At 37.9% G+C, this 106,502-nt stretch overlaps 2 protein-coding genes and 1 long non-coding RNA gene across 3 annotated transcripts; 2 read left to right on the top strand and 1 right to left on the bottom strand.

The window, feature by feature from the left end:
• Nucleotides 1-7,333: 7,333 nt before the first annotated feature.
• LOC101431711 (calcium-activated chloride channel regulator 4) lies at nt 7,334-34,112 on the top strand. Its single transcript, XM_058303223.2, has 14 exons — nt 7,334-7,568; nt 12,400-12,540; nt 12,683-12,830; nt 15,717-15,825; nt 17,309-17,486; nt 17,838-18,056; nt 19,063-19,290; nt 24,917-25,094; nt 26,435-26,541; nt 28,566-28,781; nt 29,362-29,629; nt 31,453-31,623; nt 32,859-33,101; nt 33,465-34,112. Exons 1-14 carry the CDS (start codon nt 7,410-7,412, stop codon nt 33,902-33,904), a joined length of 2,805 nt encoding a protein of 934 aa, XP_058159206.1. The 5' UTR covers nt 7,334-7,409; the 3' UTR covers nt 33,905-34,112.
• Nucleotides 34,113-47,795: 13,683 nt separating this feature from the next.
• LOC101424649 (calcium-activated chloride channel regulator 4) lies at nt 47,796-90,668 on the top strand. Its single transcript, XM_012520606.3, has 14 exons — nt 47,796-47,991; nt 54,849-54,989; nt 55,131-55,278; nt 59,728-59,836; nt 62,668-62,845; nt 63,154-63,372; nt 65,484-65,711; nt 70,064-70,241; nt 71,583-71,689; nt 75,746-75,961; nt 76,561-76,828; nt 78,745-78,915; nt 88,458-88,691; nt 90,055-90,668. Exons 1-14 carry the CDS (start codon nt 47,833-47,835, stop codon nt 90,465-90,467), a joined length of 2,769 nt encoding a protein of 922 aa, XP_012376060.1. The 5' UTR covers nt 47,796-47,832; the 3' UTR covers nt 90,468-90,668.
• LOC111761245 (uncharacterized) lies at nt 55,743-99,957 on the bottom strand. The gene is made up of 4 exons (XR_002794658.3): nt 99,704-99,957; nt 79,016-79,092; nt 61,378-61,507; nt 55,743-56,037 (listed from the first exon to the last, which is right to left on the bottom strand). It is a non-coding gene; the product is annotated as an uncharacterized lncRNA (long non-coding RNA).
• Between the last annotated feature and the right edge of the window lie 6,545 nt (nt 99,958-106,502).

Below are 106,502 nucleotides of genomic sequence, written 5' to 3'. Positions count from 1 at the left end.
TAATCTGCTCTTCTTCAAATTTCTTCCCTTGAGTGATAAGGAGTGGGGGGGGGGGGGGGGAGGACAGGGGGAGATGGGAGACCCAGCTCTCCAGCCAGCCAAACCAGAAAGCTGAGAGTTACTTTCTGTCTCTTCTTTACCCTCAGTCACCAAGTCATAGAGAATATAGACTGTAATTACCCCTCAAATTTATATTCCTCCTCTCTATTCTCACCAACACCACCTTAACTTAGGACATGATTCTCTCTTGTCTGTATTAAAGTGAAACCTCATCACTAATTGTCCTCTTGGCAGCACCAACAGCAAGAACCTCCAGTCATTGCCCTGTCCATCCTCCATCTGCTGCCAGAGTTCTTTTCCTTAGTACAAACCAACCAGGTCATAGCTTTTTTAAAAAGTTGTTCAAGGTTCTTTATCAACTCTACAGTTGACTCCATAAAGTCTAATCCTTACTGCATGGCATTTCAGGTCTTTCATGTGAGCTTCCTGAGCATGAGAACGGTGTCATGGTTACAACTGCATTCCCAGCATGTGACACAGTGTCAGGTGTATAATAATGACTAAATTCTGGTTGAGGGAAGGAGACTTGGCCCAGTGGATAGGGTGTCCACCTACCACATGGGAGGTCCATGGTTCAAACCCCGGGCCTCTTTGACCCGTGTGGAGCTGGCCCACGTGCAGTGCTGATGCACGCAAGGAATACTGTGTGACACGCAGGGGTGCCCCCTGTGTAGGGGAGCCCCATGCTCAAGGAGTGAGCCCCGTAAGGAGAGCCGTCCAGCGCGAAAGAAAGTGCAGCCTGCCCAGGAATGGCGCCGCACACACACAGAGCTGACGCAGCAAGATGACACAACGAAAAGAAACACAGATTCCCAGTTCTGCTGACAACAACAGAAACGGACAAAAAGAAGAACATGCAGCAAACGGAAACAGAAAACAGACAACTGGGGTCAGGGGGGCATGGGGGGGAAGGGGAAAGAAATTAATTAAAAAATAAATCTTTAAAAAAAAAAAAATTCTGGTTGGATGAACTCTTTTTTTTCCAGCCTCATAACAGGCCATTCTTTACCTTATCCTTTACAATGCAACAATACCAAACTAATCATTGTTCCTCAGCCTTGCTATCATTTTGCCTTCAAGGCTGCAATACTGTCCCCTCTGTCAGGAATGCTTGCCCCATTTCTTCATGGAAAACGTAGTCATCTTTCAAAATCCTGTTGCAATATTGCATCCTCTGAAAGGTTTCTTTAACCTCCATCTCACTGACCCCAAACTCATCTCTGTACTATTTCTGAGCCTCAGCTTCTTCATCTGTAAAATAAAACATTTCTCTAAGAACTTAGTATATGTCAGGCAATTTCCTGAGCACTGGCAATTAAAGAAGTGGATAGAAAAGATAAAATCCCTACCTCATATTCAACTACAACTACTGCCGTGTAAACAATGCCAAGAATGATGTTCACAAGATAGAACAAGTGTTCACCGTGTGCCAAGCACTACTGCAAGCATTTTAACTCATTTAATCCTGACAATAACGCTATGAGCCTGGAACCATTATCATCCCCCACTCCTCACTCCCACCTGTTTACAAATGAGAAAACTATAGCACAATACATTTAGCACCTTGGTTAAGATAACACAACTGATAAAAGGGACAAAACCAGCATTCAAATTGGGACCTAGGTCTCCATGTTGGAATTTTCACTAGGAGAGAGAGGGGTCATTTTCTACTTCTGTGGTTTTGGTCTCTATTTAAGAGCACAACCTGGAGTGTGTTCTTCCTTCAAAATAAAATATAAAATAAAGTAAAACTAAATAAAAGTTTAAAATCCTACCCATTCTTTAAGACTCCACTTAAATGACATAATTCCCTCGCTCCCTCTCTACCTCTGACTCAAAATTCCCTGCTCTTATCTCCTTGCTATTATATGCTTTTATTATGACCTTTACCACACTGCAGTATAGGTCTTCATAAGTCACCCTCTGTCACTAAATTGTGGACTCCTTATCTTCTGAGCTTATCAGATATAAAAACTCCATAAATACTTAAGGGACTAGTCTGAAGATTATATATTCTGTTATATAACATGTTTTGCCTAGATAAGAGTTCTGTTCCCCAATTATAGAAATCTAGATCACCTGGATTAGGAAAATTAAGTTGTAAAATATCTTAGAATATTGTTTTCACTAGAATTTCAATCGCCTGTTTTTATTATTATTCCTCAGATAGAGTACTTGACCGACATGAACTGACCTCATTAGCAGAGGAAATATGTTATCCTTGGGGGGCATAGGGTTTATGACAACAGCCTGGGAACAAGACCAAGGTTTAGCCTGATTCTGACAACTACTGGCTGGATGACTTTGGGCAAGTTATCAAGCTACAATTTTCTTACTTGTAAAATGAGAAATGGTGCTTCTCATGGGGTTGTTGAGAGGATTAAATTAGTTAAAACATGTAAAGAACTTAGCATAGCGCTGGGCATATAGTAAGTGTTTAATAAACAAATGATTATTTGAGAAGTTAAGACACCTATCTTAGGTTGCGTTCCCTAGAAGCAGGCCCTGAAACAAGGATTTGTGCACAAGGATTTATTAAGGAAGTTTTCCAGGAAAAAAAAATGATAAGGAAATAGGGAGAACCAGATAAGGGAAAGGAAGAAGCCAAGCAGGAACTGGATTACAGACAAAGGCCCTTTACAGCAATCAGCCTGATTCCGCAGGGGATCTCCACTGTGTAAATTACATCCCAGAACTTGTTTCAGCTGGAGTTGTACCTGTTGTTTATTGGCTTCTGGCTGGCTCCATAAACAGGCAAAGACATTCCAGTAATCTGAGGGTGGTTCTCCAAAGAAGAGTTGCAAGTATGGGTCATTGGGAGCAAAAGCACAAAGAAACAGAAGGAAGAGGCATATAAGAGCAGTATAAGCAATCTAAAGATATTTGGGCAGAGTACCAAGGCTGTCCACTGCTATATCCCAAAGTAACCAACACGCAACATATAATTATTTAAAGCATGGTATAGAGACAAGCATAGGTTCAAATCCCATCCCCTCTTTCCTGGTTGTGTGAACTTGGACAATTTACTTAACATTTCTGGAACTCTGACTCACCATCTGTAAAAAGGGATTGATGATATCTATTTCAAAGTTATTATGAAAATTAACTGGGAAGCAGATTTGGTCCAATGGATAGGGCGTCTGCCTACCACATCGGAGGTCCAAGGTTCAAACCCAGGGTCTCCTGACCTGTGTGATGAGCTGGCCCATGCGCAGTGCTGATGCACGCAAGGAATGCTGTGCCATGCAGGGGTGTCCCCCTCATAGGGGAGCCCCACACACAAGGAGTGTGCTCCATAAGGAGAGCTGCCCAGCCCAAAAAAAGTGCAGCCTGCCCAGAAATGGCCCCGCACACATGGAGAGCTGATGCAGCAAGATGATGCAACAAAAAGACACACAGATTCCGGGTGCCACTGAATATAAACAGACACAGAAGAACACACAGGAGAACAACACAGAAGAACACACAGCAATTGGACACAAAGCAGATAACTCATGGGGAGGGAGGGGGAAACAGGGATGGGGAAGGGGAGAGAAATTAAAAAAAGAAAAGAAAATTAACTAAGGTAAGATAAAGTAATTATCATAATATTTGGCATAGAATAGTACTCAATAAATACTAGTTCTAATCCTTGCAGGATTCCCTCTCTGTAAAGAAAGGATTCTAAAGTTCACTGTGAATAGGTGAATCTGTTAAGTTCTTTCTCTGAACTTAAAATTCTTTGAATAAAATTTCTGTTCAAAGCAATTTTATTCAAAGTGTTTTCTCCAGATGGTTCTTACAATTCTTCTGAGTACATGATGAGAAGTTTTTAATTTAGGAGTCATGTAAAAATATTTCGGTAGCATCTGCTAACTTTACATCCTCTAAAAGAAAACAGGTGCCTTGGACTCAGAGTACAGCAGCCATAGTAAATAGCATCAGTAGAAGCAGCAGCCAGGAAATGTACAAAGGTGTTAGAGCAGTGCTGACTGAGCAGGAAACAATGAAAGAGGGCATACAGAAAGGACACTGGGCTAAAAGTCAGGAGGCTGCAGTTTAATTTTTGCCTGTAAGTCACTTAGCTTCCTGGAACATAGTGATCTCATCTCTAAAATCAGTGGTTGAACTCATTTTTTAAGGCAACTTTCAGCACTGAGGTCCTATTATGTGATTATTTAAAACCTCGACTCCTAAATCCTGATATCTGGAGAATTTCCTGTGTAGAGAATCCTGTATGGTTTAAAAGGTACAGAAGTTCAGAGAAGGGAAATGTCAGTCTGGATTTGTCACGGAAAGCTTCATAAGGAACTAGAATTTAAGCTGGATATTGAAGAATAAGCAGGAATTGGTAAAATGAATGTGATTAAGAGCATAATAACGGAAAATTAAAATAATTTTTCACAAAATGAGTAGACAATTTTGATTAGAAGGGAAGATTTACAATGAATGGCATTGGGAAATAACACTGGAAATAATAATTGGGAATCAGATTGTGATGAATTCTGAATAGCAAGTAAAAGATTGTGCCAAGGTCATCATAAGCCCTTGAAAAATCTGAGAAATGAAAAGTGGCATTTTACCTAAGATAGTCTGGTGATACACAAAAAGAGTCAGAAGACACAATTGACTAAGAAATGTGTAAAATGGCTGCCCAATTGCCCAGGTGTAATAGGAAAAACTCCTGAATGTCGAGGGTCTTATACTAATCTAGTTAATCCTGTAAAGAGATTAATAGGGCACCGTTTCTTTAACAGAGAGAAAAAATGGAATCATCTCCAACAGCCCAACCCTACATTGAGAACCTAAAGGGAGGTGGACGTCCTCTTGTTCATGCAAGACTATGTGGCTCTTTATAACTATAAGCACCATGAGTTCCTTGCCAGATTTGAATATATGCAAGTTTGGGAGTAGTAATATAAGAGAATCAAAATATTACTTTGTAAATAGAGAAAAAAGTATTTGGACTTCCTGAAACTCAATCCCAGAAGGAAAGCGTAAAAGCACAAAATGAGCAGAGGAAAGGGAAAAGCTGGGGGCTGAGAAGAAAAAAGGGCCATTGAGAAAGCCTTAATGGTGGGATGTCCCAAGAATCTAGAAGATTGTCTAAAACGTGATTTCACATTCTTCTCTGGTTAGTGTAATGGGGCTTCTCCCATTTGACTCTGCAGGTTACTGCCAGATATGTAATGGCTTTAAAACAGAACTTTTAATTATTTAAGTGTCTGAAGAATGTTGGAAAGACAGCAAGAGAGATAGATGGCAAATAGCTCAAGAGTAAATTTGTCTCAGATTCCAAGGAAGATCCTATTTCAGCCTCCATGAGGTATCACACCTTTCTGTACCTGCAGGAACAAGTACAAGGGGAGTGTTAAAAACATCCATCTATTTCCACTTGACTGGAGGTTCCCACTACCTGAAGAGGTGTCTTTTCCTAACTCCTCTGGCAAAAAAGAAGGTTCAAATGCTAGAGGGGCACCAGTCCCCCAGGTTTCCCCAGCATTTCCAAGGCCTTGGGCAAACTTCTGTTTCAGCATGATTGATGTCATATTATTGTTTTGTTCAAAACAATAATCACTCACTAATTCACTCAGTCCAGGAAACAAAAGAGTTTCCTGAACATCTATTTCATGAATTTTGGAGCATACTTGTTCAGCTTGAACCTATAATGTTGGAATTGAGGAAGAGATAGGGGGCGACAGAAAGGGAGGTGAGTCCAGGAGCCAGAGACAGACTAGATGGTATATTTTGTTAATACCCAGACCCCCTACCTGCTCCAGGTCATCACAGCCTGCCTGGGGTTGTCTGTGTTAACAGTTCCATCCCATATCTTGCACAATGTATTAACCTTAGGAATGCACAATTACTGCATAATATACCTGAGGAAGTGGGAGGGATGTGTGGGATGTCGCCTAAGAGAGCAGAGTCTGGGCACAAATATAAAATCTCTATCTTGATGATGTTACCTGTTCAGAATTGATCATTGTATGCACCTATCTGAGATCTTCACTGAAGGGCATTTTCTGCTATTCTATTTTCACTTCTCTTTTGGTCTTCTGATGAGCTCTGGCTCCTTTTGATTTAGAACTAGGCATTCTTTCCTTTCTTTCTCCCCCCTCCCTCCCCCCCAAAGGAGTTTATTAAGAAACAAGAGTTTATTAAGAAACAAGAAAAAATAAAGTACACACCCAGGGCTTGGGCGCAGGCTGTGCTACAGGGTGAGATGAGCGTGGGGCCCTGAGTTAGGGCTTTTGAAGGCCTTTCCCCTTCCCCTTTACTAATGTGGGGAGAGTCCCCAGCTGTGTGCTGTTCTGATTGGTTGTAGAACTAGGCATTCTTGATTTACCATCTCAATGCCTAAGCCAATCCCAGGAGTTCCCTTCCCCACTTTTTAACTTATTACCTTTTTTCCTTATGAAACAATTTTGCCATAAGGTGGAGTGATTAAATACATGAGCTCTGAAGTTAGAATGCTGGGTTCAGATACTAACTCTACCATTTAGTAGCTATGTGATCTTGGCCAGTTACTTTGTCTCTCTGTGCCTCAGTTTCCCCATATATAAAATGATAATTATATTCATACTTACCTTAGACAGTTGCAGTAAATATTAAGTGAGGGAATTTATGCCCTGGTAAGCACTTGGTGAATATAAACTATTAATATTATTCACTCTTTGCCTCAATAGTAATGAGCAAACAACCAGATTTGTTTTTGATATGTTTATATAAACACAAATTCTGTGCTTTCATTACTGGGCGGGATTTTTTTAAAAATTTACTCTAATAGCTTGACTCTATCAATCTTCCTGAATTCATTAAAGTCCTTGAAATTCTTTTATTGAGGTCTCCAAGTTTTTTTGTGTCTATACAAGTTGGTGTTATTTATATTTAATAATCTCACATTATTTTCCATGATTTATACCCTTGATAAATACTTTAAATACTCATTTAATTGCTTTGTAATACTAAGGAAAAACACTAGTATTATAGTTCTATACATTTTTATAAAGTTTTATTAATTTTCACATTCCCATCTATAGGAAATAATAGGGATATGTCTTTAATTAGGAAATTAACTACAATTAGCAAATATATAAAAAGCATCACAAGTGGAAAATGTGCAATGTATTTTACAAAAAGATCTGATTTCTACTGTGCTTATTCATCACTTTTACAGCACAATAAAATGATTGTGTAAAGCAAAGTCAAATATTTTTCCACATATGTAACATTGACCTTTATTCAATCAACCATCCCATAATCAGCCAATGTTACACAGCTTAGGTATATATATTCATACAGAAAGAGAAGGTGAAGGACAGGCTCTTGAACAAACCAATATTTGGGCCAGGAACAACGAAAGAGTAAAAATGTTTTTTTTCAGAAATTTTACTTTTCTCTTAGCTCTGTACCTGCTGCAGGGGTCAAATACATCCCTTGTTCGACTGAACAACAGTGGTTATGAAGACATTATCATTGCTATCCATCCTGGTGTGCCAGAAGATGAGAAACTAATTGAGCAAATAAAGGTAAGGAAGAAATGGCATTGTGATACTCTTTTGTTTGCTTGTAGAGAAGAAAACAGTTAAAAATTAATAATTATTAGTGAAACTTCTGAATGCTCCAGAAAGTGCAGCAGGTGCTATGAGGACAATATTGTAATGGGGATGAGAAACAGAAACTCTTGACAGATCACCGCAAGGTCAAAGACACCACAAGCTCTCACCACTAGATCAAAGACAAGATGCATTGCTGAACCAATCCTCAATTTTTCCATTTGCAAATGAGAACATGGATTTGTCTGTTCTTTAAACAACTATTTATTGAATGCTTACTGCATGCCAGAGGAGACAGCAGTGTTTTAGAACCTTGGTCTTATGGAGCATATATGCTTTTTAGAGGAGAGAGATAATAAAAACAATAAATGTGGGGGTTAAGGAAATCAGGAGTTACTTTGGGACATTTTGAATTTAAGATGCCTGTTAAATATCCAAATATATGGAGTTATGAATCTGAATTCAGAGGTAAATTTGTTATATATAAACTGGGGAGTCATCAGTGTGTGGACAGTATTTAAAGCCAAGAGAATAAGTGAATTCATTATGTAAGTGTAGATGGAGAAGAGAAATGCTCTAGGACTGAACTAAGGACTCTGATCTCTAGGGTTCTTCCCCCTGTAACATTCTACATTGGAATCAAAATAGGTGATAACAGCCATGCAAATTATTTCCCTTGTCCCTGACATCAACGTGTTTTAATCTCTTTGCATTCAATCCTCTACTACTGTGTCTTTATGCTCACTTTGTGTACTCCTGCATGGGTGTTGTTTAATATCAGAAGTTGATGAGCATGGCCTGAGTTGTGAATAGGTGATTCTGTGGGTGCCATTTTTCATTCATTTTGTATAAATTTTATTGCAGCACAGAGTTTTTATTAGGGTCACCAGAGAAACAGAAATGACAGTAAGATAGATGATTGATGATAGATGATAGATGTTGAAGTTGTGAGTATGACTTCTTGGAGGAAGCCAGCAAGCAAGAAATTCCAATAAGAGTGATGTACAAAATATCTCCACAGCAACATCTAGGTTAGTGTTTGGCCAAAACAGCTAGACACAATAAGCAGCCAAGTTGTCATATAAAATTAACCATCAAAAATGTACTCACTTATTGACACCTTTTAAATTCCAGGTAAAGGTTAAAATTCCTTTTACTGAAGAACAGATGCTTGAATAGCAGTTAATACAGCTGATTTTGAATGATAGTTTCTTAGTGTTCAAAGAAAGCCAATTCAGTTTCAAACTTTTCTAAACCTCAAAAAGCAGTATTTGGGAAGTGGATTTGGCTCAACTGATAGAGCATCCGCCTACCATATGGGAGGTCCAGGGTCTCCTGACCCATGTAGTGAGCTGGCCGATGTGCAGTGCTGATGCACGCAAGGAGTGCCGTGTCACACAGGGGTGTCCCCCACGTAGAGAAGCCCCACACATAAGAGTGTGCTCCATAAGGAGAGCTGCCTCATGTGAAAAAAAAAGCAGAGCCTGCCCAGGAGTGGCACTGCACACACGGAGTGCCACTCCTGATGTAGCAAGATGATGCAACAAAAAGAGACACAGATTCCTGGCACCACTGACAAGAATGCAAGTGGACACAGAAGAACACACAGCGAATGGACACAGCAGATGGGCAGGGGGTGGGGAAGCAGAGAGAAATAAATAAAAAATAAATCTTAAAATAAATGTTTTGGGGGAATGAATGTAGCTCAAGCAGTTGAGCACCCACCTCCCACATGGGAGGCCCTGGGTTTGGTTCCCAATGCCTCCTAAAGAAAACAAGCAAACAATGAGCAGACGAGCAGACAATGAGAAAAACCAACGAGCAGACAACAAGCAGACAATGAGCTAAAACAATGAGCAAGTCTATGAGCAAACTATGAGCAAAAACAAATGAGCAGGGAGTGGATGTGGCTCAAGCAGTTGAGTGCCCACATGGGAGGTCCTGGGTTTGGCTCCCAGTGCCTCCTAAAGAAGAAACAAACAGAAAATGAGAAAACCAAAACCAAACAAACAAACAAAAAACAACAAGCAAACAGATGAGGGAGCCATCTCAGGAAAGGAAATCAGTATTTGGAAGAATTATTTAAAGAGGCAAATAAATTCCTCTTTTGCATGTTCTAAGTAGAAATTCCATTTTAGTGGCTAAACCTAGATTACCCAGTAATTCCTAACATTCTTCTAGCCTACAAACCCCTTACATTTATATCCTTTCATTATACCATCACAGCAACTTGTGAACTTGTGAAGTATTCTCATCCTCATTTTACAGAAGGTTAAATGACTTGTCCAAGGACACACAAAGTGGCACAGGCAGAGCTAGGATCCAGATTGTACAGTGGTAAAGCATACTGACTTTGGAGTCAAACAGACCAGGATTTAAGTCCTGGCTCTGATAAGAGCATAAAAGTCCCACTTTTGTGTGAAAGTGGTGAAGCAGCTTGTGGTGTGACCCATTCCTGGGAACTATGAGATCAGAATAAGATTTGTACTGAATTAGTTTATAATCTGTAACATAAGGCATTGTTTTAAAATTACCTTTTCCTTCATGTTCATATTTCTTCTTGGTTTGAAAGTTCTTACTTTTGAAAAAATTGATATCTTGTACTCCTTTGATCCAACTGGGATATAGGAATTCTGAGATGGAATTTAAAAGGGATAGCATAAGAATTCTACTTAGAGAGCCTGTAAGAATGATTATTAGTTACTCACAGGATGCCCCAGGGGATCTCAGTCTTTTGATGGGGGCCACTGAAATCCCACCATCAGCTAGGAACATAATACTACACAAAACAGTTGCATAAGTCCATGGAGACTAAGAGTAAGCAACATCCCATGGAAGTGTATAGTATTATATGCAACGACATAACCATATGCATCAGCCATACCTTTAAAATTTGTACCTCAATTTAAGCCATGAAATACACTCTGGCATAGGCATAGTAAATCTATCACATCATGCAGAAGTGTCAACCTGTTGAAGCCTAAATGTCCCTAAATTAAAAAGTAGAGAGGCATCCTGAGAGAGCAGAGAAAATTACATCATCTGCTTTAAGATGGTGCAGAGGAAACCAACCTACTTTGGTAGCTCTCCAAAGACCTTTTCCTTACGCTCAGGCAAGTCTCTTGGGCCTTCAGTTCTTAGAATGTTGGACTATTGATGGCTCCCACTGCCTGGAAGCCAATCAGTGTGCTGACCTCATTCAGTACATGTGAGCCAGCGCACTGGACTCTTCAAGAGAACACGGAGGGAAGCAGATGTGGTTCAAGCCCTTGCAGGCCCACCTTGGGCACACACCTACCTCATGGTGGTCTTGGGTTCAGTTCCCTATGCCTCCTAAAGAAGATGAGCAACACAGCAAGCAGACGCAACAAGATGACACAACTGAGGAGACACAGTGAGAAGACAAAAGGAGAGACACAACAAGCAGGGAAGAGATGTAGCTCAAGTGACTGGGTGTCTCCCTCCCACATGGGAGGTCCTGGCTTTGGTTCCCAGTGCCTCCTACAAAAGAAAGACAGGAGACACAGAGAGCGGGCAAAGAGGACAAACAATAAGGTGTGGTGGAGGGGGGGGATAAATAAACAAATCTTATTTTTAAAAAAATAACAGGAAAAAAAAGCCCCGGAATTAGTGAAGAATAAGTTCTATGTGGGCTTGTATTATGAAAGATCATGGAGAAAGAGGTTCTTCCTTGAAGAAAATAACACTGCAGAGGGGTATGCTGTCAGCAAGATGTAGAGGTTGGCTTAATTCCATGCCCTGGATTCCCAAGTATTCAATTGTTGTGATCATGTAGAATAGATCACCATAAGTGTCTTTCATCCAACTATTTCCCCCACTGGATAATACATTCTAGGAAAGGACTCTGTCTTATTAATCACTGTGTCCTTGTGCTTTGCAATACTGAACAAAGCAAGGTGATATAATTTTCTAGTTGGCAGAGCAACAAGCTCTGCCCCCCTGTATGATTTTTTCCATCAACCATCCCCAAGGCTTCCAAACTCTCCACCCCTCCCTGTCCTCATTTTTATATCTCTGAAACTTCTCGAATAACCTGTTCCTAAGGACTGCCCCCATCAGCTTTCCTCACCTCAGCCTGTTCTTTGCAGAGACTTATAAGTACTTAGAATATTCAGTTTTATTGACTGCCTACATGTTGAGCAATTTACAACTCATCCCATCTTTATGACCAACTTACAGTTAGGTAGTAATAGTCCCTTTACAAAATGAGGAAACAGAGGTTCTGAGCAGTTACATAAATTGGCTAAGATCTAACAGTAAGTAATATTGCTGGGATTGAAGTCAAGTCTGGATGACTCTAAAGTCCAAAGTCTTTATATTAAACACTTCCTTGTAGCACCAAAGAGAAGCACTTACCTTTTATTTTCTGTCTGGTTGCATCATTGTCTTTTTGGTGTGTCGCTTCACCGCGGACCACTGGCGCCTCTCTCTGGAATGCTTTTTTTCTTTTTTTTTTTTTTTACAGGAGGACCCAGGGATTGAACCTGGGACTTCCATATGGTAAATGGGAGCTCAATTGCTTGAGCCACAGCCACTTCCCATCCTTTGCCTTTTGATGTAGGATTATAAAATATTTAAAAGCCTTTAGTTGTACAAGCTTAAGCTATTGTTTAATTTTGGATTGACACGGAACACAGTTGGAATTGTGAACAGAGACCCCACCCACCAGTCAGTTGATTTTCCTGTTCACTCTTAAAGAGGGAAATGCCTGTAATGAACCCATGCTCACTTAGTCCTTTCTCACTTGGCCCTCTTCATTTATTTTTTTCTCTTTAAATAATAGGACATGGTGACTACAGCTTCTACTTACCTGTTTGAAGCCACACAAAAAAGATTTTTTTTCAAAACTGTATCTATATTAATTCCTGAAAATTGGAAGGAAAACCCTCAATACAAGAAGCCAAGAACTGAGAGCTACGTACATGTAAGACACAAAAGTTTCTCTTAAAATATTAAATGTTCTGGTGCTCTCCAATTTTTCCTCAAATTGATTGTGTTAGAGTTTTTCAGACTAAGTGTTCCATTTTTATTTCTGATGTCTTAACAATCCTTCTAAACATTCACAGGCTGATGTTTTAGTTGCACCACCTGCCCTCCCTGGTAGAGATGAACCTTACACCAGACACTTCACAGGTTGTGGAGAAAAGGGAGAATTCATTCATTTCACTCCTGACGTTGTACTTGGAAAGAAACAAAATGAATATGGACCATTAGGTAGGAATTTTGGTTAAAAACACATATTTTGCTATGCTTACAACAAGTATCTTTGTACTCAGGTTAACTGTGCAAGCCATGGAGCCAGACTAACTAGTTTCAAATCCTGGCTCCCTCTGTGCTTAATCTGCAAAACAGTGAATATAGGAATTCCCATCTTATAGAATTTTAATTAACATTAAGTTAGATAATCAATGTAAATGTACTCTGTACAGTGTTTGGCACTTGGTAGGTGATGAAAATTTTGAACACAGCAATAATAATAAACGTTTTTCTTATGGCATAGTTTATAGCTTTTAATTTTGCAGTCCTCCATGATGGATATTAATCAATCTCATAGCTCCATAGAAGATATATGCAAGGCAAACTGGAAAGAGCCATGATGCCAGTTTGTGGCCAAGAGAAAACACACATAAGCTGTTCATTTATTATAATATTATTTATTCTATTCAGTTGAACCAGATGAAATAATCTATAATCAACCATGTGACCTACAAAAATGGCAATTTCATCTAGTTTAACCCAAAAGTTAACACCATTTGTTCAAGTGATCTCAGAGCATATCGTATTTCAGATAAAAAGGCAAATCATTATTAAAAGAAGGCCCAACTTAATTATCTTCTACCCAGTGAAAAGATTCTTGAACCCTCATATCCTAGAACTGTTTGTTTCTCTTCCATTGCCCTTTCAATAAGAATTCATTAAGTGCCTTGCCTCATTACCTAGATCTGTTCCCTACCACAAACTTGACCCTAACTATATGTTTTCCATGACACTTTAGTCCTTTGAGCCAGCCTATCTCAGTCTACCATCCCCCTTCTACTCCTGCCTTCTTTTCCTACCTGGCATCTCCAAAAAAAAAAAAATCAGTCACATCAATTACAAGTGTAAATAGCTCAATTCCTTCACTTCTCTTAGCCCTGTGTCTTGTTCAACTTGCCAAATCCCTAGTTCTGGACTATAAACCCATTTCTTTTTGGCTCTTACCAATATATTTCCAAGATTGTGGAAGAAAATTACAACACTAATTGGCATCCTTACAAAAATATGTTTTCCAAGTTCAGTGAAGCTATCAAAGTTGCTCAACAATATTTTTGCTTGCCTCTTCCCAGGTACCTTTTCTCATATCCCATATAAGCTGTTCTAAAACTTCCACCATTTTTTTTATTTTTTTCACAGCTCTTCTTTGGTATTTGGTTCAACATATCCTAAGCCTTTAACATTGCACAGCTTAAGTTATCAAAATTGTGCCAGGAACTCACTACTGGGGTTCCCAGGGGTGGGGTAAAGAGAGCTCTAAAAGCAGTTTTTGTCCATGTAATTCCCAGACTGGCCAGCAGATGGTGCTTGCTGGATCACCTTTCCACAGAGGTGTAGCTCTCTTGGTTTTCCTTTGTTTTCCTCTAGCCAGAGCCAATATTCAAAGTGCACTCTGCTGGTGAATTGACTGAAGAAAAGTCCCCCAACTCCCCCTCTCTTTTCTCAACAGCTGACAGGAGGGAAGACATCTGCTCCCCTTTCAGTCAGCTAAAATGAGCCAAGGGTTTTACCCCTGCTGAATATCTTGGAATGGGGGAGGGTAGCCCTTCCTTACAGCTGGGAGGTTTAGTAACTCATTTTGTTTTGGCTTCTTCATCTCTCGGTCCCTCACTCTCCTGGGAGTTGTGAAGCACTGTCCTGGTCTGCTGACCCCAAAGCAGTTTCCTAAAACAGCTTTTGGCTCTTTCTCCACTGTCTTTGTGAGAGAGCTGAGGCTTATCTGCCTAATCCGACACCATCTTCCCACAATCCCCTGTATTCACTATCACTTTTCTTGAGGTTTCTATCCACTCTTCTCACTTCCATAATTGGCAGATTCCCTGATTAAGTAGAGTCCCCTACCTTGTCTCTTTACTTCCAAACTCATGTCTACCTTAACTTATAACCACCTCCAAACCTACAAAAGAAGAGCCTCCTCCAATTTTTCAGACCAATGTCCCCACCTGAGCTCTTAAGCATCATCTACCCTCACCATCCAGCCTTCTCCAATTATTGACAGTTTTCACTTCTCATTTATGTAGATATTTCTGCCATGTGATATACATGTTGGTGAATGAGCTCATATTCTGCAAAACCATGCTACACAACAACAAGACTTTTGGAAAAATAAGATTGGGAAAAGTGCCCTCATAACCTGTGCCACTTTTAATAATAATGATAACAAAACAACAATAACAAAAGATATCAGATACTTGGTCCTTTGGACAACCTATGTGGCAGTTTAGTATGGCAAGAGGCAACAGACAGGAACTATGGAAATATAATTAATGCTAAGTGCTAGCACTTTCAATGAATCATTTCATTTCAATTTCACCACAATTATATATAGTGTATTACAGTGCCTCTCAACTTTTTTATTTAATGATCATGTCTCTAAGGAGACTTTTTAGACATTCCTTCCCCTTCCTTCCCCCATTATATTTTATACCACAGATATTATGGATCATCTGTTTTGGTTGTTGGATAGGGTTGAGCTTTGGAGGATTGCAAGCCATTGCAATAACTAAGTATTTCTGCACCCACCCAAGAAACAATCTTCACCACTTTGAAGGAAAAATCTCACCAATTGAGAATGTATGTTACAGATGAGAAACTAAGACATGGGTTAAATAACTTACCCAGGTTATACAGCTAATAAGGGGAAGAACACTCAATAAAAGTTGATAAAATAATAATATATAAGGTATATAATGTAATAGAATGTGCTTTTATTAACAAAAACATATAAATGTTGGCAGCTATTTAAAATCTGAATATTTGTGACTGTATATAAAGCTTCTTAAAATAGTTGAGAGACAAATTTCATCACTTGAATTCTTAGCACGCATCTGAAATGTTTTCCCTCAGGCAGAGTGCTTGTCCATGAGTGGGCCCATCTCCGGTGGGGAGTGTTTGATGAGTACAATGAAGATGAGCCGTTCTACAGCTCTTCGTCAAGAAAAATTGAAGCAACAAGGTATGATCCTTTAATTTCTTCAATAACTTTAAGCTGTAATTATACTTTATTTTCCTTAGTTTGTTTTCTTTCTAAATATCATTCATTCATTTTGTCATAACATGCCTGATCCTATATCAAGAAACAGTGCATTTTTGGTTTTCTTTATGAAGTATGTCTTAAAATAGCTGTTTGTCAATGTAAAAACACAAAACTACTTCAAAAGCATTTGGTAACTAATTTGATATATTTTATAGCTCTCTACCATTGCTACAGGTACTCATTTGAGCTGATGATGCACTTTGTATAAAGGGTTGTAAAGAACGAAGTTATTCTGGTTTCACAGGAATGAACAAAAAGGACCAAGAAGTAGTGCTAAAAGTGGGATGAGTAAAAAATTAACCAGCCTCAAGGAGCCAAATAGGAACTTTTGAAGATTTATAACATGCATTTTAAAATACCAATCTAGCATCATAGTTAATGATAGACAACTCTTTTCATTCTGATAGCCAGAGAGCAGGATGGTTGGGGAGATGTGGTTTAAAATCAGGTGCCATCAGCCTAATCAATGTTAGATGCCCTGCTGGAACTAAGGATTTGTCACCAGTTTACAGGTTGAAAAACAGAAGATATCCAGAAACTCCATTTCTCTGCTCTACCACAACACACCTACTAACAGGACATACATTTAAAGAACATTACATTTAGTAAATTAGTTAAGATGATATTTCCCCTAAATGTCTCATCTCTGCTACAGAAGATTCATTACTGTTGTTAAAATAGTTAACTTCATTATTTTCTATAAGTATGGAGAAAATATAAGCATAGATATATTTACAAGATTCCCTAAATGAGTGAATGAAATCCAGTTACTGCCTCTAGAATAATGTGAATAACCACATTAAAAAGGTGGGATATATTCAAATACCAGCTTACTTGTTGTAATTACTGTCACCTGTGGCCAATTCATTATCATTTTTTATTATATAAGCTACGGTCCTTGACAGCACGGTCACTCAGCTTCCAGCCACTTTCCCTTTCATATAACAATGCTCCTTGACTAATCAAAAGTAATTGTAACTATGCTACATTCAGATCTTTTAAGGATATCTTCTCTGACAAGAAATCCGTAATTACTTCAAGCCAAGTTCCCTCCTCTAGATACCTGCAGCGCATTTTCCACCCAAGGCCAGCAGGAGAGGTGTATAGGAAAGGGGAGCCAGCAGCCATCAGTCCAAGCAGGATGGCAGCGGCCTTCATCACAGTAGAGGGCTCAGCCAATGTATATATGTGGAAATCCCACTTCAAATTTCCCCTGCAATTTCTTGAAAATCAGATATTGCTCTGATAAGAAACTTTAACTTTATTTTCAGAATAGGTTTTGTGTGATACTCATATAAGAATTAAATCTTTAATATAATGATCAGCATGAATAGGACACTTAAGATTTTGAAAAATGTCAATGGTTAGGTTGCCTCAAAGACTAACTGTCACCTATTTTCAGGTGTTCCACAGGTATCTCTGGTATAAATAGAGTCCATAAGTGTCAAGGAGGCAGCTGTGTAAACAGAACATGCAGATTTGATTCTAAGACAAAACTGTATGAAAAAGATTGTCAGTTTTTCCCTGAAAAATTTCAAACTGAAAAGGCATCCATAATGTATATGCAAAGTATTGATTCTGTAAGTATGCCAGTCATTGCAGTTAGAATTTACAACCTAAGGACATGTTACCATGTTTTTGAAATATCTGTCCAGGTGACCTGAGGGATTACATGTGCTAATACAGAGTTCTTTGAATATTGGCTGGCACATGGTAAGCACTCAATTAGTATTAGCTGTTGTTGTTATTTTTATTATTATTGATAATCCACCTTACTATAATATACCATAATGCTGAGCTCTCACTGAAAAATATTTCATTCAATAAACAACATACTTGTGGAAAAGATTTTTTTCATTTTTAGGTTTATAATTATATTTTTAAGTGAATGATAAGTAAAAATTACTTTTTTCACCTTCATAACCTTTCAGGTCACTGAATTCTGTAATGAAAAAAACCATAACCGAGAAGCTCCAAGTCTGCAAAACAAAAAGTGTGAGTCCAGAAGCACATGGGAGGTGATCAGCAGTTCTGAGGATTTTAATCACACCGTGCCAATGGAGGCACCACCTCCCTCTCCTGTCTTCTCATTGCTGAAGATCAGTCAAAGAATTGTGTGCTTAGTTCTTGACAAGTCTGGGAGCATGGATGTAAGTTTCATGGCCCACTTTTCCTAGGGGAAGGGAAGTGGTAACTGATTGAATAACTCAAACAAAAAAACAAACAAACCATATCTCTCTATCTGCATCTGGGTTATTCTAAATTTCATGGTGGTTTAAGTATCATGGCCCATTTTTCCTGGATGAAGGAAACTGGTGGGTGTGGATGACTTAAAAAACACTGTACTTTATCTGCATCTGAGTTCTTATAAATTTCTTGGTGGTCTAAAGTTCTTTCACCTCCTATTGTCATAATTTCAAGAAGGGCAGAAAAATATTGTCATGAAGGACAAAAGCCAATGGAGTTAAATAAAACTAACCCAAATCCAGAAAATGGAGGGTTTGCTAAGGGCCTTGAGACCCTTTAATAAAGCTTTAATTGAAGGATCAGAACTAGAGATTGAAATATAGAAATTGTTTCCAACCATTCCCCCATTATCAACCTGAAATACTTGGTAGATAGGAGAATAGAGTGGATTTAGGGCTACTGAATCCCATATTCCACATGAAGGAAAAGCATCATCCAAGGAAATTATTAACATGGCTTTATCTAATTTTCTTTACCCATATGAATGTTCTCTTTATGTTCAAAAACACAGATGAAAAGCATCACCATGAAGAAGACATGCTAAATCAGCCTTCCATTTCTTCTATGGCATTCAATAGGGTCTGCTCTGTGACAGGTGTTGGGCTAGACTCTGGGAACAGTGGTCCCTAATCTTGAGGAGGTCATAACTGAATAGAGTAAATTTTCTCTCCTTTTCCCCATCACCTGGTTAATTCATGCCAATTCTTCAAAAATTTGGTACTATAATATCCCATAATACATGTAACTATTTTCCAATTATCAATTGAAAAATCGATCATTTCTTTCTTTAATAAACTAATTACTAGTAATACGAAATTCTTACCAACAAATTATGTTCCCTCATTTTTTGCGATCTATTCTCTTTCTGCCAAAAATTATTTGGTTGTTTCTTTGTGCTTTTTTATTCAGGGTTTTAATCGCCTAAATCGAATGAATCAAGCAGCCAAACATTTCCTGCTGCAGACAGTTGAAAATGGGTCCTGGGTTGGAATGGTTCATTTTGACGGTTCGGCCAGCATCAAAAGTAAACTAATCCAAATAATAAGCAGCAGTGAAAGAAGCCAGCTCTTGCAGCAATTACCTACAGCGGCTTCAGGGGGAACGTCAATCTGCTCTGGAATTAGAGCAGCATTTCAGGTGAAAATATTCTGCAAATATAGTCAGGACATTTCTGTATTAACTGTTACTGCACATACTTACTGTCTAATTTAACATTATTATCTAAGAAGCACCATGCTAAGCACATAGAAAAAACTCAATTTTTAAATGGATCTGTGAATCAATGAATAAACTGATGAGTTAATAAATGACTATAATAGTCCCAGAAGAATATATATGTTCAGTGAGGGCAGGGAATTTGTCTTGTTACCATGCAAAAGTAGGTGCTCAATAAATATTTGGTAGATAAATGAATGTGCTTGGGCAGCAAAAGCTACCAACTTTTAGGAAAATTAACAAGTTATATGGCATGATTATACTCCGGGTCAGTACTCATTTCAGTATCTGGGACTACCTGATATTTATCTAATGGAGCAAATGTAGCAAGGCATGTTAGACATGCTCAGGCATTTTGTTGAGAGCATGAGCTTTGAAGTTAGAGTCTTGGCTCTGCTCCTTACTAGCTCTGTGCTCTTAGGCAAAGTTTCATATACAAAAAATATACATTTTCTGTATATTCCTAGTGCCTTATGGATAAAATATTGGAAAATAAGATACATTTAGCATGCTTTGAACAATATCCAGTATATCATCTAGTAAACGTATAATTCATATCAACCATTATTATGAATGTTACTTTCAACCAAATGATCACCTGGAGCTCACAATTAATATAATTATGTCAGTTTCTTCTCTAGAAATTTTACTGTTTCTTCATGGTCTATAAAGTTAAAAACTGTCTCCACCTATGTTCCAGCCTTATTTCTCAGTTTCCCACTTCTGATACTTTATGCTCCAACCAAATCGCTGCACATATTGTTCTCTAAGTCTACCGTGTACTAACAGTTTCCATCCATATTTGCCCATGAAGTTCCTCTGCCTAATATGCTCCCTTCTCTCCTTGTGTTGTGTGTTAAAATCCTACCGATTACTCAAAATCCTTTTTCCTTCATGTAGCCTTTTCTGTTACTACCAATCACATTGAATCTCCCTCTTGCATGATTTGCATGACATTTGGGTGTAAGTTGGTGTAGCAGTCAATGTTCTCCAGAGAAACAGAACCAGTAGGATAGTGATAGAGATCAAAATAATGGAGATGGAGATGGAGATGGAGATGGAGATGGAGATGGAGATGGAGATGGAGATGGAGATGGAGAGGAGATGGAGATGGAGGTGGCAAGGAGATAGAGAGAGGGGGAGAAGAAGAAAGGGGGATAGGGGAAGAGAGAGAAAGGGGGAGGGGGAAAGAAAATGAGATTGAATTCAAGAAGTTGGCCTATACCATTATGGTGGCTGGCAAGACCAAATGAGTAGGTTTGCCCAGCAGACTAGAAACTCTTGGGCAGAACCTGATGCTACATCCAGAAGTGGAATATATTTTTTCTCAGGGAAACCTTTGTTTTTCTCTTAAGGCCTTTCATTGAACTGCATGAGGCCCATTCACATTATTGAGGATAATCTCCTTTACTAAAGTTAACTGCTTGAAGATGTTATGACCTCATCTACAAAAGACCTTCACAGCAACACCTATGTCAGTGTTCAACTGAGTAATTGGTTACTATAGTCTAGCCAAGTTGATACATAAAACTAACCATTATTTTGTAACAGAAAGACCTGGGTTTAAATTCCTATTGTCATGTATTAGCTTTGGGACCCTGAGCATGATTACTTCTCTCATTCTCAAGTTCTCAATAGTTTCAGTTGTCTCTAGTTCTCATTTACCTCATCAGGAAAATTGGATAATGAGAGCTAGGACATAGAACTGTTCATTTATTCAATTATTCAATATATATTGAACATATATTTCAATATATATTCATTTATTCAATACATATTTATTGGTTGTTATGTGCCACGCAAAGCACTGTGCAAGACACTGGGATATGATACATTCTCTGATCTGTTGGAGCAAGCTCTTTCAGTGCAGGACAGATAATAAATTTTAAAAATAAACAAAAATAATAAATACAGAGGGTGGAGAAAGTGTTGTGAAGCAAACAAATATGGTGAAGTGGATTCAGCTTCTTCTCATCTTAGCTGTAGGCTGGTATGGAGCTCATCTCTCTTCCCGGGGCTCATTTCTTTCTGGGCTCAGCTCCTCTGGTCTCTTCAAAAGGTCAGCTGTAAACTATCAGGCTCATCTCTCTTCCCAGGGCTCCAGCGTCAAACCCAAGCTCTCTCCTCTGCTGTATCTTTTCTGTGTTCTCTTCTATTTACTTCTATCTCTTGATTGAGTTTCTGTTTATTTCCTATCAAGGGGGAGGGGACTCAACCCTGCATGCCCTAATGATATGGTAGAATCAAAGACCTGGTCTTAATTTAATCAAGTAGATATGAAGCCTTTGTTTTTTGTGTGTTTTTTAAAGATTTATTTTTTATTTATTTGTCTCCCCTTTTCACCTTCCCCCCATTGTCTGCTCTCTGTGTCCATTTGCTGTGTGTTCCTCTGTGTCTGCTTGCATTCTTGTCAGTGGCACTGGGAATCTGTGTCTCTTTTTGTTGCATCATCTTGATGTGTCAGCTCTCCGTGTGCATGGCACCACTCCTGGGCAGGCTGTGCTTTTATTGCGTGGGGCAGCTCTCCTTACGGGGTGCACTCCTTGCATGTAGGGCTCCCCTATGCAGGGGACACCCCTGCGTGGCATGGCACTCCTTGCGCTCATTAGTGCCATGCATGGGCCAGCTCATCACATGGGTCAGGAGGCCTGGGTTTGAACCCTGGACCTCCCATGTGGTAGGCAGATGCTCTATCAGTTGAGCCAAATCTGCTTCCCTTAAATATAAAGCCTTTGAATTTAAATCAATCAAAGTGTATCACGCCCAGAGGAACAGACCAGTTTACAAACCTAATCAATATCTCTTTTTTGGAATTCATAAATAATATCAAACTGCTACAGAGGGGAACTGCCCACTTTACTTGAGGCCCCAATGAGGCCCATTCTGAAGAGTTGGCATTTAAGCTAAGATTTGAAGGGTGAAAAGGAACCAGTGGTTCAGGCAGAAGGAAAAGTACAAAGTACCATAGGAAATATATGGAAAAGTGCTAGATTATTCAAAGAAGTAATAGAAATTAGTTGTACTGGAATTTAGTGAATCAAGGGATGGGAGATATGATTGGAGTGATAGACAAAAGTTACATTTTTCAAAGCTTCAAAAACTATGAGGGGAGGTTTGTATTTTATTTTAAGCAAATGGAAAGTTATTAAAAACTTTAAAGCATCAAAGAGAGATGATACTTTTAGTAAGATGACACTGCCCTATATAACAGATTGCAAGGAGCAAGAGTGGTGTAGGGAGACAGGTTGGGAGCTTGGACTTAGATGAAATACATAATGTCTAAACACATTCAATGCACAGGAGAGGTTCATTAAATCATAGCTTTATATTTTGTTATTGTTCTTAGGCTATAAAATATTCTGCCATATATATATATTTTTAAAGATTTATTTTATTTATTTCCCTCCCCATCCCCCTCGCCCCACTTTTCTGTTCTCTGTGTCCATTTGCTGTGTGTTCTTCTTTGTCTGCTTCTGTTAATGTCAGTGGAACTGGGAATCTTAGTTTCTTTTTGTTGCGTCATCTTGTTGCGTCAGCCCTCCGTGTGTGAGGAGCCATTCCTAGGTGGGCTGCATTGTCTTTCGCACTGGGCGCACTCCTTAGTGAGTGCACTCCTTGCGTGTGGGGCTCCCCTACACGGGGGACACCCCTGCATGGCGCGGCACTCCTTGCGCGCATCAGCACTGCATGTGGGCCAGCTCCACACGGGTCAAGGAGGCCTGGGGTTTGAATCGCAGACCGCCGATGTGATAGGCAGACACTCTATCCATTGGGCCAAGTCCACTTCCCCCTGCCTTATGTTTTAGTTGTGCCATCGTTGTTCATCTCTACAGCTCCTAAATCTTTCCCAATGATCAAATCAATATTTTTTAATTGAATTCAATTCTTTTTCGTTACTAATAACGCCAAAGGACTAAATATACTTCATATAGAATAGAATCATAGCTATATGGAACTGGAAGGAACCTTAGAGTAAATCTAGTTTAATGCTCTCATTTGAGACTCAGAGAAGTTAAGTGAATGCTTGCCTAATGCTACAAACCTACTGAGAAAGTGAAGCAATCACAAAGTTCCATAGGTATTTAATTGAACTGCTCGTGAAATCTAAAGGGAAGGTTTCCTAATATCTGCCTTGATATAAGTTCCATGAACACAGGTACCATATGAAGTAGTTCCTGCTGAATGCCCCAGCATCCAGGAGTGACTGACACGTTGTAAATGCTCAGGAAACAAACTAAGAGAAAAAAGGGGGGGAGTGGTGAAAGAGAAAAAACTACATCATGGATCTTCATTTTACTCTTAAAAGAGTGGGCAGTATGGGATAGGGATGCTGTAATATTAATAGGAAAATCTGAGTGATTTTAAGTTGTTGTTTTAAGTAATTATGAAGGCATTTGCCTGTATTTCACAGTTTGTGTTTAATACATGTCAGATCATGTGTCCCATATATTACAATATATACAATAGTCATTCCTTGCCTCAAAACTTGCAAAAATTGAAATGAAGGTGATCACTTTGCTCCCTGACATTAGCTTTATTAGGGATTTCTATATTCCAAGTCCCCTTCTGCAAATCTGCACATGCCTCTACTCTTCCCATCCATGCCCGTGAAAGCCACTGCAAATCCATCATGGCATTTATTTTCATCTTGGCCTGGACTCACTTTCTCAAAATGGTGCTCCACAAGTAGCTACTACCAATTAAACGTTTAAGAGAAGAAATATAGTTCATATCCCAAGCTAAGATCTCTACATCTTGTTCTACAGGTGGCTAGTATTCAGAGCTCTTGAGTTTTCAAACTGTTCGGTTTTGCAGTTTGATATTAGGAAAAGGGTTCAACCGACAAATAGAACACAATAAATACAATTCATGTATTCTTCAAACACCACCACAGCTATCTGAGCAGCTGATTAATTATGTGATGGTTCCTCTTATAGGTAAAATAAAATGATTTTAAAAAGTACCTAGCCTCAAGATGCTTAGAACTTTGCATAGCTCTTATTTTTAAGCATACCAAGCGTTCCACAGTTTGGACTCTGTGAATTACTTACTTTTTTCTTTCTGTAATATTACACATTGGATTTTCTTATGTTCAAGTTGCTTTTTAATGACTCTAACTGCATGTGAAACTGACTTTATACACTAAAGGCTGGCCACAGGGTAGTCCAGTCAAACAATGCAGAGGAATATTTCATTCCACTTTCCCACATTAGATTTTTGGTGTCTGGTTGACTTGAATTCCACAGCTGAAATATCACTCTCATTTAATTCAAAAGGATTCTCTGTAATCCTGTACCCACATAACTCTGTTTGAGTAAACATTCCCTGTAAAAGATAGAAAAAAGAAAAAGTCATGATTAAGTTCCCTCCAGGGTAGTTAGTTGCAGAATCCAAGATTTTAAAACAGAGTGTACGTCACATATTCTTTACATTTTCATTCCTTTCTAATTCTCCATTGGTTTAATCCTCTAACATTTTTCTAATTCTCCATTGGTCTATCTGATCTAGGAATACGTGGTAAAATTAATGTCCTGAATTATGTTTGCAGGTGATTAGAGAACTAACCCGCGAAACAGATGGATCTGAAATAGTGCTGCTGACTGATGGAGAGGATAAAACTGCAGGGAGTTGTGTGGAAGAAGTGAAACAAAGTGGGGCCATCATTCATTCAATTGCTTTGGGACCATCTGCTGATCCAGCAGTAGGCGAGATGAGTAATGTAACAGGTAAAATATGACTTATAGTTTCTGGTCCTTCAATAGCAATGCATAAATTTGGAGACCAAAAACTCAACCACTTCCCAACTCCTACACTGGCAGGTGCTGTACCAGGAGCTGGGGGCCAGAGTCGAACTAGACACAATCTCTCTTCTCAAGCTGCTTCGTGGTCCAGCTGTCTGGAAAGACAAATAAAACTGCTAATTAGATAATAGAATCAGATAACATTCCTTCAGAACATGAGGAACAAATAGAAATAAAGATCTATGTGAGCAGAGAAAACCAATAATTCTCCCAGGATTGGATGGAGTCAGGGAAAAAAGGCATCAGAAATGAGGTGACTTCTGAGTTTTGCCTTGATCAAAGCATTAAACTCTGGGAGTACAAAAGAGGAAGAGAAAAAAATCAGGTTATAAGTAAAAAAATCATGTGTGATGACAGTGCAAGACATGTTGAAGGAATTGTGGGAAATCCAGTGCAATCAGCCCATAGGCTATGGGATAAAGAGATGAGATTAATAGAAGTTCAAACAGAAAAGAACTAAATAACAAGAAAGTTCCTAGAAAAATACAGACAAAATTTAATTTAAGGTAACTATTATCTTTGGTACACAGACATTTGATGAAAATTAATTACATGTCTCTAAAGCCTTCTTACACATAGTAGAGAATACACAATTTTAAACTATTAGGATGGCATACAGATAACATTATAATTACTATAATGAATTGGCTTCTAATGTTGATATATACATATATATTTGCTTTTTAAATGCATTAGTTTTTATAAACTTCCAGTGTTTTCAGAGTTCTTTTGTAGACATGGTAAAATTTATTTCTGTCCCAAGTAGCCCTCCAAAGTAGTGTTTTTTTTAACTTATCTCTGATTCTTACAGTTTACCTATCTTCTTTCTACCAGCTATTGTCAGGATACCTCATTATGGCATCTCTTTAACATTTCTAATTCTCTGATTCTGAGATACTGCAGCTGGAAAATCTGAAAGCCAATATTGTTAGACCCATATCTGAAATAAAAGTGAATAATTCACTAAAGAGCTGTGTTAGATCACTGAGTTTTAATATGGAATTGTAACATTTTTTTAGTATTCTGTGGCAATTTGATGCATTTCAGCTAGTAAAAGTTTCTAGATAACTGCATTGCTAAGGTAGCTTATACTTCCTAGTTACAATATTTTAAAATTAACATTGAGTGACTCTTTACACTTATCTGATTTTAGTCTATTTTAATAGTTAATGAAATTGTGGTTTTGTTAATACTGTTACCTTACTAATCACAAAATTGTGATAAGTACTTTAAAAAAAATAACTACTAGTGTATTTACATTTTAGGAGGACAATATCAATATGCTTCAGATGAAGCCCAGAGCAATGGCCTCATCAATGCTTTCGGGGCCCTTGCATCAGCAAATGCCGATCTCTCCCAGCAGTCTCTTCAGGTCAGAGTTCCCACTTCTTGTGTTTTCTTTTTTTTTTGTTTTGTTTTGTTTTTTTACTCCTTGTGTTTTCATGTTTGCTCTAAACCGTGACCAAAAAAGAGAATTTGATGGTTATATGTTTTGAATTCTATGTTTTTCTAATAGTAAATATTTAATTAAAATCAAAACTTCAGGCTCAAAACGACAATATTCTTTTAAAGAACCCAACTCATGCTAAAATGAGAGTTTATGTGTATGACAATGGTAAGTGACATCAAAGTTGAAACCAAGATATACTGTATTAATCAGGGTGCTTCTGGGATACAGAATCATTTCTGTTTACAGGACATATCTGTAAATAGTATGAGATTTATAAGAGTCTCTCACATGACTGGGGGATGCACAAGTTCAGGCAGGCTTCAAGTGGTCTGGAGATCCAGCCAGTTGGTAGATGAAGAATAAACCGAAGAAGAATGGAGGTCAGTTCTGAGGTTTTAAATCTGGTTGAGTGAGAGCATCATGATACTACTGACTGAAATTGAGAAGTAGGAAAGGAGAATTGATTTTGAAGATACTCTTTAGTGATTTGTTTCTGCGTTAGTAACCTTGAGTGAATAGTGGGACATTAAAAATGGTATTCTCCAAAAGGTGTTTAAAAGTATAAGAGAAGAACATGGGAAATCAGGTAGAAAGGAGACATTTGATTCAGGAGGTGTTCAAGTTTTAAGAATGGAGTTCTTAATGGTGGGCAGGTATAGAAATAAAGCCGTGGTCCCCTCACTTCAAATGCCTGTGGTTATTTCTTAAATAGGAAAAGAACAACAACAACAACAACAACAAAAAAGCAAGTTTAATCTAGATTTGTGTACATGATTGGGTAGGACTTGGGAAAGTGTGGTGACCATCTACAACCATTACAATCAACTAACAACAGTTGATAGGAACTTGGTCTTGGCTGGTGGCAGGTAGAATTCAGAGGACAGGCTACATTCCCCTTTTTACTCAGTTATCTTCCCCACACTGCTCCCATGCAGCCAAAGCCCTTTTCCTTTACTAGCCTTTTGAAATAGGGAATCTAAAAAAGTCATTCACATTCTGACTTAACTTTATGACAATACTTTGTCCATTCAAAGACATGTGCACTTAAAGGAGAACTGAGATTTTTGTCAAAATGATGTTTCCGTGATAAAATGCACTCCCTTCCTGTTTCTATGATAAAATGCACTGGAATGACTGTTTATCTGAAATAGGACTAGTTGAAATAGAAGTAGGGCTGGAAGTGAAATGATACCCCTGAAGGAAGCCTCTTCTCAGTCAATGGATAAAGTTGGCTCTTCTCGACTAAGATCTATCCACAAAGACTTTTGAAAAACTCTTCTTCAAAGCTCCTCACAGGAAAAGGTCCTATTTTCCACTTCCTTTCTTTTCAGGATTCTAACCTCCATTGACTTCACTTTGCCCTCTTTCTCTTCTTGTTGAACATATTTATTGCCTAAAAGCCACTGACTTTCTCATGTATGAGAGATTACTTCAAGATTTCACACCAGAAAAATATCCATGAGGGATTGTTTTAATTATTTGCTAGTCTCTGTTTTCTGACTTGAGGCCTCCCTTACCCTCATATACTCAAATAATCTGGTCACCAATAAGTATTTTATTTTGGGTCATCATGAAGATGGAAAAACTGAAGGTAGCATATGCACACACACAAAGAAACACACGCACTACAACTAACTCTTCTCTATATTTTCAGCAACTTTTAATGTTCAAGCCTCAGACGGATGCCTGCCAAATAATAATAAGGCCATCTTGCCAACAGGAAAACATATGCTCTTACTCTAGTGCTTGTCTCATACCCTGTGCTTTCCACACTTTCTGACGGACAGCTGTCACTATCCCAGTCAGCTTTCAGAGAGTTCACAAGTCTGAGGTGGAATATCAGATTTAAGTTATTCTCAGGCCAGAAATGAAGAATTATCTTTAGGAAAGAAATAATAAAAGTACTCTATTCTCCAGTCATTGATTTTTAAAATTTATTTAAACAGCTTGAAAGTACAGGATTGACACTCGACAATAATCCCTGGATGAATGGCACTGTAATAATTGATAGCACAGTGGGAAAGGACACATTTTTTCTCATCACTTGGGACAAACAGCCTCCCAGTATTTCTCTCTGGGATCCCAATGGAGTAACTATGGAACCATTCACAGTGGAAAGCCATTCAAAAATGGCCTATCTCAGTGTTCCAGGAACTGCAATGGTAAGCAGTTTTTAGACTTCCTCTCTTAAAATGTTTTTAAAAGCTGAAAAGAAATTATTCAATACCATAAATGTGAATGCCAGTATCTGTATCTTCAAAATTAAGGAAAAATGGAATGTACTTTCTATGCTTGTATGATAATGAACATTGTGACGGGAGGGGGAAAAAAAGAAAAATATATATATATATCAGGAGAAAGGAAGGAGATGGAAAAAATATGTTGGCTACTTAGAACCTCAAAGAGGAAATGTGAGGAGTCTTTGCAACTTAGTGTATACATAGCTACAGCTTCCTTGCTTTTTAGACCTCCCCAGCATTATGAATCGGCGTACTCTATGTCAAAGAATTAGGCCAACACAGAAGGCAAATTTTCCAAAGCTTACTTTTCCCAGCTGAGATTTCACAAGGTATAGGCACTAGGCATGAAAGTAGTAGGGGTGCCCTGTCCCAAAAGTCTCAGCTGAATAAACCATTCAAAACCTGTTTATTTTATGCCATTTATAGGATGTAGTTTTAGAATAGGGTGGTGGAAAAATAGTTTGACCTTAGATCATTACTATATTTCCATTGACTCTTTTAGGTGGGCACATGGACTTACAGTCTTCAAGCCAAAGTACAACCAGAAACGTTAACTATAACAGTAACTGCCCGGGCGGCAAATTCTTCTGTGACTCCAATCACAGTGAGCACTAAAATGAATAAAGACACAAACAGCTACCCCAGCCCAATGGCGGTTTATGCAGAAGTTCGGCAAGGGTATTTGCCCATTCTTGGAGCCAGGGTGACTGCCCTCATTGAATCACAGACTGGAAAAATGCAAGAGTTGGAACTGTTGGATAATGGTGCAGGTAATTCATATGTTTTTGAAATAAGCCTGTATATGTTCATAACTCAGCATTAGTTATGGAGCCCTGTGGCATGAGCGGGAGTAGGACAAGCATCGGAAGAACTGATGTAAATTAAGGGGAAACAGAAGGACAGGTGGGGAAATACATATAAAGTTAGCATTCGACAAATGTGCCTATTGGAATGATTATTGCTTATCATCTAGACAGCCAGTGCCTATCACCAGTTAGGAAGTTCTCATTTAGGAGGTTAAGACAGCAGCAGGAATGCTGAGAAGTATTTCTCAGGCAGGTATCACCAAGGAAGGCTAGCCAGATTGAGAGTGAAGCCAGATGGCAGTTAGGGTTAAGATGACAAGGCATGGGGTAATGATGGGACAGCAAGAGTTATTCCCAACGACAAGATCAGAAGTGTAAATATAGCCTGGGAACTGAGACCCTGCTACAAAGAACTGCTACAAAGTCCTGGGAACTGAGAACTGCTACAAAGGGCGAGGAGTGATTACTGCAATATCAGATACCAGGCCTGATTGACAGGAAAGAAAACACATTATTGGCCAAGCTCTCTCTCCCTGGTCTGTATGGGTGAGTGGTATTTAAAGGCAATTATTCCAGGTTCAGGGAGCTGAACTTTCTGTTGGGAGATCAGTGAGTAAGGAAATAACCATATTGAAAACCATCTGAATTATCACAGCTTTCTATCAATAGTTTTTGCAATGTAACTAATTGAGTCATTTTATAATCCTATCTTCAACTAGGGTTGGCCCCCCAAAAAAATCTAGAATGTGAAATCAGTCTTCCTTGCACTGCCCAATTCCTTACACTCACACTTGATACCTTCCTCAGTTATGACCTTATTTTCTCAACTATTTCATGTTTCTTCCACTCCTTTCCCCAACCACTTCCATGCTACATTAAAACTTCCCTGCATCTCTTTTCATTTCTCAACATTTACCAGAATGCTAGTTAGCTAAATTGGAATGCCTTTACCTAAGAAGATATTGGTTACTACCAGTGACTTAAAACAGTGGTTCTCAGATGTTAGGCATGAGAGGTCACCTGAAGGGCTTGTTAAAATATTGATTGCTGGACCCCATGCTTAGTGAATCTGAAATAAGGCCTTGAAATTTGTTTTTCTAACTAGTTCTATAGTGAAGCACCAGCTGTTTCACTGTAACTTAGAGTGCTAACCCTTCTGGGACATGTGTTTACAATGTAACAGATGATTCCAATGCTGGTGATATCAAGTATACTTATGATGCAGTATTCCAGCTCCGTCAAATGTTTATTCTAATAGTAGGTAGGGCTTCTCACTGTCAGACCAGGAAGTTAATGAATTAGTAAAGTAAGAACTGAGGATAAGTCTATAGAGATATTTTGTAGTTGACTGTGGTGAGATTAAGTCCTAAGCAAAAACGTTTGTTCTGTAGCAGGGACCCTTTTGATTTGAACAGAGGAATGACATAATTAGTGTATTTAGAAAGTAGATCATTTGGTTGAAAAATCACTAAGAAGACCACTATCATAATTCACATGAAAGATGATAAAAGTCAGAAAGATATTTATAATGCATATATAAATGTGTACTATGTGTATATGTGAAATTATATATATGTATATATCATAATGACTCAAGAATATCAGTTTAACAAGAGACCATCTCTGGCAAAGCAAAATGAAGCTATTCTCCAGTGGTCAGTTCTAAAGTGGTGGCTGAATCCATGGTATATGCTTATTAAAGTCATATGCTAGAGCTAGAAAATGCATGAATTTATCTTTTTCTATTCAGTAATAATAATAATTTATTCCTTCATTTCTATAACTAGGTGCTGATTCTTTAAAAAATGATGGTGTCTACTCCAAGTATTTTACAACATACACAGAGAATGGCAGGTATAGTTTAAAAGTACGGGCTCATGGAGGAACAAATGCTGTCACACGAAGCTTAAAGCGTCCACTGAACAGAGCTGTCTATATACCAGGCTGGGTGGTGGATGGTGAGTAACTTTTGATATGAGAAATCCAGTGCTGGCTAGAATAATCTTTGTGAGTTGATATGATTAATTTTGCAAACATTTTACAACTCAAAATATAACCTTTTCCATTTCTGTAATAAGGTTCTCAGTCATATTGAGGTTTTTCTCCAAATCAATCCAAGCTTTCTCCAAATTAATCCAAGATACTAGTGTCCAGGAGCTCAAAGAATGGTAGCTATTATTATTTGGTAGGAACCAAATATTACCTATATCAGAAAAATGAGCCTAATTTTCAGGTCAGATTGAAGGAAACAGGCTGGTATGTTATGAACCTAATTCAACCCAGTGGCAGAATTTATCTTTCAAATTTCCTATGATGTAAATGATACCTAAAGGAGTAAGCATTTATCTGGGATGTTTTTATCAAGTCAAAAGAGAAAAATTGCATGGAGTAAGGTGATGATAAGATTTAAGAACACCTTCTCTTCTTTCTTTTGTCTTGTCCCTTAACTGTGACTTTTAAGGGCTTTCTGTTGGCACAGGAATAGAACCAGAAGTATTATTTAGCACTTAGGGCATGGAGGGAAGAATCTGGTACAAGTGGATGGAAGGAGACTGACAGCGATTTCCCCAGGTTTACTCCAGCCTGGAAATAATTTGAAAGGTAAAGCAATTCCTTTTCAAAAGCAGCATTTATTGAATTATATAACTTTATTCCCATTCTGGGCACTCTAATTACAAAAGGATTAGTTATCTGAATCTATCCTACATCATACCGTCAAGATGTTTAAGGGAGAATTCTGCCACCAATGAGTTTGACAGTGCGAAGCCTGGTTCTAAAGAACAGTGTCAGCCATGCACAAGTAGTGTTTGATATACCAAACTGCCTATGTATTTTCTGACTAAAGGATGGTGGTAAGGAGAACTGGCAATGCCTACTTAGAGGGAAACAAAAATTCTGCTGAGTTAGATTTTACCTAGTCACAAAAAATACCAGGAGCTGGAATACTCTAGAACATGGGCCATGAAAAATAATGCTGATTTCTCACAAGCTTTCAAAATTGTTATGGGTTATGATTTAAACAGATTTTTTATTACTGAGCTAACTTAACTTCTGACTTTGTCACCACACTTCATAAAAATGTGACTGCTTACATGAAAAAAATGGAAAAGACAAATGGATAGAATTCAATTCATTCAGTTCTGAAAACACTAGTACTGTTGTACCCGTTATAAATCAGGACGTTTTAATGCAGGAAAAATTGAAGGGAACCCACCAAGACCTGAAATTAATGACGACACTCAGACATCCCTGGAGAATTTCAGCAGAACAGCATCTGGAAGTGCATTTGTGCTTTCAAATGTTCCAAATCTTCCTATATCCTCTTGGCCTGACTTGTTCCCACCAAGTCAAATCACAGACCTGGATGCCAGAGCTGATGGGGAGCAGATCAATCTAACATGGACAGCACCAGGAGATGATTTTGATGTTGGAAAAGGTAAGGATGAAATGTTAGAAGGTTTTCACTTAAGTGTAAGTTGCTCTTCTCAAAAGCAAGGATGAAAGGGGGGATAGAGGAAACTACTTACAACTAACAACTCAGCAAAGTATTAATTTATAATCTGATATTTTTAAATCAGTCACACATGTCTCATTTTAATGTGGTTCCACGTTTTCATCCAAGAAGGAAGGAATTGGCAGGGTTTTAGAAGTCAGAATTAAGCTTTTAGTGAAAAATGAGTAAGACCTTTGGAAGAGAGTGTGAGCTTGAATAACTAAACAACATTCAAGGACAATAAGTAAGAAGGAATTAAAAATGTATTCTCAAGTTCTAAGTTACATGTACCTTTTTTTCCCTTAGTTCAACAGTACGTCATAAGAGTAAGTGGAAGTATCCTTGATCTCAGAGACAATTTTGATGGTGCTTTTCAAGTGAACACTACGGATCTGTTACCAAATGAGGCCAACTCCAAGGAAACTTTTGCATTTAAACCAGGAAATATCTCAGAAGAAAATGCAACCCACATATACATCGCCATTCAAAGTGTAGATAATAGCAATTTGACATCAAAAGTATCCAACATTGCACAAGTAGCTTTGTTTATTCCTGAAGCAGATCCTAGTCCTGATGATAATCATCAGAAGCCTAGTCCTGGCAAAAATCCTAATCGGGCAATTAAAATTGGTATCCTGGTGTTGATAGTGGTTGGGTCTTTTGTAGTTCTTAGTGCTCTTGTAAGTACCACTGTTTGTATTTGTAAGAAGAAAAGAAGTGCAGGAAGACCAAGGACTGGGTTTTAACAAATCCAACAAAATAGAAGGATATTTGTGAAATTTTAACTAATCTTGTTTGGTCATGAAATCATAAAACTCATTTTAAGAGATCTAAAAAGAATAATTTGATTAAATGTAAATATCCATGGGTTTTTGAAAAATGAAGTCCATATAAAAGGTAATAACTATTTACTCATTTTTTTTTATCATATATAGTGATAAATAAAGACTCTTTTTCATACAAATTTCTGGTTGTGTGTTATTTGAAACAAAAGAATGACATTTCAAACCTTATCAAGGAGTTAAATTTGTCTATCTGGGTAGTCAAAATACAAGTGTAAGAAAGCAGAAGAGCAATTGGGAAAACATGAATTTAGTCTTGCTCATATTAAGTGGAAATTGATGAAATTGGTTCACCCAGAGTCTCCAATTATAGGCTACAATAGCTAAAGTCATGTTTAATGGAGCTGCGGAAATTGAGTATACTAGCAAACAAATCAGTCACTATTTGTCAAACCATACTTATTCCTTATTTCAGCTTGATATAAACATATCCGTTCCTTTTCCCTTAAAAAGCCACACTGCTCTTTATACATTTTCTTTTCATTGCAGGAAATAATTAACTAAAGCTATGACATATTGCTCTTGTTTTCTGACAAAAAAAGAATAATAAATATTTTTAAAACATATTATTTTAATTCATTACTCAGAGTCACAACCAATGCTGTGATTCAGAACAATTCACAGGCAATGCTGTAATTCAAACTCAATGTGAATAATTTGAAAGATATGCTCAAGGTGCAATATGCCACTGCATCCTGAAGGGCCTTTGGGTCAGAGCAGAGTCTGGGTTTCATTCTAAGCATAGAAGGCATTGCTGCTTATCATTAAGTATACTCTAACTGACATTTCAAAATAATTACACTGGCTGCTGAGTGGCAAAGAGATCTGAAGTTACAAGAACAGAAATAACTTTGTTAGGCGGCTGTGATGATAATCTATGGGAAAGATGATTGTGGTTTGGCCTACAACGATGGGAAAAAGTGGACACAATCAAAATAAAATTAATTGGAATAGAGAAGACATGGTCATCAATTAGATGTGAGAGATGAGAGAGAGTCAGGCAAGAATGAATCCTAAATTTCTAACTGAAAATATGATTTTATGGAGGTGACATTTATGGAGATGGAGAAGATTCAGAAGAAGAGGATTTTAACGGAGGGACTCGAGCTCATTTTGAACATGTTACATTTGAGGAGACTGTGAGTAAATGCCAACTAGTATTATCACACCAACAGTGGGATTTGAAGGCCTAGTATTCAAATATTAAGTCTTCATTGGAGAAACACATTTCAGAGTTGTCAGCATATTCATGACACTTAAACCTGTAGTAATGAGCAAGCTCCATTAAAGAGAACATAGATTGAGAAGAGCAGGTTTATGTGGTAGACCATTGTGAGGCCAGCCAGATGCCCCAATGATACCATACAAAGAGGAACACAGAGTGTCTTACTATTACATACCACAGTAGAGAAAGAATTTCCCTCATGAGAAAAGGCAGGTCTTTTTAGTTGATGTACAGAAGAAGCATGTGAGTTCTATCCTCCTCCAAATAGAGTTTTCTCATTTGCACAAAGAATTTGACTACTAAAATTAGTTCCCCAAGGAACTAGAGAGGCACTTAAGAACTACATCTACTTGTTTGCATGCTCATGTCATGTTGGTACAAATTTTTGCCTATTTGGAAGTAAACCAAAATGAAAGCCATAGAATCTAAATTAAATGGTATTCCTTACCAGTCTTCAAAGCCAGACTAGATATTTTGGCCTGCTAAGTAGACTTAACAAGAAGGAACTTGTGGTTTAAATAGGAATTGGGGAAGGAGCAAGGGAAGAGGAAAATAATAGGAGGCCCCTGATTATTGGGATAGTTTGATTTACTCTCATGCCATTCACTGAACATGAGGGTCCACTAGGACATTTTGGGATTTGGCTGTTGAAGCAGAAGGTCTATTGGCACTTTTAGTTACTCAGTTCTTAGGCAACAGCTCAGCAAGTGCTTTCTTCCAGAAGATTAGCATTCTGGGGCTAGTGATCCTTGGTCCTTGGCTTTTCTGTCACATGGCAATGCATATGGCAGGCTCTCCTGGCTTCTCACTCCTTTTCCATTTTCTACTGATGTTGAGGTTCTGGCTACTCCTTCTCACACTCTCTCTGTGTGATCCTCCCAAATAAGGCTTTCAGTAATAGCATCTGGACTTATCCCCCAACTCAGCTGGGTCACATCTTAACTGACTTTACATCAAAATATCCCCGCAGGAGGCAGGGCAAGATGGCGTTGGAGTAAGTGCACTTTCATCATCTCTTTTACAAAAAACTGGCTGAGTGGGGACAAAATCCTGCCTGAGTGAATGATTTTGAGAACCCACAAAGCAGGAGGCTTCTGAACGTCTATCTGGAGAGAGTGCGACAAAAAGAGTGATTGCTCAAGGTAAAACCATGGATTTCTGGTGCTTTTGCCTGAATCTGTGGAAAGGCTAAACCCTTCCCTTAGTGTTGATAGCTACAGCATTCCCTGAACACTGCCAGTCATACAGAGGTGTTCCCGGAACCCCACTTTCCCCAAAACCTGCATTGCCTAAACCCAGCACTCCCTGAACCCCAGCATTCCCCAAGCCAGCTGGTCTCAGGCAGACTCGGAGAATGGGAAGTTCTGATGAAGGGTGCAGAGGGGCCCGAGGAGTAAGGGTTCAATTGTCTGGTCCCCCCCTTTTCTGAGCTTTGAGGAGCATACCAGTTGGCTTGAAGAGAAACTAGGAAGAGATGAGAGGCAAATCTGCTGAGGAAACCTAAATGTCCTGGGATAGGGAAAATTGAACTGGGAGAAGGTGGAGTCAGGAAATTAACTAGTCCTGTGCAATACACCCAAGGGAGGGGGACAGTAGGAAGTGCTTGGTAGGCTTCCAATAGCATATTTAGGGTTCCTAGCAAGATGTGGGTGCTCTATCTCAAAGAGACTGAGAGTCATTACCTTCTGTGGTGACTTGGTTCACCAGGGTCCCATTTGAATCTCAGAGGGGAATTCTCACATGGGTTCCTGTTGCCCTGGGAGAGAGGGAAGTGAGGAAGGGAGAAAGGGGGAAAGAGAGATTCTTAATCAGTTTATTCAATTGCAAAGAGGACTCCTTGCTTGAGGGCTTGTTTGGTTTTGTTTGCTTGTTTGTTTTCCTATCTCTCCTTCCTCTTTATCCATCCTTCTCCCCCCCCCCTTTTTTTTTTGTTTCTTCTATTAGGTGCTGCTGGCAGTGTTTCTTGTTCACTGTGCTTCTTTATCTTCGATTTCTTCTTTTCTGTGTGTACCAGTTTTGGCTACCAACACTATCTCCTTTCCTTTATGTCTTTCTACTTCCATCTTCTCTTGTTGCTCTTACATTCCACCTCTCTTTGTTTAGCCCCCAATTTTTCTGGCTTTTTATTCCTAACACTTCTATTCTATTTTCTATCTTTTATTCACTTGTTATGGTATTATTCTTTCTTTTCTCTTTCCCTTTCTCCTCATTATGCTGGCCTTTTAATTTATACTACATTCTTCTCCATATTCAGTTTCCTATCTCATTGTAGGTACTCCCCTTTTTTATTCTTATAACTCTACACAGTTTACATGAGTTTAATATTTATTCTCCTAGGTCATATATGGTTCTTCTGCTAACATTTGCTATTAATACTACTATTATACTTTTTCCTTTCTTACCTGTTTTGCTTTCCCTGGTCCTAATCTTTTTCCTTCAAGGGAACTTAGACAACAACAAGGATATAGAATAAGAAGAACAAAGTGTCAAAGAGAAGACTTAATACAAACACAAAAACAGCACCTAATTATGACCTGAGACTAGATGGAGAAGCTAATCAACTGAACAAACCCATCAAGATGAAAGGATGACCAGCCAGCAAGAAAAAATTACAAACCATACCAATAATCAGGAAGACACAGCCCAATCCAATGAACAAACTAAAAACCAGGAAGAGGAGCAGAACATTGAACAACTAATCAAAGCTCTATAAACAAATATCATGGTCCAACTTAATGAAAGAAGAAATACAAATGGCTAAAAAGCACAAGAAAAGATGCTCGGTATCACTAGCTATTAGGGAAATGCAAATCAAAACTACAATGAGATACACCCATTAGACTGGCAGCTATTAAAAAAACAAAGGACTACAAGTGTTGGAGAGGATGTGGAGGAATGGGAACCCTTATCCAATGCTGGTGGCAATATAGAAGGATCCAGCCATTCTGGAGGACAGTTTGGCTGTTCCTCAAAAGCTAGCTATGGATTTACCATATGACCCAGCAATTCCACTGCTGGGTATATACCCAGAAGAACTGAAAACAAGAACATGAACCAATATATGCACACCAATGTTCATAGTAGCATTATTCACTATTGTCAAAAGTTGGAATCAACCCAAATGCCCATCAACAGATGAATGGATAAACAAAATGTAGTATATACAAACAATGGAATACTACTCAGCTGTAAGAAGGAATACAGTACTAATACATGGGATAAAATGGCATTTTCAGCACTTGGAGTTGTCCTGAATAATATTGTAGGGACAGATGCAGGACATTATATATCCTGCCATAACCCACTGAATGGCCTGGGGGAGAGTGTAAACTACAATGTAAACTATAATCCATGCAGTGTAGCGGTGCTCCAAAATGTATTCATCAAATGCAATGAATGTTGCTACACTGATGAAAGAGGTTGTTTATGTGGGAGGAGTTGGGGGGGGTAATGTGGTATAGGGGAACCTCTTATATTTTTTAATGTAACATTTTGTGTGATCTATGTATCGTTTTTTAAAAAGACAATTAAGGGAAGTGGACTTGGCCCAATGGATAGGGCATCTGTCAACCACATGGAAGGTCCGTGGTTCAAACCCTGGGCCTCCTTGACCCATGTGGAACTGGCCCACGTGCAGTGCTGATGTGTGCAAGGAGTGCCCTGCCACGCAGGGGTGTCCCCCACGTAGGGAAGCCCCACACGCAAGGAGTGAACCCCATAAGGAGAGCCGGCCAGCACGAAATGAAGTACAGCCTGCCCAGGAATGGCGCCACACACGGAGAGCTGACACAACGAGATGACGCATCAAAAAGAAATACAAATTCCCAGTGCTGCTGATAAGGATAGACGTGGTCACAGAAGAACGCCCAGTGAATGGACACAGAGAGCAGACAACTGGGGGGGGGGGGGGGGGGGGAGAGGGGGCGTGGGAGAAGGGGAGAGAAATAAAGAAAATAAATCTTTAAAAAAAAAGACAATTAAAAAATTTCATTTCCCCCCCCCCCCCCCCAAAAAAAGTCCCATATCAATATAGCAAGTCTAAGAACATGATTTTCTAGGGTACCTAGCTGCAAACAAACCACCACACCTCTCAGCCTACCACCAGCACAAACTCCAGGAATAAAGCCTGCAATCCTAGTTATTTCTTTCCTCAATTCTCCAGTGCAGTAGCTAGACTTTATAGAGACCCAGTAGTGGGCTCTTTCCTCCTATGTCAGGTCCTGGTTTGACTCCTTGCCTGGATCTGCATCGAGGAGCAAAATGCCACTAGGAAAGGGGAAAGGGGTAATTTTGAGACTGTGGCCATACATATCTTGCTCCCATATTTCAAACTACTAGAGTCATAAATCTGACTAACTTTGGATGGGAAGGAGGAGAACTTCAACTCCAGTAAAAGATGGAAGTTTTAAATGGAACAGGACTGGGTCTTAGGAATCAAATAAAGACTATGTAGGTACCCAAAAGTGACAATGTTAATAGAAATGGGTCCAGAAATTTTTGCTCAGTGAGAAATCAACAGAACACAGCAATAACAGCCATTGGAAAAAATTATATTTTCTTATACTTACAACCCCATGAAACTGCTTGATAAAGTGTTTACAAGAAAATCACTCACAACAATATGCTGCACAAATTTATGGTGACAAACCCACTTAGTCTTTCTACTTCCTTCCCTCTTATACAGAAAACTTTTGCTCATCTCCCATCATCCATTCTCTCTTCTGTCAGCAATTTCCATGCTGTCTTTATCCCCAGTCCTGTTCCCTGATGCCTTGGGTCAGCTCTATTTTCCTCAATCTCTGCCTATTGTTTCTATATGATTCTAACTCTTATCTAGGGCTACCATATTATACAACTCTAAAGGGCTCCATCCATATCATACTTTTCATGAATGGCATCCCTTGTGCAATGCACAACCTCTGAATCTTCATGTGGCAGCCCTATCTTAGAAACGACATATGAGAAAACTAAGTAATTCATGAAACAGGAAGTTTTCCTAAAGTCTTAGAACCTATAACATTTTAGTAAATATATGTATTCAAATAATATTTGTTGCAACAGTATTCAATTTATGATTTCAGTGCCTTGTCTTCTTTAATAATATAGGTGATGATCATTACCTTAGATCCTGATATGTTTGACCGTATCAGGAAGATGAGCAAAGTGCTATAGATTGTGTGTTCTGTATCTTATATTGCGTGGTTTTCAGGACATAAGGGAGTACCTTTTACAAGAAATTGTTTGACATGTATGGAAAAGGCTAAAAAGTAAGAGTTTGGTGATATGAAAGCAAAGCCATTACTTACTCCATAATTTGGAGGTCTAACTGGACTTGGAAGTATCAAAATCCCGTGCTTTTCTCTAAACTTGCATCTGTGCACAATCTCTCAAATATGTTTCAGTCCTTGATCAGACTTCCTTCATAGAAGCCAAACAAGTCACTCCAGATGCTATAGTCAGAGGATAGTACTATCTGAGGAAAACCTACTATTGAGTGTCCCTTTCATATCCAACCCCTCCTCTGCCATCCTTACCATTACACACACATGTACACGTGTGAACACATAGAATTTGAACCAAATGGGGACATTTGAATGGATAGAGCCGTTTGGATGTAGAACTGTTTAGATGTAGGTTTGTCAATTTTTGTATAATTCTATAAAACTGAATTCATTCTCTTTACCCATGTCTCCTTCCAAATTTCCAAACTCAGAGAAAGTAAAACACCTTGTCAAGTCACTCAAGTCAGAGACCATGAGACAGTCCCTTGACCCTCCTGGTTTCTCACCCTTCACAGCCAATCCATCAACACATGCTGTCTGTTACACCTCCCACAATCCCTATTTGTTCCTCCTCCTCTTCAGCTTCCTATCATCGTCTCCTGGATAACTATACCTGGTCTCTGTCTTCAAGTCCACCCTCACCAAGCTGTCTTCCACATTACCTCCAAAGTAATCTAACTGAGGACTTGTCTGTTTAAACCATAAAATCTCTCCCACATTGTTTTCAAAATAAACATTTACTGCTTTGAAGACCGAGACTTTGCTGTTTTATTCATCAATGTGTGTCAGGGAAGAAGGCTTTGTCAAATATTTGTCAAAACAATGAGTGCTTGGCTAGACTGCATTTAACCCTTGCCTCCATTTCCCCTCTTGCTGTTATACATCCACTGGTGCTGCACCTTAAAATCAGTTAAACCAAGAGTTTCAGTTTCCCCAAAGGCCACCCTGTTCATACCTCTGAGCCTTTGTCTGGAACATTGCACTCCCCGCATCTTTCTCCACTTCTAACCTGGCCCTCTTCATTCTTCCTTGGCTGCCTTCTGACCACATACCCCCTTGTTGTACTTTCCTAGGCTGCCCAAGCAAATATCATGAAGTGGGTCAACTAAAACAGTGGTAATTTATTCCCTCATAGTTTGAAGCTGGAAAAAAGGTCCAAATTAAAATATTATCAAAGCGATGCTTTCTTCCTGAAAACTGTGGCATTCTGGGAATGGCTGTTGGTGCTTCTTGGTCCTTAGCTTGTCAAGCGGCAAGGCACATGGAGGCATCTCCTGGTCTCTCCCTTCTTTTCCAGGTTCTGTTAATGATGAGCTTCTGGCTGCTCCCTCTGATGCTTTGTCTGAATTTCATTCTCTTAAAAAGGACTCCGATAATAGGATTAAGATTAAGGCTATACCTTAACTGAAGTATCCTCATCAAAAGGTCCTACTTACAATGGGTCACACCCACAGGAAAGGATTAACTTCGGAACACGTTTTTCTGGGGTATCTGCAGTTCCAAACCACCACACCCCTCTTTTAAATTTTTAAAAAAATTCAACTCCCACAACCCTTCCTGATTCCTTGTTCCACTTCCAGGCAGAAGGCACCACTTGTTCTTTTGTGCCACACTCCTCACACAGCATTTGAACACCCAAATGCACTTTTTTGTTTACATATCTGACATAAGCCCTCCTGATTTTGTCCCTCTGCAACAGTTTGCTATTTGGAAAACCAGAACTGTACCTGGAAATAGAGAGTAAAAGAGGGAGAGAGGGAAGATTGGAGTGCTAAATATTCTAACACAAATATGAAAATACAAAAACATCCTCATTCTCTCTTTTTTACCCTGTATATTCAGTCAGTTACCAAATACTGCGAATTCTTAAAAGGCTTTCCACCTGTCTCTGTAGTTAGTTCACTCCACCAACATTTCACACTGGCATTCCTACGTAATCTTTTCTAAATAACACCATTTACCAACCCATGTGCAAGTTTTGCCCTCAGTAATGAGAGAACAGTGGCGAGTATGGACTGAAATACAGTCTAAATACAGCAGCAAAAACCACGGCTTAAGGGACACTATTAGATCACTTGTCTGGCCAATGGAAGAACATTTTTGTAATTCACAAGTTGCTTTTTAATTCACACAAAACCTTTGTACTTGCGATGCAACCCTCTTTCCAACTAGTGTTCACCCCGCAGCTGAGGTACAAATCTGATCCTGTCACTCTCCTACTTAAATCCTTCTGATTTCCCTTTGCACTCTGGGTGAGGTCCAAGCCCAGCGATATGATTGATAATGCCCTTCGTGTTCTTCCCCCAGCTTGCCTTTCTAGTCTCAGCTCCCATAGCTATCCATCCCCTGGGAAGCCTCTCCTAACTTCCCTACCCTCACTACCTCTAGTTTAAGTTCATCTCACATCACCTCATTCTTACCCCTGAGCTAACTCTTAAACCTCTGTGTTGGAATTGCCTATTTACTTATCCTTATTTCCCTCCAGATGGTAAGCTCCTAGAGGGCAGGATACAACCTCCTATTCATCATTATACCCCTAAAGTCTATCACCATGCTCGATAAATATTTGCTAAATGAAAGTATGGAATCTATCTCCCTGGAAGTATCAGCAGTTATGCATCAATCCCAGAACTAAGGGACCACCAGAAGGAAACAGTAACAACCTGACATTTGGGATTTAAACTACAGGAAGGGAATATTACACCTATAGTCAGGAATGCTGAGCCACCTCATCTAGATTGAGGAAAAGGATCTTGAACTATATCCTCATTGTTTCTATAATAACATATACTCTTAATTGCTACTTAGCCTTTAACCTCTATTTAGGTTAGTTCAAATTGAAAATGAATTTTCTTCTGCTTAATTTGTTTTTCTAATACCATCTCCTGGATTTTGACCCTGTTTATACCTACCTTGGACATAGTTTAGTCCATTGTGACAGTTTGAATTTCTTTGGTTAATACCAGAAGATTATGTTTTTGAACTAATCCATTCCTGTGAGTATGAGACCCTTTGATTGCATTAGATTCAGTTGAGGGACCTAGGTTAGATCACTTGATTAGATCACTTTTTTTTTAGATTTATTTTTTTATTTATTTCTCTCCCCTTCTTCCCCACCACCCATTGTCTGCTCTCTTGTGTCCATTCACTGTGTGTTATTCTGTGCCACTAGCATTCTTGTCAGGCAGCACCAGGAATCTGTGTCTCTTTTTGTTGTATCATTTTGCTGCATCAGCTCTCTGTGTGGCACCACTCCTGAGTAGGCTACACTTTTTTCATACAGGTGGCTCTCCTTGCAGGGTGCACTCCTTGCATGTGGGGTTCCCCTACGTGGGGGACACCCAGAGTGGCATGGCACTCCTTGTGCACATCAGCACTGCTCATGGGCCAGCTCACTACATGGGTCAGGAGGCCCTGGGTACCAAACCCTGGACCTCCTATATGGTAGGCAGACACTCTTTCAGTTGAGCCACATCTGCTTCCCTAGATCATTTTTAGTTGGATTACATCAGTGAGGTCTCCATCCTCTTGCTGGGTCTTACATAAGCTGAGAATACACAGAAAGACACAGAAAAAGGGAGTTTTACCATTTTGACCCTGTTATATGAGATCGGACTCAGGGATCACTAGCAGCCAAAATCAAAGCAACAAAGCCCCCAAGAGTTTAGGCCCACAGAGCAGCTCAAGGTTGAAGAGATGATTGTCCACAGCTCAGGAGAAAGTAGAGAGACGGCCATCTTGCTCTACCACATGGCAGGATGCCAGGATTTTAATTTTGGTGAGAAAGCATCTCTGATGTGCTTTGATTTGGACATCCCATGGCCTCAGAACTGGAAGCTTTCACCCTAAATAAATCTGCTTTATAAAAGCTGTGGTAGTTTGATATTATTTATGAATTTAGAAAAAAGAGAGAGAAAATATGTTTGTCAACTGCTCTGTTCCTCTGGGTGTGTTACCTTTTGTATTAGATTTAGCAATCAGGGGGCAATTATGTTAATGTTAGTTCTTTGATTCAACCACATTTTTATGGCATGACTCAGGGTTGAGTCTCTGTCCCTTTGGTGGGCTGATATAAATGTACACTCACACAAAAAGACACAGAAAAGAATACACTGCAAGAGAAAGAGCTCCACAGACCTGGAAAAGGAAAGAGCTTTGTCATGTTTGATCATGGGGCCCCAGAGAGAGCTGAGCCATTTGCCCAATAGTTTGCAGCCTAAGAGAATGGAGACTTAAGGGGAAGAAGGAAGGAGAGGCCAGTCAGAGAAAGCCCACCATCTTCCTTCAACACTTGGCAACTGACTTTGGTGAGAAAACAGACTTAAGTTGGACCCTTTAGGGCCTTGTAAGTCTTCTACCCCAAATAAATACCCTTTATAAAAGACAACAGATTTCTGGTACTTTGCATCAGCATCCCTTTGGCTGACAAATAAAAAAGCCAACCCATTTCTGGTATTTTTGCATGGCAGCCCTAAGCAAACTAAGATATCCATCAGATCACTCTCAAAGATATCGAGGTCATAGACAGATAAAAGGTTATTTCACACTCAAGAAGCGTAACTACTCTTTAGGTTACCCCTCAATTTATTAAGAATAGATTACATGAAAGTATTTTTTCTACTTGTCACCAGATTCCCACTGGTGATTTAAGTCCTGCTGTTGAAACATAATAAGGGTTATGTTTATTGTATAAATAAATATTAGAACGTGTTAGCTCATCCCTCATTGAATAGGTCCCTGTTCTGTTCAACACCCTATTTTAGGATCTATAAGTAATAAAATAATTAAAATTCTATGATGCTGGTCCTGAAGAAAGTTTAATATAAAAGGAAGCTTGATATGAGCACAAATCACACAATGTCAAAATAGTATAAAGGAAGAAATTTGTGAGCAGAAGACAATTATTTCTGAAAGTTTAACCTACCAGCTGCATACATTTACTAATATAATTAATATAATCTAGTTGCTCTTTATAAAAATATGTATTATTTGCCAAGAAAGAAAACTATGGCTTGCTAAAAATATTACATTAAAACTTTTGGGGGCTAATATTATCAACCTTTAAATTTTATAAGGTTTTATTAACAAACAGTAGTTGCTTAAAGCAAAAAGAGAGAAAGTTTGTAGTACATATTATGTCTAGTCACAAGGAAAATAACCAACCCTAGTAGATTATATTTCATTAAGATAAATAAAATGTCCTGTCGATTCAGTTTTCATCACCTTGTTTTCCTGTAGATACTGGTCCCCAGTTTAGGAGTTCTGACCTGACTACAAGATCAGAGTATTCCCTAGAGTTGTGGAGCCGAGAGTCCTTCCAGATCACATAAACTGGGTTTCCTAATCTCATACATGCATTCACCAACTTCTTATAGTTGCCATGTCCAGTTGAGTCAATTCACTCAGAAAAACAAACAACATAAAATCTGGTCTTATTCTAAAAACAGTATCTGTGAAATCACAAGTTCAATATGTGGTATATAGTTTTCTATTACATATCAACATGAAATTATAAAAACTAAAAAGTTTTTAAGCTCCTCTGTGTTTCAGTAATGGACATGGAAACCCGACCCTCTTGGATGGCACCAATGAGCCCGTTTGCCTGAGCTGGGTTCCATTAAGACCCACTTGATAGAGTCCTTTCTGATTTGTGACAGATAGCCTCTGCTCAAAGAGTGAAGTCAGGGTAATGGAGACAGGGTCCCTTTCAGCCAGGCCAGCAGACATGGACTCCGTAAGAGGCAGACTAGTTTTGGGTGGGAATGTCTTTGAGGGCCCCAGAACAGCTCCCTTTTCCCTTTTTATGAAAAGGATTGGAAAGTCAGCAAGGGATAAAGACAGCAAATAAATCAAGGCCATATTGGTCTCCAGGGAAGATTGTATTTCAGGCTCATCATCACCCCTTTCCCAATAACGGTAACAAATACAAGGGAGCTGTTATAAAATTTGTCAGTTTACACAGGATTGTGTTTTCCTAACTACACTGGCAAAGAGGAAGTCTTTCCCTTTCAATCTTATAACCCAATTTTATTGAAGGAGTAACAGCACCTCCTCAAAATAACATAGATACTTCCTCAAACACCAGAGGGGAACCAAGTCCCCAGGTTTCTCCAACATTTCAAGTCTTCTGTTTAGGCATGATGATATCATGTAATTTTTGTTTACAGTGCTAATCATTCACTAATTCAGCCAGTCCAACAGCCAAAAACAATTCCCTGAGCCACTACTCCATGAGTTTCAAGAGTGCTTGGTTTCCTTGAAGTCATGAAGCTGAAGTTCAAAGAGATGTTGGGGGCAACAGAAAGGAATGTCAGCCAGGGAACCAGGGCATCTCTGCAAAGTATGTATTTGTTAATGTTCAATCCCCCTACCTGCTCCAGGTAAGCACAGCCTGCGTGGAATTGCCAGTGTTAACAGCTCCATCTTGTATCTTGCACAATGTACTGATTCTATCAATGAGTAATTACAGCATAATATTTCTGATGGAATTCAAGGAAAGTGTAGGATCCTGCCTAAGAGAGCAGAGTCTGGCACATCTGATAAAGCCTCTATATTGATGATATTACCTGTTCAGAATTAAACATTGTATTTTCCTATCTGAGCTTTTCACTTAAGAACATTTTCTGCTATTCTATTTTCAGTTCTTTTTTGGTCTTCTGATGAGTCCTGGCCCTTTTGCTTTAGAACTAGATATCCTTGGTTTACCATCTCAACTTCTAACCCAAGCCTTCATTGCTGAGCAAGATTTTAAAATATTCACTCTAATAACTTCCTTATCAAATCTTCCTGAATTTACTGAAGTCCTTGAAATTCTTTAATTTAGTTCTCCAAGCCATCTTATACAATTTGGTGTTATTTATATTTAAAAATCTTACCTTCTCTTCCGTGATCTATACCCTTGTTAAATGCTTTAAATACTAATTTAATTACTTTGTAAAATGAAGAAAAACCCTAGCATTACAGTTTCTATAAATTTTATTATGAGTTTGTATTAATTTTCACATTCCCATTATAGGAAATGCTATGAATATATATATAATTAGGAAATTAACCAGAATTAGCAAGTATAAAAAAAGCTTCCCAAGTGAAAAATGTATAATGTATTTTATGATTTCTCCTGTGCTTCTTTATCATTTTTACAATAACGTACAATAAGATGATTGTGTAAACCGAAGTCAAATATTTTCCACAATTTGTAACATTGACCTTTATACAGTCAATATCCCATAATCAGCTCATGTTGATAATGTTTGATAGTATGCATATAAAGAAAGGGCAAACTGGAACAAACCTACATTTTGACCAGGAACAAGTAGAGAGTAACAATGGAGTTATTCAAAAATTTCGTTTTCCTCCTGGTTCTCTACCTGCTGCAGGGGTCAAATACGTCCCTTGTTCGACTGAACAACAATGGTTATGAAAACGTTATCATTGCTATCGACCCTGGTGTGCCAGAAGATGAGAAACTAATTGAGCAAATAAAGGTAAGGAAGAAATGGCACTGTAATACTGTTTTGTTTGCTTGTAGAGAAGAAAATGGTTAATAGCTGATAAGTATTAGGGAAACTTTTGAATGCTCCAGAAAGTTTAAAAGCTGCAGGATGCTATGAGGACAATACAGGAATGGGCACTGGAGACAGAGGCTCTCGACAAGGTTCTACCTGACTCACCACCAGGCTAAAGTCACGGTGCATGGCTTTCCTGATCTTCAGTGTGTTTTTTTTTTTCCATCTGCAAATGCATGTTTGGTCTCTCATTCATCCTTTAAGAAACAACTTATTGAATGCTTACTGCGTGGGAGGGTGTAGACAGCAGTTCATTAGAAGAGCCCCTGGCTTTGTGGAGTGTATATTGCTTTCAGAGGATATAGGTAATAAAATATGTAAAAGTATCATGTGTCAGATAGTGGTAGGTTACTATGAAGTAAAATAAATCAGGAAAGGGGGACCAGGAAGTGTTGGGAGGGGCAGAAGGTAGAGCGGGAGAATGTGGGTTGCTGTTGCACATAGGGTCGTTGGGGAAGGCCTGAGCAGAGACCTGAAATGAGTGAGAGAAAAACCCATTGGAAATCCACGGGGTGGGAACAGCAGGTGCAGAGGCATGGAGATGAGAGCAAGCTTAGTGTGACAGAGCGAACAACTGTGAAAAAGCAAGAGAAAGGCAAGTTAGAGCTGAAGCTGGAGGATACCAGGATCCAGACCATTGTAAAGACTTTGGCTTTTACTATAAGTGAGAGGAGACTCCATAGGATTCTGAGCAGAGGACGGAAGTGCTGTCATGAATGTTCTAGTATCACTCTGTCGAGAAAACTCTGTAGAGGGTCAAGGCAGAAGCCTCGAGACCAGTTAGGAAGATTTTGCAGGTGAGACGTGATGGTGATTAGGAATAGGGAGATTGTGGTAACGATGATGAGAAGTGGTGTAATTCTCAATATATTTTGTAGTTGGCATAGCAAAATTTGCTAATGATTTAGATGTGGAAGGGAGGGTGGGGAGAGAAAGATTAGAGTTAAAGGCAGACTTCTAGAGTTTTGGCCTAAATACTCAGAAGTATGGATTACCATCAAAAGAAAAGGTGGAGACTGTAAATGGGGAGAAATTGGCAGTTAGGGAGATCAGGAGTTAGTCTGAGACATTTTAAATTTGAGATGCCTGACAAACAAATAGATGGAAATATAAGTCTAAAGTTCAGGAAGGGACTGGGTGAATATAAAAATTTGGGAGTGATTAGTGTGTAGATGATATTTAAAGCCATGGAACTAAAATAAGTTCATTTCATTTGGTGAGTACAGATGAAGAAGAGAAAAAGTTCCAGGAATAAACCAAGGGCCTTGATTTCTAAAGTTTCGTGCAACTCTGTCATTCCATGTTGGTACAGAGAATGATTTTACAGCCATGGAAGTTATTTCCCCTGTTGCTGACACCAACCTTTATTAATCTTCTATGCAGTTTATCCACTACCGTGCTATAGCTTTCTGCAGGAGTTTTGTTGATGGGCAATGCCTGAGTTGTGAGTGGGTGATTCTGTAGCCACCATTTATCACTCATCCTGCACATATACTGTTGCAGCATAGAAGTGCTAGCCTATTGACAGGTTTTGAATTCCAGGTGAAGAGTCTTTTTACTGAAGCACTCAGTCTTGAACAGCAGTTAATACAGCTGATTTTGAATGATGACTTATTAGTGTCCCTGGAGAGCCAATCCAGTTTCAAACTTCTCTGTACCTCAGAAATCAGCATTTGGAATAATGACATGTAGGAGCAAATACATGATTAAAATAGCCCTCTTTTGGACGCTAGAGTAGAAAGTCCATTGTTGGTGGACCTGCCTAGATTACACTCTGATTCCTGACATTCCTCAGCCCTCTACATTTATTTCTACTCATTGAATTCTAACAGCAACCTTCTGAAGTATTGTCATTCTCATTTTACGGAGGAGAAAACAGGGGTTCGGAGAGGTTAAATGACTTGTCTGCGTTCACAAGCAGAGCTAGGTTCCAGGCACTATTTAGGTAACACATATGGACTTTGAAGTCTAACAGACATAAGTTTGAGTCCTGACTCTGATAAGACAATAAAAAGAACTCTTTTGTGTAAAAATGGTGAAGTCATTTATGGTTATAACCCTGTTTAAGGAATACGATCTGCCAGAATAAGATTTACACTGAATTACCTGTAATTCATGACATAAGATGTTCGAGTTTCAATTTTCCTTTGTCTTTGTGCTCATGTTTCTCCTTGTTTTGAGAGTACTTACCTTTGGAAACATTGATTTCTTGTTTCTGTTATGATTTCAGTTGTGGATCCCAAAAAGAAAAGTCCAAGACTGACCCCCAGTTCTGTGAATGTAATCCTTTTTTAAAAATAGTATCTTTGAAGATGTTGAAAACATCTTAAGTGAAAATTAAGATGAAGCCAAACTGAATTAGGGTGAGCTCGAATCCAATATGACTGGTGTCCTTATAAGAAGAGGGATATTAGGACACAGGAGAGAGAAACAGAGAAGACAGCCATGTGATAGAATCAGAGTTTTGATTCCTAGCGTTCTTAATCTGACCCCTTTGCCAGTCAGGTGAAAACCACAGACCCCTTACTAAGTACACACTGTATTGTGTATTATTTAATAAATATATCACTCTCGCATCAACACAACCCCACAAGAATATTCTTTTGAATTTCGATTCAAGTTCACAGACCCCTTGTTAAGAACCCCTGCTCTAAACCAAAGAATGCCATAGATTGCTGCCAGAACTCTAGACTTTAGAAAAAGCATGGGCCTGCCAACAACTTCATTTCAGACTTTCAGCTTCCAGAACCGTAAGACAATAAATTTCTGTTGTTTTAAACTACCCAGTCTGTGGTACTATCTTAGGGAAGCCTTAGCAAACTGATAGTCTCCTTCGATCCAGCTGGGACTAACAGGAATTCTAGATGGAATTTAAAGCGTTTGTTGTTGTTTTTAGGAGGTGTCAGGAACTGAACCCAGGAACTCATACATGGAAAGCAGGCACTCAACCACTGAGCTACATCCACTCTCCAATAAAAACTCAAATGTGCTGATATGCCTCAAGTCCTCAAGAAAATTAGACATTTAAATTCAACAGGAGGAACCCAGGCAATAACTTAACAACTTTAATTTGCTTTTTTTTTTAAGGAGGTACCAGGGATTGAACCAGGGACCTCATACCTGGGAAGCAGGCACACAAACCACTAAGTTACACCCATTCCCTTAAAAGCTCAGCCTGTAAGTTCCCTGTCTCAAGGTGCCAGCTGGGGGCCTGACAACCTGCTGGGTCACTCTTTGGATTCCTTCTCTTAGGAGGTATGGGAAATAGAATCAGGGACCTACTATATGTGAGGCAAGCTTTCCTCCACTGAACTACACCCAACTTTATAGGACTCTACTTGGAGAGCCTGTGGGAACAATTGCCAGCCCCAGAGGATCACAGTCCTCTGATGGGGGTCTCTGAACTAACTCCATGACTTGAGGACATACCATGACTCAAGGTAGTCATATAGGGCTATGGAGACTATGAGTAAATGGCCCTTGGAGTTACACAGTGCACAAACCAAACAAACATATATAGGAACCCTACAATTTCTCTCTAACGCTTCAATCCAAACCACATCCATCAGCACAGAAACAGCTATCACTTTAAGCAGAAAATGATAAACTGTTGAAGCCTAAAGACCTTAAACAAGAAAGACATCCTTAGTGAGCAGACAGAGAATTCTTTAATCTGTATTAGGTTGGTGCTGAAGTAATAATACCTAGCCTACTACTGGAGGTCTCTGAAAACTTTTTCCCCACTCCCAGCCTATTCTCTGAGCCTTCATTCTCTGAATCTGACTTTGAGGCTCTATTAGTCAGCCAAAGGGGTGCTGATACAGAGTACCAGAAATCAGTTGGCTTATATAAAGGGTATTTATTTGGAGTAAAAGCTTACAGTCTCAAGGCCCTAAAGAGTCCAACTCAGTGTTACTTCCTTACCAAACGCTGTTGCCACATGTTAAAGAAGATGGCAGGAAAAATCTGCAAGGGTTCAGCCTTCCTCTTCCCTCTTAAGACTCCATGGGTCCAGTTTCTTCCAATCTCAGCTGTAGGCTGGCATGGGGCTTGTCTGTCTTCACGGGGCTCATTTCTTTCTGAGCTCAGTTGCTCTATCCTCTTTACAAGGTCAGAGGTAAACTATCGGGCGAATGGTTCATCTCTCTCTGGGGCTCCTTCATCTCTCTCTGGGGCTCCAGCATCAAAACCAAGTCATCTCCTCTTCTGTGTCTTTTTCAGTGTTCTCCTGTGTATCTACTTCTGTGTGTCTCCTTGATTGAGTGTCCATTTGTATAGCCCTCAAAGTGGGCAGGGACTCATACTGAGTCACCCTAATGACATGGTCAAATCAAAGCCCTAATTTTAACGTAAGTTAGTCAAAATCATCTCAGCTGAATCTAATACAACCAAAGGGAATCATGCCCAGAGGAACAGACCAGTTTACAAACATAATCAATCTTTTTTTTTTTTTGGAATTCATAAATAATGTCAAAGTACTACGGAGGCCAATCGGTGTACTGACCTCATTCAGTATGTATGACTCAGCACACTGGACTCTTTAAGAGAAGAGGGAGAAGAACCCTGGAATTCCTGAAGAGAAAGAGTTCTTTTGTGGGTTGGTGTTAGTCAGGAAGCATCATGGATGGAGGAGGGTGTTCCTTGAAACCAACATTGTAAACTGGGGTGTTGCCAGCATGATGAAAAAGTTAACGTCAAATCCATCCCTCAGTCATGTATGTTACTAGAAGGAAAGCTAGAGGAGGAAATATGGAACTGTATAACATAGTGAAGCCTGTTGTAGAGGATAGTACAAATGTAAGAATGTTCTGCTATGAACTAGAAACAAATGTGCGTCACTATTACAAGGTGTTAATAGAGTGGTATATGGGAAAAAAAAACAACTAATGCAAACTATGGACTATAGATAACAATAAGATTGTAATATTCTTTCATCAATTGTAACAAAGGTACCTGATTAGTCAGTCAAAGTGGTACTGATGCAAAATACTAGAAATCTATTGGCATTTATAAAGGGTATTTATTTGGGGTAGAAGCTTACAGTCACAAGGCCGTAAAGCATAAGTTATTTCCCTCACCAAGGTCTATTACTACATGCTGGAGCAAAATGGCTGCCAGTCTCTGAGAGGGTTCAGCCTTCCTCTTCCTCTTAAGGCTCTGTGGTCCCAGCTTCTTCCAATCTCAGCTATAGTCTTGCATTAAGTTTGGTCTCTCTCCCTGGGACTTGATTCTTTCTGGGTTCATCTGTTCTGTTTTCTGCATGAGGTCAGCTATAGACTCTCAGGCTCTCTCTCTTCCTGGGGCCTCTACTGTGTCTACAGAGCTGTCTTTATTCCTCTGTTTTCTTCTCCAGTGTATTTACTTCCCCAGCCTCCAGCATCAAAACTCCAACTCTCTCCTCTGTCATGTTGTTTTCTCACAGAGAATTGCACCTTACACCACACTCTTCCTACTGATGTCCTACTAAAGTGACCCAATCAAAGCCTTAATCATAATTCAATCAAGTAAAAGTGAAACCTCTGAATTTAATACAATCTAATATGCCCAGAGGAGCAGACCAGTTTATAAACATAATCCAATATCTATTTTTGGAATTCATAAAAAATATCAAACTGCCACAGTACCATCCCAATGCTAAGTGTCAATAAGGGAAGTAAAAGGGGAATGGGATTTTTCTTTTTCGAGCAATGAAAATGTTCTCAAATGGACAGTGGTGATAAATGCACAACTCTGTCCTTGATTATACACTTTGAATGGATTATATGGTGTGTGAATAAAATTGTTCTTAAAAGAAAAAAGAATAGAAGTTCAGAATTAATTCTGCATTCAAAACCTGGTTCAGCAATTAGTTATGTGACTTGGACATATTATTGAACACTTGCTGCTAAATGTTCTCATCTGTAAAATAACAATACTATCTACCTCAAAGACTTCTGAGATTAAATGAGAAAATGAAAAAGAAATCCAATACCCAGGATTCTTCAATTGTTCAATGGGTGTGATCATGTAGTATAGATTACCGTAAATGCTTTTCACACATCTATTTCCCCCCATGGATAATAAGCTCTGGAGAAGGACTATTTTATCTTATTTATTGCAATTTTGGGATTCTGAATAATCTGCAGTGTAAAGTGATAGCCTCTTCAACATATTGTTAGAGTAAAAAGTTCTTCCAATGAATAACAAGCTCTGCCCCTCCTATGAATTTTTCCATCACATCCCTCTCCCCACACACACCTCAGGCTCCCAACCCAGCAGCCTCTCCCTGGCAGATGGCTGGGTGATATGACCCATTGCTACAGACAGTCCTCATTAGCTTGCATGCACTAAGGCTATTCTCTATGAAGCCTTCTTATAAACAATAATGATATCAACTAGTGCTACTGACTGCCTAAATGAAAGGCACTATACAACTTATTCCATCTTTATGCCAACCCTAAAGATTGGTAGTAAGATTTGAGGGAATTGAGGTTCAGAGAGGTTACATATATTGGCCATGGGCTACCAGTTGGAAAGATCAAAGCCAGGATTAGAAACAAACAGAAGCATTTGCCTTTTGATGTAGGATTATAAAAGACTTAAAAGCCTTTACTTGTACAAGTTATAATTTTGGATTGGCATGGGGCACAGTTGGAATTGTGAACAGAGACCCCACCCACCAGTCAGTTGGTTTTCCTGTTCACTCTTAAAGATGGAAATGCCTGTAATGAACCCATGCTCACTTAGTCCTTTCTCGCTTGGCCCTCTTCATTTATTTTTTTCTCTTTAAATAATAGGACATGGTGACTACAGCTTCTCCTTACCTATTTGAAGCTACACAAAAAAGATTTTATTTCAAAACTGTATCTATATTAATTCCTGAAAATTGGAAGGAAAACCCTCAGTACAAGAAGCCAAGACTTGAGAGCTACAAGCACGTAAGACTCAAAAATTTCTCTTAAAAAATTACATTTTCTGGTGTGTCTCAATTTTTCTTGATTGGTTGTTTCAGAGCTTTTCACACTAAATGTTTTCATTTCTATTTATGATGTCTTAACTATCCTTCTAAACATTCACAGGCTGATGTTTTAGTTGCACCACCTGCCCTCCCTGGTAGAGATGAACCTTACACCAGACACTTCACAGGCTGTGGAGAAAAGGGAGAATTCATTCATTTCACTCCTGACTTTGTACTTGGAAAGAAACAAAATGAATATGGACCATCAGGTAGGAATTTTGGTTAAAACACATATTTTCTATGTTTACAACAAACATCTTTGTACTTAGGTTTAGTACGCAAGCCGTGGAGCCAGACTACCTAGTGCCAAATTTTGGCCCTCTACTGTAGTCTGCATGTGACCTTAGACAAGTGACTTAGCCTCTCTGTGCTTAAATCTATAAAATGGTGATCACAGGAGTTCCTATGAAGAACTGTTATAAACATTTAATTAGATAATCCATGTAAACAGACTCTGTATAATGTCTGATAGTTGGTAAGAAATTTTATCTCAGAAATCTTGAACACAGGGCAACAATAGTAAATGTTTGTCTTATGGCAGGCACACTTTTGGCTTTCAATTTTCCAATTCTCAACAGTTAGACATGAATCCATCAGGTCCACAAAGGAATATGCATGACAAACTGGAAAGAACAACACTGACAGTTCCCAGTCAAGAGAAAACACACATAGGTTGTTAGTTGCTGATATTATTTAATCTATTATATTTGGATGGGCCAGAAATTGTCTACAATTGACAATAATTTTTCACTCTAAAAAGGCAATTTCATATGATTCAACCTAAAAGTTAAGACCATTTGTCCAAGTTAATGCAAAACATATTCTTTTCCAGATAAAAATGCAAATCATTGTTAAAGGAGGCCCAATTCAAATGCCAACACTCACTGGCAATCTTCCTGAATCCTCATACCCACAGGATCGCTTCCTCCTTCTTCCATTGCCCATAAGTAAGCACTCAGTCCTTGTCTCTGCAAAACAATTGGATAGCTCTGTTCATCATCATTACCCGGACCTGTTCTTCATAGCACACTTGAAAACTCCATCATCCCATCCCATACCAGTCTCTTCATTTTATTTCACTTCATGCTTTACCCTGACCATGTGTGTTATCATTAGCATCTAAAATCCTTTTTCCCAGCTTATTCTCTCAATCTACCCATCTTTTTTATCTATACTTTCCTATATGGCATGTCCACCAAGGTCAGTTATTTCAACTACAAGTATCAGTAGCTCAGTTCCTTCACTGCTCTTATCCTTATGTTTGATTCAGTTTGCTGATACCCCTGTACTGATTTCCAGACAGTTTCTTTTTGATGGTTGTTAAAATGTTTCTAAGACTGTGGAAGAAAATTATAAAACTAATTGACATAAATACAAAACATTTTCCGAGCCCTCAAATCTGCTCAATAATATTCTTACTTGCCTCTTCCCAGCTCCCTTTTTCACTTACCATTGCAGCTGTTCTAAAACTTTTACAATTTTTTCAAGATCTCTAGTCACTCTTCTCACTCCATCATTTGGCAGATGCTCTGTGACTTAACATCTCTGTGCCTAAATCTATAAAATAGTAAATATAATATTTCCTACCTTGAAGAATTATTTTGAACATTAAATTAGATAATCCATGTAAACAGACCCTATACAGTATAATATTTACCTTCATCTACCCTCAGCCCCACCTGTTTTAGAGGAGGAGGCCTTCCTTTGATTTTTAAGGCCAATGTCTTTATCTGAGCTCTTGAACTTCCCTATTCCCCACCTCAGCTCCATCTCTTTATCGACAGATTTCTTCCCTCCCTCTTTTATAGGTGATTGTGCCATAACATGAAATATGTGTTATAAAACAACAAGCCTTTTGGAAAAATATGAGTAGGAAAAGAATCCTTAAAATCTATGCAATTTGTAATAATACTGGTAACAGCAATAACACATGATACCAGAGAGATCATTTGGATTATCCATGAAGCCCATCAGTATATCTAGAAGCTGCCATGGCAGATATTAAAAATATGCAGAAAGAGAGAGAGAGAGAGAAAGAAAGGAAATGCTATTAGAAATTCGAATAGGGCTGGTGGGAAGTGAGACAATATAGATGGGAATGGAGCTCCAAATTAGAAGAAGTGCTTGGGAGGCAGGGCCATGAGCTCAAAGCCAAGTAAGTCTGAGTGGACTAAGAAGGGATTTGCAGATGCAGGCAGTTTTAAATTTTCATAAATTCACCAAATTCTTATTGCAGCAGATGATACAAGGGCTTTTTCTTCTCTACTGAATATCTTAATTCCACTTTCACCTATCTGGCTCCCTGTGCCTATAAAAACTTAAACCAGTGTTTCTGAAATTTAATGTGAATAGAAATGACATAGGGATCTTGCTAAATTGTAGAATCTGATTCAGTAGGTCTGGGGTAGGGCCTGAGATTCTGTATTTCAACAAGTTTCTTGGTGAAGTTGATGCTGCTGGTCCGAGGACCACATTTTGAGTAGTGAGGATTAAAAGGGCAAATATAATTTCTGCATGATACTGATGTTTTCCCATGTTTTCAACACTAATATGAGCTAATTGTCATTACAGAATTATACTGTGTAGCAGAACAGACTGTTTCCAACTTCCTCTTCTCTGTCTCCATTTCCTTTAAAGATTTTTCCCATCAATGCCTAAAGAAAATTCCCCTTGTTTCTTCTTCCTTACTATCAAGCTATTGATTTATTTATATCTTCCTATTTGCCCTGAAATTCTTAGGAGAAAAAGTTTGCCTATTCTGACTCCCTGTCTCTGAGCTTCTCCAAGTCAAGGAAAATATTTATTCATCTTTACACTTTTTCATACCTATTCTAGTGCTGTGTACATATAATCAATAATATTTATAATATTTATATAAATAATGCCTGTTATATACTAGTATTTCAAGTGAATCATTTCATTTCAACTTCACAATTACATATGGTCTATTGCAATGTTTCTCAACCTTTATGTTCATTTTCAGGCCTCCAAGGAGCCTTTTTAGATATTCTTTTCCTAATGTCCTCCAAGACATTTTAATACCACAGCTATACAGTGGCATTTATGTTATTGGATAGTGTTAATCTTTGCAGGGTCACAAATCATTGTAATAGCTAAGTATTTTTGGCCCTACACAAGATCTAATTTCATTCTATTTGAGGAACTATCTCACCCATTGAGAATGAACTTATGGATGATAAACTGAGGCATAGACTTTTTAAATAACATGTTCAGGTAATACAGTTAGTAAGAGGCAAAGCACTCAATAAAAACTGAGTTAATAAATGAATAACTGGGTGATAAAGGGAAGGATGAATGATACTAAGAAGAGTGGTACATTTCCTGCCTGCATGAGGCTCACAATTTAATCATGATGTGTATGTCAGTCTCCCTCACCATATAACTTTGAAGGCCCAAAGTACAGTCTATTTTGCTCTCTGAAAGTACTCTACAGCTATTTTATTGATTTCTCTTGCTATGGAATAAAATAATAATATATTATATAAGATATATAATGTAATATTATTTTTTAATTTTTTTATTATTTTACTTTATTTTATTTTTTAATTATATATTTTTAAAGTTAATAGATCACACAAAACATTACATTAAAAAACATGAGGTTCCCATATACCCCACTCCCCACACCCCACCCCATCATTTTTTTGTGTGTTTTTTTGAAGATACATAGATCACAGAAAATGTTACATTAAAAAATAAAAGAGGTTCCCATATATCCCCACCCCCCCACACCACTCCTCCCACATCAACAACCTTTTTATCATTGTGGCACATTCATTGCATTTGGTGAATACATTTGGAGCACTGGTACACCGCATGGATTATAGTTTACATTGTAGTTTACACTCTCCCCCAGTACATTCAGTGGGTTATGGATATATAATGTCCATCATCTGTCCCTGCAATATCATCTAGGACAACTCCAAGTCCCAAAAATGGCCCCACATCACATCTCTTCTTCCCTCTCCCTGCCCTAAGCAACTATTGTGGCCACTTTCTCCACATCAATGCTACAATTTCTTCCATTACTAATCACAATAGTTCTATAGTAGAATACCAGTAAGTCCACTCTAATCCATATTTTATTCCTCCATCCTATGGACCCTGGGATGGTGATGTCCACTTCACCTCTACATCGAGAGGGGGCTTAGATTCCACCTGGCTGATGGATGCAATTCTGCTTGCAGTTGTAGCCACTCTCAGTTCCCTGGTGTGGTGGTTGACCATATTCACCTCCCTGTTAGCTGACCTGGGTAAGTCCAACAAACCAGAGAGTAGTAGTTGCAACTCTGCTGAGGCTCAGGGCCCAGCTGGCACATGGGCAGTCCAGAGATTCAAGTCTCCTGAGTATGCACCAACACTAGGGCCAACCACAGGTTCAGTAAAAGTGACAGAAGAGGCACGTATAAAAAGGTTACATTTGAGTCCAACTCCATCACACTCAAAAACACAAATTCCAAAGTAGGGCCCACTGACATGGCACTGAACTCCACAGCCATCTGCCATGACCATAGAATCTGTGGAGCAGTTATTTAAAATCTGAATATTTGTGGCTGTATATAAAGCTTCTTAAAATATTTGAAAGACAAATTTTGTCACTTGAATTCTTAGCACACGTCTGAAATGTTTTCCCTCAGGCAGAGTGCTTGTCCATGAGTGGGCCCATCTCCGGTGGGGAGTGTTTGATGAATACAATGAAGATGAGCCATTCTACAGCTCTTCGTCAAGAAAAATTGAAGCAACAAGGCATGATCCTTTAATTTCTTCAATAACTAAGCTGTAACTGTACTTTATTTTCCTTAGTTTGGTTTCTTTCTAAATACCATTCATTCATTTGGTCACAAAACACATAATGGATCCTAATAATGAAACAGAGCTTTTCTTTAGGAACTGATCTTAAAGTAGCTGGTTGTGAATGTAAAAACACAAAACTAACATCAAGGCATTTGGTAACTAATTTGACATGCGCTATAGTGTTGTGGAATTTAAGAGAAGTTCAATTATTTGAGTATAGAGAGGCCAGGACTCAGGAATGATTTTGAGAAGGAAAAATGGTTTATTGACGGCCGGCCGGACTCGGGAGCTTTCAGTTTGAATCCCGAGCCCTGAACAAGATTTTCAAACGTCTTTTATACAGAGAGGAAAGGCCAAATGGTCCCTTTGTTTCAGTTCTCAATAGGCTTCAATTAGCATATATCTCTTCCACATCTTAGGTAAGCTTTTAGCATGGACTCCAGACATTCTAGATAAGCCTTGGTTTTTGCATTTCCCCTAAATACTTAAAGTTTATAGCCCTTGCATTGTTAAACATTTCCTGGGACTGCAGCCTCTTACCGTTCCACACCCACAAGTCAAACAACTTAGTTATCTCTGAAGAGACACAGAGCCTTCCACCCATAGCCCACATCAATAGCTCTCTACCATTGCTGCCAGTACTCACTCAAGCTGAAGATGCACTCTGTATAAAGGGTTGTGAAGGATAAAGTCATTTTGCTTTCACAAGAATGAACAAAAAAGGCAAAAAAGTAGTGCTAAATGTGGAATGAGTAAGAAATTAACCAGTTTCAAGGAGTTAATAGGAACTTCTTGAAGATTTATAATGTGCCTTTTAAAATAACTATCTGGGGAAGCAGTTGGCTCAACTGGTAGAGTGTCCACCTACCACATGGGAGGTCCAGGGTTCAAGGGGTGCCGTGCCATGTAGGGGTGTCCCCTGCAGAGGAAAGCCCTACACACAAGGAGTGCAACCCCCAAGGAGCTGCCCCATGTGAAAAAAGTGCAGCCTGTCCAGGAGTGGCGCTGCACACACGGAGAGGTGACACAGTAAGATGATGCAACCAAAAGAGACACAGATTCCCGGTGCCACCGAGAATGCAAAAGAACACAGAAGAAAACACAGCGAATGGACACAGAAAGCAGACAACAGGTGGGGGGGGGAGGGGGGAGGAAGAAGGGGAGAGAAATAAATAAAATAAATCTTTTAAAAAAATAAAGTAACAATCTAGCATCATAGTTGATAATAGCCAATCTTTTTTGTTCTGATATCCAGAGAGCAAAATGGTTGGGGAGATTTGGCTTAAAATTAGGTGCCATCAGCCTAATCAATGTTAGATGCCCTTCTGGAACTAGGGATTTGTCACAACTTTACAGGCTGAAAGATGCATGATATCCACAAAGGCTATTCTTCTGTTCTACCGCAGCGCACCAACTAACAGGACACACATACATTTAAAGGGCATTAAATTTAGTAAATTTGTTAAGATGCTATTCCCCCCTAAACATCTCACCTCTGCTACAGAAGATTCATCTTGGTTGTTAACATAGATAGCTTCATTATTTTCCATGAGTTTGGAGATGATAAAATAGACATATTTAGGAGATTCCAGAAATTACTGAATGAAATCCAGTCTGCGCTTCCTAAATTTGAAAGACAACCACATTTAAAAATTGAATATATTCAAATCCCAGCATATTTGTTGTAATTGCTGCCATCTGTGGCTAATTGATATGCTAAAACGATCGTAAAATGCTTCCATCATTCATTGTACAACTTACTGTCCTTGACAGCACTTCACTGTACCTCCAGCCACTTTCCGCTTTGTATAACAATACTCCCTGACTAATCCAAATAACTGTAGCTCTGCTGCATACAAACCTTTACAGCAGGGGTTCTTAACCAATGGGCCCCTGGAAAGATTTCAGGGCATCCATGAGCTTGAATTGAAAATTCAACAAAACTTTCTTCTTGTGGTGATGTTTTGGTATGGGTGTGATAATATTTTTTATATAACACACAGTATAGTGTAGACCTAGTATGCTTTTTATTTTGATGTAGTGTGTTACGGGTGCAGTGGATAACTGCCTTCAAAAAGGTTGGTAAGGATAGTGAAAATGGTTTACGACACTATGGGAAAACTCGATTTCTAAATGTTTGCTGAAAATGACCATTTGAACAGATGTTGAACCATGTTAGGTATTATTAGGTATTGAAATTATGGGAAAGTTGTAAAAAGTAATTCTGAATAATCCTAAAATTTATTTTAAAGACATGCCAATGTTGAGTGTCATAAAACTATATGCTGCTACATTCTGAGAAGGGTCGATGGTTTTCACCTGACTGGCAAAGGGGTCCATGAATGAGAAAAGGTTAAGAACTCCTGCTTTAGAGGATGTCTTCTCTGACAAGTAATCTATAAATAACTTCAAGCCAAGGTGGTACAGGGAGTGAATGCTTTCACAAGCTCCCTCCTCCAGATGCCTGCAGTGCATTTTCCACCCCAAGGCCAGCAGGAGAGGTGTATGGGAAAAGGGTCCAAGCAGGACGGCAGCTTCCTTCATCACAGCAGAGAGCTCAGCCATTGTGTGGAAACCCCACCTCAAATTTCCCCTGCAGTTCCTTGAAAATCAGATATTGTTCTGCTAGGAAGCCTTAACTTTATTTTCAGAATAGGCTTTGTATGATACTCATATAAGAATTAAATCTTTGCTATAATGATAAGCATGAATAGAGACACTTAAGATTTTCAAAAATGTCAATGGTTAGGTTGCCTCAAAGACTAACTGTCACCTATTTTCAGGTGTTCCACAGGTATCTCTGGTATAAATAGAGCCCATAAGTGTCAAGGAGGCAGCTGTGTAAACAGAACATGCAGAATTGATTCTCAGACAAAACTGTATGAAAAAGATTGTCAGTTTTTCCCCAACAAATTTCAAACTGAAAAGGCATCCATAATGTATATGCAAAGTATTGATTCTGTAAGTATGCCAGTCATTGCAGTTAGAATTTACAACCTAAGGACATGTTACCATGTTTTAAAAATATCTGTCCGGGTGACCTGAGGGATTACATGTGCTAATATAGAGTTCTTTGCATATTCGCTATTACATATTAGGCACTGAATAGTGTTTGTTTTATTAGTAGTATTAATATTATTATTGAAACTCTTTCATTCAATGAGCAACATATTTACAAAGCAGATCTTTGATTTATTTCAGGTTTGTAGTTATATTTTAAAATGTGTGATGTTTAAAAATTATTGTTTTTCATCTTATTATCATTTCAGGTCACTGAATTCTGTAATGAAAAAAACCATAACCGAGAAGCTCCAAACCTACAAAACAAAAAGTGTGAGTCCAGAAGCACATGGGAGGTGATCAGCAGTTCTGAGGATTTTAGCCACACGATGCCTATGGTGGCACCACCCCCACCCCCTGCCTACTCATTACTGAAGATTGGTCAAAGAATTGTTTGCTTAGTTCTTGACAAGTCTGCAAGCATGGGGGTAAGTTTCACGGCCCACTTTTCCTAGGGGAAGGGAAGTGATAAGTGATTGAATAGCTCAAACAAACAAACAAAAAACCATATCTATCTGCATCTGGGTTATTCTAAATTTCATGTCCCATCACCTCCCATGGTCATAACTTCAAGAGCGGCAGGACAATACTGTAGTGAAGGAAAGAAGGCAATGGAGTTAAATAGAACTAAGCGATTCCAGGAAATGAAGGTTTTACTGAGAAGGGCTTTTAGACCCTGTAATAAAGCTTTAGTTGTAGGAGCAGAACTAGAGATTGAAATACAGAAGTTGTTTCCAACCATTCCCCCATTCTCAACTGGAAATGCTCGGTAGACATGAGGATAGGACTCATATCAGGGCTGCTAAGCTCCATATTCCAAGTCAAGGAAGGGGCTCAACCAGGAGCATTCTTAACATGGCTTTATCTAATTTGCATCATCTATATGAATGACCTCCTTATACTCAAAGACACAGACTAAAAGCATCACCATGAAGAAGATATGGCCAAATCCAGCCTTTGGTTTCTTCTACATTCAATGAGTTTCTACTCTATGACAGGCATTGTGCTAAGCTCTGGAAATAGAGGCCCATTTCCTTTAGGGGTTCATAATTGAATAGAGAAAATTTTCTCTTTCTTTCCCCATCACCTGGTTAACTCATACTCATTCTTTGAAATCTGGCGCAAGCACCTACTTCCTTCAGAAAGGGCTGTGTTGGCTTCCAGTTTGGGCTGAGGGCCCTTTGCTGATCTCCCATAATGTCCTGTGCACATTTCTTATGCTATATATTATATTGAAATGACACATGTTTCTCTCACTAGTTTTGGGGCTACCCTAGGACTTGGAACCCTGTCTTATTCATCTCTATGTCCTTGCTTCCTAGAAGAGTTTGTTACATATAGGTGCTCAATATTTAAGTATTGTATTAGTCAGCCAAAAGGAATGCTGATGCAAAGTACCATAAATCTTCTGGCTTTTATAAAGGGTATTTATTTGGGGTAAAATTTTAAAGTTACAAAGACCTAAAGAGTTCAACTCAAAGTTAATTCTTCACCAAACTCTGTTGCTACATGTTGAAGCAAGACAGCGAACAACATCTGCGAGAGTTCAGCCTTCCTCTTTCCTCTTAAGGCAAATTTGAAGCAGAACACAGAATGCTAAAGATAAAGAATAAACTCTTCATATAATGGGGATGGGGGAGTAGCTACTGTAAACAGCATAGGATGATGTAGCTGAATGAAATGAACCTTAATAAAACTGGGTTTCCTGAAAGGGTTGCAAAGTGCTAGACACATAAAAGTTGTCTAGGAAGTGACAATGGGAAGAGATGACATTCCTGCTTGGGAAAATAAAATCTGAAGCCCTACTTAGAAAGGCTGTAGATGGAACCAAGTGTAAAGGTAAAGCAAAGAGAAGAGAGCCCTCAAAGAATTTTCTCATTGTGATTTGGGTCCAAGGAGTTCAGAGGTAAATCTGGGCAGAGAGGAGAGTGATAAGAGTAGGGTTAGGTAGAGGTAGCACAGATCAGTGTGGTGACGAGGGACTGGAGAAGACAAATGTATGAAGAAATGTACAACCTCCGCAATGACCCAGGAGGGAGGACTGTGACTCTTTATGAGTTACAAAGAACTAATTCCAATCAATCTATTGATGGAGAAGTGGTGGGAGATGAGGTAAGGGAAGAGGAAAGGGAGGAGGTAGGAGTCAGTTGCAGCTCTAGTAAGTTTCACCAATTTGAATGGTTCTCATCTCAGGGGATTGGGAGCTTCCAATCTTCCTGGTGGAGTCCACTACCTTTGGATTGTTCCTGTGGGCTCTGATGAGTGGTTTCATCTTGAGGCATCTGACAAACAGCCTTCCAAGAGTACTGGGAGAGTCTCTAAGATGTGATCCAACTCCAATTCTAGTTCAACCGCCACCCTAATTTCCACCTCTAATTTTTGTGCTTAGGAGCCAAGAATCAGCTCTTATTAAAAACCCGTGCTCCTTCCTATACTTTCTTGTGTTCCATAATATACTTAACTGTATTTTTCATTTTATATGATCTATTACTTTCTGGTCAAAAACCTTTGGTTCTTTTTCTTGTGCTTTTTTAAACAGGATCATAATCGCCTTAACCGAATGAATCAAGCAGCCAAACATTTCCTGCTGCAGACCATTGAAAATGGATCTTGGGTTGGAATTGTTCACTTTGACAGTGTTGCCAACATCAGATGTAAGCTAATCCAAATAATAAGCAGCAATGAAAGAAGCAAACTACTGGAGTGCTTACCTACAGTGGCTTCAGGAGGATTATCTATCTGCTCTGGAATTAAAGCAGCATTTCAGGTGAAAATATTCCTGCAATTAATATCGTTTATCCACTTTTAATATTTCAGGACATGTCTATGTTAAGTGTTGCTGCAACTATTCACTGCCTAATTTAACATTTTTAATTCTAAGAAGCACAAGGCTAAGCACATAGAAAAAACTTAATATTTTAAATGGGTTGGTGAATCAATGAATAAGCTGATTAATTAATAAATAATGATAATAGTCCCAGAAGATTATATGTTCAATGAGGGCAGGGACTTTGTCTTGTTACCATGCAAAAGCAGGTGCTCAATAAATGTCTGGTAGATAAATGAATGTGCTTGGGCAGCAAAAGCCACCAACTTGTAGGGAAATTAACAAGTACATGATTACAGTCTGGGCCAATCCTTATTTCAGTTTCTAGGAAATTCAGTTAGGGTAATCTGATGTTTATCTCTTAGAGCAGATGCAGCAGGGCCTGTTAGTCAAGGTTAGGGTGAGGCATTCTGGTTAGAACATCAGCTTTGACTTTAGAGTCCTGGTTCTGCTCCTTACTAGCTACATGATCCTAGGCAGTTTCTTTATACTCCCAGTACCTTATCTAAAATACATAGAATATAAGAATGCTTATCTTACAGGGTTATTTGAGGATTAAGTGAAATGATACATTTGGCACACTAGAAGATTTACTGTTATACCATAACTATAAAATCCATGTTAACATTATTAAAAATGTTATTTTATCCAAATGATCATCTTGAGCCCATAATTAATATCAATTGGATCATTTTCTTCTCTACAATTCTTCATTGCCTCCTCACAGTCTATTAATATAAAATTGTCTGAATTCCTCAGCCTAATGCTATTCAAAATCCTCCCACTCTCTAATAAAGGTGTCCCCACCTATCTTTCCAGTGAGTAAAATGCTCTATGCACCAAATTATGCACATATTGTTCTCCAAGTCCATTGTGTTCTACAAGTCCATACATTTGCCCACACATTCCCTGTGCCTACAATGCTTCCTTCTTTTCCTTATTTGCATGTTAAGATTCTATCAATTCTTCCCCAAGTCTTTTCTCCTTCATGTAACCTTTCCTGCTACTCACAAACATATTGAATCTTCCTCTTCTTTGAACTGCATTATTTATTGCAGTTTTGTAACATGAAGACCTGGGTTCAAATGCTAATTTTCACTAGCTTTGTTAAACATAAGCAAAAGTCTTAACCTTTCTAGACCTTGATTGCCTTGTGGGTAAATGGGATAATGAAAGGTAGCACATAGGCTATTCTTGTTTCATTTATTAAAGATGTATTTATTGACTGCTGGTATGTGCCAAGCAAAACACTATTCAAGACACTGGGAGATAAGAAAGTCTCTGCTCTGGTGAAGCATGCTATTTCAGTAGAGACAGAACATTAATAGGTAAGTAAATAAATAAAAACAATAATCTTGGAGAAAGAGTTGTGAAGGAACCAAAAAAGTGATATGATAGAGAATAACTGGGAAATTAGGGAAATTGCCTACTATACATGGATTGCCCAATGAAGTCACCTCTAAAGAGGTGAGATAAACTAAGACTTGAAGGATGACCATCAGGCAGACAGAAAAGCACAAAATACCCTGGGAAAGTACTGGATAATTCTAAGAAATGAGAGAATCTGGTGGCTCAGGGGTTGGTGAATAGGGGATAAAAAATGTGTTTGGAGTAGACAATGGCTAGATTTTTCAAAGCTTCAAAAACTATGGTAACAGAATAGGGTTTTATTCTAAGCCCCCCAAAAAAAGCTTTTGAAGGAGTTATGGTAGTGATGGTGGTAGCACAGCATTGTGAACATAATTAACAGCACTGAATTATATAGGTGAATTGGTTAATGGAAAATTTTAGATTGTACATATGGAACTGGAATAAAAAAATGTAAAGCAAACATAGGTCTGTACAACACAAATAGGGAATCCTATTGTAAATGATGGATTTATTTTATGGATGCTTTTTCTATAAACCTACAACATCTCTAATAATTTTTTTAATTTTTAAAAAAGCTATTAAAGGGTACTAAACATCAGAGAGATATGATCAATTTATACTTTAGTAAGGTGCCTCTACTTGCCCTATATAAAATATGTTGTAGGGAGCTTGAATGGTACAGGGAGAAAGATTGAGAGTTTGGATTCAAATTAAATTACATAATGTCAAAAGCACATTTAACACATAGTAAGGGCTGGATAAATGGAAGTGCTATAATATTTTGTTATTCTTTCTTGGGCTATAGAATATTTTGCCTTATATTTCAGTTGTGCCTTTGTTGCTCATTTCTGTATCTCTAGAGCAAGGGTTCTTAACAAGGAGTCCGTGAGCTTGAATTGAAATGCAAAAAACATTATTCTTGTGGGGATGTGTTGGTGCAGGTGTGATACATTTATTAAATAATACACAGTATAGTGCAGACTTAGTAAGGGGTCCATGGTTTTCACCTGACTGGCAAAGGGGTCTGTGGAACTAAAAAGGTTAAGAACCCTGCTCTAGAGTCTCTGACCCAATACTCAAGAAATATTTTTAGTTGAATTCAATTCTTTCAATATGCTAATAACAACAAAAGATTAAATATGTTTAATATAGAAAAAAGTATAGATAGGTGAAATTGGAAAGGACATTAGAGTGACTATAGTTCAACTCTTTCATTTTACATATTCAGAATCTGAGGCTCAAAGAAGTTAAGTGACCATTTGCCTAAAATTACAAATCTACTCAGAAAATTAAACTAACAACCGAGTAGCCAAAGCACCTCAGGTATTCAATTAAACAGCTCTGCAAAATGCTGAAGGGTTTCTTACTATCTGCTGCCCTGTGAGCTCCACGAAGACAAGAACCACACAGTTTCTTCTGCTGAATCCCAACACCTAGTGCGGCGACTGCCATTGTGTCAGTACTCAGCAAATAAACTAACAAGAGACATTAATTGTATACTATGGATGAATTGTATGGTGTGTGATTAAAACTGTTTGAAAAAAAGGCCTACCTGCAGTAATCTCACTGAAGGTAAATGCCAAGCAAATGAAATATGACTTTTAAAGTGATGTTTATGTCAAACAATGAAAAAAGACAGATTTTTTAAAAAAACATTTATAAAAGAGAGAGGTAAAGGAGAGAGAATTCTATATGATCATTTTGCACGCAAATGAGTAGGGAAAAAATGATGAGCTTGCTATGATGGTAGGAAAATCTATTGTACTTTTAAATATCTACTCGACGTAATTTAAAAACATATCCCTATATCACAGTTTGTGTTTAGTATGTGTCAGTGCACATATTCCATATATTACAATATATACAACAGTCATTCCTTGCCTCAAAACATGCAAAAATTGAAAGAGCCATGCCATTTTGTTCCATGACAGCTTTATCAGGGATTTTGACTTTCCAGGGACTGTTCGTTGAACTTGTACACACCTCCACTCTTCTCTTCCACGACCATGAATGCCACTGCTAATCCATCATGGCATTTATTTTCCTCTTTTTCTGGAGGCATTTTCTCAAAATGGTTCTCCATAAAGCTACTGCCAATTAAAGGACTCAGAGAAGATGAAATACAGTTGCTTTCCTGGACCAAGTTCTCTTGGTTCTACCTTTAGGTACCATTAAGAACTCTCAGTTTTCAAACTGCTTGGCTTTACTGTTTGATGTAGGAAAAGGTGTCAAGACACAAGGAGAACTCAAAATTCATGTGTTCTTTGAGCTCCACCTATGTGCCTATTTTTGTGCAAGTTACTTTGGAAGGTAAAATTTAAAAATTATGTAACAAGTAGCTAAATTCAAGATACTTAGAACGTCCCATCTCTTTTATTTTTAAGCATACTAATTTGAAAAATCTAATTTGAAATCTGTGAATTAGCTAATTTTCCTTTCTGAAAGGTTATGCATTGATTTTTTCTGTGTTGAGGTAGATTCTTAATCCATTTAACTATATATACAGCTGATACACTGAAAGCTTGCTAGAGGATAATCCTGTAAAAAAAAATCAGGGAAATATTTAATGTTTCTTTTGCAAATTATATTTTTTGCACAGAATTGAGCTGAGAACTTCAAGCTGACATATTATTGCCATTTAGTTCATTAAGATTTTCCACATCATTGCTCCTAACTTCACTTGAGTAAAGTATTTCATGCAGCAGATAGACAGAAAAAAAGTCAGGGTTAAACTTCCCCCAGGGTAGCTAACTAAAAATTCTGTGATTTTTAAAAAAATTTATGTCACATTTTCTTCACACATTCATTTCTTTCCAATCCTCCATTGGTCTGATTCTCTTTCCACCCCCCCCCCTAATTCTCCATTGGTCTATCTGATCCTTAGGGACACCTGGTAATTAATGCCCTGATTATGTATGCAGGTGATTAGAGAGCTGGACCACCAAATAGAGGGATCTGAAATATTGCTAGTGACTGCTGGGGAGGACAAGAATGTAAGGAGTTGTATGGAAGAAGTGAAACGAAGTGGGGCCATTGTTCATTCAGTTGCTTTGGGACCATCTGCTGATCCAGCAATAGGCGAGATGAGCAATGTAACAGGTAATAGTCCTTCTACTGCAATGCACAAATGTAGAGAGCAAAAATTCAACCACTCTCCAGCTCCTATGCTGGCAGGTGCCGTACCAGGAGCTGGGGGCCAGAGTCAAGCCAGATGCAATCTCTGTTCTCAAACTGCTCATGGTTCAGCTGGCTGGAGAGACAAATAAAACTGCTAATTAGATAACAGAATCTGATAACATTCCTTCATAACAAGAGGAAAAAATAGCAATAAAGTTCTGTGTGAGCAGAGGAAACTAATAATTCTCCCAGAATTGGATGGAGTTAGGGAAAGAAGGCATCAGAAATGAAGTGACTTTTGAGTCATGGTATTGAACTTCCCTGAGAGTACGAAGGAGAAAGAGAAGAAGATCAGGTCATGAGCAAAAAGATCATGTGGAATGACAGTGCAAGGCATGATGAAGGAATCTTGGGAAATCCAGTGAAATCAGAGCATAGGCTGTGGAGTGGAGAGATGGGACTCAAAGCTCAGGCTGAAAGCCTACAAAATAAGAAAAATTTTAAATAAAACATTAATTGTGGTAGCTGTTATCTTTGATACACAGACACCTGATGAAAATGGATGACATATTTCCAGTGGCATCTTAAACACAGTAGGGAATAAATAATTTTAAATTGTCAGGATGACTTAGGGATAACATAAGTACCAATTATTTTATTGAGTTTGGCTTCTAGTATTGCCAAATATATATTTGCTTTTCAAATGCATTAGTTTTATTGTGTTTTAGAGTGTTATTGTTTATATATTTGCATTTTAAATTACAAACTTCCAACACTTTCAAAGTGCTTTCACGGTCATTTTTAAATTTATACCCATCCTTAGTAGCCCAAGTAGTATTTTTTTTTTAATTTATCTCTACAGTTTTTTTATATCAATGCCAGATATTACCAGGATACCTCAGTATAGCAGCTCTTTAAACTTTGCAATTTTCTTCTGATCAACTATGGTTGGAAAATGTGAATGCCAATATTGTTAGAACCGTATCTGAAATAGAAGTGAATAATTCCACTAAAGGGCTGTGTTAAGTCTCTGAGCCTTAACATATGGAATGTAACATCTTTTTAGTGTTCTGTGGTTATTTGATGCATTTCAGCTAGTGAAAGTTTCTAGAAAACTGCATTGTTAAGGTAGCTTACACTTCCTAGTTATGATATTATTTATGATATTTTTTATTTTACATTTGAGAGTGATTATACCTGTCTAACTTTGGTTTAATCATTACTGAAATGGTGATTTTGTTAATATTGTTAACTTACTAATCACAAGAGTGTGATAAGTAATTATTTTTTAAAATATAACTAGCTAACATATTTACATTTTAGGAGGACAATATCAATATGCTTCAGATCAAGCCCAGAGCAATGGCCTCATCGATGCTTTCAGGACCCTTGAATCAGCAAATGCTGATCTCTCCCAGCAGTCTCTTCAGGTCAGAGTTTCCACTCCTTGGCTTTTCTTATTTGCACTAAGCCATGATCAAGAAAGAGAATATGATAGTTATATGTTTTCTGATAGTAAATATTTAATAAAAATGAAAACCTCACCCTGAAATAGAAAATACTCTTTAAATGAATGCAGTTATGGGGTGACATGAGATTTTATTTGCATGAAAATAATAAGTGACCTGTAAGTAGGAAGCAAGTTATACAAAAAACTATGGCAAATAATTCTGGTTTAATAATTTTAATAGGTATATTCAACATTTAACAATTCACTGCACAAAATGCACTCAGTACTTTTATTTCTAAATAGACATTCTTTATTCTTCTTTTAAAGATTTATATTTTATTTATTCATTTCCTCTTCCCCCTGCCCCCCAAGGTGTCTGCGCTCTGTGTCCATTCGCTGTGTGTTCTTAGTGTCCACTTGTATTCTTGTCAGCAGCACCAGGAATCTGTGTCTCTTTTTGTTGTGCATCTTGCTGTGTCAGCTCTCCATATGTGCAGCACCACTCCTGGGCAGGCTGCACTTTTTTTGTGTGGGGCAGCTCTCCATACAGGGTGCACTACTTGTGTGTAGGACTCCCCTACGCAGGGGACACCCCTGCGTGGCATGGCACTCCTTGCACGCATCAGCACTGCACATGGGCCAGCTCACCACATGGGTCAGGAGGCCCTGGGTTTGAATCCTGGACCTCCCATGTGGTAGGCGGATACTCTTTCAATTAAGCCAAATCTGCTTCCCTAAACAGACATCCTCTTTAATTTCCATTTTTCGGAATGAGTAATTCAGGAATTACCTCTTCTATTTTACCATTGACACAAAACCCTGATCTTCACATTGATAGTAACAGCAGTAAGGTACAACATGAATTGGGAGACCAGGACAAGTTCCTTATGCTTTTAAGGTCTCACTTTTTGCATTTAGAAAATGAAACCATATGATATCTCCAATCTAAAATTCCTTGAGTCCCACTATGGCCAGTTATGCTTTGAACTTTAAAGAAAGGTAAGAAAATAAGTTCAAAATTTTGAATTTCTAATCTTTCTAGTTGTACTAATCAAGTATATAAATGTAAAAATTGAAAGGACTATCAACAAACAGCACTGGCAGTTGTATCAGTTGTTTCATTTTCTTTTCCCATAGGGGTAGAACTAAAGGTTAATATCAAAACCTAACAACGTGAAATCCCCTCCTCCCCACAAAGAACTTTTCCAATAAGATAGCACCCATTTTACTAGGAATTCATTTAAAAATCTCAGGTATCCAAGCTTTTACCACCCTTTACTGCTAAGAAATAGATTTAAACTTGAGAGAGTCTTGGAAAAGGAAGGGTTGTATCTTAGAAAATAAACTGAGGAAGAGGAAGAAAGAGTGACTGTTGCTTATCTTAGAGCCTCTTATCTCTTCAACCACTTTTTCCCCACTGGCTTTTAATTTTATTCATCTCTCTTTTAAATTAAACTATTTGTTCATTTTCTATACCTAAATAGCAATACCATTTTCTATTATTTATATTCAAAATTTTTGTGTAAACTTTGATTCTTCTGTTTTGTTCATGTCCCATAGAAAATATCAACACAATATGTTAATTCTTCCTTCAAAATGTGTTTTATAAAAATTTGTTTTTATAAAATTTCCAATGTATATTGGAAATATACATTGGAAATGTATATCTTGTATATACATGTATATATGTATATTCCCAAATGTATATCTTGGCATTATACTTTATGCCAAGATTTGTGTCTTCCATATCCAGTTCATCAAGTCACTGCCTATATTAGAACTGCAGTAATCATATAACCGAAGCTATTTTTCTTTACCCCCAACAATGAAGAACAGAGAAGGCATATTTAGTGATGCATTAAGTTGGAAGTGAGGATAGAATAATATGTACAGATTGTACTGGAGATATGATGTGTAGTCCTACTCTGCGAGTGGATTGGTCTGGAGATCTACCCACTTAGTAGATGGAGAATGAACTGAAGGAGAATAGAGGCCAATTCTGAGGCATTCAACCTGGTTGACAGAGAGAATGATAGAAATACTGACTGAAATTGAGAAGTAAGAAGAAAGAACTAATTTTGAGGATATTATTTAGTTACAAAACAGGAAAGGAAGGGCAGAAGCTGTTTGAGAGAGCTGCTTTGGGTATCTGCAGACCAGGAGAGTGGCATATGCATTGTCTAGGAGGGATTGGGGACAGAGAGAAGTAAAGGCCTAAAATAAAACTGTGAGTTATTCAGACCCACGGCTGGGAATGGAGCCCATTCCCCAGCCTTCAGGTGAGCAGCCCTGGTGAAACCGGCAGCTAACGGCAGCCAACTAGAGAATGGGCATATCCCTCCGTGGGAAGATGGACAGTAAGGAGAGCTGAGTGTGGTTTCTCTTCTGTGAGTTTAAACAAGACCCAGCTTTGAATTGAGGTTCCAGTCATCTCAGAAAATCCAGCCAGCGGAAGGAGAAAGATCTACCTCTGTGGAAAGGTTTGCCAAAGAGTGATTTGCTGGCGGGGGGGAGGAAGGTGAAGAGAGACGAGGCTTGTCTCTCTTGTCCCTGTTCCCAGGCCTCCATGGATATGGTCTGTGCCCAATTAGTGGGTCCCTGGCCCCATATTGATAACTTAAACAAGGTAATCATAAAGTTATCAAAAATGCTGAACTTAAAATCAAAGAATAGCCCTGAAACAAAACCACTAGGCAAGAGAGAGCAATTGACTAAGAGTAAAATCACCAACATCATTAGATGCTAGGCATCAGCAAAAAATTAAACGTATAAGAGGACAATATGGGAAATCAGCTAGAAGGGAGGTGCTGAAAGTTGTGAGAACGGAGTTCTTAAAAAGTGGGGAAGGTGCAGGAATAAAGTTGTGTTCCCTTCACTTCAAATGATGAGTAGGACTTGTGAAAGAATGGTGGCCATCTAGATCCATTACAATAAGCTAACATCAGTTGATAGGAACTTGGAGTTAACTGATGGCAGGTGGAATACAGAGGACAGACTGCATCCCCTTTTTACTCAGTTATCTTCCCTTACCATTCCTATGCAGCCAAAGTCCTCTTCTTTTCTTAGTCTTCAGAAATAGGGAATCTAAAAAAAGTCTTTCACGTTCTGACTTAACTTTACGACAATAATTTATCTACTCAAAGACATGTGCACTTAGCAGACAACTGAAATTTTTGTCAAAGCAATATTTCCATGATAAAAGGCACTCTTTTCCTCTAGCACTGGAATGACTGTTTATCTGAAATAGGGCTGGTTGGAGTAGAAGTAGGGCTGGAAGTGAAATGATACCCATGAAGGAAGCCTCTTCTTAGTCAATGGGTAAAGTTGGCTCTTCTTGACTAAGATCTATCCACAAAGACTTTTGAAAAATTTTCTTCAGAGCTCCTCACAGTGAAAGATCCTACTTCCCACTTCCTTTCTTTTCAGGATTCTCGTCTTCATTTACTTCACTTTGCCCTCTTTCTCTTTCTCTCCTTGTTGAGCATATTTATTCTTATGAGCCACTCTCTCATGTATGAAAGATAACTTCAAGATTTTACACGGGAAAATACCCATGAGGGATTGTCTTATTTGCTCTTCTGTGTTTTCTGACTTGAAGACTCCTTCACTCTGTACACACTCAAATAATCTAACCACCAGTAAGAAAAGATGTGAAATCTGAAGGTAGCCCATGCACACACACACACACACCTGCTAATTCATCTCCATGGTGTAGCAGTCTTTAATGGTAAAGCCTGGGTATGTGTTCACCAAGACAACTGGTAAATAACAACAGGGCCATCTCTCCAAGAGTAAAACACGTGATCCTGAACTAATGCTTTTCTTATACCCTATCCTTTCCTCAGAGCCTAAATTGCCATTCTTTCTGACTAAAAACTATTACTATACCAACTAGTCTTCTGAGTGTCCATAAGCTTAAATTGTTATTCTATATAAGTTTTTTCTCAGGCCAGAAATTAAGAGCTATCTTAAAAAGAAAAAAACACTAAAATTACTCTCTTCTATGGTAATTAATTTTCAAAATAAATCTAAACAGCTTGAAAGTAAGAGCTTGACACTTGAAAATAATCCCTGGATGAATGGCACTGTAATAATTGATAGCACGGTGGGAAAGGACACATTCTTTATCATCACTTGGAACAAACAGCCTCCCAGTATTTCTCTCTGGGATCCCAATGGAGCACCTATGGGAGCATTCACAGTGGACAACAGTTCAAAAATGGCCTATCTCAGGATTCCAGGGACTGCAAAGGTGAGTAATCAGCTTTTAGACTTCCTCTCAATGTTTTTTTAAATCTGAAAATAAATTAACCATCATAAATATGAGTGGTAATATTTCTATCATCTTCAAAGTTAAGATAAAATAGAATGTATTTTCTATTCTGTTGATCCTGAATATTATGATGGGGAAAAAAGAAGAAAGAACGTAAGTATCAAGAGGAAAGAAGAAAGGGGCAAAAACGTAAGTTCCAGAAGAAGAATTTTGAAGAGGAAATGTGGGAGAGTCTTTGTAACATAGTGTGCATATAACTAGACTCCTTCCTTATTAGTCCTACCTAGGATTATGCAACATACAGATTCTAAGGCCAAAGAATAAAGCCAAGACAAAGGCAAAATTTCAGAACAAATTTTTTCTAGCTGAGACTGCACCACATATTATACATCATGTATGGACCAATGGGATACCTTTTCTGAAATGCCTCTGCCCTCCTCTGTGGGGTGTGAGCTAAACCCTCAAAAAACCTGTTTCTTCTATTTCACACAGAAAAGATTTACTTTTAGAATTGGGTAATAGAAACATAGAATATAGCTTGATCTTGGATCCTCACTCTATTTCCATTGAAATTTTAGGTGGGCCTTTGGACTTACAGTCTTGAAGCCAAAATAAACCCAGATACATTAACTGTGACAGTAACTTCTCGGGCAACAAATTCTTCTGTGACTCCAATCAAAGTGAGCATTAAAATGAATAAAGACACAAACAGCTTCCCCAGCCCAATGATTGTCTATGCAGAAATTCTACAAGGGTACCTACCCATTCTTGGAGCCAATGTGACTGCATTCATTGAATCAGAAAATGGAAAAACAGAAGCTTTGGAACTTTTGGATAATGGAGCTGGTAATTCATTTTGTTAAAAATGAATTTTTGTTAAAAATGGTCCTATCTTTTCATAGCTCACCATTTGTTATGAGGCCCTCTGGCATAGAGGGGCAGTAGGACAGGCACCAGAAAATAAATGCAGATTATGTGGGAATAGAAGGACAGGAAAGAAACTCTGCCCAGGTAGTAACTACAAAGTACTCAGCATATTGTCATGCACATGGTAAGTACTCAATAAATGTTAGCTATTTATCTTTATTGGTTATCATCTAGACAGTCAATGTCTGTCATCAGTTAGGAAGCTCTCATTCTGGAGGTGAGGACAGCATCAAGAGTTCTGAGAAGGTTTTTCTCAGGTGGGCATCACCAAGGAATTCTGACCAGAGAGAGTAAAACGTAAGCAGCCTGATGGAATTAAGTGATAGAGTTCTGGCCCCATGGGGAAATGGGAACAGACCAGGGTAAGTCCCAAAAACAGAATCAGAAGTATAAATATAGTCCTGTGAACTGAGGACCAGTACAGGCAGAACTGCTCCAAAGGAAGAGGAGTCCATTACTGTGATATCAGGTACCAGATCTGATTGACAAGAAACAAGGCAGTAATGGCCAAACTCTATCTCCCTCATCTGTATGGGTGAATGGTGCTTGAAGTCAGTTTGTTCATCCAGGATTGTTCAAGGGAAATGAAACCTCTGTTGGGAAGTCAGTAAGCAAGGAAATAACCGTATTGACAACCATCTGAATTATCACAATTTTCTCTCAGTATCGTTTGCAATGTAATTAATTCAGTCATTTTATAATCCTATCTTCAATAAGAGTTTGGCCATGACAAAAACTTAGAAGGGAAAATTGGTCTTCTTTGCTCCACCCAATTCCTTATTCTCACATTTAATACCTTCATCAGTTATGACAATATTTTCCACAACTATTCCCTGCCTTTTCCATCTCTTTCCCCAATTCCTTTCATGCTACATTAAACTTACCTGCATCTTTTTACATTTCTCCACATTTACTAGATGACTATTCAGCTAATTTAGAATGTCTTTACCAAAGGAAGTATTGGTTATTAAAAATACTTTAGAGTAGTCATTCTCCAAATTTAGTGTGCCTAGGAGTCACCTGGAGGGCTTGCTAAATCATAGATTGCTGGGACACTTTTCTGGGACCAACATCTGGGGTGGGATCCAGAAATCTGCATTTCTAACCAGTTCCACAAGAAAGCAAATACTCCTGGTCCAAGAATTTCATTTTAAGACTGTCTGACTTAGTGTTAAATCCCTTGACAAATGTATTTGTAGTTTAACAGGTGATTCCAGTGTTGGTGATATAAAAAAGTCTACTTATACAGATTTCCCCAACTCCCTCAAATGTTTATTCTAATCTTAGGTGGAGTTGCCCCTGTCACTAGGGAATTAATGAATCAGTAGAATAAGAGATGAGGATTCAAAAACAGGAGTAGTTGAGGATAAGTCTAAATAGGTAAAGCCTAAGCAAAAACATATGTTCTTTAGTGGGAACTCCTTTGATTTGAATAAAGGAATACCATAATTTTCATGTTTAGATAAAATAAGCTGAAAGTAAGCCAATTGGCTGACAAATCAGTAAGAAGGGTAAAATAATAATCTGCATATAAAATGATAAGGGCCAGAAAGATGAGGTATTTGGTATGTATACATACATATATGTATGAGTGTGGGTGAGTGTGTCTTTGTGTTATGTGCATGTATACATATATATATATATATCATCATAACTCAAGGATATCAATTCAAAAAGATTTGGTCTTCTCACAAAGCATAATGGAAATATTCTGTACGGCATTAGACCTCGAGTCCAATCTAGAGTATATGCTTATTAAAGCTATATGCTTGATTTAGAAATTGCATAAATTTTTTTCTCTGCAAACTAATATATTATTTCATTTCTATAACAAGGTGCTGATTCTTTAAAAAATGATGGGATCTACTCCAGGTATTTTACAACTTTTACAGAAAATGGCAGATATAACTTAAAAGTACAGGCTTATGGAAGAACAAATGATGCCATACAAAGATTAAAGCATTCACTGAATAGAGCTGTTCATATACCAAGCTGGGTGGTGGATGGTGAGTAACTTATAATGTCAGAAATCCAATGCTTACTTGAAAAATATTTGTGATATGATTAAGTCTTCAAAAATTTTATGATTCAAATTAGGGCTTTTACCTTTTCTGGAATGAAGTTCTCAGTCATACTGGGGTTTTCTGCCAAATTAACCTAAGCATTGTAACAGCATCTGGCACCTAGTAAACATTCAAAAAAAAATGTTAGCTCTTACTGCTACTAGTTGGGAGCATCTTACTTTTATCAGTAAATATAGGCCTAATTTTCAAGGAATCAGGCAAGTATGTTATGAGCCTAAGTAGAGTTCAGTCAAAGAATTTATTCTTTAAAATACCTATGCTGCAAAGAAATATAAATGAGTAAATATTTATTTGAGATGTTTTTATTAAGTCAAAAAAACACAAAATATGTGGAGTAAGTTGATAATAAGGATTAAGAAGAGTTCTTTGCTGCTTTTGCTTTGTCTTGTCCCTTATCTTAAGACTGATAGGGGTTATCTGGTGGTTCTTGGAAGATAATCAGAAGTATTTCCTTAACACTTGAAGCAGGAAGGGAGGGAGCTGGTACATGTGGATCGTAGGAAATGGAGGGATTTGCCCAGGTTTATTCCCAGCTTGGAGAAAATTTGGAAGGTAAACAATTCCTTTTAAAAAAGAGACAGATCTTGCATTTCATAACATACTTTCCATTCTGTGCCCCCTTAATTCCAAAGGAATTCATTATCTGATTCTATCCTACAAGATCGTGGACAGGATGCTAAAGCAAGAATGCTGCGGCTAATGACTCTATCAACACAAAGATTGGGTCAATGAATCTCATAACTCTTGAAGAACAGTGTCAACCATGCACAAGTAGTGTTTGATTTACCAAACTGCTTATATATTTTCTGACAGAAGGATGGTGAAAAGGAACTATTGATACATAACTAGAGAAAAACCAAAGTTCTGCTGAATTAGGTCTTCCACATTCACAGACACACACACCAAAAAAAAAAAAACCACCAAGAATTGTAATACTCTATAAAGATCATCAAAAATAATGCTGATAGGAAGAAGGGAAGATAGATGGTGGAGTACGAAATTTCAAAAATCAGTCCCTCCACCAGAACAACTATTAAACAAGCAAGAACTGTCTGAATCAACTATTTTGAAACTCCAGTAAAATACTTTAGAGCATCCGGGGAGGAGCATGAGGGAGAGTGCAATAATTACCAGTAAATACCAGTAAATTGCTCCCTCAATTTGGCAGTTACTGGTACCCACAACCATCTCCCCAGCAAACAGCAATAGGGCCCAGCCTGTGGTATTGTTTGCTGGTGCTAGAAAGGGACATAAAAATCCACTTCTCCAAGATCTGTGGAGGACGCAGGCCAATCACCAATTATAGTTTTTGATTAGTGACTTTGGATCACAGGGGGCCTGGCTCTGAGGGCAGCCATTGTTCCAACCCACCCTGGACAAAGGCAGTGGAGGAGACTTAAAGATGGTATACTTTCTCAAAGCTCCAGAGAATGGTTTAAGGCCTGCATTAGCTAGGTTGGTCAAGAAAGCAAATGGGAACATGGAAGAAGCACCCAGCATCCATCCTGCTACTCTCTTATCCCCTCTCCAGGGCAGTTTGGAGCCCACTGGTGCTCCCTCTGTAAGCCCTTGGTTTTATTAGCTGGAACAGACTAACTTGGGAAACTCTTCTCTGGTGTACAAACCCCCCAGAATTTGCCCTCCAAGCAAAAGCAGCTTGAGACAATAAAAGTAGTATAAAAAATAAATGAGGCAGATGGCCTGTGGCTTTAAGTCTGGCAGCAGAACAATGGGGACAAGGAGAAGGTCGGTCTCCTGAGAAGTAGAAGGGGCATTCAAACTCTTGTATGTAGGGGACTCCTAAGGCCACCAATAAACACAGTCCCAGGACAAGACACAGGGCCAGAAAAGTTTGAATTTTCCTAAGGCAGACTTTGCTGATAGGAGGACTGACACCCAAGAAAATCTCTGTCATATCCCCAGCTGGATATAGATTCAAGAAACACACATCTCAGAAAATAAATCCCAGAGTTAACATTTTTAAATATCAAATGTACAGTGTGCAACATAAGATTTCAAGACAAAGAACAGGAAGTTATGGCCCATCCCAAGGAAGAGGATAAAAATCCAGAATCATCAATGAAGACCAGAAAGTGAACATACTGGACACAGACTTTTAAAAAAAGATCTTCAATATGCTCAAGGAGATGAAGGAAAATACAATGAAAGGCTAAAGGATATCAGGGAAATAATGAATGAGCAAGATTGGAATCTCAATAAAGAGCTAAATATTTTTAAAGGAATCAAACAGAACTATAGGAGTTGAAGGCCACAATAAGTTAAATGAAAAATTCTCAGGAGAGCTTTAACAGCAGATTGGAGCTGACAAAATAAAGAATCAGCAAACTTGAAGACGATAATTGAAGTGAGTCAGGCTGAGGAGCAGAAAGGAAAACAACTTAGAAAAAACAAAAATAGTCTAAGAAAACTCTGGGACACCATTAAGCATACCAATATACACAATATGGGAGTCCCAAAAAGGGAAGAATGAGAGAAAGGGCAAAAGGAATATTCAAAGAAATAATGACAGAAAACTTTTCAAACTTAGTAAAAAAAAAAAAAAAATTTGAATATACACCTCCAAAAAGCCCAGAGAACACCAAACAAGATAAACTTGAACAAAAAAATGCCCTGTCACATACTAATCAAACTGTCAAATGCAAAGGACAAGGAGAGATTTCTGAAAGTGACAAGAGAAAAGCTATGTGTTGTATACAGTGAGTCCCAATTAAATTAAGTATCAATTTCTCATCAGAAACCATGGAGATAAGAAAGCAGTGGGTTGAAATACTTAAAGCACTGGAAGGAAACAATTGCCAACCTAGAATTTTATATCTGGTGAGCCTTTCTTTCAAAAGTGAAAGAGAAATTAAGACATAACAAGATAAACAAAAGATTGAAGGAATTCATCACCACTAGACCTGCCTTACAAGAAATGCTAAAAGAAATTCCTCAGACTGAGGGACAATGGTTTAAGGCATAATAAAGAAATAAAGGCCATCAGTAAAGGGAACCATTGGGGTAACTATAAATTCCATCACTATTGTATTATATTTTTATAGTGCAAATGCATAAAAAGTAATAATAAATCTATGGTTTTGGACATATAATTTACAAAGATCTAAATGGTAACAAGTACAAAAAAGTTGGATGGAGGGAGGGGTACAGGAACAGTGTGCATGTATGCTATTGCAGTCAAGTTGGTATCAAATCAAAGATGATTGCTATTAATATATTTTTTTATGTTAAATTTTATCCCATTGTAACCATAAGGAAAATATATGAAAAATATATCCAGATGGAAATGAAAAGGGACTTGATATGGTACAATACAAAAAAAATAAATTAAAAATGAAAATAGGCATGAATGAAAGAATTGAGGGGCCAAAAAGGTATAAGTCATACAAAGACTAAATAGTAAAATGACAGAGGAAAATGCTGCATTACGAGTAGTGACTTTAAATGTAAATGGATAAATTCTCCACTCAAAAGGCAAAGATTGACAGAATAGATTTTTTTTAATGCATGACCCAATTACATGCTGTCTATAAGAGACTCAATTTAAATTCAAAAATATAAGGGAAGCAGATGTGGCTCAAGCAGCTGAGCACCTTCCTCCCACATGGGAGGTCCCAGGTTCAGTTCTTAGTGTCTCCTAAAGAAAACAAACAACAAGCAGACAACAAGCAAAAAGAATGAGCAGACAATGAGCAAAAACAACAAGCAGACAACAGGCAAACAACAAGCAAAAAAAAAAAAAGCATACAATGAGCAAAACAATGAGTGAGCCAACTCAGGGGAGTTGGTGAAAAAAACAAAAACATATATATATGTGTATATATATGTATGTATATATATGTATGTATGTATGTATGTATATATGTTGAAAGTTAAAGGGTGGAAAAAATATTCCATGCAAGTCATAACCAAAGATAACAGGGGTAGCTATACTAACATCAGATAAAACAGACTCTAAGTAAAAAGTTGTTACAAGGGACAAAGGCAGTCATTATATACTGATACAGGGACCAATTCAACAAGAAGACATAATAATAATAAATACATATGCACGAAACATCAGAGCCCCAAAATATATGAAGCAAATACCATCAGATTTGAAGGGAGAAATTGTTGATTCTACATTAAGAGTAGGAGACTTTAATACACCACTTTCAATACTGGATAGAACATTTAAATAGAAGATCAATGAAGAAATAGAAGACGAGAATGATACTCTAAACCAACTAGACCTAACAGACGTATACTGAACACTTCACCCAACAACAACAGAATACACATTCTTCTCTGGTGCACATGGATTATTCTCCAGGATAGACCATATCTTAGGTCACAAAACAAGTCTCAATAAATTCACAAACATTGAAATCATACAATGTATGATCATACAATGTATCTTCTCCAACCACAGTGGAATGAAGCTAGAAATCAATAACAGAGGGAGAAATGGAAAATTCACCAATATGTGGAAATTAAACAACACACTCTTGAAGAAACAATGGGTTAAAAAGGAAATCACAAGGGAAATTAGGAAATATCTTAAGGTAAATGACAATGAAAATACAGCATACCAAAACTTGTGGGATGCAACAAAGGTGGTGTTGAGAGGGAATTTATAGTTCTAAACACTTATATTTAAAAAGAAGAAAAAGAGAGTCCCATCCATCAGCTATATAGAATCAAAGCCCACTCTCAATTAGAGATAGAGTGGGCATCAACATCCCAGAATCCTCAGGATTAGGGGATAAAATATGGACTAGAGTGGACTTACTGTTATTCTACTATAGACTTACTGTGATTCTAGCAATGAAAGAAATTATATCATTGATGTGGAGACAGTGGCCACTGGAGGTGCTAAAGGCAGGGAGAGGGAAAAAAGATGCGTAATATGGGGGCATTTTCAGGACTCAGAATTGTTCTGAATGACATTGCAATGGCAGATACAGGCCATTATATATCCTCCCATAACCTACAAAATTGAGTGGGAAAGAGTGTAAACTACAATGTAAACTATAATCCATGCTTAGTGGCAGTGCTCCAAAATGTGCTCATCAATTGCAATAAATGTACCATACTACTAAAAGAAGTTGTTAATGTGGAAAAAGTAGGAGGTATGGGGAGTGGGGCATATGGAAATCCCTTATATTTTTCTAATGTAACATATTATGTAATCTAAGTATGTTCTAAAAATAAATTAAAAATATATTATTTTAAAAAAAGAAGGAAGACTTCAAATCAGAGACCTAACCTCAAGACTAGAAGAACTAGAAAAAGAAGGCAATGAAACCCAAAGCTAGCAGAGGGAAGGAAGAAAAAAAGATTAGAAAGGTGATAAATGAAATAGAAAACAAAAGCAACAATAGAGAGAATCAACAAAACCAAAAGTTGCTTCTTTGAGATCAATAAAATTGATAAACGTTTAGCTGACTGAAGAAGAAAAAAAAGAGGACACAAATAACCAAAATTAGAAGTGAAAGAGGGGCATTACTACCAACCCACTGAAAGAAAAACAACAAGCAGATACTATGAAAAATTGTATGCCAGCAAATTAGATACCCTAGATGAAATAGACAAATTCCTAGAAATACAAACTACCTACACTCATTCAAGAAGAAATATATCTTAACAAACCTTAACTAATAAAGAGATAACTCTGTAATCAAAAACATCCCAACAAAATAAAAGTCCAGGACTAGTTGGCTTCACAGGGGAATTTTGCCGAACATTCCAAGAAGAATGAATACCAAAGTCTTCCAAAACATCAAAAAGGAGAGTACACACCCAAATTCTTTCTACAAAGCCATCCATCACCCTCACACAAAACCAGATAAAGACACCACTCACAACACTCATCATATCTACAAGTTTTCATAGAAGCTGAACAAAACTAAAATTGTTAATGTTCAGATATTAACCCAACTTATCTTCCAAAGAACATTCCTGACTTGAAAGAGGTTCAGATATAAAATTTATTCAATTGTGTTTGTGCACTATTAGTTTGGTATGTTGGCAAATCAAACCACTAAAAATTCAGAAGAAAATATTGGAATCTTAACATATCTCAGGAACAGCAGAGGTTACTGGAACATGTAGAAGACTTAAAGGTTCAAAAGACATGGAAATGAAGGAAAGAAGAGAAGGATTTATCTTAATAAAATGAAAATGAGAGATTTATGACATAAAAGCCCTGTGTGACGGGTCTTGATACAATACTAACTTTATATGATTTATTTTGGGTCTTCTGAAGGTCAGACACCCATTGCAAATTGTGTTATTTGGGAAAAGCAGATTAAGTTAAGTTAACCTGTCAGGGCTTCAGTTTCACCCCTTTTAAATGAGGGCTTGAGATTATTTTCTGATCTCTAACATGACAGTTCTAAATTCTGTCATGCCTTGGCTACCTTCAAATGACCTATACACAGTTTCCAATTACTCCTTGATTTGGCAGGCTGACTGAGGTAGCTTTACCTTTGGTCTAACACAATTTAGCTGACTCCTATGACACTGAATCAGGAAAAAGATTGGCAGAGGAGACAATCTGCAAAAATACCTAAGTGAGTCTTTCATATACCACTGGGAAAGTTGCCTGGAGTTAGCAGCTGATAAAACTTAAATATATTGGTCCTAAAGTGAGAGATGCCATATTAATAATACAGAATATAATTAAAGAAGGTTAAATATTTAAATCAAGCAAATTGCTGTAGTGTAAAATTATTCAGCATTTCAAAAAACATTGGTAAATTCAGAATCAGAGGATATATTCAAATAGATATTTCTAATGCTAATCTCTACTTCACCAATCCATATTTCATATCACTATTTAAAATTCCAATTTCAAGAAGTTACTCTGCCAATCAAAATCTTGTTAGGACTTTTTAAATGAAGCTAGACTATAAAAATTTATATTCTATCCACCAATTTTTCAAAGACTTGTTAACTTTGAGATATATTTTAGATCAAAGTAAAGATGTCAAGTAGAATTTTGAGAACTATGCAAGGCCTAGGGAAAGATCTGAATTTGATGTATAAATACAGGAGTGGTCAGCAAGTAAATGGTATTTGAAATCATAGAATTGGCTTTTAAATAGGAATTTATATGCCAAAGAAGTACAGACTTAGCAAAGTGTTACCTTTAAGCATGTCTATTTCTTCTTTCTATTCTTCTCTTCCCATATAGTTCAGTTTCCCAATCATCATCTACCTCCTCTTCCTTATTAGAATGTATATTCGCACTTTCTGTCAAGGGTAGGATTTCTACCACCTTAAAGATGATCCATGGTAGATTTTAATCATATATATTAATCACTTTCAATGTGTTAATTAGTGTTTCACCCTTCCAGATAAAATGACACTAGTTAAAGCCAGATTTACAAATAGCAGATGAAGGGAAATTTCTCCTTATAGAAGTATATCAGTTTTTTTTTAAGTAGGAATGGTTGAATTATCATTAGAATATAACCATTTTTGCTACCCTTAATAGATGAATGGATCTAAGAGAGACAATCAGATTTTTTGTGTTTCCAGATGGAACAATACACCATTACCTATGAATAAGTATTGACAGTAAAAGAACATAATCTATTCAAGTCTCTAGATCCAATTACCAATTTACAGGAAATATAGAGAATAGAAAAATATGTCAAAGAGCATGTTAAATGGCACCACATGGACACAACTTTAACTGGGAGGAAACTATGCAGAACCAGATTTCTTTAACAAATGAATTGCAAAGAAATAACAGGGTTGTAGAAGAAACCGAAAGATTGGAAGAGACATGAGACGTATCAACCAATTGGAATATGTGACTTTAATTGTATCCTGATTCAACTAAGCAGTCTGAAAAACAACAAATGTTTATATTATTTATGAGGCATATTACAAACCAGTATCTCTTATGAATATAGATGCAAAAATTCTCAACAAAATACGAGCAAACCAAATCTAACGGCACATTAAAAGGTTTATACACCATGCTCAAGTGGGATTTATCCCAGGTAGGCAAAAATGGTTCAACATAAGTCAATCAACTAATGTAATATGCCAAATTAAAAGAAAGAAGAAGAAAAAGTCACATGATCAGCTCAACTGATGCAGAGAAAGCATTTGACAAAATCTAGCACCCTTCTTAATAAAAACACTTTGAAAACTAGAATTGAAAGGAAACTTCCTCAACATGATAAAAGGCATATGTGAAAAAACAGCAGGTAACATAATACTCAGTTGTGAAAAATGGAAAACTTTCTCTCTAAGATCAGGAACAAGAGAGAGATACTCACTACCACTAATTGTTCTAGTATTATACTGGAAGTTCTAACCAGAACAGGTAGGCAACAAATTAGGCAAGGAAAAGAAATGAAAAGTATCCATATTGGAAAGGAAGAAGCAAAATTTTCCCTATTTGCAGATGACATAATCCTAAATACAGAATATCCTGAAAAATTCACAAGAAAGTTTCAAGAGCTAATAAATGAATTTGACAAAGTAGTGGGCTACAAGATCAACATCCAAAAAACCAATAGTGTGTACACTAGCAATGAACAATTAGAAGAAGAAATCAACAAAAAAGCTCCATTTACAATAGTGACTGAACAGCCCAATATCTAGGAATAAATCTAACCAAAGATGTAAAGGACTTGTACACAGAAAACTGCAGTCATAAAAAGGAATGAAGTTCTGATACATACAACAATGTGGAGTAACCTTGAACACGCCATGGTGACTGAAATAAGCCAGGCCCAAAAGGACAAATAGTGTATGATCTCGCTGACACAAAATAATTAGAATAAGCAAATTTATGAGTTAAAACCTAGAATATAGGTTACCATGGGATGGGATGGGGGTAGGGAATAGGGAATTAAGTCTTGAAATGTACAGGGTTTCTACTTGAGATAATGGAAATATTTTGGCAATGGATGGTGGTAATGGTAGCACAACATTGGAACATAATTTACAACACTGCACTGTATATTTAAATGTGGTTAAATATGGAAATTTTAGGTTGTATATGTTACTAGAATAAAAATTTTAAAAACATACATGGAACTGTACAATACAAACAGTGAATCCTAAATTAAATCATGGAGTATACTAATAATACAATTATTAAAATGTGTTTTCATAAACTGTAATAAATATTCCCCACCAATGCAAGATGTTTATAATAAAATGGTATGTGGGAATCTTGTATTTCATGCTTGATTGCTATATAAACCTACAATTTCTCTAATAAAGAAAAAATGTTGAGTAACATCTCATAACCTTTCAAAATCATTTATGGGTTACAATTTAAACATTTTTCTCTTACTGAGCTAATTTATGACTTTGTCACACAGTAAATGTAACTATATATATGAAAAAAAATACAAGTGGATAGGGGAATTTAATTCATTCAATTCTGAAAACACTAGTATTGTCAAGCCCATTATAAACCAGGATTTTTAATGCAGGAAAAATTGGAGGGAAACCACCAAGTCCTGATATTAATGAAGATTCTCAAACAACCTTGGAGAGATTCAGCAGAACAGCATCCAGTAGTACCTTTGTGATCTTAGATGTTCCAAATCTTCCTTTGCCTGACCTGTACCCACCAAGCCAAATCACAGACCTTAATGCCAAATCTGCTGGGGATGAGATCAGTCTAACATGGACAGCACCAGGAGATGATTTTGATGTTGGAAAAGGTAAGAATAAAGTATCATGTTTTGTTTTGTTTTGTTTTCATACAGACAAAAAGTTTATTAGTAGTTACCAGAGGCTGTGGGAAGGGGAAAGGGGGAATGACTGCTAAAGGGTAGGAGTTTATTTTGGGCATAACAAGAAATGTTCTGGAATTACATAGGGGTGATGGTTGTACCACCCTGCAAATACACTAAAGTTCACTGAATTGTATATTGTAAAAGGGTGAATTTTATGGTATATGAATTTTACCTAATTTTTAAAAATAAAAAATAAATTTTAAAAATAAGGAAATCCAAATAAAGTTTGGATTTTAATTTTTTTTAAAAAAAAAAGGAAAGAAAAGGCCCCACCTGGGTAGTTTTTCAGACCTTACAGGGCACAAAGTGACGTTTTGAACACAGAGGATTTTTGCTGACTCATCCACCACTAGAAACACCACCCAAGCTGTCCTGGAGTTTGGTGTTTGCTGACAACAGTGTGAAACGAGGTTCTGGGGGCTTGGGTCATTTTAGGAGCTATCTTAGCTCTCTCTGGCTGCCATAAATACCACAAACTGAGGGCTTAAAACAACAGCTACTGATTCTCTCACAGTTCAGAAGCCAAAGCCTGACATCCAGCTGATGGAGGGCCGCACACCCTTGGAACGCCCGCCAGGGGGCTACTTTCTGACTCTCCAGCTTCTGGTGTTTGCTGGCCATCTTGGTCTTCCTTGGGTATATCCTCCCTCCTCTGCCTGGGGCTTCCCACATGGCGTCTTCCTTCTGGGTCTGTGGTTCTAGGTCCTTATTAACGTCAAGATACTAGTGCTTTTCTCCAAAGGATATTCTGGAACGTTCTTCCGTTATTTCCAGGAATTGTCCAGGACACTGGCAAAGTAGCTTCTTCTGAGAAGACGGGAAGCTGCAAGGCAGTTTTGATTGCTTTTCCAAGCACAGCTCAGAAATGTTTTTATTGTTGCTTTTCTTTCTTCCCTCCCAAAGCTGGAGGGAGGCTTGGGCTGGGTCACTGAGGTCCTCCATCTAACCTGTTAGTAGTTTTGACTTTAGTGAAAGTTGCTCTTTGCAAAAGTAAGGGGGGCAGGGGCTACTTTCAACTAATAAGCTCAGAAAAGTATTAATTTTATAATCTGATATGTTTAAATCAAACAAGACTCATTTTAACGTTGTTCCATGTTTTTACCCAAAGAAGAAAGGAATTGGCTGGCTTTTAAAAGTCAGAATTCAGCTTTTAGTGAAAAAAATGAGTAAAGCCTTGGATGTGAGTATAGGCTTGAATAACTAAACAACATTTCAAGGACAGTAAGTAAGAAGGAATGAAATATGATATGCTCTGGTTCTAAGTTACATGTACCTTTTTCCCCCTTAGTTCGACAGTACATCATAAGACTAAGTGGAAGTATCCTTGATCTCAGAGACAATTTTGATGGTGCTGTTCAAGTGAACACTACGGATCTGTTACCAAATGAGGCCAACTCCAAGGAAACCTTTGCATTTAAACCAGGAAATATCTCAGAAGAAAATGCTACCCACATATACATCGCCATTCAAAGTGTAGATAAAAGCAATTTGGCATCAAAAGTATCCAACATTGCACAAGTAGCTTTGTTTATTCCCCAAGCAGATTCTAGTCCTGATGAAAATCATAATCTTGGAGTTAACATTTCTATCCTGGTGTTGTCAGTAGTTGGGTCTGTTGCAGCAGTTAGTATTATTTTAAGTGCCACCATTTTTATTTTTAAGAAGAGAAGAAGTGCAAGTACACCAAGGACTAGTTTTTAGTAACCAACAAAAATGAAGGATATTTTTTAATTTTTAAATTCAACCTGTTTGATCATAAAGTCATAAAAATAATTTTAAGAGGTCTCAAATGATACTTTGATAAAATATAAACATCCACATATATTTGAAAAGCTAAGTCAATATTAAAATTTTAATAATTTTATTTACTCACTTATCTATAGAGACAAATAAAGATCCTTTTTCATATTGATATCTGGCTGTGTGTTATTTGATATAAAAGTTTTCTAAAATGATATTTCAAAAACCATCAAGAAGTTTAAATTGTCTATTTGAGGAGTCAAAACACAAGTGTAAGAAAGCAAAGGAGCAATATTTGGGGAAACATCACTTTAGTCTAGATCCCATTAAGTATAATTTGATGATATTGTATTCTCCTGAAGTCTCCAATAATAGGCTGCAATAGGTAAGGTTATGTTTAAGGAAGCTTATGGAAACTGAGGATTCTAGCAAACAAAATAGTCACTATTTGTCAAACCATACATTTTCCTTATTTCAACTCAGTATAAATCTATATCCATTCCTTTTCCCTTAAAATTCAGACTCCCTGGGTATTTTTTCTTTCATCATGGAAGGAATTACTGAAACTACTACATATTGCCCTTGTTTTCAGATAAGGAAAAATAAATATTTAAAGCATATTTTTTTTGCTGTTTTTAAGTTTATTTCTGAGTTGCAAAGATTATTTCCATTTCCCTATGTTTTTAGAATTTCTATATTCCACCATTCAGTCTTGGCCGCCACAACGAGACAGTGCACATGAAGACCTTCATTTTCTTGCATCTGTAGTGGAACCCTTAGCAACAGACATTAACAAAGCATAATATATATTTTTAAAGATTTATTTATTTCTCTCCCTCCACCCCTGCCCTGCCCCAGTTGTCTGTTCTCTGTGTCTCTTTGCTGTGTGTTCTTCTTTGTCTGCTTCTATTGTTGTCGGTGGCACGAGAATCTGTGTTTCTTTTTGTTGCGTCGTCTTGTGTCAGCTTTCCGTGTGGGTGGCGCCATTCTTAGACAAGTTGCATTTTCTTTCACGCTGGGCGGCTCTCCTTACAAGGTGCACTCCTTGCACATGGGGCTCCCCTATGCGGGGGACACCCCAGCGTGGCACGGCACTCCTTGCACGCATCAGCACTGTGCATGGGCCAGCTCCACATGGGTCAAGGAGGCCCAGGATTTGAGCCGCACACCTCCCATGTGGTAGACGGATGCCCTAATCACTCGGCCAAGTCTGTTTCCCAAAAAAGCATGAAATTTTAATACAGCCCTCTGAGTTACAGCCTAAGAGACAGCACTGAAATTCAAAGCACATCTGAATAATTTAAAAGATTATGATCAAGGTATGATACTCCACTGCATCCGAAAAGACTTTTAGGTAATGGGGAAAAGTCCGAGTTTCCTTCTAATTAGAGAAGGCTATTGCTGTTGACAAGTAAGCATATTCTATATTTCAAAACAGTTACTTTGGTTGCTGTATGGTAAAGCAATCTGAAGATACCTGAAAGAAAATAGTGTTCAGATAGGAAACTATGACGGTAACACAGAGTGAGAAATGATTGTGGCTTGGAATACAACACTGCTGGGAAAAAGTCAACATGTTCAAAATAAAATTAAATGGAGAGAAAATATATAGTCAAGAATTGGATGGAAAGATGGGAAAGTCAGCCAATTATGAATCCTAGATAGCCAGCTGAAAATATAGATGTAAACAGTGCTATTTACTGAGATTAGGAAGATTCAGAAGAGGTTTTTAATGAAGGAAATCAAAAGCTCAGTTTGGGCATGTTACATACGAGGATCCTGTGAGTAAATGCCAACTAGTGTTAACACACCTGCAGTGGGATTCAAAACCCTGTTACTCAAACATTAAGTCTTCACTGGAGTTACACATTTCAGAGTTGTCAGCATGTTCATAACATATAAAGCCATAGTAATGGGTGAGATCCATTAAAGAGAATGTACGTTGAGAAGAGCAAGTTTGTGTGTAGACCAGTGACAAGCCAGCCAGAGGTGCACATGGTTTGGTACAAAATGGAACAAAGAGCATGTAACTGCAACATACCATAGTGAAGAAAGAATTTCTCTTCATAGGAATAGGCAAATCTTTGAGTTACATTTACAAGCATATGGTTCCCTGCTCTTCCAAATGGAATTTTGTTTTTGTTTTGTTTTATTTTGTTTTGTTTTTGAGGTACCTGGGGCCAGGATTGAACCTGGGACCTCGCATGTGGAAAGACAGCACTCAACTGCTTGAGCCACATCTGCTCCCCCAAATGGAGTTTTGCATGAAAGTTGTTTTTTTTTTTTTTTTTTTAATTTTTTTATTTTTTATTGACTTTGTAATAATATTACATTAAAAATATATATGTGAGGTCCCATTCAACCCCACCCCCCCACCCCCCCTCTCCCCCCCCCCACCAACACTCGTTCCCATCATCATGACACATCCATTGGATTTGGTAAGTACATCTTTGGGCACCTCTGCACCTCATATACATTGGTTCACATCATGGCCCATACTCTCCTCTATTGCATGAAAGTTTTGACTAACAAAATTCAGCTTTCTGAGGAAATGGAGAGGCACTGAAGAACTGAATCCTCTCATTTGTGTGATTATCTCATCTTGTCTTGGCATGAATTATTTGCTGATTTAGTGGCCAACCAAGTCAAAGCCATGTAAGGTGAAACCAGTTATATTCCTTAACAATCTTCAAACTCAAACCAAATTTTTGGCTTGCCATATTAATTTGGTAAAATCACCAGAGTTGACAAGAAGGGCCTGTGATTTAAAATGAAACTGAGAAAAATAAATAAAAAATATATTTTAAAAATAAATAAATAAAACAAAACTGAGGAAAGAGCAAGGGAAAAGGAATTAAGGGTTTACTGGGATGGTTTGATTTATTCCCATGCTCTTCACTGGAACACAAGTATTCAGTATGATGTTTTGGGACTTGGCTGCTGAGGCAGAAGGTTTTGGGCACTGTTAATTCCTCTAGTAGGCTGGCACTGGCTCAAACATTGCTGATGACTATGAAGGTATAGATGGACTTGGAGGACATTTAGGACACGGGGTCTACTGCCAAAAGGGAATGAAGGTCTAAAATTCTCTGTTGGCAAAAGACATACTACATAATGATCAGACCTTCCACTATGTCCTTCCCACCCTCAGCTCTGACGGCAAAAGTTACTATCCCGGTTATTTCCACGCCAATACTCCAGTGCAGTAGGCACCGGTGATCCCAGCAATGGTTTCTCACCTTCTATACAGATTGAGACCCTTCCATACTAGGTTTAAATAAAGCAGCTAATTGTGAATTGATAAGAATCAGAATAAAACTGGATATTTACCATTGCCATAGTCAAGATTGACAGGGCCCGGAACAAAATGAAAATGAGGGACTAATTGCTCAAAACTTATTAACAATTCGAAGACGGCAACAGCAAAGCATAGAACCAAGTACAGGCCCCTCTAATTATGCACAGTTGCGCAGGTCACACATCCATGAAACTGACCCTGAACGTAGTCCAACATACACTAATATTCTAGTATCTGAGCTATAGAGTACCTCCTTGTGCTTTCCTTTACAGACACACGGCACCATTAAGTTCTTGTAGTTGATCTAGTTAATCCTGAAAAAGTGTAGAATTGGAAGGAGAGCCTTACGCCCATTGCCTCTGGCAGCTAATTTAGCTACAGAGAATAAATCTGAGCTGTCCCAGTAAAGGGAAAGAGGCAGCCCTATGTGGGAGAGGACAGCCACTAGATCTGCTCCGGAGACTCAAATGACTACAGGGTTCCTGAATGGAAAAAAGCCTGCATTGACAAACTCCCACTGTCTGCTGTCCCTGGAGATGGGCAGTCTGCAATGTCACAAGTTGAACAACACCTGATCCCCAAGAGTCTACACAAAAACCAAATTACTGAGATAAATATATATACCACACTTTGTTGATCCATTCATCTGTTGACGAATAATTGGGTTGCTTTCAGCTTTTGACAATTGTAAGTAATGCTGCTACGAATATCAGGGTACTGGTCAACTTATTTTTGATAAAAGTGCAAAGGAAATTCAAAGGTCAGAACAACTGGAAATCTATATGCAGAAAAAATTAATCTTGATACATACCTCACATCTTATAAAATTAAACCAAATGGATCATAGCTCTAAATATAAAATATAAAACTTTAAAATTTCAAGAAAAAATACAGAGGAAAAATTTTCATAATTTTAGTTTGGAGATGAGCTTTTAGATATGACACCAAAGCATGATCCATAAAAGAAAAATTTTATAATTGACTTAATCAAAATTTAAAATTTTGCTCTCAGAGAGACACTGTTAAAAGATTCAAAAGACAACACTGGAAGAAATTTTTGCAAATTATTACTGATAAAGAATTTGTAAATAAAATATACAGAAACTGCTTAAGACTCACAGTATAAAAACAAACAATCCAGTACAAATATGTACAAAAATACACAAAAAGATCTTTCACCAAACAATATAGACAAATGGAAAATAAGTATTGAAAAGAAGGATTTTGTCTGCTACAATTGCCAACAACTCTTATCTATTGTTCAGATAGATAGATAATGTTTACATATGTATGTGTGTATATATATGTTTGAATATATAGCCATCCTGGTGGGTGTGAAGTGGTATCTCTTTGTGGCTTTGATTCACATTTCCCTGATAATGATGTTGAGCAACCTTTCATGTGCTTATTGGTCATTTGTATATCTTCTTTGGAGAGATGTCCATTCAAGTCCTTTGCCCGTTTTTTTCACTGTTTTTTTTTGCCTTTTTGTTGTTCAGAGTTGTAAGAGATCTTCATGTATCCTGGATACTAGATTCTCCTCAGATATATCATTTGCATGTATTTTCTCCCATTCCGTGGGTTGTGTTTTTACTTTCTTGATAGTGTCCTTTGATGCACAAGAGTTTTTAATTTTTTGGAAAATCCAATTTATTTATTTTTTATTTTATTGCTTGTACTTTGGGTATCATAGCTAAGAATCTGTTGTCATATCCAAGATCATGAAAATTTATCTCTATGGTTTCTCCTGAGGGTTTGATAGTTTTAGCTTTTACAATTGATGTTTGATCCATTTTGAGTTTATCTTTATACGGTGTGAGATAAGGGTCCAACTTCACTCTTTTTCATGTGGATATCCAATTATCCCAGCTCCATTTCTTGAAAAGACTATTCTTTTCCCCGCTGAATTGTCTCGGTACCCTCATCAGACCTCAAATGAGCCATAAATATACAGGTGTATTTCTAGACTCTCAATTCTATTCCATTGATCTGTATGTCTATTTTTATTCAGTACCACACCATGTTAATTACATGTGAGAATCAATATGGAAGAGTCAGTCCTCCAACTTTATTATTTTCCAAAATTATTTTGGCTATTCGGAATCTCTTGCAATTTCATATAAATTTAAGATTAGCTTGTACATTTCTGGGGAAAAAAGGCCATTAGAATTTTGAGAAAGATTATATTAAACTGTAGATCACTTTGGGGAATATGCCATCTTAACAGTATTAAGTCTTCCCATTCATGAATACAGGATGATTATCAACTTATTTTTTTATAAAAGTGCAAAGGAAATTCAATTTATTTAGGTCTTAATTTCTTTAAACAATATTTTGCCATTTTCAGTGTAAAGGTCATTATTCCCTTGGTTAAATTTATTTATTATTAGTGAACTTGTTTGTTTGGTTTTTTTTAAAGATTTATTTATTTTATGTAATTCCCCCCCTCTCCAGTTGTCTGTTCTCTGTGTCTATTTGCTGCGTCTTGTTTCTTTGTCCGTCAGCAGCACCGGAAGTGTGGGCGGCGCCATTCCTGGGCAGGCTGCACTTTCTTTCACGTTGGGCGGCTCTCCTTACGGGCACACTCCTTGCGCGTGGGGCTTCCCTACACGGGGGACACCCCTGCGTGGCAGGGCACTCCTTGCGCTCATCAGCACTGCACATTGTCCAGCTCCACACGGGTCAAGGAGGCCCGGGGTTTGAACCACGGACCTCCCATGTGGTAGACGGACACCCTAACCACTGGGCCAAGTCCGTTTCCCTGAACTTGTTTTCTTTGTTTCATTTTTGGATTGTTCATTGCCAGTATATAGAAATACAACTGGTTATTGTATGTTGATCTTCTATCCTGCAACATTGCTGAATTTGTTCATCAGGTCTAATAGTTTTTGTTGTTGTTGCTATTTTAGAGTTTTCTGCATATAAGAGCATGTCATCTGCAAATAGAGCTAGTTTTACTTTTTCCTTTCCAATTTCAATGTCTTCTATTCATTTTTCTTATGTAATTGCCATGTATAGAACTTCTAATACAGTGTTGAATAGAAGTGAAGAGTATGGACATCCTTGTCCTCTTCCTAAATCTAGGTGAAAAGCTTTCACCTTTCACCATTAAGTATATGTATTCACTGTAAGTTTTATATTTTCTCTGCTCTAACACTGGAATCAGCCATTTCTCCAAAGAACCCTGGTTCATCTTATTGGAAAACTGTATTTAGAAACCAAGATCTGGGAAGCAGACTTGGCCCAATGCACAGGGCATCTGCCTCCCACATGGGAGATCTGCGGTTCAAACCCAGGCCTCCTTGACCCATGTGGAGCTGGCCCATGTGCAGTGCTGATGTGCGCAAGGAGTGCCCTACCATGCAGGGGTGTCCCCCATGTAGGGGAGCCCCACGTGCAAGGAGTGCATCCCGTAAGAAGAGCCGCCCAGCATGAAAGAAAGTGCAGCCTGCCCAAGAATGGCACCACACACATGGAGTGCTGACACAACAAAAAGAAACAAAGAAACACAGATTCCCAGTTCCGCTGATAAGGATAGAAGCGGTCACAGAAAAACACACAGCAAATGGACAAAGAGAGCAGACAACTGGGGGGCAGGGGAGGGGAAGGGGAAAGAAATTTAAAAAACCACACACACAAAATGAATAAATCTCAAATGCCTTATTTAAAAAAAAAGAAAAAGAAAAAGAAACCAAGATCTGAGCATTAGGTGTCTATTGTATTACGAGTGTCACTGGTTCTAGGCCCTTCAGCAAATAGAGCTAGGAAGCATAAGTACATATACTAACTCATGTATAACCATATATCTACATTTCTGTATATATCAGTATATAATAAATAAATGATTTCATACTGATGTCTCCTACTCTAATCCAATACCTCAATTTTCATTCTTGCTTTCCCCTTTCCTTATTGGTAATTTCTTTCTCTAACAGTGAGAACCTGACTCCAGTTATCTACAGTTTATTTACTTATTTGTTTAAATCTAGTATACATGTATTTTCATAATTGCTAATTTGTACCCCTGTGAGAAACAAATTAACCAATAGAATAAAATTGAATAATGATTTTTAAAAACTCTTCTGACTCAGAAACCTCCACATTAAAGTTGTTTTACTGGTGAATTCCACAACAACAAAGGAAGAATTACTACCAAGCATATTCTAGGTTTTTCAGAAGAAAGAGAAGAGAAAAGTCCTCAACTCATTTTCTGAGGCAATATAACCTTGATAGCAATACCTGATAAGAACACCATGGGAAGGAAAAAAAAAAAGAAACTATTTGGAGTAATGAGAATGTTTTATATCTTAACATGGTCATACTTACAAAGGTATATAAATTTTAAAATTTATAGAAATGAACACTTAAAATTGATGGATTTTATTATATATAAATTATATTTCAGTGAAGTTGATTTTGTAGAAAGATCATTCCAGATATTCTATGAATTGGATTTTAGCTGGACGAGGGTGGAAGCAGGCGTGCTGATTAAGAGGCTATTGCAGAGATGGTGGTACTTTGGATTAGGTTGATAACCACAATGATAATAGTTAATGTATGTATGGCATGTTTATATGCCAGACACTTTTCTATGTACTTTATATGTATTAAGTCATTTAATCTTCCTACTAATTCAATTATTGTCCCAAGGCACAAAAAGCTTAAGTGAGTAGTCTAATAAGTGAAAAGTCTGGTAGTCTGGCTTCAAAATCCATGCACTTATCCACTTTACTATCCTGGATGTATTTAGGATATATTTTAAAGTAGAATTGCCAGTACTTACTGATATATAAGATGTACTATGTAAATAAAGAGAATAATTAAAGATGGTGAGATGAGAAAAATTGGTTAAGGATCAAAGGAAGAGGTCACCATGAAATATCTGAAATCTAAAGCTGACTTTATTGTGTGCTAAGCAAAGGAGAGTTATGCCTCTAGGTGAAGCCTCTGACGGAAAAAACTGCAGGTATCATATTGATTTTTGGGAAGCATGGAGTTCAGGGAATGATGGAATTTCAAAAATAGGAGTTTTTAGGGACAACTGACCTTTAACTCTGAAAGTATGGTCACTGGAATGATGCTTTTGCTGCTTGGTTGGCTTTTAGAGGTATGTGTTCTTAGTGAGAATGTGTCATTGATCCACAGGGATCATATATTGGTTACATTTTTCCGTGTCTGCTTCTTTCTTTTTTAAAAATAATTTTTATTTTTATTTTTAAAGGAGCTTTAGATTACATAAATATTAGATAAAAAATATGGGGTTCCTGTATACCCCACACCCTCGCCCTCCCACACTTTCCCCCATATTTAACAACATCTTTCATTAGTGTGGTAAATTACTACAATTGATGAACACATATTAAAGAATTGCTACTAATCATGGTCTATAGTTTACATTATGTTTTTTACACTTTGTATCACATGATTTTATAGGTTTTGACATAATATATAATGGCTGGTATTCATCACTGTAATATCACGCGGAATTATTCCAATGTCTCAAAAATGCCCCATGTTACATCTACTGTTCTCTCTCCCTTCCCTCAGAGTCTCTGGTAATGACTGTCTTTATACCAATATTACAAGTTCTTCCATTACTAGAATAACAATAAGTCTACTTTAGTCCATTGATACATTCTTCCCCTATGTTTGTTTGTGTCTCTGTTCTGCTAAATAAAGGTTAACAATAATGGAAGCTTAGAATCTAATGAATCATGCCAACTATGCCAAAATGTTCTGCTAAGAAATCTTAGCAGAATCTTTAAATGTTATGCAGAGGCAGTTTTATTCAATTAGATGATTTTGTGGTTGTATCAAATGATTATAACAATTGAATAATCACAAAAAAGGCAATCAATTGAAGACATACGAAAGAGTGAAAGTATATTCAACCACTCACCGAATGAAAAACCCAAAATCTGATCTCACACAAGACCAAGAAGTCCCTTTGCAGGCAATCAGAGTCCTAATTGAATAAACCTCCCAGGCAGAGCATCCTCTCCTGGATGAGTCTTCAATTGGCAGCTTGGGAATCATCACTTTTACGGTGTTTTGAACTGCAGAACTCCAATGGGTCTTGCAACTCATGAAGAATGACTTCACCAAAGTAACCAAATCCATCCAGTGATGGAGGGGGGGGGGGAGGCAGGGGGAGGGGGTGCCAGGCCTCCAAAGGAGAGACATTGTGTCTCAAGGGGTTTTTGTTCTATCCTATTCATGGTACACTGAACAGGAACATAAAGGTTTTGAACGTTTAGTTTTACAGGGGATACAAACAGGATGTGCAAATGCCACATCTGGTAACTTGTTCCTTTTAAACATTTCTTTTTTGGTTAATAGGTGAGGGGGTTGGTTGCATAGTAGCATTACAACATTCCAAAGGACAATGGACAAGTTAATCATTCATAGTTCTAGGCTAAAACAGCAGACACTACTGATTAGAAAGCTTATGAATTCACAATTCTTAATAATAATTTTCTTATAGTACATCAGCCTCTTGAGGATTTGGGGATGGTGATGCCCACTCTGCTTCTCACTGAGAAGGGGCTTAGATCCCATAGGGCAGATGGATGGAACTGTCACACTTGCAGTTGTAGATACTCTCTGCTTCTTGGGTTGGGTGTTGTCCATCATTATCCTTTTGTTTGTTTTCCTGGGTGAGTTTGATGAACTGGAGAGTAAGTGTTGGCTACAACCCTGTTGAGATTCAGGGCTCACCCAGCATATAAACAGCTAGAAGACTTAAGTCTCTGGGATTTATATTTATTGGGTATGGTACTAAGTAAAGGTTCAAATAAATGGAATAGAAGAACCATGCGTAGGAAAATTATAAATGAGTCTAACTCTGATACATTTGGGGACATGGGTTATCATATATTCCAAGGTAAGGCCCATTGATGGGGTCTCGATTTCCTGGGACTGTCTGTCCTGCCTATATTGTCTCAATGTCTCTAGAGCTCCCAGGAGCACCCCTATTTGAGGCACTGTTTATGGTGGTAGACAGTGAGATCCTCCTGAGATGTGCTTAAGTGTAACCTCTGGCATGACTTCCTGGATCCCTTTGAAATCTCTTAGCCATAAAAACGGTGCCAGGGAGACTCATCCTTGACTGTCATGTTCTATGTTGAAGGGAAGACAGTCAATTTACATGCTGGGTTTGGCTTAGAAAGAGATCACATTTGAGCAACAAGGAGGCCCTCAGGAGGTAAGACCCACATAATAACCCAAGGTTTCTCTTTACTGTAACCAAAAATCATTCCATCTCTTCCTAAGAGGGTAAGAATTTGTTTTTGTCAAGAAGAAGCAATTTTACAATTCTGTTTAGGACATATTAGGTTTGAGATATTTACCTCCCACCCCAGTAGAGATGTCAAGTAGATACTAAATTATATCAATCTGGAATTTCAGGTAGGCATAAAATCTGAAGCTTACTAGCCTATAATTGGTATTTTATCTTCTCAAGACTGGATAAGCTCACTTTAGGGGAGAGAATATAACTAGATCAAGCCCTTTGGAGATAGGGTAGAGAAGCAGGAAATGACAAAGGACTTTGAGGAGTGGGCAAGAAGTCTCAAAAAATCTAAATATTCTATAAGGTATTTACAGAAAATATCAGTGTTTAAAAGGGTAATGTTGGGCGAACGTTACTTGAAATTTCCTGAGGATTCAATTACAAAAAGTCATAAAGATAGCATGTTTATAAAAAGGAAATTAAATGGCACCATTAAGTGTCATTTAAAGACATTTAATTCCTGCTACATACCTGACATTATTTACGTCCTGGAAGAGGGAAATGAGTGAGAATACTTCTCCAAAAAAAAAGTTTTTAATTCATTCTATCAGTTAAGTATTCCACAAATGTAGAATCTAACACATACATAAATAATGGAGATTAACTGTGAATAAGACACCCATTCATTAAGTCTAATTATAAGATAGAATTGAATATACCATTTTGGTGCAAAGGGCAGAGTGCTTTCGGCACTTACATCAGGAAGAACTAACTTAATATAAGGGATCGTGGAAAGTCTCTCTGAGGAAGTAAAATTTTAGCTAAAGTTTAAGAGATGAATAGAGATTCAAGAGGGTGTAAAATAGTGTCTACAGCAAAATGAACAGCATGAACGAAAAATTTGAGATGAAAACCTTACACGCTTGAGAAACACAAAGACTGGTCTGAAAAAAGTGAGAGATGGGACTGAAGAGTTAAGTATGTGGGATGGGATGGGGTAGGCACCTTGCAGTTCTCACTGTGATTTGAACTTTATGCTAAGGTAACTGGAAATAATGCCATTAGAACTTGGTTTTCAAAATCTCACTATTTTAGGGGATATATATCTGTGTGTATGTGGGCACACACATGTCCTTGGATTCACAGAGGAGGGAAAGCTCAGGAAAAGGCAATGACAAGGGCAAAGGCATAATTACATAAGAAGAGCTGGGCAAGCTGGAGAAGAGGGAGCAACCGTGAGGGACTGCAGCATAAAATGGAGAGAACATGGTAGAAAATCAGGCTAAGAGGCAGGCACATTCTAAACATTTTGGGGGCCTGGGGTAAGAGTATAAATGGTACACTGTCGTGCAAATACCATGTATTTAAATATTCAAAAGTTATGAATCATGCTAACAATCTTAAATAAAATTTGTTCTCTTTTCCCCTCTATATATCTCCATAATGAAAACTCGGAATATAAGTAAACTAAGGTTTTTACATGACTAAAATATGTCAAATAACAAAGGTGACTACATTTAATTATTATATGGCATATCTGGGTGTTCTATGATGATGTCTAGACCTACCGTCTGTAAAATTTACAAGTTAGATGATTTATTTTAAATTTCAAAATGCTTCTCAGCTGCCATGTACAACAGCTAATAACATGTTAATTTGTGAGTACTTTCAGAACCATGTAGCAGAACACAAAGAGAAGCAAGAAAATAGATGTTCAGCATTATAGGAAATGATACTTTGTGCATGAATTCTGTCTAAAAAAAGTTAATTCTTTTTTTCTTATCTCTTTTCTAAGGTTTTTCGCTCCTCAAATCCTTGTCTTTTAAATCAATGTCAATCTCCAATGACAGCCAAAACACAACCCTGTGAGGCTTTTGGGTGTGGTCACCTTTGGTTTTAAGGTGGATGGACAGGAGATGTGGAACTGTGTTTTCCTTGGGGCCTGAACATGTTAGTCATAAGAACAGGTGTTTAGGTTATGGGTCATTGGTTTGCCAGGGTTGAGTACTAAGTGACAGACGGGCCCATATGTTCTTTAATAAATTGTTTTGCACAATTTGCAGTATGTGATTTCCTCTGAAACAGTGAGTGTCAGGTTGGTCTTTTTATCTGGGTATAAGGGAAGTCCTGTGAGAAAGCTTGTGTGTCAGAGTAGAATGTGTGTATATTTCTCCTTAGAGAACGAGGACCAATTAAAGGCTTGAAAGCTGGAGAATAATGTGTCATATTTTTGTTTTTAAAAAACCCACTTTGGCAATCATGTGGACAATGGTTTGAAAGGGCCAGAGACTGAATGGCAAGGAAATAAGAACTGAGGATTAGGTACGCAAGGAATGCCAATGGGTACAGAGGAAAAGGCAGCACATTTCAGAACTAGAATCAAAGCCTTTGTGATCAGTTAATTGTGTGGGATAAAGAAGACAGAAGCAAAAATGATGCAAGGTTTCAAGCTTGAACCATTATAAGGGAAAGTAATGCCACCAAGGAAATAAGAATCTAGCTTCTTCCCTTCTCTAAATATCCTAAGCTGAATCACAGATATGGGGGAAGGAGAGAAAGACTGGTGGACTTTTAAATGTCAGTCCAAAGGAGGAGCAGAGAAACTCATCAGATTGGAAGCAACATAAACATGGTTTAAAAATTAGTGATCACGATGATGGGAGAGAGTGTTGCTGTGGGGGGAGTGGGGGGTGGGGGCGGTGGGGTTGAATGGGACCTCATATATATTTTTTTAATGTAATTTAAAAAAATAATAATAATAATAAATAAATATTAAAAAAAAATCTGGAAAAAAAAATTAGTGATCAAATATAGCAATATACATTTATTTTTAAATTCCCCTTGTGAATATTTAAGGAACTTTTGGTGAGGAGTCACCTTTTGTCACCTGGAGTCCTGCTTAGCCTATTCAAAATACAATGGACAAGAAGCTGTATAGTATAGGCAAATATGGTAAGTTTATTTTCATACAGGCCCTTCTTTACATTTAACAGCCCAAGTATTACTATATCATTAAGGGAAATTTGCTAAGTCACCCACTTCTAAATAAAGTTTATTTACATTAGGATATAACTAAGAAAGTTACATAAAATTACCAGATAACTATAAATAACAGCCAACAACTAGTCGTAGTGCCAGTTTTTTTTGTTTGTTTAGTTGGTTCGTTGGGGCTTTTTAATGATTCCAGTAACCACTGCACACCTAATATAAGTAAAAAATAATGGGAAAAAATGGAAAGTTCATTAAGCTTTATTAAACATAAAAATGAAAAACTGTCCTTAAGTGAGGTAAGCCCTGCTGAAACCTTATAGGGTCTTATATAGTATTTAAATAAATTCTTTACTATGAAGACCTAATTTTTAAATATTTTTACCAAAATTGAACAATATCAATGTTGATTCTTCCTGAAATATCTCTCATATCTATCTCTTCCTTTTCTTTCTTACCACTTCTACTCTAGCCTATTCATACCTAACTGACAGCAATAGCCTCATGGCTGATGTTCCTGTCACCTGCCACTCCATACTTCCGTTGGGAGTTAAAATATCTTTCCTAAAACATAACTTGTATCATGTCACACTTCTGCTTGAATGCAGCCACATGGCTTTCCCTTCCATCTTGGCACTTAAACCCCACTCTTACCTGCCTATCTCATGTCCTTGTACTCCCCCTGGCTTTCAAAACTTAATTCCAGTCACATCTTCTTATCTCTTCTCAGAGTCCAAATTCTTCTCTCTCCCTTCGGGGGACAACAAAGTGCTTACCATCTGGATCATTCATTTTAGCATTTAAATATCACATACACACACATGAATTCATTAAGAGAGCATAGATGCAAAGAAATCCAAATTAACTAAATTCCAGAAAGGGATGGATGAACTCTTCCTAGGGGCATGGCACAAGGAAGATAGGATAGGGCCTGCTTTAGGCAGAGAGACTCTGCTGGGATTAGGAGAAGCCAGCAGAGCTTTTAACAACCAGGTATGCTGGTATGAACTACACAGAGGTAGTTCTCCCCTCCCATGGATTCTCCCCCATGGGACTTTCGTTTAGTATGTGGTAGCACAAGATTCTGGTGGCTGGACTGGAAAGCAGAAAGTCCCATGGTGCTTTAGAGGAAGAGGCCTATAATATATGCTGAACAGATCTCATTCTGAAAATATTTGAAACCAGAAGTGAACTGAAACTACCTAAAACTGCAATCCAACTCTTACTCAGCTTTACTCCTGACCAAGGAAAGTACATGTTTTCTCTAGGGTAAAATAATATTTATTCCAGTCTCTCTAGTTCGTTTAAACACAATGTTAAGCATACAATAAAAATTATGAGGCATGCAGAAAATCAGGAAAATGTGGTCCATAATTAAGAGAAAATATATATTTAGAAGCCTGTTAAGGAAATGGATGAAATAATGGAGAATTTCAACAGAGAAAGGAAATCACTGGAAAACCTCTCAAGACACATCTCAATTTGCATAAATGGGGAGGGGAGGTCCGAGCTTGGGCTTAGTCTGTGCCCACTCCTATCATCTCAGGAATTGACAACTTCAGGAGACAAACCTTTGGCAAAGACATCAGCATTGTAGAAGTAGATGCTAGGACAGTGGCCATGGTGAGGTCTCCTTTAGTCACTCTAAGGACAAAGTATATCAAAGGGATAAAAGACTTAACTCACACCATCTCTGATAGGCTCCTGCAAGACACACCCAGAATTTCTCAGGGAAAATTGGGTGAGACCTGGAGGAAGAATTAGAGGTAAAATTGGAACAAAGACAATTCAAATTCTGAGTCATTACCATTAATGTAACCTCACTTGTACCTAGAATACAGTGCAGCCTATAGAAACCTGAGTGTGTGTGTGTGTGTGTGTGTATGATCCAGCTCTTTCCCCATTTAGAATTAACAGGCTATGACTAGGAAATGTCATCTTATACTTCCTCAGCATGAGGCCAAATATATAAAGAAGAAATCACCATTGGGGATCTCTTGAATTCATACTAGGGCATACAACAGACAGAAAATTGTGAAAGCAGATATCACAGGAAATATTTTAAAAGGGTCAAAAAAGGGTATCACCTGAGAATAGTAAAGCTCATGATATTTGCTTCCTATTGACAAAATAACCATCTCATTTCAAGCCTACATTTCCTCAACCTAACTCCATATGTGCCAATATGCTCTGACTGTTCCATAAATGAAGACATGTCCTTGCTCTTATCTAAGATCAAGTCTTGCCACTTGCACACTGGTTCTCATCTCCTTTTGCCTTCTCAAAGACTTAGTTCCCTTAATGGCCCCTTCTTTGTCTTATTATCATCTTCTTTTGTCTCATTACTGGATCATTCCTATCATTTTAAATGGTGTTATAATAGCTCCCATCTTAAGCTATTCACCTCAGCTACTGCCTATTTCTCTGTTCCCCTTCACAGCAAAACTCCTTGAAAAGACTTGTCTATATTCACTATCTT

Source organism: Dasypus novemcinctus, chromosome 9 (assembly GCF_030445035.2).
Source record: "Dasypus novemcinctus isolate mDasNov1 chromosome 9, mDasNov1.1.hap2, whole genome shotgun sequence".
NCBI lineage: Eukaryota > Metazoa > Chordata > Mammalia > Cingulata > Dasypodidae > Dasypus > Dasypus novemcinctus.
This window is presented reverse-complemented; position numbering and strand designations above follow the sequence as displayed.

Bases quoted from the DNA above. Each gene is read 5' to 3' on its own strand.
- LOC101431711 (XM_058303223.2), top strand. From the start codon at position 7,410: ATGTTTTTTTTCAGAAATTTTACTTTTCTCTTAGCTCTGTACCTGCTG. The intron at 18,057-19,062 runs GTAAGTTTCATG...TTTTTTATTCAG, and splicing joins ACAAGTCTGGGAGCATGGAT to GGTTTTAATCGCCTAAATCG. The intron at 31,624-32,858 runs GTGAGTAACTTT...GTTTTAATGCAG, and splicing joins ACCAGGCTGGGTGGTGGATG to GAAAAATTGAAGGGAACCCA.
- LOC101424649 (XM_012520606.3), top strand. From the start codon at position 47,833: ATGGAGTTATTCAAAAATTTCGTTTTCCTCCTGGTTCTCTACCTGCTG. The intron at 59,837-62,667 runs GCATGATCCTTT...ACCTATTTTCAG, and splicing joins AGAAAAATTGAAGCAACAAG to GTGTTCCACAGGTATCTCTG. The intron at 88,692-90,054 runs GTAAGAATAAAG...TTTCCCCCTTAG, and splicing joins TGATTTTGATGTTGGAAAAG to TTCGACAGTACATCATAAGA.